The sequence below is a fragment of the Ahaetulla prasina genome, chromosome 3 (genome assembly GCF_028640845.1).
Source record: "Ahaetulla prasina isolate Xishuangbanna chromosome 3, ASM2864084v1, whole genome shotgun sequence".
Taxonomy (NCBI): Eukaryota; Metazoa; Chordata; class Lepidosauria; order Squamata; family Colubridae; genus Ahaetulla; species Ahaetulla prasina.
The window spans coordinates 197,268,659-197,390,554 of record NC_080541.1 but is presented as its reverse complement, the minus strand read 5'-3'; the positions used below and the strand labels follow the sequence as shown (position 1 = coordinate 197,390,554).

Below are 121,896 nucleotides of genomic sequence, written 5' to 3'. Positions count from 1 at the left end.
AATGGAATATACAAACAACTAACCAGAGTGACCTGGATAATATTCCTATATTGGATTTATAGAACTAGCTGTTAAAGCTTTGAAGAATTTTATGAGAAGACAAGAAAAAATGAAAAGAAATAAAATTCTGGGACATTATTTGAAAGGACTAAAAATGAAGAGTGTTAAAAGTAAAAGAAAGAAATATAAAGTGGGTTTATTTAATCAGGGTTAAAATAGATATTTTATTTATTTATTCATATCCCTCCAAATCCAAAACACTTTCCTCCTATTTTCCCCACAAGAATCCTGAGAAGGGAATTGGGTTGAGAGAGAATGACTGATCCTAGGTCATCCAGCTGACTTTCACAGCTGTAAGGCAGGACTTGAATTCACGATCTCCTGCTTTCTAGCCTGGTGCCTTAACCATAGACCAGGGGTATCAAACTCAATTTCACTGAAGACTGGATCAACATTGATTGTCCTGTGGAGTCCGGGGGCGGGGGGAAGGGCATGGCTGGGGTGGTCGCTGCTGAATGGGCTTGGCCCAGGAATGTGGCCAGCTTGACATTGCTCATGTGGGTGGTGCCTATGGGGGGCAGGTGGGGTTGGGGAGGGAATCCAATGGTCTCCAGTGGGTGGGGCACTGGGAGGGAGGCTTGTCCTTCAAGATGGCATGGGCTGGGCCAAAGTGACTTGGGCCGGCCCCTTAGAGTTTCCAGGATGGCCACGCGGGCTGAATCCAACCACACTGCAGGCTAGATCCGACTTGCGGGCCTTGAGTTTGACACCTCTGCATTAGACCAAACTGCCTCTCATATTATCACCACCTACCTTAATCCTTTACTATAACCTTTAGTGGACTTTTGCTACTCAGGTTTGAAATGATGAGATTTTTAAGAATTAGTATAAGGAAAATTTGTTGATCCATTGAGTAAGTAGACAGTAAATAGAGATTAAGAAAAAAAAACACCTCAAAAGACAACCAGGGAATTAGAATGTTTGCCCCCAAAAGAAGAGAGAAAAAGCAAAACTTTTGAGTCTCTCTGACTGTATTATCAAAGATCCAAACTGAAACCACTATTTAGAGAAAAAATTAGTAAATACAGCAAATAAAGTAATGTTAGGAGCTATCAAAACAAATTTTAAACTAAATCATATAAGAATATGACTATTAAAGAACTGAAATAGCTTCAGCATTTTATATAAGCAAAACCTTGTAACTGTTTTTAATAGACAGCATTCTTCTTTTACCTAAAGAGAACTACAACGATTGAATGACAGAAATTGGATCATAATTTGGGTTGTATCCCTATTGCTTTTCTTCTCTAAAGTTGCTAAATTTACACTTTTTCATCAAGATATAACTATGAATCTTATTTGAAAAAGTGATGCTTAGGTTTCCAGTAGATTCCAACATGGCAAATAAAAAAAAGAATGGCTGCTTAATGTAAAAAAGCAAATAATCAATCTATAAGAAATTAATCTATATTCAGATCCATTATTTGTTCAACCTTTCTTTAATTAAGTCACACCCTTGGCTGGATATGCTGGGAATTATAAACACAGCACAACTGGATTCAATTCATTGTTGAATGCTGCCATAACTGAAATGTAGTCACAACTGATATTGAGATTAGGTTTTGCTGAAAACACTACACGGCTACCATGAGTGGAGCTTTATTTTATGCATGTTTAAACTGCTTTTTTTGGATAAGAATAATTATGATTCATTATGATGCCAATTCACTAAAAATCTCTATGTTAAAAAAGATAGATAGACATTTGCACTATTCCACATCCATGAAAACTGTAATTTTGATAATGTTATGTTCTTCCTAAACATCATTTTTCTTTGGATAGTGCTCCCTCTTCTGGACTAACATTGCCAGTGCTGCAGTTTTCCCTACACATATAAACATGTGTATTTTTTGAGAATATTTTGTTCTTCCTGAAACTCAGTACTGTTACTTTCCCTCTGGAAATTATTATGTTGACATATTAACAATGAAATGAAATAAACCCAAGACAAGATATTGATGTAACCAACAGCCTTGGCAACAATTTATTAATATAAAACACATTATATGTTTGATTCAATTAAGCTAGTAAGCATTTTCTTTGAAATATTCATTTGTTTCTTTTACACCAAGAACTGATGTACTGGAGTCCTTTTTTCCCATGGCAACCACAAACATAGGTCACTCAACATTTTCTGCCATAGGAAAAAGAAAACGTATAGCTGCTTTTTTAAGATATAGAAGTACCTTGACTGAGATGCCCAATAGATGTCTTTGAAATGCACATCCAATTCTGCAGACTGTCTTGTAATTGTGGAAAGCAACAACCTTTGTCCAAAAATAATATACATTATCATGTTTGCTCAGAGATGCTATTTGTGGCAGTCCCTGGCACTTTACTTGATGCTGATGGTTCGGCAGTCCGTGGTGCTTGCTTTGGGAGACGGATAGGCACATAGACATTGGAAGCGCAGTGTTCCTTAAGGTATTCACCACCTTTCTCTTCATAATCTTTCCTAGTTATCCAGCCTTCTTCACGGTTCATGTACTCCAGTGCCCAATCCCGAGCTCCGTACCATGCATCAAGAACAGGATTAGAAGCAAGGTGCACCTGCATGGCAACAAGAATATCACACCATAGAGACAATTTATAAACAAAACTATTTGGTAGAAATAATTGCAAGAACTGTTTCTTCTTGCACAAAATACCTGCTTCTTAAGATGAACTTGGAAGGGATAGATAGGTTCTCATGAGAACGGCTCTTTATGAATGCTTCGGTCTTCACTTTCCTAGGGAGGTGACTATGGGATTCCCCTCTTATGGATTTTTTTTTAATGGAATTTTTTTCTTCTGAAATACGTGCTTACGTTCCTGCAAATCAGGTTTCTATGACTTTGATTTTTAACATTCCATCGTTTATATATGATTGCATTTTTATAATTTGTCAGTTGCTGTATGCACACCGATAAATAGGAAAGTAGGATATATTTAAAAGCAAACATGTGTCAAACCTTCTGAAAATAAAATAATCTTGTTGGATAAAATCAAAGGTCCATCTGTTTCCTCAGGTAGCCAAGTGAATTCTTTTAGGAAGCATACTTCCAGTAACTGTATTAATAGCAGCCTAGAGTCACATCTTGGTGAGATCAGTGACACATAAATAAAATAAATAGCACACAAAATCTGAGAATATCTGATGATGGAATGCTGAATATTTCACTATATAAAACTTTTGAATTTTTCCGTTCAATTGGCAAAGACAATACTCTACCTGAAAGGATGACTGGAATGGCCTCATTTCAAGCAATTCTTTCTGGATTCTCTCTTTCATTCCAGGATACATCACATTTCCACCAGTGAGGAAGACATTCTGAACAAGCTTTTCCTGTTGATCTTTAGAATATCTAAAAAAAGATAAAAACCCAACCCTGTTATTAAAACATTTAAGGTTCTTTTTTGTCTGACTATTGACACAGGAATCTTTCAGTGTATAAGCAATAGCTTAGTTCCCTTTCCCCTGAAGTATTTTACCTATGGGTGAAACTCAAAAAATTAGAATATCATGCAAAAGTTCATTTATTTCAGTAATGCAACTTAAAACGTGAAACTAATATATGAGATGGACTCAGTACATGCAGAGTGAGATAGTTCAAGCCTTGATTTGTCATAATTTTGATGATTATGGCTTACAGCTCATGAAAACCCCAAAATCACAATCTCAGAAAATTAGAATATTGTGAAAAGGTTCAATATTCTAGGCTCAAAATGTCCCACCCTAATCAGCTAATTAAGCCATAACACCTGCAAAGGATTCCTGAGGCTTTAAATGGTCTCTCAGTCTGGTTCAGTAGGAATCACAATCATGAGAAAGACTGCTGACCTGACAGTTGTGCAGAAAACCATCACTTACACCCTCCATAAGGAGGAAAAGCCTTAAAAGGTAATTGCAAAAGAAGTTGGATGTTCCCAAAGTGTACATGTGGCACATGTGATACATGTGCTGTATCAAAGCACATAAATAGAAAGTTATGTGGAAGGGAAAAGTGTGGAAGAAAAAGGTGCACAAGCAGCAGGGATGACCGCAGCCTGGAGAGGATTGTCAGGAAAAGGCCATTCAAAAGTGTTGGGGACTTTCACAAGGAGTGGACTGAGGCTGGAGTCAGTGCATCAAGAGCCACCACACACAGACAGATCCTGGACATGGGCTTCAAGCCGCTCCTGAACAACAAACAACGTCAGAAGCGTCTTACCTGGGCTAAAGAAAAAAAGAACTGGTCTGTTGTTCAGTGGTCCAAAGTCCTCTTTTCTGATGAGAGCAACTTTTGGAACCAAGGACCCAGAGTCTGGAGGAAGAATGGAGAGGCACACACCGTAAGATGCTTGAAGTCCAGTGTGAAGTTTCCACAGTCTGTGTTGTTGTTTTTTTAATTTACATTTATATCCCGCCCTTCTCCGAAGACTCAGGGCGGCTTACAGTGTGTAAGGCAATAGTCTCATTCTATTTGTATATTTTACAAAGTCAACTCATTGCCCCTCCCCAACAATCTGGGTCCTCATTTTACCTACCTTATAAAGGATAAAAGGCTGAGCCAACCTTGGGCCTGGTGGGGCTAGAACCTGCAGTAATTGCAGGCAGCTGTGTTTTAATAACAGGCTATCTTACACCACGGCCCTGTGTTGATTTGGGAGAAGGTCATCTGCTGGTGTTGGTCCACTGTGCGTCATTAAGTTCAGGGTCAACACAGCCGTCTACCAGGAGATTTTGGAGCACTTCATGCTTCCTTCCACAGACGAGCTTTATGAGGATGCTGACTTCATTTTCCAGCAGGACTCGGCCCTGCCCACACTGCCAAAAGTACCAAAACCTGGTTCAATGCTCATGGAATTACTGTGCTTGATTGGCCAGCAAACTCGCTTGACCTGAACCCCATAGAGTATCTATGGGGCATTGCCAAGAAAAAGATGAGAGACATGAGACCAAACAATGCAGAAGAGGTGAAGGACGCTATTGAAGCATCCTGGTCTTCCATAACACCTCAGCAGTGCCACAGGCTGATAGCATCCATGCCACACCGCACTGAGGCAGTAATTGATGCAAAAGGGGCCCAAAATAAGTACTGAGTACATATGCATGCTTATACTTTTCAGAGGTCCGATATTGTTCTATGTACAATCCTTGTTTTATTGATTTCATGTAATATTCTAATTTTCTGAGATTGTGAATTTGGGTTTTCATGAGCTATAAGCCATAATCATCAAAATTATGACAAATCAAGGCTTGAGCTATCTCGCTTTGCATGTACTGAGTCTATCTTATATATTAGTTTCATGTTTTAAGTTGCATTACTGAAATAAATGAACTTTTGCATGATATTTTAATTTTTCGAGTTTCACCTGTATGGTACATATCTCTACAAGTTAAACCATCCTCTCTGACCGACGTTTTTCAGATGTTTATGTGAAGCCCATGTGATTATTGCTGAAAATTCAGGAAGTTAAAGGGCGCCCAAATTGGTTTAAACTTCAAAGATTTCCAGAGTATAAAGCTGTGAAGTGCAATGCTTAGAATTCAAAGATAAAAAAAGCACTAAAGAGCATATAAGGGTGCACTCATCTGCACCTCCTTAAAGTAATCAGATCTTGGGTTCCTTGTGGCTGTTCTCTGTGGCACTCTTGTGGCATATTTCATCCCATGTTTGCTACAGATATTGCTTCTCAATTCTTAGCCCTACAAGTACAAGATCTCAAGTAAATCAAAGTTTGATTTTTTTAAAAAAAAATATTTTTTCCTAATTTATAAAATCTTCCCAGATGATAAAAGCTTCTCTAAAGCAATGGTATGAGAAGAATAAAATTCACAGATACTTTTAAAATCACTATATAAGAAACTCACTATTATGGGTAAGGGCAAAAAGTAAAACCTAAGATTTATTTGAAAATTCCAGAATGGCTCTCAACGATGGAAGACTTTACATACCCAAATCTGGTGAAGTTCGAAAAAATTGTGACATACAAAGATATTTTGGACATTGAAAAGAAATTAAAATCTAAGCAAGAACTTGAAGACCAGGGCATTATACTATCATGGTGGCCTCAATTGCAAATACAATCTAGATATGATAAAGACATGAAAAAGTATGGCTTTTATAAAGGACAATGTTTGACCTGATATTGTTGAATTGTGATGAAAATTAATTAAATATATATATATATTTACTAAATTGGAAAAAAATAATTTCTTTCTTCCTCATCATAAATGGTTATAGCAAACTTCATATTTCAACTCTTCTCCATTCTTCCCCTGCTTTCCTTACTTGAAAGAACTGTGTGCCTGAGATTGTATGTCTCTCTTTTTTTTTGTGTAGCATTAATCCAGTCTAGCACAACTTTTAAACACAATTGCTATGACAGCAACACACTGAACAGTATTTTCTAAAGTTACACGAAAGCAGAGTGTCATCGAATGTGTCAAGTATACAGTTTTATACTACTCTTATTTATTTTCTTGGAAATATACCCCATGTTATGCTCAGAATGGTTTACAAAGCATGTATTATCCCACAATGCTTTGCTAAATGTGTAACTTTCCTTTCTCAGAACCTGCAAATGCAAACCCTCTTCTCTTATTTAAAAAAATAGTATAAATACTATTCAGGCTAATCTGAAAACAAATAAGTAAAAAACACACTTATTCACCTAATTTATAATCCATGATTAATTGAACCATTATTTATTGAATGAATGCAATTGCCAGGGTTTGCACAACACATTGAGCCAAAGCTAGATGGTTACATATTAACTCACTGTATCATTCAAAGCATTTTTCTCTGAACACTGAGAACATATTCTTAAGCACATCAATTTAAATTAGGAAATCAGGAAGTCTGTAATTTTACCTGTCCAGGACAAGCTGCATGGTTTCTGCTATCCCAGCCTGTTCTTCTCCTATTAGGGATGGCTGAAAGACAATTTCAGGAACTCGGATTCTCTCTGTGCCAAGAAAGAGCTGATGATACTCTGCCAGATTAAACACGGGCTGTAAAAACAATGCATTAGAAAAGGGGTGTGAAACTCGATTTCATTGAGGGCCGCATCAGGGTTGCTTGACGTTGTTGTTTGAGGGTGTGGCCAGCTCAAGGTCAAGTGTCATAGGCACCTGTGGTGGCCAACTCCTTAGGCAGGAAATAATAACAACAACAACAACAACAAGAGTTGGAAGGGACCTTGGAGGCCTTCTAGTCCAACCCCCTGCCCAGGCAGGAGACCTACACCATTTCAGACAAATGGTTATCCAACATTTTCTTAAAAATTTCCAGTGTTGGAACATTCACAACTTCTGCAGGCAAGTTGTTCCACTTATTAATTGTTCTAACTGTCAGGAATTTTCTCCTTAGTTCTAAGTTGTCTCTCTCCTTGATTAGTTTCCACCCATTGCTTCTTGTTCTACCCTCAGGTGCTTTAGAGAACAGCCCGACTACCTCTTCTTTGTGGCAGCCCCTGAGATATTGGAACACTGCTATCATGTCTTCCCTAGTCCTTCTTTTCATTAAACTAGATCTACCCAGTTCCTGCAACCTTCTTCATATGTTTTAGCCTCCAGTCCCCTAATCATCTTTGTTGCTCTTCTCTGCACTCTTTCTAGAGTCTCAACATCTTTTTTACATCGTGGCGACTAAAACTGAATGCAATATTCCAAGTGTGGCCTTACCAAGGCATTATAGAGTGGTATTAACACTTCATGTGATCTTGATTCTATCCCTCTGTTTATGCAACCCAGAACTGGGTTGGCTTTTTTGGCAGCTGCTGCACACTGCTGGCTCATATCTAAATGGTTGTCCACTAGGACTCCAAGATGCCTCTCACAATTACTACTATTGAGCAAGGTACCACATATACCTGTGCATTTTGGGTTTTTTTGCCTAAATGTAGAACCTTACTTTTTTCACTGTTGAATTTCATTTTGTTAGAAAGCGCCCAATGTTCAAGTCTGTCAAGATCCTTCTGTATCTTGAGCCTATCTTCTGGAATGTTGGTTATTTCTGCCAGCTTGGTGTCATCTGCAAATTTGATGAGTTCCCCATCTATCCCCTCATCCAAGTCATTGAAGAAGATATTGAAGAGTACTGGGCCTAAAACAGAGCCTTGGGGTACTCCACTGCATACTTCCCTCCATCTGGATGTAGTTCCACTGAGAACTACATATTGAGTGCGGTTGGTCAGCCAGTTACGAATCCATCTGGTGGTGGTGCTGTCTAACCCACATTTTTCTACTTTATCTAGTAGTAGGTTATGGTCTACTTTATCAAATGCTATACTGAAGTCCAAGTAAATTATATCAACAGCATTCCTCTGGTCCACTTCCCTGACACCCTCCCTCACTCTCATTATAATCTCCTTCCTTCCTTTTCCTCTTCCCTCTTCATTCTTTCTTCTTCCTTCCCTTCTTTCCTTATTTTTTCTTCCTTGCTCATCTTTCCTTCTTTTTCTTTTTCTTTCCTCTTTCCCTTTCTCCTTTCCTGTCCCTTCTTGCATGCTCAAATGCAAAAGGGAAAACATTTCTCCTTTTGTTTTGTTTTTACTTTGTTTTGATAGCTCTCTGCCAGTGAAAATGGAGTTCGGGGTGGGGGTGGGGTGCATGGGCTGTTTCCAGGCCAACCCTGCGGGCCAGATCTAAGTACCCCGTGGGGCCAGATCTGGCCTGCAGGCCTTGAGTTTGACACCCCTGCTTTAGAATATATTGTCTCTTCTCAAAGCACTCTGATGTTAAAATTTGGATTGGTCAAACTCCAGTGTATTTTATCTCCTTCCCTCACATGTGTCAGATTTTCTTTTTGCAATGCAGCCTTTTTGCAGTCATAGCCATTTCAACCCGATGGTAAAAAAAGGAGATTTGAGAAAACACAATCCACTGTACTGGACTGAGCTGCTTGGCTTCTCTTCAAGAACTGCTTCCTTCTGTGGCCTTCTACCTAGTCATTTGTGATGTTGTGAAGAGCCAGGCCTACATTCACTTCTTTCTGTATTTTCCCCACATGCTGTGTTCCTCTTTTTTTCTCATTGTTTCTATATTTGCAGGAAAGATCTTTTAAAATATCTGTTGTGGTACTGTAGAAATAAGTAGTTGAAACTAGGGCTTCTACATGAGATAATAATTTCTCCAAAACTTGATTAGCATCTTTAACTGTGCTAATAATTAGGCAGCACTAAGAATTTTAAAAATTAACTCCTTGGATTGTTTAGGTTTGGGTGCTATCAAAAGATTTAAATTATCCTTATAGGACAAGATGATTCAACTGTTGTGATAATGATGATGCTATAGTTCATCTCTTTGCTCTACTTTGCAAGGCATTGATAAGATAAACTAAGTTACAGGCTTGTTTCTGAGTTGTGTAGTACAGTAATTTAATAAAGTGACTGAAATAATTTGTTGCAAAGAAAACCGGAAACTCTACAATGTGAACATTTCTACTATTTTAATTGTAAGCAACTATAAGGTATTTACATAACTAGAAAATTAGATATAACAATGACATAAATATTTCTTGTCTGTCAACAAAAAGTTACTCAGAAGCAGGGATTACAGTAACTGAATCAAGACTACACATAGTAGAACTGGTCTTATAGCTTAAAATTACATATAGGAACATCACTCTCTTATTTGGTAAATTAGGACAGATTTTTAAAAAAATTATCTTTCAAATAGCAATACAAATAAATATAACACAGCAAGTGTGATCCAGAAGCAATCAGAAACACTAAACCTGGATTGTACTGAAAAGATATGGTTTGTAACATGAAAGCTATGGCTAAATCTTAATGCTATTTAACATAACATAACATAACATAACATCAGAGTTGGAAGGGACCTTGGAGGCCTTCTAGTCCAACCCCCTGCCCAGGCAGGAAACCCTACACCATCTCAGTCAGATGGTTATCCAACATTTTCTTAAAAATTTCCAGTGTTGGAGCAAATTTAGACAAACTGCAATGTCATCCATAGCCGTTCTGGCTGGAAAGTAAGTGAGCCCAGTATATTTGAAGAACAGTAAGCTGGGAAAAGGCAATTTCAATCTATATTGTTAGAATTAGTATTGCATGGTTTTAGTTTCTCCCTTGCTTACCAGTCTTTTCTAAGTGGAAATTTTCATAGCTGAAATCCTATATGTTTTGCCATCTAGAAGTTAACACCTGAGTGACAAGCAGAAATTCACTGTGTATTTTACACAGCATTTAAAAAATAGAATTGCAGCCTTTGAAATCCTCAGCCGTAAGGCTGACATGCGGAAAAAATACTGTACCCAATAATGCTACGGCCAGTGCAATACTCAACATAAAGTTACACCTAGTGAATTTCTGAGTGCTATACACAACATTTGTGCCCTTTCAACTGAAACTGAACAACCCATTTGCTTCATGACGTCCGGGGCTAAAAATGGTAAAACGCAAACAGCAATGCCTAAAAGTATTGCAGTTAAAAGAAGCAAAATGAAGGCGATTCTACTCAGACAGAAACTATCTCAATAAGGCTGCTGAAGGGTCAAGGCCTATGAGGGGAATAGATCCAATCTATCCCAGAAACAAGAAATTAATTGATTCATTTATTATGGTTGCCCTCTTATTTTCCAGGTATCTTTCCTTGCCTGTCAGGGCTTTCACTCCAGAAATAAAAGATTAAAAAGGCAGAGGAAACTAAAACTCATCATGTACTAGACTTTCCTCTTCTTTTTCCCACAAAAACATTATTTTGTAACAGAATGAGAAAAATAATAAACTCATGCATCATAACAATATAGTACTGAAATAACAAAGAATACTAATTTCTCACTGAATTGCTTTCTTTTCCTCACAGCATCTGCTTCTACTTCCTGACTTTTTGACACTTTCCCCCTTGGCAGGAACACACATACGTAATTAGGATGTTTCCCAGTACTTCCTTCATATCAGACACCACTTGTAACCTCTGGATTTCACAGTTGTTTTGGGTTAAATTATTACAGGAAATTGCCTTTGTCTTCCATGTTCACCAGTCAGGACCTCAAAATACTCATCTACGATGTCATAACATAGCCAACATAGTTAAACCTAGCTATAAGGTATGCCTGCCCTGACAATTCCCGCTCCGATTTCAATTGCACACAAGTGGATTGCAATAAAAGAAAACAGCAGATGAATTGCTTTCTAAAAAAAATGATTGTAAATATGATTGAGGCAACACTTCTGCTTATCTCTTCCCCCGCCCCCCCAATCCCATCCCTGGCACAGCAGAGATTGGAGAGAGATTTCAAGAGAGTAAAGCTGTTTCATCTTCTACATATTGAGAGCAATGCAACTGCATGAGCAGCGGGAAAGTTTCAGGTAAAGGAGAGATTTATCTACAGAAATCACTCCCCCCCACCCCCCAAAAAAAAATTGCAGAGAAAGAGATTCCAGTAAAATACTGTAAGCTGTTTGCTCTTCTAAACAAATAAACAAACATTTATCTGAAATTGAGATTGTCTACTTAAAAACAAACCTGCACTGTAGTAACTGGTTTTTCAACTTCAGGTTGCTCCTCAGCAAATAAAGGCTCAAAATCATTCACACTTTCTACATCTTCCATGGACTGTTCACTGCCCAACGGATCAAGGTCAGGAATCTTGGAAGAAAAAAACAAGTTATTTCAAGGAAAACAAAACACATAAGATAGGATGAATATGTTATGTTCTAAAAGGTGCTATAACCAATTAACCAAACCAATGCTTTTTTTTTCTGAAGAGAGACAAATATTCTTAAACTTCCAAATTCTGTAAATCTTATTTCCTTCAGAATGAAGTTCACACTAAAGTGAAAGTAGATTTTCAAATTTCCAATTATTTTAAATGGACAAGTTTGATGTTCCAGAAATATTCCTCTGTTCCAAACTGTGATCATTTCATTTCAAGCAGTCTCTAACAGGGTTAGCCTAATTTTCAAGATGCCTCAGGGTTGTCATATTTTTAAACTCACCAGTAAACTCATCAAATATTTCATCCTTATTCCTGTTAACCAATCTTTTTAAATAAACATTTGCTGACAAATTAAGTCTCGAATTTGAGAAACTTGGTAATTTCAGCTGGAACACTTAGTTTTTATTTTATTTCTGTCATATTTAAAAATCAACCATTTCCCTCATAGAGCAACTATGGGGGTTATCATCCCAAAGAACAACACAAAAGAGCTGCTAAATTGAAAGAACACACATGCATTCACATACATAGTGACTAAAGGTATCAGCAAGTAAAAATTAATTATTAGATTAGGTTTTAAATCTATGGTTGATTATTTAGAGGTATTATGCAACATTGGGTTTGGGAATTACATTCCAAGAATGTGTTTTTTCAATTCCACTCCAAATATACTATTTTTAAAGGTGGCAAATATGAAAAAAGTAATCCTCACAGTTTAAAATAAACATTTACATATAGATATTAAACATTCCTGTGCATACAAGCAAAATGAATGCATCAAATATATTGCTTGAAAGATGTAATTATCTTCAGATCATCTCTTTTCCCCCAAAGATGTGCAAAAAGCATTTTTAAAAAATGTTCAAGGAAACAAACCTATATAGCAACAATAAAAAAGGAATTTAGCTAGTATGAAAAACAAAGGCTCAGAAATGAAGCCTGCAAAGCTGTTAGCTACCCATGAATATCCACAGCTCATGGTCACTTCCTGCTTTTTTCTACTCCTTTTGCCATAATTTGACACAATAGTTCTAGCAATTGCATGAGTCTAAGTCTAGCAAGAATCCTAGATCATTTTATAAGGTTCAGTGATGGCAATTCTGCTAAGTATACTCATTGAACAAAATAACTCAGAACTAGTAGAGCGTATGTGTACCTACTTTGTTCCCATTTCCTCAATCATTACTACAATGTTCTAATATGCACCTGTTTCAGTGTCCTGAGTTTTTTTCTGCTAGTGAAACTTGAGTGGTTGGGGAACAATAATAAAGAGAGAAATTTGTCACACTTCCAACTTAAACCGGCTTTATCTTCTGACCCTTTGGCCTTAAATATGCATTATTTAATCTATGAATAAATCAGTTTTTCTTAAGAGTGCTAAAACAAAGTTGTGTAAATACTTTAGATAGGGCTGCAAGGAGCTGGGATTACAAAACATGAAAGTTTTAACTTGTGTTGCTCATATTTTTCCAGGCTGCATTCAGTACTATCTAAGTCTGTTCAATCTTCATGGATTTCTTTTTGGTTGGTTGTTTTAAGCAAGGACATTTCCCTCCTTACAATTTCCCCAGAGGTTCCCCTCCCACACACAAAAAACCTCTCTCTAATCCTATTGGAATACATTTGTTTTTCAGAAAAAAGTATCACCGTCTTGTCATGCTGCAAATGACTTAAGGACAGAATTAAAGATGGCAAAACAAAGAGGAATAGAAGAGAGAAATGTATATACTTGTGTGAAGTTGCAGTACAACCAAGAGAACAAATCTTAAAACTGTTTCCCAAATATAGATTCCCATGTATGATACCTCTGGCTTGCTGTCCACAACATCCACTTCGACGCTAACTTCTGCCTGGAGGATTTTCTGCTTAGTTTGCTCAATGGCCAAACTTAGTTTGTGGATATAAGACTGCAGTTCCTCAGCAGAGTCCATGTTCAGTTCCACCAAAGCTTTGTGAAACTGATCCACCTGGCCATCTTCTAGCAGTTCCTACAAAAGGAAGCATTAATAAGAATCTACTTTTACTATTAACCTGCGACAAATCACTAGCCTTCATCGTCTATTTTTTATTATAACTAACCGAATTCCTGCAGAAAAATTACATCTAAAAAAGAGAACCAAATTGATTCCTAAATAAGCAACTTGTTATTTGCTGGCAATTGATTAACATCTTTAATTCCTTCACTTGAATAAAATGAAAATGTCCCTCTGGGAACAAATATTTTATTGAGAATACAATTCCAAGAATAATCCTCCCTCAGCTTCTCATTTTTTACTTCCTCCAAACTAAAACTCCAATTCCGGCAGTGCATGGAGTTACCTGAACATAAAGAAGCCGTTCCAGTCTCTCTTGATCCAGCTGAAGCTTTTCTTCTCGACGGCGAGCATTAAGTTCCTGAAGCCGTCGAAGTTGTTGCTGCCGTCGCTCTTGCTTCTCCTCAGACGTGACAGTGCTCCCGAGGAGCTTATTTGAAAAAGGCAGCTGCATCTTATGCACATTGTTCTCATAGTATTCAGGTGATCGCCACTTTTGCATCTCTGTTCAAATCACAGTAATGATTTTTGCTCAGAACAATCATAGTAATAATTTTTGATCAATAAAGTCCTATTCGAATGCCCTGAGCAATTAAGAAAAAGCAATGTAGGATATTTTTTTGGGGGGGAGGGGGAAGAGGGTGACAGGAAAGAGAAAACTAACTTCTACCCAATATTTAATAAATAAATTGCCTGCTGTGGGAAAACCTACATGACTTTTATAATATTGCAACAATCTATATGAGCGAAGAAACAAGAAACTGTATTTATCTGATGTCAAAAAACAGAAACTGCAGGGAAAAATAGTATTTTCTGAGAAAATTCCAGTGCAAACTAAGAGGCCAGAAAAGGCAAACAGCATGCATTAATGAAACTTAGCAATCAGCATGATCAACTGCCATGTTTTAACAGCTTTCCAATAAAGTGAAAAGTAGAGTTCAAATGGATTTTAGGGTGGGTATATCCAATTATCTTATATCCAATTGGTAGCATAATTACAGTACATCCACCAAAATCAACACTTAAAATTAATTAAGTCCATCTTAAATTCCACTGTTTTCAACAATCTTACTCTAATTATTTTGTTTGGATCTAAACAATGATGAAAGTACAAAACTTCCAAATAAAGTATTTATGTACTCTAATTATATATATTTTAATTATGAGAAAGGGTCTTGGCAGTTTACAGTTTTTCATATCCTATATTTTAAAATGTAAGAGATTATATCAAATCATTCATGATATACAGTAAGTTAAAGAAAAATATAAAAAAATGAAACATGCTACCCAATCCCTATGTTACTATATTAATCATTTGGCTTTGTGCTTAATTCTTAAAATATAAAACTGCAACAACAGAGAACAACATGCATATATTGGTGTCTATTTTTACAATGCAAACACAATTTTCCAATGAATTCATTTTTCACCTCTCTAGTCACTCTAAACACATTTGTTGATTTAACCAAGAATATGTATTTAGCTGCTACACCCTGTTTGCTGAACTTCCTGGACTGAAGAACCAAACACAGAATTTGTTCCAATGATTCCAGATATATAAAATCAAAGCATGTTAAAAGATTTGTATTCTTTAGATAAAGCTATGGTTATTTCATCCTATTCACTGAAAATACATTGGCTGCATTTATATTAAGACATCATTTATTTAACTGAGTTTTTTGAAATAAGCCACTGTGGCTGACTTACACAGCATGCTAGCCTGGTCCTTTAATGGAACACAGTTACAACCAAAACCAACTATGCTTTCCCATTCAGTTCAGGAGTCTCCTGCTTACAACACATTTCTATTTTCTTTTGATTAAGAGGATATTGGCTTTTTGTGGAAAAACTAGTGCTACTAAACTATTATTTGTTAGAACTAAACTAAAATACTATATTTTTGGATACTGTAATAATTACATATTTTCTAATACCTTATTCAGATTTGCAAACAGAGTCAAAGCAATTTTAGATGCTTTCCGATCTCTTTAGTACAGGGGTCTCAAACGCGTTGTCACGGCAGCGTCATGTGACATGTCGGGACTTTTTCCCCCTTCGCTAAACCAGGTGGGGCGGAGCCAGCTTGTAACCCATCCGGCCTGCAGGCTGCGAGTTTGACATTCCTGCTTTAGTAATATAAAATTCACTCTAGTTTTGTAAGACTGCCAAACGTCATGTTTTACAAAATCAGATGACACAAAAGAAATAAACTTGCATGATAACTGTTGATAGCAATGCCTTACCTTCTTTATAATCCTCTGCGATATAGCTGTGTTCATGGAGTATTTCTTCCACACGGCTAAGCGTGATGGCAGCAAAATGTCCTGGATATTTCAATTGCAGGAGGCGCTGGAGATAAAGAGCCGCCTGGCATCCTCCAAGATTTATGCGCTTACAGTTTCGTGCATCTAACCTAACATTTCATAAAAATGGAGGAAAAATTAGGCTGCATGGAACAGTTTCATTCTATCAGAATCCAAGTTCTAAAGACTTTTCAAGCAGCCATTTATGTCATGTCCACAGTCAATATTATCATCAATATTGGTTGGTTTTCACTCATGTAATGGAAACTCTTAAGAAATCTTCAATACTGGTGGATACAAGAAATAATCAAAATACAGTTAAAATATCCCAATTCACAAAAAATTAAATTATGCTTAAAATAAAAATTATCCAAGAGAGAGAGAATCCTATTGAATAAAAGAAAATATATATTTAATCCACTCCAAAGGCTACATAAGAGATTTAGGACAACTAAGAAGAAGGATTGATTTGGTTCTCAACTTCTGTCAGGGCATTAAATTGGGTGAGTCAGAAAAATGATAAGCAGCCAGTATAAGTGATACAGAACAGAATGAAAATTAGTTTCTGCTAGTTATTTTTAACTGCCATATTTCGTACCATCTGAGATTTTTAGCACAATAGATTATTAAAATCAAGCTTGAACATCATAAAACATACAAACTAAATATATAAGCATAGTATTCTTTAAATAAAGACATTGCTAATGTCCAAAATTACATGTAAATAGTGGTTGTACTCTAAACACTGTTTCTTCAGTGGCTTAACATTTATTCAATAAAAGTTCAATAGTAATTATTAAATTAATATTCAATAAAACTTCAATAAACTTCAATGGCCACATTATACAACACATCAAGGCAAATCCATAGAAACCATTATAATGTTTAGCAGAATATATTACAAATAAAGTCACTAATTACAAGAGAGCTCCAAATAGCTAAACTGGCCCTTTAGTTATATACTTCCACTGAGATGAGAACATTCTCTAATGCAGATTTCAATCTTATCTTGCGCATATTTAAGGTTGCTCATTTCTCATTAAACCTAAATTGCGCACATAGGCCTCTCTAGGGTTTTTCCATTACTTCCTTGAAATTAGAAGATGAAAAAGAAAAAGAACGACATTGTGCCAACTTGTGATTGCATTTTTCTAATTTATGTTAGCAGGTTAATGTAGATTGGGGAATAACAACAACTGTCCAAGGACAATATGCTACCCATCAGTATACTTCTGGAGTCAAAAGCACCACATTCCTGCCCAAATAAAATATGCTAACTTTTTTTTTTTTTTTTGCATTTCGGGAATTTGCAGAACTTTAAGCAGCACTAGAGTAATTTGGATGACTTAAAGCTTGCAGAGTATTACAGAGCACATTTTACCTAACTCCTGAAGTTTCCTTTCAAAAAACTGTTCATCATTCCCAGCACTACTTTTAGAGTGTGGACATCAATATTTATTTATTTTAATTTATTTATTAAATTTGTTTGCTGCCCATATGTCAACTCTGAAGTGAACCTGGCTGAAGCCATCTTGTGCTGCATCACAGTTGCCACGAAGCCTGAGAAAGAAGGGGAGGGGGGGAAGTAAATAGGTCACCTTACAGTCAAAATAAAAACTTTTCCTGTGGGAACCAAGGTCATCATAACAAGTGGCTGATGAAGGAGGAGAGGAGCCTACCAGCTGTATTCATTGGACAATGTGACTGATGACAACTGGAAGGGGGAAAGTTTTTCTCTTTTAATTAGGTGAAAACCATGGGAACTTTTAGAGTTGGTTTTCACCGGTTGTGCCGATATGGTGCATCCAATAAACATGTTTTTAGAGGAATCTACCTGCCCGGAGTTCTGCTTCCAATGGGTGCATTACTCGGAACACTGATACCGTATATATGGTGTAGCCCTAGAGAAAAAAGTTGCAGTTCTTTGTTGTAGATATTAAAAAGAAAGTATATATATAAAAAAGACTAAACCTATAGATATCTCAAAGCCTTCCACACTGCCTATGGAACTGATCTCACACCCAAGTGTGTGCACCCAAGTCCCAATGAGGAATATAATAATGAAAAGCATCTTAATTAATTCTATTAAAAATCAGTGAAAGAATTCAGGAAGACAGAGTCAGGCTTCTGTCTCTTCTTCAGTGAAAGTTATTTATCAAGGCACCAACTATCCCAAACCCAGGCCAGAAGTTTAAATTGTACATACACACAACGTAAATTATTCAGTAATTTATGAAAAATTACATTCTATTGGTAAACAGGAAATAACTCACCTGCCATCTAAGACTGGTAAAATATGAGTACACTGGTATCCAGAAGAAACTATAAGCCCACTGCAAGGCCAGTCTTGTCTTTTGTTATGATAGAAACTGTACAAGCTGTCCACACCATAAGAAACCTTTGGAACCTGGTAACATTCAAATAGGAGCTCTGACATCATTTGCCTTGAATAGAGAGGATTGCAGACAGCCTCTGTTATCACAATTGGATGGTCAACACAGCCCTATAACAAAATTAAGACAAGAAGTGACAATCTATGAATCCTCAACAAGACAGTTTAAGAAGATCAATGTAGCTATACTCATAAATAGGGACAGTGAAGAGAGATGAAATGATGACTTCTACATTGTAACTTCATCAAATGACATGACAAATAATATGTACAGATTTCATGATGCATATATCACCATGTTGAGGTCACTGATGTTTATTACAAATTCCTACAAACAGAGCATTTAAAAATTAATTTTACATTTAAGGACATAACCCCCAAAACATGGTATCTTTGATACATATTACTTATAACTTATGTGTTCTTTCACAGATATACAAACTAAAATGTGTATATATGCATTAATGAACATAGAAGGATTTTTCTAGAAGCATAATCTGCATACCACAGATTCTGTTCACCATTCAACAAAAAAGCTTAAGTGACTTTTTGCAACATTTAAAAAACAAGAATTCTGCTGTTCTGATACTTGGTTAATGTACTCTTTCTTGGAAATAGCAATGTTTCATAATTGAACTTTTTCCCACAAAAAAGCTGGACTGTCTAATTTACTCTGCAGATTAGCCATGTAGAAAGCAATTTTGCAAACTGGGCATTTGTATGTTTCTATTAATTTAATCACCAGGGATGCATGCACAATATAATTCTAATCTCATTCCAACTCTTTGAGAGCACATTCTTTGCCTAAGGCTCAGGTACTACTTTTATTTTTTACAAAATAATATGGATTTGAGAGTTCAAGTGCTAGGAAAACAATATGCACTTGAGCTCTCTGTGAAAAATATTTAATATATACCAAAAGGGAAAAAGCATTTTTATGATTTGGAAGTATCCAACACCAAAGACTGACAATCCGGCATCTTCCATATACTTTGTGGTATCATTTCCTCTCCCTTCTTTTAGGCGCAAAATACTTCCATTTTTTAAATATATATATATAAATTAATAGTGATGCCAGGGTTACCCATTCTAGTCTGGCAAACCATTCCAAGCATTTGACACCATCTAATGTTTACCTGATATTTACAGACCAGCCCTGTAAGATAAGGGCTGAATGAAAATAAATGACTCCAATGTTGTATGTTGCCAAAAGATTGTTACACTGGTATACAGAAGCTCTGACACATTCTTTAGCATTGCTTCTTTCACTTCAGTTGGGGAAGTGTGAGAAAAGATTGTATTGCTGCTGTTCATAAGACAGAAATAATCACTGCACTTTAAGCAATGCCCCGATTTAATTTTTGACTGCTGGTGGAGTCTCTCCACATGAAGTTCAACAATGAATGCAGGTTTTTTATGGTACTATTATCATCAGCACTATCCTATGTATCACTGGAACAAAAAATGTAAAGACGGTGAAGAGCTGATTTATGTATAAAGTGGACAATCTGTGGCAGCAAGCATCCCGTTATAAATGAGAAAAGTTGATGAACTAATTGGGCAGCTGATGAATCACTCAAAGACAATTTTGACATTTTCCAGAAACATGTGTATCACATTCTTGATGTTTTTCAATACCAGAAAGTTCATGCAAGACGGTTTTTTACATGCTGACAGCATAGATGAAACCTTCAACAGCTGTCAGCAAGTGTCATGTTATGAAAATAAAGGTAAGGAATTTCTTCACAGCACTGTAACACCTGTGCTGTTACAACAACATGAGCCTATTATTATGACCAGAAATAAAGTGTCCTTTTCTGGGAAATCATCATAAAATTTTATCTTTGAGGAAAAAAAATACAAAATCCAGGTTGCAGCCGGAAAAGTCAGGTACAGGTGTTTGGAATATAGATGGTATTATTCACATGGTGAAGCTGGCACCACTATCAACTTGGAGTGCTACATTGCAACACTTAATACTTTGAAACAACAATTCAGAAGCACAAGAATGTATGACAATGCCATGTCTCACACCCCAAATGCCACTCAAGAGCCATGTACGTAATGGTTAAGGTGCTGGCCTAGAATCTAGGAGACTTTGAGCCAATCACACTTTTTCATCCCAATCTACCCCACAGGCTTGTTGTTGTGAGAAAATAGAAGGCAGGAATGTTAGGGTATGTTTGCTGCTTGAATTGACCAACTATAGAAAAGATAGGAATAATAACAACTGTAAAGTTGATCTCTCTCTTTAATACCATTTGCCAGTCCAGATTTGATGCCATGCAACTTCTACCTTTTTGGAAAATGGAAAGAATAATATCTCATGGGTATCTGACTCAAATGAAGAGATAGAAAAGGACTATCAGGATCAGCGTGGAGTTCTTTAATGACAGTTTTAAGAAGTTTCTCCATTGTTCCCCAAAGTGCATAGCAAATGATGGTGATTATGTGGAAAAGTATATGGAGGAAACAAAAGAGTTCATTTATTATTTATGTAATTGTATCTCACCTTTATTATTTTTACAAATATCTAAAAACAGTGAACATATCCAGCACTTTCCTCCTCCTATTTTACCAACAAAAAGAAGTGATTGGCCCAAAGTTACCCAGATGACCTTGATAGCAAAGGCAGGACTTGAACTCATGGTTTCCTGCTTTCTAGTCTGGTGCATTAACAATTAAACCAAAATGGCTCATTTCAGGAATTATTTATTTTTATTTATTATGTATTATTATTCTATTTATTATTTTATTTATTAAAATGTCCTATTTAAACTGAAATTTTGGAGATGGCACATTTTTTTTCATTTAACCCTTGTAAATGTAATGTTATATGTGCCCCAAATATGCAAAAGGTGCTCTTTACATGCTTCAATAAGATAATTATGCTTTTATGCCTCCTTTTCAATATATAATTCAAGGTGGCGAACATACCCAATACATAATGCACTAGTCCTTCATATCCTGAATACACACCTATAGAGCAGAGCCCACTTCTGTATTTCTATATATATTTTGCTAACTACACATCCCATATCTCTGAAGAAAAGCCTTATATTATCTTCTCCCAATGTGTTTGGAAGAACACTGGACTTGTTTGTTTGAAGACATTTATTGATGTAACCCCAAGTCACTAATTTATGCATTCCAGCTTTACTGGACTTACAGTCACTGCGGTATGAATTCTAGTGAACATCAGTTAGGGTGGCAATGCTTGCTTCCCACGCAGAAAAATTTGTTGAGCCCCAGAAAGGCCTTCTGTACAAATGTTACAACTGAATCCATTTCCTTTAAAGGTAAAGGTTCCCCTCACACATATGTGCTAGTCGTTCCTGACTCTAGGAGGTGGTGCTCATCTCTGTTTCAAAGCCGAAGAGCCAGCGCTGTCTGAAGATGTCTCCCTGGTCATGTGGCTGGCATGATAAAACGCTAAAGGCGCACGGAATGCTGTTATCTTCCCACCAAAGGTGGTCCCTATTTTTCTACTTGCAATTTTTTCCATGCTTTTGAACTGCCAGGTTGGCAGAAGCTGGGACAAGCTCACCCCCTTACGTGGCACTAGGGATTCTAACCAGAGGTGGGTTTCAGCAGGTTCTGACTAGTTCTGGAGAACTGGTAGCGGAAATTTTGAGTAGTTCTGAGAACCGGTAGTAAAAATTCTGACTGGCCCAGCCCCCATCTATTCTCTGCCTCCCAAGTCCCAACTGATCGGGAGGAAATGAGGATTTTGCAGTAACCTTCCCCTGGATTGGGGAGAAAAATGGAGATTTTACAGTATCCATCCCCTGGAGCGGGGTGGGAATGGAGATTTTACAGTATCTTTCCCCTGCCATGCCCAGCAAACCAGTCCAAACCGATTTGAAAGCTTCTCAACTGTCGCGGCTGAAGATCCAACGGGACCAACGGGCGCGCAACTTCTGCCTTCCTTACCTGCGAGGAGACGCCCAGGCGCTGGAAGCCGTGATCAAAGAGCTGCTCCTGCAGCTCCATCTGAACCGGCACGTTGCGGTCGAAAGGCGAGCGCAGAAGCCATCGGAGGGGTTCGGGGCTGCCCAGATCGTTGCCCACCTGGGTTTCCGGGCCAGCGCCGCCGCGAGCTCCCCGGCTTCGAGCAACTAAGGAGCGGAACTGGAGCAAGGGCTCGCCGGGCACCGCGGCTTGCGGGCAGGCCCAGCCCAAACGCAGTTGGAACGAACCGTTATCCAGCACTAGAGGAACCGGAGCCGGCAGCCGCACCGCCGGGTGAGCTTCCAGCATCGGGTCTGGGTCCCAGCGGACGTCGCGGAACGGGAAGACCCCTCCGGCCGCCTCCATGGCGAGAGAAAAAGCTTGCCGCCCCTTAAGTCCCTCCGCGTCTTTTCTCCGACTCGAAACAAAGGCTTCTAAAGGAGTGTTCCGTTCACGAGACGAATCACCATGGAGACCAGTATTAAACCCGCGCGCATTGCCGGTTCCGCTTCTCCCTTAGAAGAGAGTTTCTCAATCCCAAGTTTTAAGATGTGTGGACTTCAATTCCCAGAATCCCCCCAAATAGCATGTTAAATCTCTGAGATTAAAAAAATTGCTTTAGACTAGACTAGGACTGATTTGCCACTTTGCTGTGTAGGCATGTGCAAGCGTATACGTCCAAAAACTTCTCTTTATTGAAATAACGGAATTTCGAACTGCATATTTAAACGTATAACACTCGAGAACCTGAACTAGAGAACCGTTGAATAAGATATAATATTCCTCCCCAAATTTAATGTTGGAAATAGGATCTGCTTCGAGTAGACTTGTATAAACTGGTTTTTATGGGACTTGTAGTTCCACATGTTCGAAGGCTAACTAATTAGGGAAGACAATATTAAGAGCTTTTATAGATCTATTGAGATTCAAAGTTCTTTTAAATAAATATGTGTTAATGTAAGTTTTCTTATAGTAGGGCTGACGGAATTTACTAAGTTCCTTTACTAAGGAATGAAGCCGGATTTCTGGAGATGAATAATGGCTAATGATGGTCATCTTGAAAGTAATAATGGTTTAATTTATAGTTATCTTCAGAAGACATCTTTTGGACAGCCATTTTAGGTAACTATCACCTAATCTCTAACTTTCATTTATAGGAGTTGTTTTTGAGATTTAGTTACCCAGGATCTTGGGGGAACCATTTTCTGGATTTTCTACAGTTGAGCATCATATCTGGGTGTAGGATTAAAATGGCATTGCTTGCTTTGATGGATGAGACCTGAAAGGAGGGGATGTGCTAGTCTTGGTCCTCTTAAATTTCTCAGTAGTTGTACAGCACAGAACCCATGATAATCTCTCTGGCTGGCTGCAAATATTGGCACTTGGAGGAACCGTTTTGCAGTGACCCTGCTCTTTCTTGAGCATGTAGTTCCAGTCATCACAGGTGGGAGTGGGGGGGGGGAGTGATCATGCCTGGGGTTACTCCAGGATAGGGTTCCTCAGGGCTCATTCTTCTCACCCATGCTGCCACATTACACATGTGGGTGGAATGATTTCTAAATGGAGAGTCAAATGCCTATTTAAGAACCTTCACTACAATTTCATATATTTCCCACTTCAAACTGGGAATAAACAGCTGTCAATTTCCAGGCTGTCCACCTTTGATATAGTGACTTGGTTCACACTATGCAAAGTTACAATGGGTGTTGTTTGAAATTCTGTGGAATTCTTGTGGGAGTTCACTGTGTTGATAGCAGTTGTATTCTTAGAACAGGGTGGCCTAAAATGGATTTGCTGATTTGTGGCACAGTGCTATTTTAACCCAAAGAATCTTCTTTATTTATGGATTTTGTGAAACAGTTGGGAAAATTCAGTAAACTATGGTTTAGTTTCAATAAACTATGGTTAACCTTGGATTAGCATTTTTAAAAAATAAATCCAGCTATTGGAAAATCTTGCAAGAGATTATGCTGTTACATACTTCAGCTGCTTAAGACGTTTTTAAAAAGGACCTTTATATTTAAATGGAATAGTTCTGTAAAAATGACTTTATAGCAAAAATATTGCTTATCTTTATTTTTCTGTTTCAAATTAAAGTACAAGATATAAGGTGTACAGCAGTTTCTCGAATTATCATTTAATCTGTAACATTCCCTTCTTAATAGGCTTAAAGGGTTTTTTTAATATCAGCTGTGTTGGAATGATAGCATAGCTGCTTTGTGATTCAAGTAATGATGTAGTAAAAGAGGGTAGTTACATAAAGGTATTTAGTGTTACACAGCAAAAACTTAGAAAGTCATGCACACAGTGAGTTCGACTGGATTTTGAACCAAAAATGAAGTATCCTCTAGTTCCTTTAATTAATGATCTAACATTTCCTTTTCTCTTCTGGTTTTGTTTGCCTTTTGGGATACTATTGATCTTACTGATTTTTTGGTTCCAACATCTACTTAATGAAGGTAAGCCATATTGCACTATAATTTTTACAGTTTTCATTTAATGTGACTTGTAGGAATTATATGGGTTGTAGCACAAGGTATCTAGGAAGTGCCAAGATGGGGATGGATATTATAAATTGCTTTTAGTATCCCATGATATCCAAAATATTAGGATGGCTGAAAAACTAGCACTACATTATATGTCTATTCAAATAGGGTCTGCTTCACTTAAAAATGGAGATGTAGATAAAATTCAAAATATTTAGTTTTCTTCCTTAATATGTGCAAGGTTATTTAAGCAGAATTGATCAAGACTGACTCAGGCCTCTCCGCCAGTTGGGGACTGAACTGAAATAAGGTCAATGCCATTCCCTGTATCCTGATGATACTGTTGGAAGAAATAACCATCTGGTTCAGTTCCAAGCCGGGAGAAAGGCAATGGAGACAAAATGGAGGCTGATTGGAAAGAGGGTCCATTTATTGATGAAGCAGAAGCACATGGGTAGTTCTGGGCAGCTGACTACATAGAGTTGAGAATGAGATTTTTTTTTATACCTTCTCTTGGGCTTTGCACCTGAACTTCCTGTTACTGTGCAAGAACATGTATTCTATTGACTGTTGTGAGACTCCTATGGAACAATGTACAAATCCTAGGAGTTTGTCTGAGCTAAATTTGGTTGAAGTTTGAACTTCTGGGGGTGGTGCAACTGAGATGATGCAGTGAAGGGGCTTTGGGCAATTCCTATTGTGGCTGATGGCTAATCCTATCTTTGTTGGATCTTGGGTGAGGGTATTTGCTTATGAATAGAGCTAGCTATCTCTTTATCTCTTAAGTGCTGACATCTGCTGAAGGCTATTAAGAAAGGTGGGGGATGCTTTTCAAGAGCCTGTTTCTCCATTTCTCATCCAGAGAAATATAATATTCTGCCTTTTTAATATTTCTCAAAATATTTCATTCTTCCAGGAGAGGGTTGGGTGTTAACTTTCTACAATACTATAGGGCTGTGATGGCTAATCCTTTCTGGACCGAGCGCCCAAAGCACGCACACACACATGCAAATGCACGCACGTGAGCCTGAACCCCCAAAATGCAATGCGTATACGGCCCATGTGCCCCACCCCCATGTGCACGTCCCCCATGCATGCCCCACCCTGTGCACCCCACCCTGCGAATGCATGGCAGAGACCAGCTGGCCGGTGGAAGGTATGTGTGCATGCACAACGGAGCTGAACTGGGGTAATCGCTCACGGGCCCATAGAGAGGACACTGCATGCCACCTGTGGCACGTGTGCCAAAGGGTTGGCCTCACAGCTATAGGGACTTCCACAAGTCTTTGGAGCCTGAGATGAGTAACTCTTGGTTCATGCTCCAGAGGAAATACTATGGAAATGTGAAGGCAATATTTGCAGTGTTTCCTCTGGAGCTGCAGGGTAAGTGGTTTTTGCATGCAAGATTTTATTTTATTTTTTTACACAAACACACCTGCAGACTTTTTATTTAAAATTTTGTGTTCTCAACATACAGCAGTTAATATTTTAAAGCTGGTTGTTCCTTGTTATGAAAATAATTCCTTACAAGGAAAGCAATGGGAAAGAAGGGCAGCTAGTTGCTGTTATTAGCTCCTCTCGGTTGGACAGCTGGAGGAAGTTCTAGTTGTTAAGGAAGATAAGGATATCCAGGTGTTGTGCAGCTGGTTGTGATTATGTATACATATTTGTGTCCAAGATTGGTCATGTCAAGGGAATAGGAGTCACATAGGCATGATGTATTAGCTTTTAACTAGGTTTAATTTCTTTGGTGTTTTTTAACTTTATATTTTTCACATAAGGAGAAAGATCTTGGATGACTGCAGTTTGTTAAACTGGTTGAACAGAAGGGTGTTGTGCTTTTAGGATATGTCCAAAGGCAACCGAAGATGCTTCCATATTGTAGATTGACAGATTCCCCATTTGGTAGACCTATTAATGCAGATTTCCTGAAGTAAAAAGCAAAGACTCTTGGGATCCCATGGCTAATTGCTCTAGAGCAAAAGCTACTAAAATTGTACTTTTCCGCCCAAACTGTCAGTGGAAGCACATTTGAGTGCCTCTTAGTTACAAGCCAGTTTAGTTAACTGGTTAAGACACTAGGCTGGAAATCAGGAGTGAGTTCTAGTCCAACTCATAAGCATGAAATCCAGCTCAGTGACTTTTTGTTAGTCATACTCAGTCCAACTCACTTCACAGGATAGTTGTGCCTGTACACCGCCCTGAGTCCTTCGGGAGAAGGGCGGTATAAAAATTAAATAAAATAAATAAATAAATAAAATAAAATAGGAGTAATAGGTATGTTCACTACCTTGAGTTATTTATTTATGAAAATAAAGATTTGTGTAAGTAAAAATGTCAGATTTATGTGCTTAGAAATATACTGATTTATTTGAGGATATAAAATAATCATCCCATTATATTATCACTTGGAAATGCATATGCTGCTATCAGAATAAAACTCCTTTTTGCAATGTGTGAAGTTTGTAATGGTGCTATTTCACCACAACTCCAGAACTATTACTGTCTGTGTTATCAAATGCAATATTTTAAAATATAAAGAAATATGGCTGCTAATTTTCCACATAGGGGAACTAGTATCTTGGATTCAATTGGTATCATGCAAAATATATGCATGGGTTGTTCTTATGCACAAATCTAACTATAAAGTATTTTGAATGCGTTTATGAACAGGTAAGTCAACAGCATTTCCTCTTGAATAATGGTGAATGTCTTGATTGCCCTTCTCAGCATGTATAAATAACACTCTTCATAACATCAAAATCATAATTAGCAATCCCTATCCAATATTCAGTAATATGAAGCTGCCTTCTTCACAAAATGTTTACTCAGATTTTTCATTGTTATTAAACTCAGATGTTAATCATGCTGAAAACAATTATAGAAAATTGCCTTTCATTATTGGAGCAAAAAAGATTTCGTGCATTAGAAAACAGATCAGGGATCTAATTTAGTTTTTGACTTCCATCTTTGATGAAATAACAATTGTTCCCTTTGGATAGCCATGTTATGCATTTTAAAAATCTATAAAATGTGCTGTAGGTACAAAATTTTGTTTAGCTATTACACCTTCTGTATCTAACCGAAAGGTGTTTCTAGCTTGTTTTTTCCCCCCACTGCATTGATATAAAATCCTGATATTTATATTTTAGCTGAAGTTCCCATTACTAAAGAAATAAAGATGCCACCATGTGATGATCCTGATGGGAACACTGACCTTAAATCTGAACATGAATCCAGTGGAAATAACAGCCGAAGCAAGTACAGAAAAGCCTTAAAATTTGATATGAAGATGACTCCAGGGGTGGAAAAATTGGGCTCTAGGCCTGCTCACTTGAGTTCAAAAGAAACGGAGAAAAGCCTGTCTGCCTCTATTTCATGCCAACTAAACCAGTGTGGCAGACAGTTTTGTTCTGAGAAGAATTTGATGTACAATACACCTTTGGTAAGTGAAAGGATCTACTTGTAGTATAAAATGATCCTCTCTTTACGGGGTTTGTAGAAGAAAGGGATCTGGCTCATGTGTGCCATTAAACTTGGTCTACATGAAAAAGTCCCTGAGCAAAGTAAGGCAGAGCTCTTTTTACCTAAGTTGGAAAAATTAGAGCCCTGGGTGTCTTTTTCTCTCCCCTGACTTGCATTCTATACATAAATGAGAGACTTACATTTCCTTCCACCTACCCATTATAGCTTGGCTCAGACTTACTGGCTCTCATTCAGCAAAAAGTTCTGGTCAATATTTAGTTCTTAGAACTTGGAGGCTAATGTTGTCGAAAGAGATTATAATCTCATCATATAACCCAGAGCATGCATAGTTGCCATTAAATAAAAAAAGTGCATGCACATGGCTCTAATATTACAATTTTGTGCAGTTTTTAGTTGTTTTTGGTTCCTGCTGGATTTAAGAAAAACTATTTTTCAAGGTTTGTCATATCTATAGTTATTGCAAGAATTAATAATTACATCTGTGCCATAATTCATTTCAAAAGGGATAAAAGTTTAGTGCTGGATTTACACATTCCCCACAGCCAGACATGAGCAACATCTGACCCATTTCAGCCTCTCAATTTTTTGGCGGGATCCTTTTGAGTCCTTGTTTTACTTTTGAAGGAGGGGAGGAGTTTAAGACAAGGAGGCAAAGCATTTTTGCTACCATTCTGAAATCCCCTGAAACCAAGATACTGTTGGTGTGATACATCTTTGAGAGCTACAGATGGCTAGTAATATCAAAGGGAGACAAATTTGTATATGTTTCTTAACTGGATTGTTTTATTTAACTTCTCTCTTTTTTAGCCTTCTTCACTAGTTGCTTGAGATTTCCAACATTCTGTGGATACAGCTGCTCTCTTCACCTCTGGTTGCTTGTATTGTCAGCTCCTTATCTGGTTGAGGGAAAAGCCTGTTGAAATCATGCTTTCCTTGAAAAAAGAAATTGATATCTGTCATCTTTTGTAAGGAAGAGAGGGGCTAATGCCCTCTATGGGGATGATTAAAATATAGCTGTTCCACCAAAGAAAGATGAATGTGTAGCAATTCTTTAGTTTGTTCTGTTGCTAATTTCAGGTGTGCTATTTTTTTGCTTCATCATTTAGATTTTATGTACAGGAATCAAAACATTAAAGTGTTTCCTTGATCTTGAACTAGGGCATTATTCTTAAATGATATTTGAATATAAAAACCAAAGAATTCCTGTATATGTATCAATTTAACAATTCTGCTTTCTTAGAGAATACAAAGAACTGCTGTCCTGGGACAACATTTAAAACAATTACTATTACAATGTAAATGCAAAAATGTTTTTAAAAAGTAATGGCGAAAGCTAATTACAGATAATTACTTATAATACTTCTTAGACTAAAAACAGATGAAGTGCCAGTTTATTGCTAAACTATAACTCCCAGCATCATCATCATCATCATCATCATCATCATCATCATCATTATTATTATTATTATTATTATTATTATTAATTCGATTTTTATACCGCCCTTCTCCCGAAGGACTCAGGGCGGTGTACAGCCAAAAGTAAAAACAGACGATACAATATACAATTTAAAATACAAATTAAAAAACTTATTTTATAATTGGCCTAAAAAACTTTAAAATATATAAAACTAAAACCCCATTAAAATTAATATTAAAAAAATTTAAAATCGATAAAATTTAAGCCAGCCCCGCGCGAATGAAAAGATGTGTCTTCAGTTCGCGGCGGAAGGTCCGAAGGTCAGGTATTTGGCGTAAACCCGGGGGAAGCTCGTTCCAGAGTTTGGGAGCCCCCACAGAGAAGGACCTTCCCCTGGGGGCCGCCAGCCGACATTGCTTGGCGGACAGCACCCTGAGAAGTCCCTCTCTGTGAGAGCGTACGAGTCGGTGGGAGGCATGCGGTAACAGCAGGCGGTCCCGTAAGTACCCAGGCCCTAAGCCATGGAGTGCTTTGAAGGTAGTAACCAAAACCTTAAAGTGCACTCGAAAGGCCACAGGTAGCCAGTGCAGTCTGCGCAGGAGCGGTGTTACATGGGAGCTACGCGTACCTCCCTCTATCACCCGCGCAGCTGCATTCTGGACTAGCTGAAGCCTCCGAGTGCACCTCAAGGGGAGCCCCATGTAGAGAGCATTACAATAATCCAAGCGAGAGGTAACGAGCGCATGAGTGACTGTGCACAAGGCATCCCGATCAAGGAAGGGCCGTGGATAGCTCAGGCTGTTAGGAGCCTATTATTAGAACACAATAGCCTGCAATTACTGCAGGTTCAAGCCCGGCCCAAGGTTGACTCAGCCTTCCATCCTTTATAAGGTAGGTAAAATGAGGACCCAGATTGTTGGGGGGGCAATAAGTTGACTTTGTAAATATACAAATAGAATGAGACTATTGCCTTACACACTGTAAGCCGCCCTGAGTCTTCGGAAAAGGGCGGGATATAAATGTAAATTTAAAAAAAAAAAAAAAGGGGCGCAACTGCCGAACCAGGCGAACCTGGTGGAAGGCCCTCCTGGAGACGGCCGTCAAATGATCTTCAAACGACAGCTGTTCATCCAGGAGGACACCTAGGTTGCGCACCCTATCCTTTGGGGCCAATAACTCGCCTCCAACAGTCAGCCGCGGCTGCAGCTGACTGAATCGGGGTGCCGGCATCCACAGCCACTCCGTCTTGGAGGGATTAAGCTTGAGCCTGTTTCTCCCCATCCAGACCCGTACGGCTTCCAAACACCGGGACAGCACTTCGACAACTTCACTGGGGTGGCCCGGGGTGGAAAAGTACAGCTGAGTGTCATCAGCATACAGCTGGTATCTCACCCCAAAGCCACTGATGATCTCACCCAACGGCTTCATATAGATGTTGAACAGAAGGGGCGAGAGGATCGACCCCTGCGGCACCCCACAAGTGAGGCACCTCGCGGTCACCTCTGTCCCCCTGTCAACACCGTCTGCGACCGGTCAGAGAGATAGGAGGAGAACCACCGATAAACGGTGCCTCCCACTCCCAATCCCCCCAACCGGCGCAGCAAGATACCATGGTCGATGGTATCAAAAGCCGCTGAGAGATCTAATAGGACCAGGGCAGAGGAGTAACCCCTGTCCCTGGCCCTCCAGAGATCATCCACCAATGCGACCAAAGCTGTCTCCGTGCTGTATCCGGGTCGGAAGCCGGACTGGAACGGGTCTAGATAGACGGCTTCATCCAGGTATTGGGGTAGCTGTCGCGCCACAGCACTCTCTACAACCTTCGCAACGAAGCGAAGGTTGGAGACTGGACGATAATTACCCAAAATAGCTGGGTCCAGGGAGGGCTTCTTGAGGAGGGGCCTCACCACCGCCTCTTTCAAGGCGGCAGGGAAAACCCCTTCCAACAAAGAAGCGTTGATAATCCCCTGGAGCCAGCCTCGTGTCACCTCCTGAGTGGCCAGTACCAGCCAGGAAGGACACGGGTCCAGTAAACATGTAGTGGCGTGAAGCCTCCCCAACAACCTGTCCACGTCCTCAAATGCCATTGGACAAATTAGCTGGGAGTTAACAGTGCAGCTCCTTTGAAGACATTTCTTAAATTCTAAATGGTTATAACTTGAACTTTACCTTTTGCTTTTTGTTATAACTGAGAACATTCAACTGATATGAATAATCTCATCATTTTATCAAAAGGCCTTGATATCTTGCCAGGACTATTTTAGGGCAATAGAGTATTTCAATAAACTATTAACAGAGTTCAGGAAATAAGCTATGTATCAGAATCTTACATCTAATACTCGGAGATGGTTAACCTTGGTCCTAAGCATGAAAGTGAACCACTGAATCTATGCATCTTGTTCCTCCTATTGATATGAACTGAGTGGGAGGTCTTCTTTCCCATTGGGGAAACTTCTCACAAAGTAGTCTTGTCTCTGGAGGAATGTTTCTGTCAAGTCTCAGTGTATAATTTGAGGGGTAATGTGGCTCAGTTAACTGTACAGATAGTCCTCAACTTACAATTCATTTAGTGATGATTCAAACCACTGAAAAATGTGACTTATGACCAGTGGTGGGATTCAAGTAATTTAACAACCGGTTCTCTGCCCTAATGATTTCTTCCAACAACCAGTTTGCCAAACTGTTCAGAAAGTTAACAACCGGTTCTCCCGAAGTGGTGCGAACTGGCTGAATCCCACCACTGCTTATGACCATTTTTCAGTTACAACCTTTGCAGCATCCCCTATGATCATGCGAAGAAAATTCAGATACATGCAACTGGTTCATATTTATGATCATTGCTGTGTCCCAAGGTTATGTAATCCCCTTTTGTGAACCTTCTGACAAGCAAAGTCAATGGGAAGCCAGATTCACTTAACAGCTGTGTTACTAACTTATCAGCTGCAGTGATTCATTTAATAACTGGTGAGAAAGGTCATAAAATGAGATTTTCAATCATCCAAATCATGGTTGTCCCAAAGGATTTTTTTTTTTGAAAAGCCAACTGGACCTTTCTTTTTTTTCCTTTAAAAACATTTTGCTTTTCATCCAACAAGCTATTTTAGTTCTAACAACTGATAAGGAATGGAAGGATTTTCAGTAATAAATCCTTCCATTCTCCACCAGTTAGCTAGAACTGGAGAAGCTTCTTGGATGAGAAGCAAAACGTTTTCAAAAGAAAAAAACCCAAGAGTGTCCAGTTGCCCCCCCCCAAAAAAAGCACCATCTCTGGGTCACTTTAATGGTACAAGTTATTGCTGAACTCCGTGAAGGGACTCCCCACCCCCCCAATGCTGTAGTCTAGTGTAATCTTATACCGTGTCCTTCGCAACTATTTTAGTTTCAAAGAAGTTTCTTCAATGGCAATTGCTATATTTCCGTCTTAGTCTGGGTTCATATCCTGCGGCTAGGGTTCTCAAAGCATGTCCTAAATTGCAGAGGTACAAAACCCCACTTTTCCTCTTTTCGTTTTGCACGGTTCCTTTCCTTCCCTTTCTCTCTGCCGAGGACTTAAAACTTCCCCCTACCCCTCCGCGGGCTCCGCCCCCGGCTCCATTCATAGGCGACCTCGCAAAACAAAAACGCCTCGCACCAGCTGGAGAAAAAAAGGCGGGGGAGTGGCCGGTTGCTTCGGCTGCTTTCGCCGCAGTGTCCGCGTTCGTCCGGCTGGAGCTGAATCGGCGGGGTCTTTTGTTCTTCAGAAGTGCTTCATTGCGGGCGAGGAGAAGAGAGAGGGAGCCGTTTGAAGGTGGGTAGAAAAGCTTCCCCGATCCTCGTCCCATGCCAAGGACAGGGAAGCCGTGCGCTTTTACGCTTTGTCTGCGCCCTTGGTTGCCAGGATAAAAGGGTGGCGGAGAAGGTAGGAGAGACCAGACAGCCCAAGTTTTAGCAGCTTCCCTTGGTGCATCTTTACCCGTTGACCGAAATGAAAGAGAGCTGTTCTCCTGCAAGCGTCGCTTTTGCGAGGAGCAAGGCTGTCCCGGTGGAGAAGCTCGGATTTGAAGGGCTCCTGGAGGAGCAACTTTTCTGAACGAGACGCCAGGCTCACAATGAGCAGGATCCGTCCTCGAGTAAAAGCCACCCGAGTTCCTGAGCTGGAAGGAAGAAGCGGCGCGGTTGGTTACTCTACTGCTAGTTATACAGCGCAATAGAATTAGAAATGGAATAAAATTAGAAGTGGAATAGAAGTAGTAGTAGTAGTCCCCTGGATTAGCGGGAGGAAGGGGACTCCTACACAGGGGAAAGTGGAATGAGTTGCTGCTGGTATTCCTCTTTGCAGTATTTCAAAAAATCCCCACCCTATGGAGGGTTTGTATGCTATTCGCCGCAGCTCACTTGTGGCGAAGAATATGCCAGCGTAGTTTAGCAAATGGGAGCCCTGCGCGTTTCCTCGGGAGTAAAACGCGCTTGTGTTAGAAAAGTTCACGCTCCGAGCAACTTCAACACTCTAGCGCGCAAGCAAGTTTCCTCGTTTTTCCAATCTTACCTTTACAGAGCGATTCTCAGTCATCCAGATCGTTGGGTTTGTCCCCAAAGGCGCTTTTTCCAAAAGGCGAGTGGACTACCTTGGGTTTTTTTTTTCCTTCTTTGAAAACGTTTCTCGTGCAAATGAATAGAAGAACTGAAAGCTTCTTGGATGAGAAGCGAAACGTTTTCAAAGGGGAAAAAAACCCCCAAGAAAGTCCACTCGCCTTTTGGAAAAAAAGCCCCTTTGGGACCACTTCTTCCTTTTGGGTAAATGTGCCTGGCGTTTGAGGACTTAAAAGGGATGCGTGTTTCTCTTTTGCATTCTTCCGTTTCGCTACGTCCTTTGTTCAGTGTATTGCTATGTCCATTGTCTGCTAACAGCCAGAAGCTTATTACGATTTTTTATATTTTGTTATAGCCGCCCATTCCAAAACGCGATATTCCACATATTTTAAAGGAATAGTCACGACACGCAAAGCGAGAGGTTAGTCCACGGTTAAGCTCGAAGGTGGGGCTTCGCTGTTTTTGAAAAGCGTTGCTGTAATCCGGAGGGGTGCATCGTATTTCCCTCTCTGCCTGTGCAAACCATTAAGCAGCATTTTGTCGGCGTCAGCTGACAGGCTCCATTGTAAATGGTGATCGACTGCAAATGGATGGACCGTTAGTGCGGCAGTTGCTTTCCCGTTGGGCTTGCTCAGAAACACATGGGGTTGTTTTTTTGCTTAACTCTGAATAGCTAGGCTTACTCAGAAGGATGGGTGCTTTTATGCCAGAGGCAATCGGTTTGGTGGAGACTCGAGTTCACATTAAACAGAATTAGTAATATATCATTTGCAAATTGCTTCTAAAATAATCTGGAAACCAGAGCATAATCACTATGGATGGTTTTCCTACTCTGGATAGGGTACGACTGGTGGAGAAATCGTTTTAATGCTTTTGAAAAGGGGGCCTGGTTCCTCCAGATAGATAATTTTTATTGTTTTATTTATTTTGTCAAATACATATTAAATTATATATATATTAATATAAGCATGAATTGAATACATAAAATGAATACAATTGAAGGGAACATTAGGACAGGGATGGTAGGCACGCTGGTGCTCTTATGCATGCCCCTTACAGACCTCAGGAATGGGGTGAGGTCAACAGTAGCCAGTCTAAGTTTAAAATTTTGGGGATGTTGGGATGAAACCACAGAGTCAGGTAGTACATTCCAGGCATTGACCACTCTGTTGCTGAAGTCAAATTTTCTGCAATCGAGTGGTTCGTTTGTATTTATTGTGTGCTCGTGTATTATTGTGATTGAAGCTGAAGTAGGCATTGACAGGAAGGACATTTGTAGCAGATGATTTTATGAGCTATGCACAGGTCATACTGAAGGCATCGTAGTTCTAAATTTTCTAAGCCCAGAATTTCAAAATCAGAATTTCCTGATCTGGTACTAGAAAACTGAACCCAAAATAGCTGGTGCAGGGAGTTGATAAAGAAGAGATCAGCATAATTCATAATTATCGCTCTTTTTCCCTTATGCTGACTATATTTTTGTTTATTACTTTTACAAATAACTAAAGGCAGTGAACATATTTTAATATACCTCCCTCTTCGTATTTTCCCCATAATAACAACATTGTGAAGTGGGTTGGGCTGAAAGAGAATGACTGGCCCAAAATAACTCAGCTGGCTTTCATGCCTAGGGTGACACTAAAACTCATGATCTCCTGCATTCTAGTCTAGTGTACTCCACTCCACTCCACTCTACTCTACTCTATTCTCTATTCTCTATTGCAATATATCTGCAGATATCAGCACACATTGAGGCAGTCTTAGATAATTTTGAGTGCCCAAAATAAAATAACAATTAGAAATTAATTTTTCAAATGGATGAGATCTCATAAGATTGCAGTAGCAGAAACATCATGCAGTTGGCGATGGGGGCAGAACTCTCCAGAAGATTTCCAGTGAGAATGCCAAATTCTTCATGAGTTCCAAGCACTATCATGAGATTTGGGACATTGCATTTAATTTATTATTTTCTTTTATATTATGTATCCTTTTACAATGGTAAGCCACTCAGAATGTTTTTGGAGCTGGACGGTCTTGAACCGAATAAATGTACTCTTCAGGCACTATTTATCATGTTCCACTGGTTGGAATCTACTGATGTTTTTTGAAGACTGAGCTTTGTTTATTAGCACAATACTTTCTGTCTCTTCCTTCTTTTCCTACCAAGTTTTAGTCTGGCCTGTGCCTGCTGTCTTTAACATTCATTCAAAACAAAGCATTCAAAAGTCCAAGTGGTTTTCCTGTCATCTTTTCATCCTGGAAATTTAAAGCAATAGGCCAGTTGTAACAAAAGACATTTTAGAATATTTTTTAAAATACTATCTAAGTTTCAGCTGTAAAACCAGCTTCACAAAATTAGTAGAACGAAGAATGTTTTAGTTCTTGACTTCAGATTCAAACATGGCTGACCAGAAGTAACGGTCATCATGTTGGTAGGAACCTATGCCAGTTAATGGTTTCATCTGAATTTTGTGAAATGATGGCAATAGTTCTGGGTTCCATCGGTACTCTTTCTGGATTTCTCATTTAGCAATTAGTTGGATTTACAAGATATAATTAGCTGGTATACTAGACCAAGCTAAAGAATACATATAAATTTGTGCAATAATAATAAACTACCGTATATACTCGAATATAAGCCGATCCGAGTATAAGCCGAGGTCCCCAATTTTACCCCAAAAACTGGGGTAAAACTGGGGACTCGAGTATAAGCCGAGGGTGGGAAATGAGGCACCTACCGGTCGGCGAAACCCTCCCTCCCTCGGCCGAGAAGGCTGGCGGCTCCCCCGCCCCGCCCTCTCACTGCACCGGCAGGGCTTCCCCGCGCTAAAGCAAAAGCCCGCCAAGTTCGCGCCGGCCGGTATAATGTGAAAAAAACGAAAAAAAAAAAAACTCGAGTATAAGCCGTATATACTCGAGTATAAGCCGAGGGGACGTTTTTCAGCACAAAAAACGTGCTGAAAAACTCGGCTTATACTCGAGTATAAGCCGAGGGGACGTTTTTCAGCACAAAAAACGTGCTGAAAAACTCGGCTTATACTCGAGTATATACGGTACTTGTAAGGGACGCGGTGGCTCAGTGGCTAAGACGCTGATCTTGTCGATCGAAAGGTCGGCAGTTCAGCGGTTCAAATCTCTAGTGCCACGTAATGGGGTAAGTTCCCATTACTTGTCCCAGCTTCTGCCAACCTAGCAGTTTGAAAGCACATAAAAATGCAAGTAGAAAAAATAGGGACCACCTTTGGTGGGAAGGTAACAGAGTTCCGTGTGCCTTTGGTATTGAATCATGCCGGCCACATGACCATGGAGATGTCTTCGGACAGTGCTGGCTCTCCGGCTTTGAAATGGAGATGAGCACCACCCCCTAGAGTCGGGAATGACTAGCACATATGTGCAAAGGGAACCTTTACCTTTATCTTCAATAAACTACTTACTCCAGATGGTGCGGTGATAAGGGGAAAAGTTTTATTTTAATGTTTTCAGCCACCGACTTGCCTTGAGGTGAGATGGGCATCAGAAAAATGTAATAAAAACAACTTCTACAAATTTCTTCTACAACAGTTGTCCTGAATTAACATTTTGATTTCTTGTTATGGGTCAATAGTTCCTACTCATTCCTTGGGGGATTAGTAGTACTGTACATGTAATCCTTGTTTAGCAATTGCCTCATTTAGCAACTATTTGAAGTTATGACAGTAATAAAAAAAAAAAGTAACTTTGAGGTCATTCCTCAGGAGAGCTGAAGTAAGATCATAAGCACAGCTTTAGTTTCACTTAGCAACCATTTTTCTAAACAAATAAGTTGTGGGTGCAGATTGTGGCCACTAAATAAGGACTGCCTCCAATGTGTTCCAGCCCTTATCCATAAAAACTGGGTTGGTGGGTGTGTTATGGTTTTTGGTATATAGAACTTATTGATGGCTGAATCAGCTTTTGGTTGTATGTATTTATCATACAAGATTTGAAAGTGGGGAACTTGGTTGGATATCAAATGGATGAAAAACTTGCAGTGATTTCTGTGGTATTATTTTTACCTTATTACACTCTGGAAACTTATGGTTTCTTAAAAGTACAGACTCTAGTTTGAGAGAATATTGATGATTTAATCCAAACCGTCTGGTATTTTAATGTATTGTTACTAGAAGTTTGGGAGAGATGGGGTATAATGGAACATTTTGTAGGGTAACTATCAACTCTGAAGGCATCCTTTCATCAAGTTCTACCAATTATGCATTTATCTAACATTAATTGAAATGTATTATCAGTATAATTGTTACTCACTTTATTGTACTATTTCTAGTGTTAACCTGTTGTATTAACCTGTTGATGTGTGAAGCTTTCTAGGTGCATATGTCTTTAGTGAAGTAAACTGAGGATAGAAAAAATATTAATTTCAATAGTGTCTTGATTAAAAAAATCAAGAAAACAACCAATTGAAGGACTAAATCCTACAAACAAATTGGAATGAAATTATACACCCAGATCTTCACTTGAACTGAACTGTAGTTATTTGCATAAAATGCAAGTAGTGGGCAAATATGCCTATACTATGTGCATGATTTTTTCTGTGAATTGGAACAAAAATTGAACAAACAAAGTTAAATAAACCTAGCTTAACAAATTCATTCTATAGATACAGCAGTTTATTTGGACTAGCTTCATAGCAAGTGTTCAGATTACAAATGAAGTGAATATATGTGTCCCAAGATAATGTTGCAGAACCCAATCTGGGTCGGTCACTGGGACCAGAGGTTTTGTCTTCCCAGATTTCAGACTCATGCTGGAGCCCATCTTCAGGGAACGTCCCTCTAGCAGTGTTCAGATTATTTAATGAAATATATTAATATTTAATCATGAGCCACTGTTTGTATGACGTTGAAATGATGTTACAATTTGGCAGTTCTAAAAGCACAGGATGTACTTTGTCCTTCAATTCCTCCAAGGAGCCTAGCTCTTTCACCTTGCAAACTGCATCATGGATCATTAACATTGTGATAGTTGTAAGTTATTTAAAAGATTTATATGGCCACCTATCTTGTGAGCCATACAGTCAGCTTGCAGCAACAGTTTAAAAACAATAAAAGCCAACATCTGTAACTTTGAGTCACATAAATATGCTGCCCTCTGTTTCTTTAAATAAGCAAACAACAATTGAGTTACTTAGAGAAGTCAATTGATTAGTGCAGGGTTGTCCAAACTTGGCAACTTTAAGACTTGTGGACTTCAACTCCCAGAATTCCTCAGCCAAAGTTGCCAAGTTTGGACACCTCTGGATTAGAGCTTTCACCAGAAGGGAGAGAGAGAATAACTTTTAGAACAGCTACTTGAGGGGAAAAAAAGTGATTTGGAGGTGGATACATTCTTATAAAATTTCTGAGTTACGGAGGAAAAAAAATGTAGTGTACTGTTTTTCCGTTCTGTTATATTGCTGAAACCAAATATCTGTTGGATTGAATTGGTTGGAGATTTAGGGCTGATGAGAGGAAATACTTTTTTACACAGCATATACTGGTAATTAAACTGTGGAATTTATTGTACTATAAGATATTATAATGAGTTTAAAGAGGGATTAATTAGACTATCATTGGTTGCAAGAGATGGTAGCAATGTAATAGCAATAGCACTTAGACTTTATATACCTCATCATAGTGCTTTTACAGCCCTCTCTAAGTAGTTTACAGAGTCAGCATATTAACCCTAATAATCTGGGTCCTCATTTTACTGATCTCAGAAGGATGGAAGACTGAGCTACCCTTGAACTGGTCAGCAGAATCAGCTTGCAATACTAATTCTAAGGACTGTGCTACCATGGCACTAACTAGATTTCAAGCTATGGATAGTCTTTTTTGAGTTACAACCACAATGGAACCTACCCATCAGGATCATAAATCAGGTCACCCATGTCGCAGACTTAATTTTACAACTGTTGTTAAGCAAACCAATGATTTGCTGTAGGTTGGTTTTGCCAAAGTTCAGAAGTAAATGCTAATTTTTGGCAAAACTGTTGTAAAATATGGTCATATAATTGTAGGATGCTGCAAATGGCTATGAATGCAGCCTGGTTGCTGAGCACCTGAATTGCAGTCACATGGTGGGGATCGGAATTTCAAATCTGGGTTGTAAATACTCCCAGGGAGGTCCATTGTAACTTTAAACAGTCGCTAAGTGACTAGTCATAAGTCAAGCACTGTTGTAGACAAAGATGTAAGGGAGGAGAGAAAAGGAACTGGAAGTACCTATGTACTAATTCCTATATATTGCATTTTACAACCAACCTCATTAAAATTTCAGTTACTGTCATGAAATACAGATTGAGTACATTAAGGAGCACAAGAAGCATGGTCTCTGGTAGCTTCTAATAAAGTTCTGCTGAACAAATAGACTTTTATTAGCATAGGATGTCATTTGGATTTTTAACCTTAAGCTGAAAAATGCGTTGAAAACTGTTTTGACTCCCTTTTTAAGTATACTTTGATCATATCATTTTTGGCGTTAAAAAGCCCTTCTGGCTTCCTTCCTTTCTTTCTTCCTTTCTTTCTTCCTTCCTTCCTTCCTTCCTTCCTTCCTTCCTTCCTTCCTTCCTTCCTTCCTTTCTTTCTTTCTTTCTTTCTTTCTTTCTTTCTTTCTTTCTTTCTTTCTTTCTTTCTTTCTTTCTTTCTACAAATAAATAAATCCCAACACTGGAATGATCTACTTTTAAGATCACTAAGCAACTACTCCCTCTGTTGGTTGGTTTCTGCTATGATCGTTTTATTTCATACATATGGAAAGCAGGGGAAGTGTACCTATCCAATTCTGCAGTCTACTATTAGCCTGAGCTACATGGCTGTTGTTCTCCCTATCTGTTCTTGTCATGAGGCAAAATGCTTTTCGTGCAGTCTCCCCCTCCTTACGTTATGCTATAGTGCATTTAAAGAAGGCTAATGGCATTTATTTGTTTATTTCTATCTCTGATGAATATGTCTAATATTCCTTCCTCCTCCTGTCTCACCCACAACAACAATCCGATGGGATGGGCTGAGCTGAGCTGAAAGAGTGACTGGCCCAAAGTCACCCAGCTGGCTTTCATGGCCAAAACAGACTCCGAACTCAGTTTCTCTTGTTTTGCTTTCAAAAATTTGCTTTCAAATTCTCCAGCCTAATTTTTCAAGCATAATTTACAACTAAATAATTATGCTTCATTGCCTGCTCTCTCCCTTCTCTGAATCACTTGGAAGATAACAGCAGTGACTTGTCATTGAGAGTTGGGCAGCATATAGATTTTAATTACTAACGTTAACATGAACTTTTTCTCTACCGAAAATGTTTGCAATCGGTAATGTTAGCTTAACATGTTTATACATCTCAAAATCTAAAAACTATAACTACTTCTGCTCTGCTTTGGTGCTCTTCAGGAACCTTTTTAACCAACAATCTGGATGTAGATCTTAACCTCCCAGTCCATCTCAAAACCATCAGCCAACATTGTTCTTTAGTAAAAGAAGAAATCTTCAAGAGTTAGTGCTGCCTAGCTCCATCTTAAGTGGCCTACAAATCCTACAAGCTTTTGTTCCCAAAATTTCTTTTCGTTTTTTTTTTTAACAGTCTCTCTTCCTTTCCCATTTCAGTAAGCCCATATCTTACTTTGTGAGAAAATTTGCCTTTGGGAAGCTAAGCTGGTCCTATTTTCAGATTTTTCTCCCCCTTATCGCACTAGGACAAAGAACATATGCTGTATTTGATTGTCTTGTTTGTGCTTCTGTAACTGCTTCAGAAGAAGGTATGACTTCCTGGAGACTGCCTAATTGAAAAGCATCCCCAAAACAAAGACAGTTGCTAATATGTACTCCAATAGGCAGGGTATTCTGTGCTACACTACAGCATTTTTGGGTGTAAAAATAGAGTTGGGTATGATACATATCCTCCAAGTTAGTCTGCTGTTCATTGGCAGTAGTGGAGGATGCTGTGTTATTGCTGATGCTGATTGCAGCATTCCATTCACCCTTTGTATGTGGAAGTGTGGGAGAAGCGATAACATCTTGTCCTTCACCTCTAGAAGCAAAGTATCTTAAACCCCATGCAATCCTTATTTGTAGTGGGTGACCTTCTGATTCCTTTTGTACTTCGCCCACTGATATTGGTTTTCTGGTTATATTTGTAAGACTACCTTCATGGAAGGTTTCTGATATTCAGATACCATTAATTTGCTAATCTAAACAAATATTTTCCTGCAAATAACTTTGTGAAGTCTTAGCTCTCTGGGGAAGATTCTAACGCTGGGAAAGGAAAAGAAGAGGACAACAACCAGCAATTTGTATGATTGTTGTAGGGTAGTGTATGAGCTCAATTTCTTTGCAGATGAGTGTACTGCTAGAAGAACTGAAAGACAGTTAGATGCAGATTATCATGGAGAAAATCTTAAGTGGTCACTATGAGTTGACAATTATTTGATGGCATGTAATCAGTTGCGATGAGAGGTAGGTTGGTATAGTGCAGGGACTCAAACTCAAGAGCTGGAGGCTGGATCCAACCCATGGGGTGCTCAGACCTGGCCCGCAGGGCCACCCTGGAAACAGCGAAGGACTGGTCTGTGATGCCTCTAACAGCAAAAACAGAGCTCACTGGCAGAAGGCTGTATGAGGCTGTTGTGGCCAAAAACAGAGCTCACTGGCAGAAGGCTGTATGAGGCTGTTGTGGCCAAAAACAGAGCTCGGGAGGGCCTTCCAAGACTCCGTTTTTGGCCACAACAGCCTCATACAGCCTTCTGCCAGTGAAAACAGAGCTCAAGGAGCCGTGTGTGGTACCCCCGAACTCCATTTTCGCTTGCAGGGGCTGCAAGAGGCCGTGCAGATGAAAACAGAGTTTGGGAGCCCATTTTCACTGGCAGAGTGTTCGGGCCACCATAGGTGCCCCCGACAAGTGACGTCAAGCTGGCCATGCCAACCCCGGTCCCCCAAGGTCAAACACAAACCTGATGCGGCCCTCAATGAAATCAAGTTTGACACCCTTGGTTTAGTGGTTAAGGTCCTAGACTATAAATCGGGAAACTTAGTTCTTGTTCTACCTTAGATACAAAACCAGCTGAAAACTTTGGGGCCAGCACCTTCTCTCAGCCTTAAGAAAAGAAAAGTGGTAAACCATTTCCAAAAACGTTGCTAACAAAACTTGAGGGACTTGTTCAGGCAGTTACCAGGATTTTTTTTTTTTTAATTCTTATGTGTCTGCATTTTCTAGCAATAAAGAGGTTCAAAGTCTGGATTTGCTGTGATGCATCAAACCAAATATTTCTGTAGTTAGCTAATTAGCTTTATTTCCAATTGTGGTTTTCTCACAAACCTTTTATCTGTTACATGACAACCACTGAAGAATAGCAATCCTAGGCAATTACATAATTTCATATGACTGTTGTGTCACTTTATTAGGAAGCATGAGAAATTGATCAGTTGATTGTTCCCTCCTGTGTGATCATTTGATCTTTTCTCAGAAAATAGAAAGAGCTTCCTTCTAGTTCTTTAAAATCCACTGAGTGAAAGAAGAAAATGCAATTCAATGGAATATAGAAACTTAACAAAGGCCACTTCCAAGAAGAGCAATAGAAAGGGAATGGAAACTGACAGCCATCATTTAACTTTTAATCTGAGAGATATACAGGAAGATGTGTTCAGCGCCCACAGTTGGGACTGCAACCATCATAATTATTAGTTGCCCATTATCCGAAATTTTGATCATGTGACCTGGGGATGCTGCAACAGTTGTAGGCTGAAAACTCACACTATCATAACTCACTTTTTTCAGTGTGGTCATAACTTTGAACTGTCCCTAAACATTGTTGTAAGTTGGGGACTACCTATAATGAGAAAGAAGCTCTGTGCTTTTTTAAAAACATCTCCAGAATCTCCTTATAATTGAGGGGGAAAATCTAAGCAGTTTTCAGTAGGAGAATCTTAAGAGTTCACTTCCTGCAATTTTCATCTCATAGTGTACATTTTGAGGGAAGTTCCAAATATTTCTTGAAAAATGAATAATAGTCCCTTAACAGAGGGTATTTTTTTCCTTGAAGAGACAATTGCAGGCTACTATGGCCTAAATAGGGACACGGTGGCTCAGGGGCTAGGACGTTGAGCTTGATCGAAAGGTCGGCAGCTCAGCGGTTCGAATCCCTAGTGCTGCTGTGTAACGGGGTGAGCTCCTGTTACTTGTCCCAGCTTCTGCCAACCTAGCAGTTTCGAAAGCACGTAAAAATGCAAGTAGAAAAAATAGGGACCATCTTTGGTGGGAAGGTAACAGTGTTCCGTGCGCCTTTGGTGTCTAGTCATGCCGGCCACATGACCACGGAAACGTCTTCGGACAGCACTGGCTCTTCGGCTTTGAAACAGAGATGAGCACCGCCCCCTAGAGTCGGCAACGACTAGCACGTATGTGCGAGGGGAACCTTTACCTTTACCCTATGGCCTAAATGACAGCATTTATTTCCAAAAGAAGCTGTATTGGTCAGTTACTGGTAGATCCTAAATAAAGTATGTTTTGGCTAAAGAAAGTAGTGAGTGAAAAAAATGTTAAGATATGCACGTGTTCTTGTTCTTCCTTAACTGTTGCAGTTCAAGAATTTACTGGCAGTGAGGGAGGACAATAAAAAGAGGGAAAGAGTGAGAAATTTTATTTTATTTATTTATTTAAGAAATGTACATGGTTGTCCAAATCACTCACAGTAACTTGTGGCAAATTATAAGAATTCCCCATCTTTTGATCAGTGTGCTGGAGAAGACTCCTGCGAGTCCCTTGGACTTCAAGGTGATCAAACCGTTCAGTCCTAGAGGAGATCAACTCTGACTGCTGTTTAGAAGGCCAGATTCTGAAGATGAAACTCCCAATACTTTGGCCACCTAATGAGAAGGAAGGGTTCACTGGAGAAGAGCCTAATGCTGGGAAAGATTGAGGGCAAAAGAAGAAGGGGACGACAGAGAATGAGGTGGCTGATGGAGTCACTGATGGAGTCAGCATGAGCTTAAATAGACTCCAGAGGATGGTAGAGGACAGGAAGGCCTGGAGGAACGTTGTCCATGGGGTCGCAATGGGTCGCAACTAACAACAACAACAAAAATGGCCTGAAAAATAGGGAAGGGGGATTGTTTACTTCGTTTATTGCTAGGTATTGACTGAATTGTTACATTGCAGGAAACCATGATTGACTTGATATACTGATCAAATTTAGGCATAAGTCATGCCTTATAAATTATTAAAGTACAGGAAACCAATCAAACACTATTGGGGCATTAGTGTAAAGTGTGAATCCTATCCCTGTGATGATTCTCATATGTATATACTTTACCTGTCCAAAGCTGCATCACAGGAAATGATTATGGTACTTACTTGTGTCAATTAACTATTTTATAATAACCATGGAGTTAACTAAAGGCTTTCCCTGTCAAATTAGGCAGGAATCTTTTTTAATTTTATTGAAAGAGTTTGAGTTGTTTGCCTGTGAACCACTCTTAATCCCACTAATCTTCATGTGTCTTGACTAGACAAAGACTTGAATTAATGTTTTTTTGTGTGCATCTATTGAGGATTATGATTCTAAATAAGAGTACAAGTGTTGTTTATATTCTCTTACTAGTTTTAAATTAGATGTATTAGGTGTACCATATTTTTTAGACTATAAGACGCACTGGTGTATAAGAGGCACCAAGATTTCGAAAAGGTAAGCAAGAAAAAAAAGGGGGTTGTCCTCCCTGGCCCCCAGAAGCACTCTGCATGTCTCCCAAACCCTCTGCGCATCCCGTTTTTGCTAAAAATAATTTTCGCAAAAACAGGATGTGTAGAGGGTTTGGGAGGCCTACAGAGTGCTCCTGGGCGCTGGAGGGGGCAAAAACGCGACACCTGGGGGGTTTGAGAGGCCAAAAACGGTCCTTTTTTTGCAAAAACAGGATGCACAGAGAATTTGGGAGGCCTGGGAAATGTTCCTGGGGGCTGGGGAAGGCAAAAATTCACCCGTTTTTGAAAAAAAATGGGCCCGTTTTTGGCCTCCCAAACACCCACCCACATTGAGTTTTTGCCCTCCCCAGCCCCTGGGAGCACTCAGGCCTGTTTTTCGCAAAAATGGGATGCGCTGGGTCGAGTTTCGGGAGGCTAAAAATGGCTGTATTCGGTGTATAAGATGCACCAACATTTCCACCCTCTTTTTGGGGTGTGTGGAAGTGTGTCTTATACTCCGAAAAAGTACCTGTTGTTGCCTAATTGTACTGTATGCTGCTTAAGGCCTTTTGAATGAAAGAATGAAATCTTCATAAAAATGGTTATTTTGCTTACATAAATATGAAAACTTTGAAATGAAGAATCAATATACTTCAGGCCTTATTTGCTCAATAACAGGTGGCCTTAATGCATCAGGTCTGGAAGGATATCCTTTGGGAAAGAGGTGGATAAACAAAATGAAGAGATGACTTGTTTTTGTAGCCCAGTTGAGTCTCAAAGAAACCCAGCATTTGCAAATAACACTCTTAACATAGTAGAAGGAAATCCTGTCTTTTTGTGTAGGACTTGAGGAGAGAGATTGTCATTTACATCCTTAGCAGCTGATCTGAAAAGCAGCTGCTTAGACTTTAAACACATTAAAATGTGTTTTTGTGCCTCTTGACTTGACTAAATGGAATACAAGATAGAGTTAATGTAATTGATTTGGGGGCCAAATGGAAACAGTTTCCTTGATCTTGACTTGACATTTGGTTAGTGTGAAACCGCAAAAGATTTTCACACTTAACACCTTACCATTTGCTATCCTATTCTTCCTCAGTTGGGGTTAAAAATCATACTCAAACTGATTGAATGCAGTACTCTTCTGCATTCAAATTATCCTTGATTACATAATCCATACACCATTTGAACTCAAAATAATTAGGACGCTATTTCTGGATGCAAACACATTTTCTTGACCACGGAAATGTGTTCATATTTGGTATGAGGCAAAGAATAATCTTTAAAAACTTGCATGCAGTCCTTAGGAAACTCAAACATATAACCTGTTCTATTTTATTTATAAACAGAATCTATTTATTTACTAGCCAAATGTGATGTCAAGTCAAGAAAAAATCAAGATCTCTCACCTTCCCCTCCCCCCTTTAAGCATTCTACTAAAGCAGATATTTTAAAAATCAGAGTCTTCATCTGATGATCTGGACTACAGTATCAAAAATACACAAATTTCTGTATGAGGAATGGAATAGGAGGGATGAGAAAATGTGATTTGATAACAGAATGGAGAAGGGAAAGGTATTGATAGAAATTGAATGGTAACATTTATTATCAGTTTTATAAATGGCCATTTTGCATTGGGCAACTATAGCATTATAAATTTTTACGCCTGGTTTTTGATCACAAAGTACCCCAAACTTTTTCCTTCATTGGATTGTAAGGACCCTATTGCTTGAAAAGGGGTGGGTGGGTTGTTATGGTATAGTCAAAAGAAGACAAAAAGAGAAAAAAGAAAGCTTTCAATGAACAAGGAGACAAATTTTGTTTAGCTAAGAGAGTGTAGATTCGGACAAAGTGCAATTATCTTTAGAGAACTGTTAAATTAACAATAGTCTTGTCAGCTCCTGTCAACGGGAAAAATATTCTGGTTTTATGCAGTCATGCATAAGTGAAGACAATTGCTGGCCTTTATCCAAAAAATTATTCATAATTTAAAAGAAGCTCATAAACAAACCAGAATTTTGGAATTGGCCTTCATGTGACAGACACTCATCTGAACAATAGTTTTGCTGGATTTAGTAGTGCTTTATATAGTGCAAGTAAAATAACTTATTTATATGATATAAATCACGGTTTTCTCACCAAATGAAGGATCTAAAAATAGACTGTAGTAATGAATTGAAAGTGGCCCCAAAATAGGGTAAATGGAAATTTATATAAAGTAAATTACATGAAATTCAACAAAATTAACTTGAATTTTAGAGAAAGTTGGGAAATAAAAAAGTTCAAAGCATCTCAAACCAAGACCTCGTTATGCAAACAACTTTGCTGGTAGTGGTCAGATGGTAAAGGGATTTTGAAGAAAAATTTCTGATGCTGGTCTTAAGATACGCAGATATGGAAATAGGTAATCCTTTAATTCTAAATTAGGAAAACTTTAGAATTATGATCTATTACAATTTCATTGGTTTTGTATAAAAATAACCTTTTGTGACTTACTGAGCAAATGAAGGCTAAACAAATTATACCTTAGCCTGAGATCTATACATAGCTGTAAGGAGGCACTTTTCCAGAAACAGAGTAGGAATAATTGATGAAGCATTGGCATAAGGGTAAATATTTTAGCAGTTGCAGCTTCTACACAAAAGAGGAAGGTCATCAATAGATTTGAAGAAATTTATAAATTTGTAGAACTTAAAAGAACATTTTAATAGTTCCTTCTGCCTTAAACTTTCCAATATGTTCTGCAGCTCCACTAGTAATAAAAATGTGTATGATGGTAGAATGCAGCAGCTGGACTGAATAACAGAGTGGGAAGGGACCTTGGAGGTCCTGTAGTCCAGTCTCCTGCACAAGCAGGAGACCCTATATTGTCATACAGGCAATATAATGATGTTAACCCAATTTTTTCCCCCTTCACATCTATGCATTCATGTGTAAATTATCTTTATAAAGCCTTAGGGATTTAAATTCTCAGGACATTTAAAAGATTTAGTCAGTCTTAATTCCATTTTTCTTGTCCCAAGTTGCTGGTTAAGGAATAAAGGTGATTCCCCCCATCCCTCTTCCCCTACCAGATCTTCCTAGATTGGTGCTTGTTTTGTGCGAGATCAGCTATTACTTTAGCTGATGTTTTTCAGCTATGCAAGCTGAAGTTTGATGCTTGTTTCCCCCCCCCCCGCCCCCATGGGTATGATTTAAAATACTCTTGACCTGCAGTCAGACTGGTATTATTAATTTCCTATCTTACCCCTGCAGAATGTGCGGTCTAAACATACAATGTTCCAATTAGGAAGAGCAAAACAAAGGGCACTTCTATTAAGCTTTATCAAGGAAAAAAGCATCTTTAGTCTAAGCAGAGTGTTGGGTTAATGTCAAGGACTATAGAAATGTCTGGAGCTTGGGGGGGAAGGCTGGCTATAGTAGAAGCAGCTTTGACCTACCTTAGCAAAATTTTATTTATTTTTCATTTATTTATTTGTTGAGTACATATTAGATAATATATATATATTATGAATTGAATACATAAAATGAATACAATTAAAGGGAACATTAGGACAGGGACGGTAGGCACGCTGGTGCTGTTACGCTCTTATGCCTAGAATAGAATAGAATAGAATAGAATAGAATAGAATAGAATAGAATAGAATAGAATAGAATAGAATTTATTGGCCAAGTGTGATTGGACACACAAGGAATTTGTCTTGGAGCATATGCTCTTAGTGTACACAAAAGAAAAGATACCTTCATCAAGGTACAACATTTACAACACAAATGATGGTCACAGGGTACAATTTAACACTTAATGATACAACACTTAATGATAATCATAGAGTACAAATAAGCAATCAGGAACAATCAATATCAATATAAATCATAAGGATTACCAGCAACAAAGTTACAGTCATACAGTCATAAGTGGAAAGAGATTGGTGATGGGAACGATGAGAAGATTAATAGTAGTGCAGATTTAGTAAATAGTTTGACAGTGTTAAGGGAATTATTTGTTAAGCAGAGTGATGGCCTTCGGGAAAAAACTGTTCTTGTGTCTAGTTGTTCTGGTGTGTGCAGTGCTCTATAGCGTCGTTTTGAGGGTAGGAGTTGAAACAGTTTATGTCCAGGATATGAGGGTATGTGTTCTACCTCCAACCCCTCGCTCCAATATTTAGAGATCTTCCGTCATTAACTCTGGATAGGGTAACATTCCCCTAGTCAAAGTGAAATTTGGATTCCTGGACTCCCATTATTGTGGGATGAGTTGCAATTGTAATCGGGAAGGGCTTTGCACAAATCCATCAGTTACATCAGTCGTACCCATTCAGAGATCGGAAGGCACTGGTCATGGTTACTCATACCTTTTATCACTTCCTGGTTGGTCTGTTGCAATGTGCTCTCCATGCTCTCTGCCTTGGAAGAGTGTTTGGAAGCTTCAGCTGGTCCAGTATGTGGTTGTATGACGTTTTGGACCCACTGTAGTATGTCAATGTAACAGCATTGTTTCTTGAGCTGTGTTGAACCTGAATAGGCTTCTGGGGTACAATTCCAGAGGGTGGTTATCACCATGAAAGCCCTTCTTGTTAAAAAGTTATTTTACCTGTGAGACTACCTGGCTCTTGTGATTTCTGCCTATTCCATCAGATCTGGCAGAATGAGCATGTTCTAGATCTGCCTCTGAGAAACAAAGTCTTCATGCCTTCTCTATTCTAGCATAGAACATTCTTCTCCTCTCTCCCTCCTCCCCCTCCCTCCCCCGAGATTCAGATTACCCCACCTTGTTGGTCTTCTGGCAGGCCTTGAAAACGTGGGGCCAGCATGTGTGTGTGTGTTTATTAGAGAAATTCCTCTAATTGCTTTTTGTTTAATTTGTTTTTAACATTTTGTTTGCTACTTAGAGTTACCTTGGTTAAGATAAGTGGCCATATACTTTTGTTTAATCAATAAATAAATGATCAGCCAAAGTAAATCGATGTTTAAGATTAGTGTTTTATAAATGAGCAATACAATATTCCTACAAATAAGAAGTCGGAGGCATTCTTGACTCCAAGCAGAGAGATTTGCGGCATTAGATAGACTGAAAATAGGTGTTCCAGTTATTTACTTCATAAATTTACAAGTATATTGATTGTGTCCATATTCTATCTAGATATAAATAATCTGTGCACCACATGTGTCCTATGTGCTTTCTTTGTTTAGAAGGAAAGCAGCAATATAAAAAGGTGCATTCTTAAAACACTCTTACTGCTTGATATGTTAGTACTCCAAAATGTGGTTAACATGTCAAATGTATTTTACACAATGCTGAGAAAGTACTTTCATCCTATAATTGCTTTTCCACAAACTGGATCGTTGTTATTTTGTTCTACAGATATGTTTTGTGTGTTTTTATTTGTGCTAAATAAGTGGAATATATATGTAAAAAGCTTCTTTTTTAAACAAGTAAAAGAGAAAATTTCTCACTTTATTCATGTTACGTTATATCATTATTTTAAAAGTGTATGTATATTTTTTGGAAAATTGTATGCATGAAAGTTCTTTTTTAAAGAGCACTAATTAATATTCACCTCCTATTAGCTCATATGCTTTTAAAGGCTTGCATCCTTCCCACACCAGAGAAACTGGCTCTTATCCAAAGAATAAAAACCTGTAGGGTGGCATTCAATTCCCAGAGAAATCAATGCTATCTCATTATTTTAATCCACAGAGAACTGCAATTGAGTTTGCTCTTATGAGTATTTATGTACATTGGCTGTTTTTCCCATTGCTTGGGCTTAATAATGGGCTAAAATATTGTTGCTTGCCCTTAATTTAGTTTCCACCAGGGAAGACACCAAAGTTTCAGGCCACAAAATAATATTTGATGACAACTTTACGAAGGGAGTTTATTTGTGTTCATTTCCATACACTATCTTTGTTAGAAACAAAGTTGACGTTCGGATAATAGCCCATGATTTTAGGCCTATTGAACCTTGCAATTATTAGAGATCACTACTCTTTCCTTCTGATTGTTAAACTCCAAAACACTTAATATAGCCTGCTATTACCAGATCTTGGTGGGGGTTGGAGTTAGCTCATCTGGATGAAGAAGGAACATGAATAGTTAGATCCCCTTGACATGAAATGTGGAAGATTTATGTTGTGCCCTTTGGTTTACTGAATCTCCCTTTATCTTTATTGGATTTATTTGAGTGACTTTCAGATTTATTTTGATGAGCCAGCTACCTGTGCTGTAAAGTTCAGGCTGTATTTGAAGCAATTCACCAGTGTGCCTAGTTTTAATCTGTCTTGAATTATTTAGAATTTTGCATCTCTTCTGAGGGCTTCTATATGGACTGTGCCAGTATGACACTTTTCTATCCTGGCATTACCCAAATCTCAGGGAAGTGCTTTGGAGGATTTTGTTACATTTATTGGTTTGTTATGTCTGATTTTCAACTTGCATCTTTTAAGCCTGTTTACTAAGAAAGGGCATCAGGCAATTGGGAGAATGTGAGTTCTAGTCTTGATTTGGACACAAAACCTGCTGGGTGAATTTGGGCCAGTCACACACACTCAGCCCCAGAAAGAAGACAAAGGCAAGCCCTTTCTGAAAATTTTGCCAAGAAAATTACAGTAACTACAGTGGTTCAGACCAGTGGTGAAATGTAAAATTTGTTGCTACCAGTTCTGTGGGTGTGGCTTGGTGGAGGTGTCATGTGACTGGGTGGATGTGGCCAACAGTTTTGTTTTTTTTACTTTTTAAAAGCCTTTTTTACTACCTATTCGCCCGAACTGGTAGTAAAAAAATGCTTTAAAAAAGTAAAAAAAAGAGAGATTCCGACGATCACGTGGCACAGCTGTGATAGTCAGAACTTTTTTTTAACTTTTTTAAAGCATTTTTTTTACTACCGATTCGAGCGAATAGGTAGTAAAAAATGCTTTAAAAAGTAAAAAAAAATGGTTCCGACAATGATGCAGCACAGCTGTGATCGTTGGAACCTTTTTTTTTCTTTTTCTTTTTACTTTTTAAAGCATTTTTTTACTACTGGTTCACTCAGACCGGTAGTTTTTATCACTACCCGTTCGCTTGAACCGGAAGCATTTCACACCTGGTTCAGACAGTTACTTGGAGTCAAGACTAACCCAAAGGCACATAGATAAACAAACCAACAAGTCTAAGAAAGCAGCTCCATTCAAGTGGGAATCTAATACAAAACAGACCTCTCTTATCATGAAAATATTTTTTTTTCTCTTAGCCCTCCTCCACCATCTAGAGCTCACCTTTTGTTATTAAAATAGATGGTTCTGTTTTGTCTCTTCTAGATCAGTGGCCCCAACCTTTTGGGCATCAGGGACTGATTCTACAGAGAGAGGTTTTTCCACAGACGTGGTTTCATGTGCTGCCTTCATCCTGTGGATGGGGCTTTGCTTTTTTGCGCCAGCCAGTTTCTGGCATGCTGTGGCCCGTGGGTCACAAACCAGGGTTGGGAGCCCTCTGAATGGCCAAGACTATAAAAAAAAAGAAATTTTGCTTTGTGCCTTTTATTTTAAACAGGAGTTACCTTTTGAAAGAAATTGGTACAATTTTAACAGTCTTGCCAGTCAAATATTCTTTTCAACATTGGTGCTGTTTCTTGGAAGAAACCTTACAGTCTGAAATTTGGACATACAAGAACCCGAAGCATCTCCAGGCTCTGTAGAAACTCACATAGACTCAAATCAAGTGGCACATTATTCCTATTTAAACTTTTACATCACTTAAGTCCCTAGCTTGCCAATTAAGCAGTCTGATGCTCTTTCACAAAATCATGAATATATCATTCCCTATGACCCGTCTCCTGTCTCTGTCTTGCATCTGGAAAATATTGTTCTCCCCGTCATCTCACTTTCTTCATTGGTCTCTTTCTGTTGGTAATAATCTGAGATTCTGTTCATTTCTTTGTTCTTTTTGTAAAAAACTCTGCTAGAGAAAGAATGTACAAAAAATCCTAAACAGTTGCTATTATTAAAAAGTTAGAAAACGTATCCTAGAAAGCAGCAGAAAATGATTATGTGCCCATATTCTCAACTAATTATATCTGCAATGCTCACACAGACTTTGGATGCCAATAACAGATGTGGTCCAGTCAAAAAGTATATTATTCCCTGCAAACAGATAGTAATCACTGGAACAAGTCATACTAGAATGAGTATGACTCACTTTACTTGAATGATGCACACTAGAGGAGACTCCATGTGCTGACCCATGTTCTTGTCAGCCCATGAGCAACCAATATGCAAGGTTTAGACTGGAGGTTACATCACCTGCTGGCTATCTTTTTCAGTATCTGAATAATGATGTGTGAGGATCACAGGTTGCTTTGATTTGGTTGTTTCCTTGGGAAAGTTTTCACTTCGACATTGTTCTATTCCATGTTGATTCTGTTCTCTTCACAGAATCATGGAGTTTGTACGGAACATTGCTGAGTGCAGTATTCCCTCATGACGTTGTACTTACAGTCATTCAAACTATAGACCCTTTCATATTGGTAATGAAGTATATACTGTGTAACTATATGATTTTATGTCAGGCTATTCCAGTGGTGGGATTCAGCCACTTCGCATCACTTTGGGAGAACCGGTTGTTAACTTTCTGAGCAGTTTGGCAAACTGGTTGTTGGAAGAAATCATCAGAGCAGAGAACCGGTTGTTAAATTACTTGAATCCCACCACTGGGCTATTCGATTAGTAAAGCAAAACCTTAAATGCTGTCATGCAGTTTGATGGGAGAAGAAAAACAATGCTAGAATAAAAATAAACAATCTTCAATACCGCTATAAAGAAGGTTAACTATTTAGGACTTTTGGACTTTACTTCACCAAAAAAAAAAAAAAATTATTTACCACATTGGATTAAGAATTGAAGGCAGAAAGATTAAATTCAAATGAGGTCCAGGCAGAAGAACATCATGGATTCAAAATCTAAGGGACTGGTTTGGACAAAACTCAACACCACTTCATCAGCAGCTGCTGATAAAAATAGGATAGCCAACATGATAGCCGACATCCGATGAGTGATATGGCACAAGAAGAAGATTAAGAATTATTTACCAAATTGAAAAAATATAACAGCAGATGTGTGTGTGTGTGTGTGTGTGTGTGTGTGTGTAGGTCTTTGGTTATTTGGGTTTTCTCCCGCGTAAAATTGGAAGTGTCTTGGCGACGTTTCGACGAAGTCTCATTCGTCATCTTCAGGCTTCAGCTTCGTGCTTCTGGGAGCACGACCAAGGACCAGAAGCCAGACCGCAGCTGCAACATTAGCCATTTCAAACCCCTCCAATCCATACATGCAGCAGACTGACACCCACTATGAAGATGTAACACCACCACAAAGCCAAACAACAGCTATGCAGCTCACCAGCTCAAATCCTCCTGCAACACAGACTAAATTGAGCACAACCAAGCCCCCACCCAAACAGGACACACCCCCAGCCAATCAGAGCACAAAAAAACCTCCATCCAATCAGAGCACAGCCAAACTCCCACCCAATCAGTTCAAACCCCCACTAGCAGTTAAAAGGAAGAAACAGCTGCGATCACACATTGCTCCCAGAAGCACGAAGCTGAAGCCTGAAGATGACGAATGAGACTTCGTCGAAACGTTGCCAAGACATTTCCAATTTTATACGGGAGAAAACCCGAACAATCAAAGACCTACATACAAACACCCGTGAAAACCTCAGAATATATATATATATATATATATATATATAATATATATATATATATATATGAATGATTTTTTTTTGGTTAGGAAGAATCACATTAGTTAAACTTACATTCTATCAAGACTATTTTCTTTCTTATATGATATCAGACATGAATCATAAAATTGATCATATAGTTCTTACTCGTACTGAAGGGTTAGGGTTCCAGGTGGTTTGTACAAACAACTTTTAAGTTGAAGTGGAGCCATTAATGTGCTGTCTTCTCTGCAGTCACTCAACTATTTCTGAGTCCATTTGATAGTAGCATTAGCTATCCCATAATTTACTCTTCTATTGAAGAGCATGTAATGTGTGACTTTCTCCTAGAGACTAGAAGATCTCCAAGGTCCCTTCCACTTCTGTTATCTGCTGAAATTCAGTTGCACTCTGTTGTGTTCATTTGAATTAAGGAGATGCCAATAGAGTGCAACATAATGCCTTCTCAGCAGTTCTATCGCAAATGTTAATTTTCTGAGGTTATGCAGCTGCTATCTGCATCTAAGAAACAATTGCATAAAGAGGTGTCAACAGGCACCTTTTGGCTTGAGATCCAAAGCAGTGTACATCCCTGCTTGAAAGGATCTGGTTGGCTGAGGGAAGTTGATCATCTTGGTTGTCTGCTAATTTTGGGCGATGGGTGGGGGGGAGGAATCAAGAAAAACAAGTTTGACACTCAGTTTATTGGGGAGGAGAAGAGACGGGTAAGGAGCAGGATAGAGATTGAGCCATTTAAAAGCAAGAGAGATGCTGTTTTGAAAAATCCCTTTCCAAAATTCTAGTAGGAATTCCCATGTGTGTAGCATTCTGTTTAATTTGCAGTGATTTTCCTATGTATGTTAGTGTTAAAATTTGTTTGTATCCCATATTTAATGTTAGATCCTGCATTGAAGATTATGGCCATATGCCAAAGGTGCCATGTCCTTGTGCAAGAGATTTTCAGGTCATTTCCAATATTCCAAGAATATTAGATGGATGTATGCCAATTTATGAGAATGTTGCCACCCATTTGCACACATCTTCTGGTAAAGTCTGAATTTGGTGGAATTCCAGACAGCCTCAGGATTTGGATTCGTTTAAAGTAATTAAAACTGTTTTTAACCAAATGATAATTAAATTAAAATCTTGATGGGTTTCTATGCATGCTTGCCAGTTTCAGCAGTCATAAATTGCATGTGTTGATGGGCTATTACAAGTCAAAATTGTGAATTCCCCATAGTACATTGTTTTTCACTGATGTCAATGCACATACCTATTACACAGAGCAATTACTGCATATCTATGGATAGATATTGATATTGATGTTGATATAGTTACAGATATAGACAGACAGACAGACCTGCATATGGATTAGAGAACAAATGAAAGTATCAATATCATAAAGAGAGTTAAAGGAAATATACTGGTCCATGTCAAGTAGACTAAGGCACTCATAGAATGAATCCCACTTGATAAAAAGCATCTACGAAAGAGACCTAAAACAAGATGGATTGTCGACATCAGCAAGTATTGCAGGCCCAATTGGCAAAAAAACCCAACTTGGGACCATATTGATTGGAAACATGTGGAAGAGCCCTTCATACTGCAGTGGATAGAAAAGAGCTAAAATGTGTGTGTGTGTGTGTGTGCATGCACTTGCACACAGAGACTGGACTGCATTTGAAACATTTGTGGAAATGAAAAGGGTCAACGTGCTTTTCAAGAGGCAACTGGACTTTCTGATTTTTCTTCGAAGATGTTTCACTTCTCATCCAAGTAGCTTTTTCAGCTCTTCAGACCATGACCTGGATGACGGAGAATCTCCATAGAAAAGGGACAAGATTATCTACCTTTCGATTCATCACTGAACTGTGGGAAGATCCATGTCTTCTCGGCAGAAAACATACTAGCCGAGGATGATAATCCTGAGCCTACTAAATGCCAGATGTTCTCTGTAGAACTGGCTCTACTGATAAGACTATATTTCAGTTGACATTAGATATTATACTGTTCAGTGTGGCACTCAGTGCTCTAATCCATAATTATCAAATGATGACTATGTGAACTGATTATTATTCAGTTAATTCTTATAAATAATAGCCTGTCCTGAAAAAATAGTACTTTAATTCAGCGTTTGCACTCTTTAATGTGCTCTAGTTATGTACACTTCAAACTGTAGCAGTGGATGGGGAAACCCACATATTTTAAGAATATCCAGGTTAGGGAACATAGATGTTTCATATTAAATGCTGTTCTTGGTAGTACTAAAAAAATAACTTAAACTTTACTATCATGTGTCTTTTTGCTCTTCCTTTACCTCATATTGCTCTAAATTGGAAGCTGCCTGTTGTGTTGAGAATGCATCACCTCTAATACATAAGTAACCTAACCAACCATATCTGGATAACAGAATATTGGATCGGGCAACTTCTCCAATGTTCTTATAAGAATTTGTTGAGGATTTAAATTGCAACTTGTGTTATATTCAATTCTTTATACATTGTTTCTCAAGATTAACTTCCATCAATGATTTCTCTGGAAATACTTTGGAGTCACTAGAATCATTGCTCTTTCTACCACCAGACTGATATCAGGACTGATATTTCTCAGCAGTTAGTCTAAGATAGGACAGTCCAGCTGACTGAATGGAGAAATTTTGCAAGTAATCTTTAAAACGACAGCAAGCCTTTTGATCTGATTTACAGGTAGTCCTTGAGCTTCAACAGTTCAGTTAGTGACTGTTCAAACTTACAGTGGCATTGAAAAATGTGACTTACGACCATTTTTCACAGTTATGACCTTGGCAGCATCCCCATGATCATGGGATCAAAATTTAGATGTTTGGCAGTTGCTTCATATTTATGACCGTTGCTTTGTCTCAAAGTCATGTGATCACCTTTTGTGCCCTTCTGACAAGCGAAGTCAAAGGGGAAGCCAGATTCACTTCACAACTGGGTTGCTAACGATTAACAACTGTGGCAAAAATGTCATAAAATGGGGCAAAACTCACTTAACAAATTCTCAGAATTTGAGCTCAATTATGGTCACAAGTTAAGGACTACCTGTACTAGTTTCTGTTTCGAGGAAGTTTCTTTCTACATAGGAGGAGCATTCAGAAATGCTATCTCTAAGAGAAACTAGAAATGCTATGATTTGTTGTAGTGATAGGGTTCAGCTGTAACTTTGCTGTAGATGCCAACCTTATCCTTTTTTATCTCTGCAGCCTGGTTTTTACAGATCTGTCATGGCAGTGAGCCCTAGAAATGTAGCTTGGCTTGTTAAAAAATAAATATTATTTATAGCCTTCCCTTCCACTAAAGACCAAAACTTAATTGTCTGTCAACTTTTGCCAGGGCATTTTATGATCATTATTCCAACTACAGTCTGGGTTGGGCAGGTATTTCTGGTTTTATGTCTAATCAGCTGATGGGAGATAAGCATGGAGCAGGCAGACACTCTGGATCCAAACTGCCTGGCCTGACACCAGAACAAGTCCCGTCTTTCCACCTTCAGTTTCACATACAAGACAGGTATCCTTTGCATTTCAAGCACAAGACAGTTGACGACAATTCTTGAATGAGTGCCTGGCTACATACTTGAAGTCATGGGTATGTTGGCTAGATTTTATCTCTCTGTTCTCACTGGGTGTATATCGGGGTAAGAGCAAAGGAGGAGGATCTACTACCCAATTAGCAGCATTCCTGAGGAATGAGTGGGAGGTGCGTTGTGTTCAGGATTGTCTCTTGCTGAACAATCCAAACTTCTCAGCGTAGGTTCTTCAGTTCCTGGATACTTTGAGGACACAGATGAATTCATAGGCGCCTTTCTTGGTTTCAACAAATTATCTGGGCTATCAATGAAGAAAATGGATAAATTTGGAAAGCATGGCAGATATGGATTTGTTAGAACTCGACTTCCTAGACCCCAAATCATCTTGCAACCAGTCCTATCTTCTGGACACACAGAAGTTTGCAGGTATGGTTTGCATTAACTTGTGTTACTTCCTCTTTAATTTACGCCAGCACACAAATGTGGCATAAGGTAGAAGAGCGGTAGTTTAAAAAGCTGAAATTCAGGTAAAATGACAAAACAGCAAATTAAAAATGGCAGGAACTTTACTAGCCATTTACTAACATTTACTAGCAATGTGGAAGCTTATTAGCCAGCATTAATTGACTTCAGATGGTTATGGGCTAGGGGATAAGTAGAAAACTATGTGTGGATGTAGAAGATAGAAGTAATTTTTAACATGCAAAATAGCTTATCAAAGCTTAGAAGCTTGTAATTCCAAGAAATCATCATTTAATAGCAGAACTGAATACAGAAATTATAAGTATCAGTATTGTACTCGATGTATAAGTGGCATGTGATCAATTTGTTAGTTCTAGCTGCAATATGTCTATTGAATAGCTCCAGTATTTGTGGCTTAGTATAATGTTTTAGTATAATGGGTTTTTGGTGCTGACCTTACAGTATTATAGTATTGGATCAACTACTTATATGCCATACACAAATGGGTGTTTTTTTTCCCTTTAGCTTCCCTCAGTTGGAGTTGTGCATTGTGTAGGGAACATTATTTGCCATGCAGTTTCTTTTCTAGATTTCTACCTTATTTATGATCGTACTTGTTCTATAATTAATATTGCAAAGTCTCTCTTTGCTGTTGTAAAGGTCTTACATTCTTTTTGTGCAAATGAAAAAATGGTGCTCTTATCTTTATCAGTATTAATTTTGAAGGAAATGCCGATAAATCTGCCTGTTTTAAGTTGTTCTTGCAGTCTTTTTACTTAGAAATTACCTTTAGGTTATGAATCCTCTGTTATATATTTGTAGGCATGATTAATAGAGCCTGTGACTACTTGACACTCACAAAATGTAATGGAAAATATACCAACACTTTGATTACTCATTCAAGTGATCACTTGTTCAATTAGTGTTATAGCAACCACAACAGGTAAATTGGATTGTGATTGAGATGTCATCAGTTTGAGCTCTATAATTTTGGTGCCATTCTTTTCAAAAACAAGTCAGAAGGAGATGGTCATTGATCCAGGTTCTTTTGCAACATTTATTTGGTTTCTTATTCTTCAGGCTAAGTGCCAGCTGTGCTGTGATTTCTCTAAGCTCAGAAACTGACTTGGTGACATTCCACAAGATGACCAAACTTTGTGCAGAAACTACTTGTGCGTTTTCAGCTATTGTCAGTCTTTTGCAGTTTTGTTTGAAGACAAAACTTAAACATTGCCCCTTCTCTCTGTGTATTTGGCCCTGAAGTTAATCCATCTCTAAATCTTATTTCAACTAAGGTTCTGATGGTTGACATATCACTGAGTTGCAGATTGCTGTTGTCTGCCAAACTATCTCATTTCTTAGTGGGGATCTAGGAAGGGGGAGGAAAGATTGCAAAGATGTTTTAGGTATGTTTTTAATTTCCATTTTTTAAGCTTGCAACTTACAGTAATTGTTCAGTACATTTTTCTTGGCTTTTGTTCTGGTGGGATTGGTCCATATTTTATTCCTCTATTCTTCGCAACACCTTTTATTACTTACTGAACCAGAATGACGTATAATATATCCAAAGACATGAAAGAATAAAAGCCTATTTGCTTGGTTCTGCAAAGAGGACAAACGTATGCTTCACAGGAAGGAACATTCCACAGCTGGAGTGTTGTGAACATCGACTCAGAAGACCTCTCCTGGAGAACTACTGGCCATCCCTAGTGTCAGAAGATAGCCAAAGCAGGACCTCTTAAGATATTTAATCATGTTTTCCTGAATAAACTGCAGTTGACTTTACATAACAGTCTAAGCTCAGACCAGACTGCTTTATGCAGTTTGCGTTTCTAGCCTGTATGTGAAGGGGAGTAACACTTGTAGATGGATTTTGAGAGAGTTTTAAAAAGTCATGAAGATTCCACTTCAAAACTGATGTGTCAACATCTTTCAGCCCCAAGACCAAGACTCTTAAAACTTGATCTTCCAAAAGGAATTTTAAAAATAAAGTAGCTCCTTAGGACAGAATTCTAAAACTTTGTCAAGATGCAGATTAAAATGTTTAGAAATGCCAACCTTGTGCTTTCCTTGTTCCTGCTCATTAATTTGGTAAGCCGATGCTTCATAGTGGACTGATATGTTACAATTAGAAGTTCAGAAATTAAATGAGACTTGGGTTTGTAGCATTACCTTTGTGCACACGGGAAAACGCAGCTGGGGGTGTTGAGAGCTGCCTGGTGGCATTATTGTTTTAGTTACCCATTTATTGCCTAATTGATTTGGATCCTTATTCTATAGTTTATATTCAGGTCACCACTGAATTGACATCAGTGAGTTAAGAGCTCTGCTTCGTTCATCTCTCTCTATTGGAATTTAAATCTAGAGAATATCCTGTTGGGCTCTCTGCCTGAAATAGGTAATCATTCATAGGTGGAGGACTGTGCCCAGTGGACAGAACAATGGCAATTGCAGAATACAGCTAATCCTCAGCCTATGACCACAATTAAGCCCAAAGTTATGTCACTAAGTGAGACATGTGTAAAGTGAGATTCGCCCCATTGTATGACCTTCCTTGCCACCGTTGTTAAGTGAATCATTCCAGTGGTTAAGTTAGTATCATGGTTGTTAAAAGTGAATCTGGTTTCCCCATTGATTTTGCTTGTCAGAAAGTTTAAAATGGTCACAAGTCACTTGTTTTCAGCGCCATTGTAACTTCAAATGGTCACTAAATGAATTGTTGTAAGCCTGTAGGTACATTGGCATGGTTGTCTTTCTAGTAGATGCCATGGAAGAATAATCAATAAATTAGGATTCTCCCTCTTTGTTTTTATTCCTCATCTCAGCACAAATTAAGGTCCTTTCCCAACTTGAATCTAACTAGAAGTAGTCTTCAACTTACAACCATAGTTGAGGCCAAACATTCTGTTGCTAGGCAAGGCAGTTTAAGTGAGTTTTGCTTCATTTAATGACTTTTCTTGCCACAGTTGTTAAGTGAAACATTCAGTCATTAAGCGAATCTGGTTTCCCCCATTGACTTCGCTTTTTGGAAGCCAGTTGGAAGATCACTATTACAGATAGTGATCACGTGATCCCGGGATAGGGCAACTGTCATAAATACATGCCAGTTGCCAAGCATCTTAATTTTGGTCACATGACCAAGGGGATGCTGCAACAGTTGTAGAGGTGGAAACTGTTCATAAGTCACTTTTTTCAGTACCTTTGTAAATTCAAAAGGTCACTAAATGAAAGGTTGTAAGCCAAGGGCTGCCTCTATGGCATGCAATCCCCTGACAATGTCTTTATTCTGCTGTGTTCCCTTGGTGTTGCCTTCACTTTCAAAAATGGCCCCTGTCCTTAGCTGAACAGGAGTTTTTCCCTTAAGCTGACATCAACTACAAGCAAGTTTGAAATGTTTCCAATCCCTTTTGTCAATAACTCAGTCAGGGGACCCTGATGGGGGAGTGGGGAGATGAATCAGGCACTATAGGAGTATTTTAGGCTGTTGTAGGTTGTGTCCCCTCCCCTCCACACACTTTCACCATCATTCTTCTTATCCTCCCACCCAAAAAATGAAGTGCAGCATTTTGAAGAAGGTTAAATATGTGCTCTTCAGAGACTGCCGGCCTAGCCATCTTTCAAAAATTGCTACTTGCTGAAAGCTACTCAGTAGCTGTTTCTATTGTCCTGGGATTGGATTGGACTGGATTGCCTATCCAAATTTTACACCACCTCAACTTCACTGGACAATTCCTCAGCAAGCGTGTGGAGGTAGTATGCCCTTTCCTTTCCCATGAGTAGTAAAACAGGAGAATGTGGTTTGAGCCACCTGTCAAATCTGCAACCCTTCCCAAACACTGTCCTTGCATCACAACTATGATTGGTGGGTGGTTGGGTGGTTTTCCACTGGTTGGTAAGTGGGAAAGCAGCAAAGCCAGGGTTTAACTAATATCTTAGCTAGACACACCCTGCTAATTTGGAAGCAGAGGCCACCATTCTGCGATAAAGCAAAAATATTGTAAAATAAGAGATTTTCTTCTGATAGTATTCTGCTGACTCAGGGAGTAGATTGGAGAGCCTTTTATCATCACAGAGACATGATAAATGTCTCTGCATGAAGTCAGCTGTAGAGTTACAGGCCTGTTACTCCATACTGGGTCAGGGCTGGATTCTAATTCTACCAAGCCACATGTCAAAGTGTAATTCATAAAATATTTGGATGGTATTGAGAACAGATTGAGAAGTTTTTAAAACAAGGACCCAGAGTTTCGTAGTTATGAAAGCATGGAAGTGCGAACATGCTGGTAAATGAAAAGGTCTGCAGTTGTTGGAACTGTGTTTGGAGCCAGGGAAAGAGTTTGTAGTCTGTAAAATCGCACAAAAAGATCTTTAGCTCTGCAGGCACCATAGAACAGATGTTAAGGCTTTGCACTGATAAATTGCCTTATTTCAGGTAGAGATTCAGCCTTTTTGAATTATCCACTTTTGAAATAAAGTAGAAATTGCATGGAGGTTTAGCCACTTTAGCAAAAAATATCTCTTTTTCAGCAGCTGTAGAGATTTTTACTAGCCTATGGATGCCAACCCAAATTTTTAAATAATAAAAATGGGACTACCATAAAAGCCAAGCACCATTGGATGTCATTTAAAGAGATTCATGCTATTTATTGGTTATCCCATTTTCTTGTCATCTAGATGTGGTTGTCTTACTATAAAAGCTGATTGAACACAAAAATTCTATCAGAATTAAAGAAATCATGCCAAACATTTGAAACCAGCCTCTGAATCAGGGGAGCTCTTCCCAATTGCCATCTTGCTTTATTCTCAACTTCACAGAATCTGCAAATCTGGTGTCAGGTTGTTTAAATATCCCATCCATTTATCAGGACCCTTATCAAGAAAGGAAATGTGGTAGGAATATAAAGGCTGTGTCATTACCTTGCTGAAAGTTTGACTCAGATTTCTCTTCCTCCAGTTCATACTTACGCAAGACTTATAGTATTGGTTAGTTCAGACAGAGGTCTTCAAATTTGGCAGCTTTAAGACTTGTGGACTTCAACTCCCAGAATTCTGGGAGTAGAAGTCCACAAGTCTTAAAGCTGCCAAGTTTGAAGACCTCTAGCTTAGTTTAACCATTGATACTTAAATCTGCCTCCACGTCCCACTTTTCACCCTATTCCTTCTCTCTCTCTCTCTCTCTCTCTCTCTCTCTCTCTCTCTCTCTCCAATGGACAGGAATGGCTTTAAAAACATCTGTATGTAAACTAATCTCTGGGAGCCATTTTTGCTGAAAAATAAGATTATAAATATCAGACTTATCTTCTGAAACTGTTCTGTAATTGTTCTTGTTGTTTTGTTGAGTAATCCATGCAGTGTTTGGATTATTAAGCAACCACCCTCTCTATATCTGTCTTATTTTTTCATTGAGAAGTTGGAGCTGTGCTTTCTGCAGGATGTCTGCCCTGTGTCCCTTCACTGTTGAGCACAGGTACAGGCTGTTGGGGATGAATCTATACCCGTGATAGCAAGCCTATGGCACACGTGCCAGAAGTGGCACACAGAGCCATCTCTCTGGGCATGCCAGCTGGCGCCTGTTGCTCTTCCGGGTTCCATTGTGCACATACACACTGGCCAGCTGGTCTTCGCGCACATGGGAGTGCCGGAAACCAGAAGAGTAGCTCCCTGGCACACATGCACACTCCAGGAAGCTGAGCTTCCAATTTCCGGGGCGCGCATGCACACTGACCAGCTGGTCTTCACATGTGCATGTGTGCCAGAAACCAGAAGACCAGGTGACTGGTGTGCATGTGCACAATGGAAACCGGAAGCTCAGCTTCCCAGTACATGCAAGCGCACCAGGGAACTGCTCTGGTTTCCCATGTGTGAGCGTTGGACAGCTGCTGTCCTGGTTTCCAGCAGTCCCCCGCACTTCCTTTTTGGCACTTGGTGCTGAAAAGTTTCACCAGCACTGATCTATGTCTGCATCTCAAACTGAAATGCAAATGGTTCTTGTAATCTGCAGTTTTTCTGGAAATCTGTTCATACTCCTGAACTATTCAAAGGGTGTTCATCTATGGAGATTCTCAATCATCCAGGTTATGGTTGTCCCAAAGGTACTTTTTCAAGAGGCAACTGGACTTCCTGGCTGTTCTTTGAAGATGTTTCACTTCTCACCAAGACGCTTCTTTAGCTGACAGTTCGGTTCTTGGATCAGAAGCAAAACGTCTTCAAAGAAAAAACAAAGTCCAGTTACCCCTTGAAAAAGCACCTTTGGGACTCCCCATAGACACCATTTATAAATGGCTTCCTGTTGTATTTTATTTGGGGTATGGGCAGTTGGGTGGTGGACAGAAGATAGCAAAGGCATTGATACTGGCTTTTGGATAAATTTAAAACATGAAGTTATGATATAGATCTAGGTCACTTCTCATAGCTATGGAACCAGCATGTTAACTTTTGCATAGTTATCAAAAATGATCTATTTGGGGCAAACATAAGTTGTTTCTAAATAAAGGTATTTATAGGTAGGTAACTCGTACATCAGACATCTAGCCTTTCCGAAAACCACTGCAAATAATTAGAGGAAGTTGTTTTCAGACCAAATAGCTACAGGTTCTAGATGGTGAGAATATTGTTTAAGTAATACCGGTATAAGTTGAATTTCTCTTCTGCAGAGAAGAGAAACTCTTCTGTGTCTCTTTGGAATGGCAGCAGAATGGTAATTCTAATGTTGATTTGGGAGGTTCTCCCTTCCCAGAATAGTATTCTGTGAATCAAAATTGGCTGTTTTTCCAGCTACTTAATTTACTTAGTCACACAGCATTCTTGCACTGCTGGGGAGACCTAATATCAATTGATCTGGCCCTCATAGGTTTTAAGTGATTACTTACTATAATCCATTATTCAAATGACAATGCTTCAGGCAAACACTTGGAAGCAAATGAAAGAGGGACTCGGTTTCCAATTATGTTATTCCTCCCCCCCCCCTCACAAACACACATGCATGTTTAATTTTATTTTTTTTTAAAAATCCCTTTCATCTGCCATCTCCCTGCCAAGTAATTATAAGACCTTGAGAGGCTAACTGGAGGCTAGCCAATGATCTGCCCTTCTTTATACATGTCAACTTTCCTGTGAATTTCTTTCAATGCGCTGCTTTCCCATCCCAGCATTGTGATTTGTTCATGGATCTCTGTATCCTGGATTGTAGGACTTGAGAAATTCACTGCATAAAAGGCCTGAGAATCATCAGTTCAGTGAAGAAGCCAGCTTTATTCAGAGGGCTTTTCCTGAATTCTGCTGTTTGCACCAGAAATAATTAATTAAGTTTTTTTTTTAACTTCATGCCCTCCAAATGTGTTAGGATTACAGCTTGCATAACAATGAGTGCTTTTCAGTGTTTTTAGGATTGCAAAAAGTTTTAAATTTTTAAAGTTCTTTGCCTTTAGACTCACTCTGAACCCCTGATGTTCTTCTGCACGTTCTGGGGGATGTTCTGTTCTAGGTCTAGAGGAAAGGAGAGCAATTTAGGAGAGGACAAGTAAACATACGTTGTTGCCCTTGATAGTTAAAGCTCGGGCTTATTTTCAGGCTTTAGTCTATGTTGATTCCTTCATCATTCATTTTAGCATTGTCTATCCACTGCAGGATAGCACTTAGCACTAGCACTTAGACTTATGTACCGCTTCACAGTGCCCCCAACAATCTGGCTCCTCATTTTACTGACCTCAAAGGATGGAAGGCTGAGTCAACCTTGAGCCTGGTGAGATTCCATCTGCCAAACTGCTGGCAGCCAGTGATCAGCAGAAGTAGGCTGTAGTACTGCACTCTAACCACTGCGCCACCACGGCTCATGATGAAGGCCTCTTCCACATGTTTCCAACCAATATGGTGTATTGGCATGTGGAAAAAATAGACTGTAATCTGCCATGCTCGTCCAGCGCAGGTTGGCAGATGTGTTAGTCTGGAGTATCACTCATGGCCTGTTTGCCTTGGGAGACCTTCTGGACATATACATGTCATAGTTCACAATTTCATTTACCCACACAAGCCTCTTCACCCTGATCATAGAAGGAGTAGTCTACATTACTGTGCAGCTAAATGAGAAATATAAGGATGTTGCAGAACCTTATCTTTTCTGGAAGTTGTTGACAGTCAGCCTGCTGACGCAGTAAGCGCTGATATTATATGCAATATTTATTTGTATAATAATTGGGTGTTTTCTCTCCCCTTCTCTCTTAGCACTAGAAATTGCCCTTGCAAGATGAATCACTTTTCCCGGAAGAGCTCCTCAGAAATTCCACAATTGGAATACAGGCGGTCCCAGACAGACTCATCAAATAATCTAGCAATGGATACCTTTTGGCTAGAAGTAGAGAGCATCAAAGAAAGCACTGAATCCGAGTCTGATGAGGGTAGCCTTACAGAAGCGAAGCTTCTAGAAGGTAAGAAGTGGCTGTAGCTTTTACTAGAGATCGAGTTGAAAATATGTTTTACAAGCAGTAGCTAACTGGGCACAGCAGTTGTGGCAAATGATAAGTTCTTTCAAGTAATCTCTGTTTTGTTCTTGAGATAAAAGCTATTATGAAATGTGAGACAAAGAGAATTGTAGCCAAAGCAAATGAATTATCTAGGGAGATGGTGGTATTCCTTTTTTAAAAATTTGTATTGAAGTAGAAGCTAAGTTTTCTTGGGGATGTTTTAGCTTAAATACTTTTCTTAAGCAAGGGGTTGAACTCAACAGCCTAAAAGATGCCTTCTGACTTGATGATTCTAAATGCTAATATGTTTTGCATGATTAAAAAAAAACTTTAGGGGAAGAAGTTTAAACATGTTTATTGTTGTGGAACAGGGAACAGCAAAAGTGTTCCAGTTCTTTGACCTCATCATCATTCTGTCATCACTAAAGTTTGTGACTGGATGAAGCCTCTCCATGCTTGTTATTGCCCTAGGTTGAAAGTTTCTATTATGAAAATTTTTATCCCAAGGGGAGAATCAGGGTCTGGAGATTTAAACAAAGTTAGGAGCAAATAGTTCAAACTTTCTTCCCTTCTTGCCAAGATCAGAGTTTTTGGCATACATTTCTGTTTATTTTTAATTATATGTAAAGGTTTGATTGTCTTCATGCTTACTTGGTCTTGAAACAGGAACCAACTTCCCCAAGTGCAATTGTTTCTAAATTCACATTTTGACTTTCTGTAGCACTGTTGAAAAAATAAAAGTTTCAGAAAGAAAGAAATTTCCCACAAGTTCATCACAAGTATAAACTATTCAACTATTTCTTCACCTCCTCTTAGTTAATAAATACATAACTTTTCACCCTATAATTCAACTCTTAATTTTAGGCAAATCTAATAAAAAACAAGTTTTTCAATCCAGGTTTTAGCAAAAAGTCTTAACAGAGTTCTGAAATAAACAAATTTGTTAACTAATATAAAACAAAATATAAAACTCATCATTCCATCTCGATTCTTAACTAGAAGCAAATTCAGTATACAATGTCTTTTCCAAGCCAGATATCAGCAAGTCTAGAAAGAGCCCTCAAATTAACAACCTTCAAATTAACAAATTAAGCCCTCAAATTAACAACCATTTTAAACCTGATCAAATATATTTCTTCTTTTTATATAAAACAATCCTTTTTTATCCATTAATCCTTGATTCAAATTTTTACAAAACTTTTATATATTTGTAAGTTCAGCAAGAAAAAAAAATGCAATTACTCTGTTTTTTCTTTGTTTTTTCTTAAGATCATATAAATCTTTACTCTTGTGGTGAGCATTGTCTTTTAATTCTTAGAGATTTGTTCACTGTTTCCAGTCATAAATTCTTGTTCACATTGCTTTTCACAATAATTTCAAGTATGTTTTTTTTCTGCCACAATAACTTCTGGGACAGGTGTTCATGAAAATATGCAGAGTATAGCTGACAATGTTGATTTAAAATCCAATTGCCATTCCTCAGCAATAACACTGAATATCAGTATAAATTGCTTTTCTTGTTATGTCTCCAATATCAAAACTATTTTTTCTGAAAAAAATGCATTTATTCTTTAAAATTAATGTCAACATGTCTGAATATTCAAAGTAAAATATTACAACTTTTTCTGAGCCCTTAATTTATTTAAAACTTTATATAGTCAAAACCTTGTCTTCCTTTTTTGCTGTTTATTTTTTGAATTTGTAAACTTTTAAAGATGCAGTTTCATTTTCTTATGCTAAAGATTGACACCTTATCATTTTGAAAGTGTCAACTTTCTTTAAAACAATTAAAAAGTGGTTTCCAAAGCCATGTTAGGAAGGAAGGGCAATTGTAGCGTCCTTTAAAGCAGGGGTCTCCAACCTTGGCAACTTTAAGACTTGTGGACTTCAACTCCCAGAATTCTTCAGCCAGCTCAGCTTAAGTCTTAACTCAGCTCACAAGTCTTAAAGTTGCCAAGGTTGGAGACCCCTGCTTTAAAGGGTCCAACTGCTTTAAAGGGTTAAACTGCAGCTAGAGCAAGAATGGTAAATACTAAATTTCCTCGGGTCCTGATTTTCCCCAAAGACAGCTGCATTTCAATTTTCTTGTGAGGAGCATATTGAATGCAATGTGGGCAATCTTATTTCCTCTCTCCAGAGAGGATCAATGGACCTAATGTATTTGCAGGCTTCTTGTCTTTGCCACAATTGTTGGCTTCTCAAAATGCTGGGCCATCTTAAGTCTCCCATTTCTTCCCTGGAAGTGTAGGAATGTTCCTTGGCCTAAATTTCATAGGCAATACTGGGAGAATAGAATTAACTGATTTTGAATATACAACTGTTAAGCTGAGCATATTACTAAGGCAAAGTCTGGGAAGTCTATGAACTAAATCTTAGGTAGACATTTTATGTATATTTGGATAGATGGATTGATTTTCTTTCGGTTGTTTTCTGCTGGGCAGATAAAGACCCTGATAGAGTTCCTCATTGTTGATGTGAGGACTTTCACAAAAGAAAAACTATTTCGGTGCTTGGAAAGTAGTATGGTGTGTGCATTTCTTTGAAATATCGTTATATTTTCCTGGCTTCTAAGTAATTGTACCTAATGGGAAGAAGTGAGAGAGATGAATGCACTCTGTCAAGTAATGGGACTATTCTTGGAAATGAAGAACACCTGAAGAGCTACAAGAAAAAAATCAGAAGTGTGCTTGCGTGTGTAGAAGAGCTTCATTTACATTTCAAGGTGTCACTCCCAACTATGGGATGTTATACTTTTAATTCATACCAGGCTAAGCCTAGATTCATTGTAGAGTTATGCTGGTTATGCAAATTCTTCCAGGACAGAAGAACCAGATTTTTTAAAATTACGAAACTACAATGTATAGTTTCTAATTCTTGTTTGGTCGCAGTTTGTGATTCATTAAGATTGAAAATAACTTTCACCTAAGCCTGATACAGGAGCCATGGTGCTGCAGTGGTTAGAATGCAGTACTGCAGGCTAATTCTGTCGACTGCCAGTAGTTCGATTCTTCCATCCTTCAGAGGTTGGTAAAATGAGAACCCAGATTGTTGGGAGCAATATGCTGAGTCTGTGAACTACTTAGAGAGAGGGTTGTAAAAGCACTATGAAACAGTATATAAGTCTAAGTGCTATTGCTATACAAACATACTTTTTTGGGGGGGGAGGCGGCGGGAATGCCATGTCCCATGATGTCTTCTTTATCTTGTTCTTAGTCTATAAGTCTTTCTTTTTTATGATAGCATCCAAGGGAGGAAATGTGTAATATCTATTAGGCTTCATCAGTCATCTTGAAAGAAGTCAAAATTGGCAGTACCTGGAACCAGAGGCAAGACACAGCGGACAGAGGTCAACTGTAGGGATAGCAAATGTCACATGAAGTTTTCTTCCAACTCAAAAATGGGTGGAGAGCATTTCAGCTCAGCAGGGGAAGTCTCCTAAGAAGAGTTGGGCTTTAAATAGATGTCAGATTTTGCTTCCCTAAATATGCTGAATATCTGGTTAGATGTAATGAAAAATGAAGTTAAAAATGTGTCTAAAAAAACTCTTCTAAGAAGAACTGGGGAAAAATACATGCTGGGAATTTTTATTTTATTTTACTCATATGCGGTGTCAAAATGAAACAAATGAATAAAAACAGGTTTTCATAGCTCTTCGTTTGTATCTATGAAGAAAGATGAAAGACACAGAAAAAATAATGTTGTAAACAAGGCACCTCCGAAATAATGTGTATTGTGGAGTTCCTGGTGCTCCTTGAGTTTCGTTGTTTACTTGCAGACATTTCATAACCTGAAATGACAACATCTGCACATCAGTGCATCATCTGAATGTTTGTTGTTTAGAACAAATATTGCATTAATTCATTAGTCTTTAATGTATAGTAGCTCACTAAGAATTTTTTTAGGATTAAAAGTGTACAAATACATAAAGAAAGGGTTTGAAAGAAGAATACTGAACTGAGCATTGGAAAAGCAAGATTTTGCAAAGATAATCAAACATGTAAGGAATATGACGAAATTTTTTGTAAAGTAACTATCCAGAAACAATTTTTAAAAAATCAGCTTTCTAATAGAGATAGATGACAGTCAATCTGCTTTCAGCATACAAAGCTAAAGAAATGGAGGAAAATGCTGAGTATAGAATATAAGAAATGTGTACATGCTACTCCTACCCTGTTTTCCTGAAAATAAGATATCCCCTGATAATAAGCCCAATCGGGCTTTTGAGCGCTAAAATAAGCCTCCCCCCCAAAATAAGCCCTCCTCAAAAATATTTAAATATTCCAGAGCTGGAAGACAACAAGAGGAGCCCCGTCTTGCTCCACGCGTCCCAAAATAATAAGACCTTCCCAAAAATAAGGCCAAGCATTTGTTTTGGGGTTCAAAAATTATAAGACAGGTCTTATTTTTGGGAAAACATGGTATCTTTATTCATTTTGCATGGATGTCTAATATCTGATGAGGATTTGACTCAAGGAAATAAGATGAGTATTTAAATAGGGCTGGGAGTTTTACAAGCAAACCCATTGGCCCCTTTTCAGCCCTATCATTCAGGGAAAATAATAGGAGCTTCTTAAGATACCTTTGGTTAAAGATACATTTCTTTAGTTTTTACAATTGTATTTTGTCTGAAGTATTCTCTTGACTGGAGTCACACAGAACGTTTAGACTAGGCATTGGGTTGTTTTTAGTTGAGGGTGCCGTGACAATCTAGCTGTTGTCTTTTCAGGTTGCATGAGTCATTAACCAATAATAAAAATTTTATGCAACAACAGCAGTTGTGTTTTATAGACCCAGATTCAGGCTTTTATAATTGAATAGGAAATGTTATGCTGTTTGTTAACCTTGCTTTTTTCATTCTTCCTTGCCTCTCAGAGGGGGAAGCCGAAGCCGAATGGCTGCAGGATGCCGGACTCTCTGACCTAATGAAGGACCATGAAGAGAATAGCAATATTGTCCTGCTGTCCACTTTGACCAAGACTCAGGCCGCAGCTGTGCAGCGAAGGTTGGATACTTATACCCGCTCCCGGCGGAAGAAAAATAAGCAGCCTATCCGTGATGTCAGAGACATTTTTGGAGTAGTTGAGTCTGAGGTACTTCATATTGTTGTTTTGCATCAGCTCTTCTCTAGCTCCAACAATTTAGAATTATTGAATAATTCTAAAATTGAAAAAGAAGGTCAGCATTTTATCCTTTTTTAAAAATGTATCAAACTTTGCAACCTTATCACTTAAGATAATTTTTAGGGAATGGGTGATTTTAGTGTAACATAGAATACTATGTTTTTCAGTATTCGGAAAAATAATAGTATTTTTCGGACTATAAGACGCACCAAGATTTTGAAGAGGTAAACAAGAAAAAAAAAGTTTTTGCCTTCCCCTGCCCCCAGGAGCACTCTGCAGGCCTCCCAAACCCTCTGCACATCCCATTTTTGTGAAAAATGGGGCCTGCAGAGGGTTTGGGAGGCCTGCACAGTGCTCCTGGGGCTGAGGAGGGCAAAACGCCTGCTTGCAAAAACAGGCCTATTTTGGCCTCCCAAACCTCCCACGCATCACTTTTTGCCCCCAACACCCAGGAACACTTTACAGGCCTCCCAAACCCTCTGTGTGCCCCGTTTTGGTGGAAAACAGGCTTGTTTTTAGCAAAAACGGGACATGCGGGGCAGGGTTTCGGGAGGCCAAAAATGGCTGTATTCAGTGTATAAGACGCACCAACATTTCCACCCTCTTTTAGGGGGAAAAAGTGTGTCTTATACTCCGAAAAGTACGGTAATTGTTTCATAAAAATATGTGCTAATCGTGAGTGGTCAAAACCATCAAAATGCTTCTTCTTGATTAAACATAGAGGATATTTTCCTTGTTAGCAATTTCAGGAATTTTCTCAACTTTGTAACCCAGGCAAACGGTCCATCTTTAACTGAGAGAGACTGTGGAAGCCTCTAATACATGCTTGACTTACGACCACAATTGAGCCCAAAATTTCCGTTGTTAAGTAAGACAGTTGTCAATTGAGTTGTTCCCCATTGTATGACCTTTTGCCATGGTTGCTAAGTGAATCATTGCAGTTGTTAAATGAATCATGTGGTCGTTAAGTGAATCCGGCTTCCCCATTGATCTTGCTTGTCAGAAGCTCCCTAAAAAGGTTGCAAATGACAATCCCAGGATCCCAGACACTTCAAGCATTGTAAATACATGCTGACTGCCAATCATCCAAGGTTTGGTCATATGACTATGGGACTGCTGCAGTGCTCATAAGTATGAAAACTGGTCATAAGTCACTTTTTTTCAGTGCCTTTGTAACCTTGTGAGCAGTCATTAAACTAATGGTTGTAATTCAAGGACTAACTGTACTGAGTAATTGTTATTGTCTCATGATTAAGAAAGCTGGTAGGATTTCACACTATCAGTTATGGTCCAAGACCATAATGGTATCCCAAATCTGTTGGTCTCATTTAAAGGGAAAAAAAAATTTTCTGACTCAGAGTGACCCTCTTACAGCCTACAATACAGGTAGTCCTCGACTTACAGTGGTTCACTTAGTGATTGTTCAACATTACAATGACTTTGAAAAAACGGACTTATGCCTGTTTTTCACACTTATGATTGTTGCAGCATCCCCATGGACATGTGATCAAAATTCAGATGCTTGGCTAATGACTCACATTTATGAGGGCTGCAGTGTCCTTGGCTCATGTGATCCCCTTTTGCCACCTTCTGACAAGTAAAGTCAATGGGGAAGCCAGATTTACTTAACCGCTGGGTTACTAATGTAACGAACACAACGATTCAGTTAATGGTGGCAAGAAATGTGGTAAAATGGGGTAAACTCACTTAACAAATGTCTCTCTTAGCAACCTCAATTGTGGTCGTAACTCGAGGACCACCCGTCTTTGCTTTCTGACCTTTGACCATATTACCCTGACAACAGGAGTTTAATATGAACTGGATTTTAGCTGTGAATCTTAGTCCTCATTTCCGGCACCACAATCATTGAAAACCCCCAAATATATACTAGAACAGGGGTCTCCAACCTTGGCAACTTTCAGACTTGTGGACTTCAACTCCCAAAACTTCAATTCTGGGAGTTAAAGTTGGAGACCCCTGTACTAGAATGATTTTTTTAAAAAAATAATTGAAGTAAGGGGCATCACTCCATGGCATCTAGATAAAAGGATAGAATTTTCAAAAATGTGCTTTTCCCCCCCTATCCTGCTCTTTGAAATGGTGAAAGATTTACCCAAATTGTACTTGACTTGATGACATTACATCCATGTCATATGATTATCTTGCCAGAAATACAGATGGCTGGGCACTGCTCCATTCTAGGATATCTTTTTCCTCTCTCTGGTGTAGCCTATAGCCCCAATATTCCTAAGAGGTCTGTAAGGGGCGTGCATAAGAGCACAAACGTGCCTACCGTTCCTGTCCTATTGTTTTCTTTCATTATATCCAATTAATATAGTTATTGCATGCTTATGCTTATATATATATATGCTTATATATTATATAGTTACTTTCATGCTTATGCTTATATATACTGTTGTGACAAAATAAATAAATAAAAAATATTTTCTGGTAGTTTTCCTTTCAAGGATAATCAGGTTTAACCTAGGTAAGCTTTTTGAAATCAGCTAAGGTCGGCTACATGCTGCCATCTGCTGGGCTTCAGAATCATATCAAGATCCATTTTGTTCATAATATTTAATGAACTTCCTTAGAAGTTCCTTAGAAATGATTATATTTATATTATAATTAATTCCTTAGAAACCATTCCTTAGAAATGATTAATTATTGACAATTTGAACTTTGAGGAGGATCTCCATTATGTTGTACTAACAAAGTTGCATTTTAATCTCAAATTTAGCTTAATGTAATATGTGAATCAGTCTTTGTAAACTAGATGTTTTATACATATTTGACTTTTTTTAAAAAAAAATTAAAAATACAATTATTGTAAGTATCGCAGTTTGAAAACATTTTCATGTTTTATGTTCAGTGTTGGGATAGCCTGCAATCAAAACAATAAACTTGCTACTTATTTAGGTTACACATAAAATAGTTCACTGATGCGCTAGAAATGCATGCTTTAAACAAGCCATGGTTTAAGTGTGATATGTGAATTTACTGGCTTTTCTTGTATTCCCTGCCTAGGAGACTGAACCAGTGATGGAGGCTGAAACGGATCGACCTCACCGCAGGTCTGCATCATCTAACAACCTTCAGAAATGTAAGAAACATTATTGCATTGCTATGAATAGAAATTAGGAATATACTCTTTAGAACAGGGGTGTCACACTCAAGGTGAAGGATCAGCCCGTGGTGCCTCTGCCAGCAAAAATGTAGCCTGATAATTTTATCAGTTTTCATCTTAATAAAATTAATTTGGGAGAATTTCAGATATAGGAGCTGTGGTGGCGCAGTGGTTACAATGCATATTGCAGGTGAATTCTGCTGACTGCCAGCAGTTTGGTGGGTTCAATTCTCACTGGCTCAAGGTTGATTTGCCTTCCATCTTTCTGAAATTTGTAAAATGAGGACTCAGATTGTTGGGGACAATATACTGACTCTGAAAAACCACTTAGAGAGGACTGTAAAGCACTGTGAATCGGAATATAAGTCTTAAGTGCTATTGCTATTGCTATATTTTAATCCCCATGGCATCTAAATTGATTTAAATGTCCCTGTTGTGAAGTAATGGGTTTTTAAGTGTTTATCCAAACAAAAACCACTGTTACCTATTTTTGGGTAATTTATCTAGGTTTGGGGAGTACCTTCTTTAGCCATCTCCAGGGTAAAAATACCTCCCTAAATTCTTCCCCACAAAAGTGGTCTTTGACAAATTGCCACATGTTCTGTACCTTGCTGTAAAAGCAGAAACCCTGGGTTTTCCATGTGATTATACACTAAATATAGTTTTGTAGTTCTCCAACTAGTAGTAACAACAGTAGCAGTTAGACTTATATACTGGTTCACAGTGCTTTGCAGCCCTCTCTAAATGGTTTATGGAGTCAGCATATTTCACCCAACAATCTGGGTCCTCATTTTACCCACTTCGGAAGGATGGAAGGCTGAGTCAACCTTAAGCCGGTGAGAGTTGAACTGCCAAACAGCAGTCAGCAGAAGTAGCTTGCAGTACTGCATTCTAACCACTGAGCCACCATGGCTTATTAGTATGCTGTGATACCATGTTTGCAAGAAATTATAGCACTCAAGGGTTGGACTTCTAGAATTTTTTTTTTTTTGAAGCTAGCAGTACAAATAGTCACATTAACATCACAGTGGAGAAGGCGTAGCAGTCTAGATTATTTACATTTGATTGCTACTTGGTTTTAGGACCCTGAGAACCATTTATTTTAAAAACCAATCTGTATTTCTGTAGACTGATTATAGTCAGTAGATAGAAGTATAAATTTCTATCTTGTATTTACGTTCTTCATTCAATTTTTTTAATTTTTAGATTCAGTGGGAATCCCAGACTTTCAGTCTCCACTGAGAGATTCTGTGAGAGAAGAATTATTCAGCACTGAAGTTGCCTATTCAGAGCAGGCCGCAATCCTGTTCAAAGGATCATTCCCAAGGGAAACCAGGAGACTAAAGGAAGAGAGCTGTTTGTCTGTAAGGCTTCCAGTGTTTTTAAGCCAGGGTTGGCCATACCATGGGCTGAATGTACTTCCATTTGTAACCACTCCCAGAAATGATTAGGGAACTGGAGGCTAAAACATATGAAGAACAGTTGCAGGAACTGGGCATAACTAGTCTAGAGAACAGAAGGACCAGGGGAGACATGATAGCAGTGTCCCAATATTTGAGGGGCTGTCATAGAGAGGAGAGGCTCAATCTGTTTTCCAAAGCACCTGAAGGTCCAGACAAGGAATAATGGATGGAAACTGATCAAGGAGAGAACCTTCAACCTAGAAATAAGGAGGAAGTTTCTGACAATCAACCAATGGAAGTTGTGGGAGCTTCATCACTGGAGGCTTTCAAGAAGAGACTGGACTGCCAAATAGTGTAGGGTCTCCTGTTTGGGCAGGGAGTTGGACTAGATGACCTCCAAGGTCCCTTCCAACTCTGTTAATCTGTTAAACTCTGAAATTTGTTGGCTGAAGGCCAAAATCGTCATCAATAGGATTTCAGGACTTTCATTTTTTTTTTGATTTGGAGACTATTAATGAATGGCAGTAGCTTGACTTTCTGAAGGTGTCTGCCCCCATTCTCACTCACAAAAAACATCTTCAGAACATCAACAGAAATATCTGGAAAATACTGCTATCTGCTCCTCATTTTTTAAAAAAAACTAACTTTATTACATAGATGCCCCTGCAACCTTCCAGAAGCAGCTGAGTTGCAATTAAGTTTTACCCATCCTTAGAAAAAGTTTTTATCTATTCATTACTTTGAAGAAAGAATTTTCTCAGAATTACAAAGTGGACTCTTGAGATGTCACACTAATTTCTTCCTTTTTTGATTCTTTGGTTTAGAAGTTTAAGATCCCCAAGGGGAGGCTAGGAGTAACCAGGACAGAAGATCTGTCCCCGCAGGACATGAAGAAAATTCCTACCCTAGCACTTATTGAACTAACTGCACTCTGTGATATTGTTGGCTTCGAGCTGAAGAGGAACAAGGCAGTTAAACGAAAGTCATCTGGTAAACTGTTTTTCATCCCTCCCCCTTTTTTTCCTATGGTACTATGGTAAAATGTGTGTTTCCTGAAATTGGTGGGGCAGGAGGAAAGGTACAATTGCTGAATGACAAATGGGGAAGCTTATTCAATAGCCACTTGCCATGGTGGTTTGGGAAAGGGATCCCCAATGCCTGGGCTGTGGATTGGCACTGGTCCATGGCACCAGGCATTGGTTCATGCAAGTGAGCAAAGCCCCATCTGCACATATGTGGGATGCAGGTAGGACATGGAACCACACACACCCAGTCTGTGGAAAAACTGCTCTATACGGAATTGGTCCCTGGAACCAAAAGGTTGGAGGTTGCTGGTTTGGAATAGGCAATCTCTCTGTAAATTTGTACATGTAATTTCTGTTCCTATTTGAATTGCCACTACGATACCGTTGGAGACTAAAATCACATAATAGTTTTGGGGGAAAACAGAGCCCTATTTAAAAAACAAGAACGTATTTTTTTAGGATGATTTGAGAGGGGTGATTGTGGTTAGGATAAATAGATGAGGAGAGAGAAGATAATCTTACCTTCTCTGTTGTTCTGCAAGCCCAAATGCAGTCTATCTGTTCCTCAGTACGTTCAGAATATCTGTCCAGTTTCTCTGCCAACTCCTCAACCTTTGTACGATGGAGATTCCTGGCACCTGAGTCGGGGTTTTGTACAAGAAATGAGCTTTCAGCAAGTTTCCACACTGCATCCTCTGCATGCTTCAGTATTCACTAGCCAGCTCAGTAATAAGGGAAGGTACCATGTTCTCCAATCATCTTCCTGCAGCCATGACTCTGCTGCTTATACCATTGCTGTGGTATTGCTAGCATAGCTTGGTCATTATTGCTACCACATCATGGAGCCAGCTGAATTGGAACCTAGTCTCTATCAGCCTTCATGGATATTGCAGCTCTTGGTTAGATCTTAAATCTTTTCTGTTTCTCCTTGAATATGTCATTGTGAAAAGTTCACAATATTTTCATAATATTGTTTGACCATACAAACCTATCTTGAGTCAGAAGTATAGCCCATGTATCTTCTTTTAATGAACCCATAATCCCTTGCAGGGTGGAGTCTGAGCAACTGAATGGAACTGAGTGTTTACTAGCTGGAGTTATATTCAGCAGATATATTCTCCTTGTGCCCAGAGAGAAATATCTGCCTCTACCTAGGATCGAACTCACAGCCTCCTGATTGTGAGGCGAGACCTCCACTTCTAGGCCACTGCACCACAAGTATAGCCCATGTATGGTGGCTGTTTTTTGGTTTATTCCCACCAGCCTTCTTCACAACTGATGTTCAACTAAAAGCTATTTTCTCTCCTGTGGTGGCTCAAATAAAGTCCAGGGTACAGTCCATTAAAGCAAATGGCAGGCAGAGCTAGAGAACCACAAGAGAAAGCTGAATAATAATAATGATGATGATGATGACTGATGAAATAAATCAAGGGAAAAGGACTTTAAGAGATTTAACAAAGCCCCCTGATTTCAGTCCTTAAAAGGACTTTAAGAGATTTAACAAAGCCCCTCTGATTTCAGATCTAATTCAGGAGGGGACCACGGACGTTATGGGCATTACGGAAACCTGGTTGGTTCCCCTAGTAGAGATGTGCCCACCAGGTTTCCGAGCATTCCATCAGCCGAGGGCCCAAGGTAGGGGTGGCGGGGTGGCGGTTATTATTAAAGAGAGTGTGGAACCGAGGGAGACCACTGTGCCTCAGATAGCTGGGTGTGAATCCCTCTATGTGAAGTGGGGTCGTAGGACTCAGGTGGGCTTGTTGATCACGTACCTGGCTCCTTGCTGCGTGACAACAGCCCTGCCTGAGCTGTTGGAGTTGCTGGCTGGGTTGGCAGTTGAAACCCCTAGACTGTTAGTCATGGGGGATTTCAATCTGCCATCAAGTGGCGCGGCATCCTCGGCGGCTCGGGAGTTCATGGCTTCCATGGACCTGACGGCCATGGACCTGACTCAATTAGTTGACGGCCCTACCCACATCGGGGGAGGCACCCTAGATTTGATTTTTATCTCTGGCCAGTGGTTGAATGATCTGATTTTAACTGATTTAGTTGTAGAACCTTTGTCATGGTCAGATCATTTTCTGGAATTATTACTTTCCTCCTCTTTTTTCTAATATAATGATGGCCTGATTAAAACTAGAATAGAGGTAGAATAGAATAGAATAAATTTTTTTTTTTATTGGCCAAGTGTGATTGGACACACAAGGAATTTGTCTTGGTGCATATGCTCTCAGTGTACATAAAAGAAAAGATACGTTCATCAAGGTACAACATTTACAACACAATTGATGATCAATATATCAATATAAATCATAAGGATTGCCAGCAACAAGTTATAGTCATACAGTCATAAGTGGAAGAGATTGGTGATGGGAACTATGAAACGATTAATAGTAGTGCAGATTCAGTAAATAGTCTGACAGTGTTGAGGGAATTATTTGTTTAGCAGTGATGGCCTTCAGGAAAAAACTGTTCTTGTGTCTAGTTGTTCTGGTGTGCAGTGCTCTATAGCGTCGTTTTGAGGGTAGGAGTTGAAACAATTTATGTCCAGGATGCGAGGGATCTGCAAATATTTTCACGGCCCCCTTCTTGAATCCGCAAGTACACAGGTCCTCAATGGAAGGCAAGTTGGTAGCAATTATTTTTTCTGCAGTTCTAATTATCCTATGAAGTCTGTGTTTTTCTTGTTGGGTTGCAGAACCGAAGCAGACAGTTATAGAGGTGCAAATGACAGACTCAATAATTCCCCTGTAGAATTGGATCAGCAGCTCCTTGGGCAGTTTGAGCTTACTGAGTTGGCGCAGAAAGAACATTCTTTGTTGTCCTTTTTTAATGATGTTTTTGATGTTAGCTGTCCATTTGAGATCTTGCGATATGATAGAACCCAGAAATTTGAAGGTTTCTACTGTTGATACTGTGTTGTCAAGTATTGAGAGAGGTGGAAGTATGGAAGGGTTTCTCCTAAAGTCTACCACCATTTCTACGGTTTTGAGTGTGTTCAGTTCCAGATTGTTTTGGTTGCACCACAAGGCTAGTCGTTCGACCTCTCGTCTATATGCGGATTCGTCATTGTCTCGAATGAGACCAATCACTGTTGTGTCATCTGCGAACTTCAGTAGCTTAACTGATGGATCATTGGAGATGCAGTCATTGGTATACAGAGAGAAGAGAAGTGGGGAGAGCACACAGCCTTGGGGGGTCCCTGTGCTAATTGTACAGGTATTTGATGTGATCTTGCTTAGCTTCACCTGCTGCTTCCTGTTTGTTAGGAAGCTTGTGATCCACTTACAAGTCTGTTCCGGTACCTGTAGCTGGTTTAGCTTAGTTAGAAGAATGTCTGGAATGATGGTATTGAATGCTGAACTAAAGTCTACAAAAAGGACCCTTGCATAGGTCTTTGGAGACTCAAGATGTTGTAGGATGTAGTGCAGAGCCATATTAACAGCATCATCTGTTGATCTATTTGCTCGGTATGCAAATTGCAAGGGGTCTAACAGCGGATCCGTGATGGTTTTCAGGTAGGAAAGCACTAGCCTTTCAAAGGTTTTCATGACTACAGATGTTAAAGCAACTGGTCTGTAGTCATTCAGTTCCTTGATGGTGGGCTTCTTGGCACTGGGATGATGGTAGAGCGTTTGAAGCAAGAAGGAACATAACACATCTCTAGTGATTTATTGAAAATATGGGTGAAGATGGGGCCAATTGGTCAGCACAGATTTTTAATCAAGAAGGAGTTATCTTGTCTGGGCCTGGAGCTTTTCCTGGCTTTTTGTCTGTGAAATAGGTCCTGCACTTCCTTTTCTGTGATCACTAGGGGTTTTGAACCCAATGAAATGGGGTCAGTTGTAGGAGGCTTGGCTGTTGTTGGTGTGTCTGAGATGGGTGTTGTGGAGATAGGTTGCTGTAGTTTCCTTTCAAACCTGCAGTAAAACTCATTCAGGTCATTTGCCAGTTGTTGATTACCTTCAGCCTGGGAAGGAGATTTGCCATAGCCGGTGATATTTTTAAGAGTTTTCCACATGTTTGCTGGTTCATTTGCTGAAAACTGATTCTTTAGCTTTTCAGAGTAGCTTCTTTTTGCTGCTCTTATCTCCCTTGTTAGTGCATTTCTGGCCTGATTGTACAGCATTTTATCACCTTTTCTGTAGGCTTCCTCTTTGGAATGTCGTAGCTGCTTAAGTTTAGTTGTAAACCAAGGTTTGTTGTTACTGTGTATTCGCAAGTTCCTTGTAGGTACACATAGGTCTTCACAGAAGCTGACATATGATGTTACAGTATCTGTGAGTTCATCCAGGTCTGCAGAGGTATCTTTAAAAATATTCCAATCAGTGCAGTCAAAACATGCCTGTAGCTTTAATTCTGATTCCTCCGTCATATAGAAATAAGAATACACACCTTTATATAAAGCAATAAATGGAAAGATTGGAGGTTGAAGGATGGTATTATTAGATATGTTTAAATAATAGGATGACTGACACTTGAACGGTGTATTGTGACTTTGAACAACCAAATAATGAAGGACTATGTCTTAATATAAACAAGTGTATTAACACTAGGAATAGTAATGGTGGGCTGCCTAGAAGTTAGAATAGAGGTAGAAGTAAGAAATAGGGGGAATATTAGAAGATATAATTTTTATATAATAGAATATAAGTAATAATTCGATGGCAAGATTAGAGGTTGAAAGATGGTATTACTATGTATGCTTAATAATATCATTGGCATTAAATTGGAACATTGAAATATTGAATAACTATCTACTCTAAAACAATCATGTATATCAATACTAGGATTATATAAGTCTGATTAATGTAACAACTATTATTATTATCATTGCTGTTTGTGTCAAAATAAATTCTACCCAGAGGCCACACTGTTCATGTATTAATATTGATGTATATTTAAAAATAAAAATCTGATAAAACTTTAAAAAAAGAGAGAGAGAGAGAAAGCTGAATTGATGGACACCCTAATCACATTATAGACTTGCAGTTGTTTTTTCCTATGGTCTACTAAGCTGTCTTTATTTGTTCAAGTTTTTGTTTTGTTTGAGAGATGAAATAGTTTTAAATATAAGTGGCTTTTCTTGCAGACCACAAACTTTTTGGAGTTCCACTTGGCACTTTGCTGGAAAATGATCAGAAGCTTCTTTCAAACACCCGGGTTCCACTGATTTTACAAGCGGTAGGCTCGTTTTATATCTCTTGTTGTTACCAATTCTGTGTTTTGAATTTGGCTGGAGTATTGTTGCTTTCTCATGATGATTTGCCCTTTTGCTTTACAGTTGCTTTCATGTTTGGAAAAGAAAGGGCTGGATACAGAAGGAATCCTGAGAGTTTCAGGGTCACAGTCTCGCATTAAGGTACATTGCTGTGGTTTTGTAATTCAGTTTCCTCTGGAGTTCTTTGGAAATTTATTGGGCAATCTTCGTGAGAACATCAGCATTTGGACCACATTTTTTGGGGGGTGGGGGAGGGAGATCCATTTGATCTGCAGTATCATCCCCTGTGATATATAGAAGTATATCATAGATGAGATCTAAATGAAAGTGAATAGAATGCAGACTGCAGTCCATCTGCAGGTTACTAGACAGCTTTTGGTAGACTATTGGTCAATTCCTGGTGTCTGGATTGTTCTATTAACCTCTGTTAATAGTTTAGGAAGGATTTTTATAAAATTGATGAATCAGTAGCCTTGGAAGACCTGTGGAAGACAGGAAAAATATGATGCACAAAACTCTTGTTATCCATGCTCTTGTCTTCAACTGTTCAACTGACTAAAGAATTCAATCCAAATATGCAAGTGGGAGTCCCCCAGAATAAAAATCTCAATAAGAAAAAGAGAATCATTTCTCTTAATTTATTTATTTTAATCGAATGCAGTAAACACCAGGTTGGTTCTTACATTCATGAAGACAATGTATATTCTGATCACTTATCAAGCATTATTTAGGTTTTAGCTCTCTGTGATTCTTTAGGTATACTCTGCCAGGTATATCTGGCACATCATGCAGAATTTTAGAATATACTGTAGTTGCTTCTGCTTCCCATCACATTTGGACTCTTCTATAAGATGCAAAGGTTTCAGAAGCATGTTAAGAGATTTCTCAGGTGTCATAGCAATAGCAATAGCACTTAGACTTATATACCACTTTACACCCCTCTCTAAGCGGTTTAAAGAGTCAGCATATTGCCCCCAACATTTTGGGTCCTCATTTTGCTGATCTTGGAAGGATAGAAGGCTGAGTCAACCTTGAGCCTGGTGATATTTGAACTGCCAAACTGCTGGCAGCCGGTGTTCAGTAGAAGTAGCCTGCAGTACTGCACTCTAACCACTGTACCACCGTGGCTCTTGTCATGTTCGCTTAGAAAATAAAATTATTATTAAATGTTATCTGTTCACAATATAGTGAAGTCTCAACTCACAGTAACTCATTCACTCATTATTTATGCCTAACTGTATTTGACTTGATAATAGCTTATCAAAGCTGGTCATTTGACTTATAAACCATGGTTAACTGTCACATGTAAGCAAAGCCACTTCAAATAATAGATAAAACAAGCCACAATTTAATGCAATATTGTAGCCAATCAGAGAATATGCTTACATTTGTTATTTCACGTTGGATAAAAAAAGGAGTTCTGAGACTTGTAACTCAGCCATCTAACCAGACAGTGGCAGAAGCGAGCAGGAAGCATGCCACTTTTGTTAAATTCGGAGGCATTAAAAAACCCAATCTTTTCGATTATTGCTGCAGTAAATCATCGTGATGTATTCAATATGGACTGGAATACTAATCAGCTTTCCATCTCTTAGCAAAAGCTATTCAGTTTGTAACGTGCGGCACTATATTTTGTCACTGGGAAAATGCTATGTTACTGTTTTTCCTCACTTCCAAATGTTGATCCAGCCATCGTTTGTTTTCTGTAGCTGCATTTTAAGGCAGGCATGCTGTTAATGCAGATCACATTTCTCTCCCGCTCATCCAGGGGCTTGTTTTAACCAAATACTCCAAAGCCTTTTTAACATCAGGGCATCTCTTTTCTCTTTCCCTTTCCTCATTTTCTTCCCCTTGCATTAGTGTTTGGAACAAAAACTGGAAAATGAGTTCTACACTGGCTTCTTCCGGTGGGATGAGGTGCATCAAAATGACGTCTCTGGTCTTCTGAAGAGATTTATTCGAGAGTTACCCACACCTCTTCTGACAGCAGAATATTTGCCTGCCTTTGCAGCTGTGCAGAGTAAGTGGTAGGCCAAGCAGAGAAGATTTCATAACCTTCAGCGCTCATTTTTTTCTCGCCTTCCTTGGGAGGGTTTTTTTTTTCTTTTTCTTTTTTTGGCATTACGCTGTAATGTGTTGCTGGACATGTTTTGGAGCTGTCTGTGTCTATTTTCTTGCTTGGTCATAAGGATAACTTTTATATAAGCTAAAAGTAGGTGCATCATCTGCTATATTCTTTGCTCCACTTGATTTTATTGGATACTTACATTTTAAAAAAAAATGGAAAAGGATGATGATATGCCTCAAAACAAAGCAGCAATTTGTGCATAATAATTTCCAAGAATTAGAACTTCAGAGTTCCTTCTGAGCTTGCAGAAGGAAAAAAAAAATGATGTGTGCTTATAGCCCAGAGCTGTGTTCAGAAATGGTTCACCTAACTTTCAGAAAGAAAGCTGGGATGATAAAGGTGATCCTGGAGGGAGGGATAAAGAAAATGGTGCAGCATAACCCCATCACTTTGCACTCTTATATATAAATGGGTATTTTGTGCCTATCCACACCCACGCTGGTAAAGCCATTTTGCGAATAGAAACCTTCCCCTGTTCTGAGAGACAACAAAACCCCATGTGTGTCTTTCTTGCCCCACTTACTCTAAGTGTTATGATCATTCTTCCACTTAATTTCCTACAGCTGTCTGCAAGAAGATGCAGCTTACCTAGGCATTATTTTTATATATATATGATGCAATTGTCATAGAAAATGCTGTTTGGTTAAATTGTTAATTGTGCACATTTTTGAATAACCAGTAGTTCCTATGATTGTAGCAGTTTCCCATCACCTAGGTTTCTGATACGGGTCATGTTGAATGTTTTGCATACGAGATGCGTGAAATGGAGCAGCGGGCTGTTCAGAATCAGGGTCTTAGAGGTTTAATTCCCAAAAGAAATGCAATTGTTCTCCCTACTACAGATATCCCGGATTTGAAACACAGGCTGCAGGCTCTCAATCTGCTCATACTGATTTTACCAGAACCTAACCGGAACACCCTGAAGGTAATCAGGCAAATGCTACCCAGGGAATTATGACTTGAATAATTTCCAGTGGCAATAAATCATTGAATAAAAGCTGTAGCTTGGTAATGCAAGTACACTGTTTTTTGCCATAAGGTCTCAGATTCCTAATTTTCTCCAGCTGTTAGAATCTTAAGTTTGCAGTAGGCCTGTGGTAAATATTTGGAAACTGCTTGAAGAGGCTGATCAGGAATTCCCTGAATCTTAGACTAGTCTGGCTTTTTGTCCAGCCTTGGCAGCATGAAAATGTGTGGACTTCAATTCCCAGAATTTCCCAGCCAGCCACTTTATTGTTGATATTCCTATAATAGCATTGAATGGAAGGTGTTCTTTTTAAAAGAAATCGGCAATGAGTAGTACTTCAGATATTGTGGGAATGCCACTCCCATAATCCCCATCCTTGCATAACTGACTGGCATGATGGGACTTGATGGGTTCAGCAATGTAAAGAGCTCATCGTTCATAATTGCTTTAAAAATCCCACAAATTTGTATACATGTTGTCGCTGTTTGATTCATCATCAGTCCTCATCATTCTGGCAAAATGTTGTCTGCTTTGTCATAAAGAATAGGAAATGATGAAACAATTGTATTTGTTTCATCATTTCCTATTCTTTATGACAAAGCGACATCATTTTGCCAGAATGATGATGATGATGATGATGATGATGATGATGATGATAATAATAATAATAATAATAATAATAATAATAATAATAATAATAATAATTTAATTTTTATACCGCCCTTCTCCCGAAGGACTCAGGGCGGTTAACAGCCAGATAAAAATACAATACAATATACAATAAAACCCAGTTAAAAAACTTATTCAACATTGGCCAAATTAAAACTATAAAAGACATGATATAAAACCCCGTTTAAAATCCAATTTAAAACCTATGTTATGCCAGTCCTGCTCGGAAGAATAAATACGTCTTCAGCTCGCAGCGAAAGGCCCGGAGGTTCGGAAGTTGATGGAGTCCAGGAGGAAGCTCATTCCAGAGGGTAGGTGCCCCCACAGAGAAGGCTCTCCCCCTGGGGGTCGCCAGCCTGCACTGTCTGGCTGACGGCACCCTGAGGAGACCCTCTCTATGGGAGCGCACCGGTCGGTGGGAGGCATATGGTAACAGAAGGCAGTCCCGTAGATATCCGGGTCCTATGCCATGGAGCGCTTTAAAGGTGGTAACCAGCACCTTGAAGTGCACCTGGAAGACCACAGGTAGCCAGTGCAGCTTGCGCAGGAGAGGTGTTATATGGGAGCCACGAGTGGCTCCCTCTATCACCCGTGCAGCTGCATTCTGGACCAACTGGAGCCTCCGGGTGCTCTTCAAGGGGAGCCCCATGTAGAGAGCATTGCAGTAGTCTAGGCGAGAGGTGACGAGGGCATGAGTGACCGTGCATAGGGAATCCCGGTCTAGAAAGGGGTGCAACTGGCGAACCAGGCGTACCTGGTAGAAGGCTCTCCTGGAGATGGTCGCCAAATGATCTTCAAAAGACAACCATCCATCCAGGAGAACGCCGAGATTGCGCACCCTCTCCAACAAGTCCACTGATGAGGACTTGTTGGTATCTGTTAGACTCCATGCCCCATCAAATGTAGATTTAAAAAAAAAAAGTAAACAAGAGTTTGTGGAATTGCAGAGAAAAAAAACTAGCCTCTAGGAACATTTATTTCCAAAAATGGGCTTATTAACAACAAAATAAAATTCCTGGATAGCTTCAAAATAGCGTTTGGTAATGTGTCTGCCTGTCAGGAAATAGCACATGTTTAAAGACTAGATGACCTCCAAAGTCCCTTCTAACTCTGATGTATGATATGTTATGTTACGTTACGTTACGTTACATTATATTATATTATATTATACTATATTATATTATATTTATTATATGATATTATTATATTCCACTAATGCAGAAGTATTAGGAATTTCTGCTAACTCATATAAGTTAAAGATTACAATACCGAAACATCGAAATATTTTTGATGTGCAAAATACCAGTAGTTCTATCTTACCTTTTTAGAAGGATCATAACTGATCACCTCACTTGGCTCAATTTGCAGATTCGGACAAAGATACTGTAGGTATCATCAGTAAGTATTTGTTAATATTCAGTCGCTCTGGAATCAAATTGGTGCTCTTTTCTCCTCTCTCAGGCGCTGCTGGAATTCCTCAGGCTGGTAGTTACCAAAGAAAGAAAAAACAAGATGAGCCTTTGGAATGTTTCCACTGTGATTGCTCCAAACCTCTTCATGCACAAGAGTTTGCCAAACAAGATCCCAGAAGGAAAAGAGAAGCAGCTGGCAGAAGGAGCAGCCGATATTGTTCGAATGATGATCCATTATCAAGCTTTGCTCTGGACTGTAAGTTAGGGGAAACTTTTATTTCCCAAATCATTCTTCAATTACTATGAGCAAAATTTAATGTAATATTTTTCTGCAAAAAGAAAAGTGTTGGTTAAAAGGATCCTTTTAGCATTTAAAATAACTTCCTTTCACTTTCTATTTCATGCCGACAGTATTTACAAATTCCATTATTTAGATTCAAAATCGTTCTTCATGTATAAATTACTCTGATCAAAGAACTATCATTTTCAAGCAACCAGGAAATTTCCAACGTCAAATGGCTGATATAGTCAATTGGACTTGTAAGCGTGATGGCGGATGTAATTAAACGTATTAAAAAACAAAAGCAAAATACCCACACATTGGTTGTTTCTCCCATCTTCGGGAGATAATTCTGAATGATTTCATGGAGATTTCTGATATGAATGAACTGTATCACTGAAAGTTTGCACACCTGTCATTTTTCATGTTTGCTTTAGGTTCCTTCTTTCTTGGTAACTCAAATAAGAAAACTGAATGAGAATAGCAGCTGGAAGTATCAGTTCTATGACAGGAGGATCAAGAATCTGTTAAGAAAGATTCATGCAGACAAGGAAAAGACAGAAAAGAACAATGTTGAAGTGAGTGAGATCTTCTTTGTTCAGCCATTTTGTATCACTAGGACAGGGGTATCAAACTAGATTTCATTGAGGGCCGCATCAGGGTTGTATTTCACCTGGGGGGGGGAACTAGCTGGTCATGGCCAAGGTGGGCATGGCCAGTTCAACATCACTCATGTTGGGAGCGCCTGTGGGGGCCCAAGCACTCTGCCAACGAAAATGGAGCGCGGCCCTCCCAAGCTCCATTTTCTTTGGCAGCGGGTTGCAGGCCAAAAATGGACCCTGGGAGGGCCCGTGCATGGCCCTCTCGAGCTCCATTTTTGTTCACAGAGGCACCTTGGGTTGGTCCTTCACTGTTTCCAGGGTGGCCCCACAGGCCAGATCTAAGGACCCCGCGGGCCAGATCTGGCCTGCAGGCCTTGAGTTTGACACCCCTGCACTAGGACATCGTAAATGGGACTAAAGCTATCTATCCTCCCTAATTATTTTCGTAATTGAAAATAACAGGGAGAATCTGCTCATATTGATATGTGCATCCAGTTGTAAGCATGGACAATTTGGAGAACAGGGTGGGAGCTGGAAAGGGTAGAAATGAAGTGCATCTGTTCTTAGTCCATGCATGAAATCCTCCGTTTATAACCATTTGCTTAATAACAGTTTGAATTAATTGTGGCCTCTGAAAAAGTCAGTTAATGACCTAAATTTGAATTGCAACCAACCCACATGATTGCAAATCAAATGCTAGGCAACCGGTTCACATTTATGACTAGTTGCACTGTCCTGCGGTTAAGTGATGACAATTTGCGACGTTTGTTGCCGATTTCCCACAAGACAAATGCCATTGGTTATTACGGATTTGCACTTAACATTCACGTGACTTGATTTACGACCACAGTAAAATAGTCATAAACTCAGGTATGATCACATGGTGACTCAATTTATGACTGCAATGATTTACAATGGAAATTCTAATCCCAGCTGTGGTCGTAAATTAAGGAGTACCTAGATGCTGATTTAGTCCATTCAAGGCACATACACAAAGGAAATGAGGGCCCACAGTATTGCTTTTCCTAGATGTTACAATCATGCATAACTGGTTATCTGAAGTGATTTTTTTAGTGGCTTTGGGCTGTACATTCAGTTTGATGTGCAAAAGAACATCAAAATCCTGCAAAGTAGTTTCACATGATTTTTGCAGGATTAAAAAGAAATTGGGCTGTGTTTTTTTTTTTTTTAGTGACAAATGCCTTCAAGAAAAGTAAGGTCTCTCCCTCATGTAAACACAAGGGGGCAGTCATGTTTTACCGTTCTGGGCACTCATATTGCTCCTCTTATATGTGAAAGAATTGGTTTTAATCATTTCTTTATGGCTGTCTTACCCTTTGCTTCTTACTTCCTGGAGGTGTACACATAGCAGATATTTGGAGGCAAGAGTAACTCCACACCTTGATTAACTCAATATATCTCCACATTTGTTACAGATTTGTTTTTAACTTGATTCTTTCTTCATATCTCTCTTATTGCCGTCCCTTTCTTTCAGCCTTGCAAAATAGTCAAAATCCAGGCTTCCTTGTTCTTAAAAGATTCACTGGAAGTTCATTTAACTCATGGAACAAAAGTAGCTGATGTTCTGAGACAGTTCCAGAAGAACCTTGGTCAGAATGGCTGGAATATTGTCAGCACAGTCAATATAATCAAATGGTAATAATTTCCCATTTTGTCCCTTACCCTCAGCCTAGCATAGCTATGATTTGGTTTTACCTTTATGTTAATCAGGAGGAATTTGAAAATGTGAGTTAAACACATTTTAAAGGAAACAAATCTGTCTCTGTGTTTTCAGTAGCTAGAGAAGTCAGCTCAATCACAGTATGCAAAGAGTTTCAGTGAGCGCTTGATGATTGATTGATTTTTCATTACTGTGGGAGGCTCCTTAAGCCTAATGGAAAGTTTTAAGATTTTCTAAATTTGAAGGTGTTTTTTGAGGAATGTATATTAAGCTATTAATTGTATCTGTACATTACAATACTTAAAAATAATTAATAGAATAGAATAGAATTTTTTATTGGCCAAGTGTGATTGGATACACAAGGAATTTGTCTTGGTGTATATGCTCCCAGTGTACATAAAAGAAAAGATCATCAAGAATTCTAAGGTACAACACTTAATGACAGTCATAGGGTACAAATAAACAAACAGGAAACAATGTCAATATAAATCGTAAGGATACAAGCAACAAAGATACAGTCATAAGTGGAAGGAGACAGGTGATGGGAACGATAAGAAGATTAATAGTAGTGCTGATTTAGTAAATAGTTTGACAGTGTTGAGGGAATTATTTGTTTAGCAGAGTGATGGTGTTCGGGAAGAAACTGTTCTTGTGTCTAATTGTTCTGGTATGCAGTGCTCTGTAGCGCTGCTTTCAGGGTAGTAGTTGAAACAGTGAGGGGTTTGAACACTCCTACTGGTAACTGAAAGAAATTCCTCTTTGCCTTATCATTGACAAAAAAATCCTAAAGTTAAAAGAATCCAAATTAACGTAAGTGTAGTTCTGCAGATTAATATCTGTAACAAAACCAGGCTCAGCAGAGATGGAAAAAGATACTGATATTCAGTATCCATGGCAACCAGACTGATTCCACTTTGAAAGAAGAGATTCCAACAAATATGTACATGTTGCATTAGATTGCCACTCTTTGAAAAACAATTTTTCTGGTTTTAAAATTGCCCTCCCATACAAATATAGTCAATCTGAAGGAATTTGGGTCTGTTCCTGAAGGAGGAAGTAGGAGAGGTGAAATGTTTGCTTAGTCCTGGGAAAGTAGAAAGCGTGAAAAAGTGACTTTATTTTGTTTTCCTTAAAAATGGGATAGGCTTTAAATATTCTCTTATATGCCCTACAACAACACTAAAGTAGCATTCTTGAAATCATTGCTATGTCTGTTTCTTGACTTGGGCCTACTTCAAGTGGCTGATATCAGGCATTTCCCTCCAAAACTAAAAGTGAGCAAAATAAATCTAAGCAACATCTTTGCTAAAGATATATTTGCATTTAATATGGCATGCTTAATGTGCTGATATTAAAATGCTGCATGTTTTAATTGGGAAGCTGTGTCAGAGCAAGATGGTTAGAGAAAATTTGATCTACTGTTGAACGCTCTGAAGTTTGAAGATTTATCCATGTAATTATCCACAAATCCATAACCATGTACTTTTCTTGGGAGTAAATACCAAAGTGGTTTGCTATTGCTATCTTATGATTGTGGAAGAGGGGGGGCAGGTTGGATTTCCAGGTCTAGACTTCAGCCATGGTCACTTATTCATGTAGTCCTACCCTGTTTCCCCTTTTGAGAGGGGCCTAGGTCAGCATAGTACCTAGATTTAAAGAAATTTCACATTATCAGCAGTTGAAGATTGCTACTAAAGCTGGCTTTCTGAAGAGGCTTTTTCTGCTAGCATGAGAAAGGTTTAATTTTGCTGCCAACTCTGATTTCCTTCTTGTCTCTTCCCTATTTAGGGCAATGTAATTTTAAAACAAGAAACCAGGCATCCGATGGAAAGTATTTTGTCATGTGAATATTACTCTTAGAGCATCTATGTCCAGTCTCTAGAGACCCTGCTTGTTAGCTGGTCCTTACTATAAAACCTTTTGGGCCAAACCCCAACCTGGATAATGCTGTCAATTCTATTCTGGTGCTATGTTATAGAGACCTGAGGCTTCAAATTATGCTAATCGAAAGCTAGCTAAAAATATAGCACTACGTATAATAATTATTAGTTACAGTTTAGCAATCATGACTCAAATATGTGGCTGACTTAGAAAATCTTCTGATATAATTTATATTTGTTTGCAAGAAGTTCCCTATGCATAGGTAGTAGTTTTCTTGTCTTCTCCAGTAAATAAAATATATGCCTGTACAATAGAAAAAGGAAGGATGTGCCACAATAGATTTAAGGCATTAGCACTTAACGCTCTATTAATGGCAAATCTTTTCCACCAGGAGCAGTGCAGTTTGCCTTTAACACATTCAAGTATCTCTTGAACTGGCTGTTGAGCTAAGTTGAAATGTTGTCAATAGGTATTGATTTTTTTAGCCTTTTTATTTTCTTGAGAAGGTTGCCTTTTGCTAGGAGTTAAGAGAAGAAGGAAGGGAACGTCTTCACTAGACTATTGTTCTCTTGAGCAGTTTTCTCCGACGTGTGCCCTATGGATGTGTTGTACACAACTTTCATAATTTCCACCCACCATGGTCAAAATTATAGAAGTTAATTAAATTGATATTGTGTCTTGAGCTGTAGAATCTTATGCAAAGATAAAATATAAAGACTGTAGAATCTCTAACCCTAGTCTTTCTTGCTGCTATTCCATCCCTGTGGTAATTGTATGGTTTTTTCGAGGTCAGCTACATGCTATTCACATGTGACTGATTATGTGCCATCAAGTAGTGACCTGATGACCACATAAACCTTCTCCACAATGTTTTGTCCCCAACTTGGCCCTTCATGTCTTCCAATGGTATATCCATTGCTTCTGTAATTGAGTTCATCAGTCTTGCTGATATCTGTTCTCTTCTCTTTTCTTCCGCTTTCCCACTTCTCCAGAGAGCTTGGACTAATATCTCCAATGTATGATAATTTGAGTCTCATCACTTGTGTCTCAAGAGAGAACTCTGAGTTCATTTGTTCAGTGATCCATTTCTTCATTTTGGAGGTGGGCAGTGGGAGGGGGGGAGAAATGACTGTCCATGATATTCTCAGCATAAATACTCTTTCTACATTCACAGGTGCCTTGGATTAATTTTGATCAAATATAGGTTTATGATCACTCTCTCTAACCGGAAAACTATATTTTATTATAAAATTATTGTTGTTTTAAGAGAAAGTTTTAACTGGGATTTTTTTTAAAAAAAGATATATTTTAAATAGTTTTAAAACTTTTTTAACCTTTTGAAAAACAGATTTGTCTGACCTTAGATCTAGATTAATAAAAATAATTTGCTGATCATTGAAATAAATATATTGTTGTGTTTTTCTTTGTTTTGCAGTAATGGTTCAGTGGATTCAATGAACTTCCTACTATATGAAGTTGGCGGCAACATAAGTATGTGTGCTTGCACAAATTCTTATGGGCTACTAGTTTCAAGTGATAGGGTTTGGCAATGGAGAATAAATACTGTTGAAGGAATAAATAGGCTGGACAGAAACTAAGAATTGACAGTTTATTGTTGCCCAGTAACAAAGCAGCATGGAAGTTGCTGAGAATTGTTTGGGTTGGGCATTTGGGGAAAATCCTTTAATTAAACCTGAGCCTGGTTCCTACAACCTGACAAAAGCATAACAGAATAGAATTTTATTGGCCAAGTGTGATTGGACACACAAGGAATTTGTCTTGGTGCATATGCTCTCAGTGTACATAAAAGAAAAGATACGTTCATCAAGGTACAACATTTACAACACAATTGATGGTCAATATATCAATATAAATCATAAGGATTGCCAGCAACAAGTTATAGTCATACAGTCATAAGTGGAAAGAGATTGGTGATGGGAACTATGAGACGATTAATAGTAGTGCAGATTCAGTAAATAGTCTGACAGTGTTGAGGGAATTATTTGTTTAGCAGAGTGATGGCCTTCGGGAAAAAACTGTTCTTGTGTCTAGTTGTTCTGGTGTGCAGTGCTCTATAGCGTCGTTTTGAGGGTAGGAGTTGAAACAGTTTATGTCCAGGATGCGAGGGATCTGCAAATATTTTCACGGCCCTCTTCTTGATTCGTGCAGTATACAGGTCCTCAATGGAAGGCAGGTTGGTAGCAATTATTTTTTCTGCAGTTCTAATTATCCTCTGAAGTCTGTGTTTTTCTTGTTGGGTTGCAGAACCGAACCAGACAGTTATAGAGGTGCAAATGACAGACTCAATAATTCCTCTGTAGAACTGAATCAGCAGCTCCTTGGGCAGTTTGAGCTTACTGAGTTGGCGCAGAAAGAACATTCTTTGTTGTCCTTTTTTAATGATGTTTTTGATGTTAGCTGTCCATTTGAGATCTTGCGATATGATAGAACCTAGAAATTTGAAGGTTTCTACTGTTTCTACTGTGTTGTCAAGTATTGTGAGAGGTGAAAGTATGGAAGGGTTTCTCCTAAAGTCTACCACCATTTCTACGGTTTTGAGTGTGTTCAGTTCCAGATTGTTTTGGTTGCACCACAAGGCTAGTCGTTCAACCTCTCGTCTATATGCGGATTCGTCATTGTCTCGAATGAGACCAATCACTGTTGTGTCATCTGCGAACTTCAGTAGCTTAACAAATGGATCATTGGAGATGCAGTCATTGGTATACAGAGAGAAGGGAAGTGGGGAGAGCACACAGCCTTGGGGGTCCCCTGTGCTAATTGTACAGGTATTTGATGTGATCTTGCTTAGCTTCACCTGCTGCTTCCTGTTTGTTAGAAGCTTGTGATCCACTTACAAGTCTGTTCCGGTACCTGTAGCTGGTTTAGCTTAGTTAGAAGAATGTCTGGAATGATGGTATTGAATGCTGAACTAAAGTCTACAAAAAGGACCCTTGCATAGGTCTTTAGAGACTCAAGATGTAGGATGTAGTGCAGAGCCATATTAACAGCATCATCTGTTGATCTATTTGCTCGGTATGCAAATTGCAAGGGGTCTAACAGCGGATCCGTGATGGTTTTCAGGTAGGAAAGCACTAGCCTTTCAAAGGTTTTCATGACTACAGATGTTAAAGCAACTGGTCTGTAGTCATTCAGTTCCTTGATGGTGGGCTTCTTCGGCACTGGGATGATGGTAGAGCGTTTGAAGCAAGAAGGAACATAACACATCTCTAGATTTAGCAATTATGTGTGATATATGAAAGATTCACATAAGATAGTGTTTGGTAAAAGTTGTTTCACATCTGATTTTGAAAGGGTGAAAAAGAGGAAATAGCTGCCAGGTGTGAATCAAAATGCTTCCCAGAGACATTCTTGGTAAATGCATGTTTCCAGCTACTACAAGTCCATTTATAGCATAATGCTCAGCAGACACTTTAGTTCTATCATGAGCCCAATTCATGTCTATATTTTCTCTTTACAGCTGGAAACATTTTCTTCCTAGGATCTTCCACCTTCCCAATCTTTACTTGTAGCCCAGGAATAATTTTTATGAAAATTGTTTATGAAATCATTTGAAACTAATGACTAAGCATAAAATAAACTCTAGTGAAGGGTTTATAGTTCATTTTTTAAAACTAAACAAACTGTTTTCCCCTTCTAACAGATGAACATTGCCTGGATCCAGATACATATCTTTTAGACCTGCACCATGTGAACCCTCATGCAGAATGGATTATAAGGCAAACCCCATCTTTCCCAAGAACACCTTAGGGAGACTGCTTAGTAAAACAAGAACAAGAACAACGGAACCAAGAACTTGTATTAAGTTGTTAAGGTGGAACGGAACCAAGCACCATATGTTCATGAAGATAACAGATAAATGGAGCAATAGCTCCAAAATTGGAAAATTAGCAATTCCCTTTGAATGGTCTTTTGACTGTGTTGTATGATAAAGATGGCTTATATCAAAGGAAAGCTGGTAGGAGAAAAGCATGGATGGAAAGCATTTGGAAAAACTCATGCAGATAATTGATTTTAAGGTTTGTTCACATAGTGGCATATCTCAATATGCAATCGCTGGTTATCAATGTTGACTTTTATAAAGTGAAACTGAATATTTGAATTAAGGCTTCTTGTACAACCATATACTTTTTTTAAAAAAATATTCCTGTTGCTTTATTTCTGGAGAGCTTAATTGATAACCAGCTGCCTAGAATATAGGATTGAATATTGATTATTATAGTGAGAGTTCTACCTAAAGAATGATTCTGTCCAAGGATGGGATGATCATACTATGCACAAGTAATTATTGCAAGTAAAGAATGTCTTCGATAATGACTTTGAACATTGCAGTTATACATAGATGTTGTGTTTGTATAAGTTCAATTTTACAATGACATTTTATTTTTTAAAAGAGTATGTTCTAAGAACATCTTCCTACTAGGTTACAATAAACCATCTCAGTATTATTGTTTATATAAAATTTTATCATAGTCAAATTGGATTTCATATGTCTGTTTGTAATGTATTTTCTTCTGCAAAGACCCCGAATTAGATATTTCTTACAATGACTTTTTTCCAAGGCAGTTCATAAGTATCTGAGCCATATGATAATTTAATATTGATGCCTTTCTGTTTCTTTGATATACTTATTTTTTTTAAAAAAATCACTTATGGACGTGTTTAGGAAAAACCTATTGCATTTTTTCAGGTTGTTCTCAAGAAAGCCATGATACGTCACTTGGACATAAACGTCCATCTGATACCAACTTTTTCAAACCATATTCCAAAGCAAACCCTTGTATTAATAACAACATTCTTTTTATTTTGTAACTTTTGGAAAATTCATTTTGAAGATTTATTTTTAATGCATTGACTTGTAGCTTGGTTCACCTTGGAATTTTTTTGAATGATAGAATTGCAGAAGTGTGTGGAAATGATGCTGTTAAAAAGTGGCAATTTCATGTAACTGCTCTGCTTTCTTAATGTTTAAACATCCTGAAACATGGTACCTTTAAATGTATTGGACCTCAGCTTCCCATAGATTGTCTTGGAATTGAAGTCCAAAATATACATGGAAGGAATTAAGTTGTTATGATTACTTCCATTTATCATTGCAGCTTCCTTATTCTAGATGTGTTGGACCTCACCTTCCCATAGACTTGACTTAGGAATTGAAATCCAAAATATACATGGAAGGAATTAAGTTGTTATGATTACTTCCATTTATCACTACAGTTTCCTCCTCCTAGATCAGGGGTGTCAAACTCACGTCATGGTGGCATCACATGACATATCGGGACTTATGTTCCCTTTGCTAAAGCGTGCATGGGCTTGGCCAGCCCATGATAGCCTTGTTCTAGATAGTGATAGTTCTTCCCTTTTCCCAAGAGCATTCTCATAGATACATTGGACAGATCAGGTAAACTTGAGCATATCAAAGTCTAACTCCGGCTAACTGTCAATTAAGTCCCTTGAATATAGATACAAATTATTTTGGATACATCAGATGAAATAGATTCATGCCAATACAACAAATGACGCAGCTTGTAGAGCATGCAGGTAGTCAAATGGAAAAAAGCTTTTGATCCATCATGAGAAACTCTGTGTGAAATACCAAAAGTGAATAGTAGTGGATAAAAGGTGTTTACTTTGATATTTATAAAAATCTCAGTGCTATAACAATGAGGCCATACTTTTTAAAACATATATTTCTGAAATAGATTCCTGACATAATAATGATGCTATGAGTGTTCTTGAGGACACACCTGTAATATGTAAGGAAAAACACCAGCCTTAATTCTGTCCTTAACTTGATTTTTTTAAAGAACATTTTGGTATGTTTTGTGATAGTAGTTAAAGCAGTGAAGCATAAACCATGCATGTTTTAATAATGGTTTTTATTAATGTTTATAACAGTTATACAATAAATAACTAGACATATTTCCAAAATTTTTCATCCTTTCTCTTGCTGCATTTTATTTGTTTCTTCACTTCATCGTAAAAAAAATAAGCTGTAATTTTATTTATTTATCAAATTTATTTGCTGCCTATCTCCTGGTTCTGGGTCAGTTTACAATGATTTTTTCTATGCAACAAGCTCAGCTGAAACACATGAATAAAACACCACATTACAGCTTAGCATAATGAGTGACTACAAACAGGTTTACTATGATGTAGATTTTTTTAAAGCATAAAAGTTAGTTTGACATAACTAGTTTTCCAGAAACTTGGTTGAACTTTTGGATATAAAGAACTGCTTATTTATTTTATTTTTAAAATTTGTATGCCACCCATCTCTCTGATAGGTGACTCTGGGTATCTTACAGAACTTAAAAAGATAAATAGCAAAGCAATTAAAATTAACCACACAACCAGACAAAATATTGGATTTTAGACTCTATTCAGCTTTTCGCTTTACTGCTATTCTGTCTATATGATTTGAGCACTTTAAACAATTGTTAACCTCACCTTTTCATTTCTTATTATCTCTCTTTAAGATCTAGCAAGCTTACCTATGGGAACCAAGCCTCATCAGCGTACGTCTGTATTAAGAAACTCTTTCATACTTTATTTGTAATTCTTGGAATAGACAAAAGTGGTTTTAAGTTGTTTCTTTTGTCCAGATGGCTTATCCTCTGATTGCAAGACACTTTGTAGGAGAGATATAGGCAAGGATTCATTTATAAATATATCTTCTTTCACACTGTGTATGAAAAGGAACAAATACATTAAGTCTCCCTTCAATTTAAGTTAGAAATTCTCTGTATTTTTCCAGAGGAAAATTGGAAATATGTTTCCTCTTCAAAGAAAAAATGAAAATAGTGATGATTTCTTTCTGAGATAGGTCGAAAACTCCGAAACAAGAATTCTTCATAGTAATTGTCCAAAACACATCATTATCAAGCATTGAGATCTTTAAGAAGTGTCTTCACCAATTAGTTGGTAATTAGCATGACCATTGAAGGAAGGGGAAATTACAAAATTCTGTGATTTTGTCCCAACCTTATTTTAATAATAATTGGATAAAGTAGTGGTGAGCAGGACAAGAAGAAGTGCCCAAAATATAAGTAAAATTAGAATGTTGATATTAAGGTGTTAAGACTCCAGAAGAAGTACAGAGAAGAGCAACAAAGATGTTTAGGGGACTAGAGGCTAAACTGTACAATGAATGGTCTGTAAACCAGAAATTTCTAATTGAGAAAATGACTAATGACTAATTGTGACACAACAGCAGTCTTTTGATTTTTGAGGGGCTGTCACAGAGAGAATGGGATCAACTATTCTCCAAAGCAGCTGAGGGCAAGACAAGAAGTAACATGGAAACTTAACAGAAAGAGCCAACCTAAAATTAAGGAGAAATTTCCTGTCAGTGAGAAAAATTAATCAGTGGAATGGCTTGACTCTAGAACAGGGCTGTCAAACCTCCAGGCCTGCAGGCCAGATATGTCAACCGCCGGCCACACCCATGCCCGGTTTAGCGATTGGGGAAAAAAGTGCCAATATGTCATGTGACGCTGCCGTGACGACATGAGTTTGACACCCTGCTATAGAAGATGTGGATGCTCCATGGAGGTTTTTAAGAAGAGATTGGGCTGCAATTTGTCCAGAATGGAATGGGGTCCCTAGCTTGAGCAGGGGGTTGGATTAGAAGACCTCCAAAGTTCAATACTTCCAGTTCTCTTATTCATTATTTTTTATTTGTATCTACACTATTTATGGTATTTATTTATGGAGAATTTATATTGTCAGGAAAAACCTATCCATGCTTATTTCTTTTTAAGTTGTTTCAAACTGTTGTACGCTTAAGAAACTGGGAACATTACATCTAAATCACCCCTTGGCGGTGGGGTGCCGCAAGGGTCGGTTCTCTCGCCTCTTCTGTTCAACATCTACATGAAGCCGCTGGGTGAAATCATCCATGGTTTTGGGGTGAGTTGTCATCTATACGCTGACGATACTCAGCTGTATATCTCCACCCCTAACCACCCCAACGAGGCTGTTGAAGTGATGTCCCAGTGCCTGGAGGCCGTACAGATCTGGATGGGGAGAAACAGACTCAGACTCAATCCCACCAAGACCGAGTGGCTGTGGATGCCGGCGGCCCGGTACAGTCAGCTAATTCCATCGCTGACCGTTGGGGGCGAGTTATTGGCCCCCACGGAAAGGGCTCGCAATCTGGGCGTCCTCCTGGATGCACGGCTGTCTTTAGAAGAACATATGACGGCCGTCACCAGGGGGGCTTTTTATCAGGTTCGCCTGATACGCCAGTTGCACCCCTTTCTGGATCGGGCTTCCTTATGCACAGTCATCCATGCCCTTGTTACATCCCGCCTGGACTACTGCAACGCTCTCTACATGGGGCTCCCCTTGAAGGGGACCCGGAGGCTTCAACTGGTCCAGAATGCGGCTGCGCGGGTGATAGAGGGAGCACCTCATGGCTCCCATGTGACACCTCTCCTGCGCAGTTTGCACTGGCTCCCAGTGTTCTTCCGGGTCCAATTCAAGGTGCTTGTTATCATCTTCAAAGCACTCCATGGCTTAGGATCGGGGTATCTACGGGACCGCCTACTGCCACCAGTAGCCTCACACCGACCAGTGCGCTCTCACAGAGAGAGCCTCCTCCAGATACCGTCAGCCAAACAATGTCGGCTGGCGACCTCCAGTGGGAGGGCCTTCTCTGTGGGGGCTCCTGCCCTCTGGAATGAGCTGCCTCCGGGGCTTCGTCAACTCCCCGACCTCCGGACCTTCCGCCGCGAGCTGAAGACGCTGTTGTTTTGACGTGCAGGACTACCTTGAACATAGTTTTAATTTCAGGGTTTTAATCAGGGTTTTAAATGGGGTTTTAAATTGTATTTAAATTTTTAGGCCGTTATTGAATCAGGTTTTTATATAGTTTTTAATATGTATTGTATGTATTGTGTTTTTACTGGCTGTGAACTGCCCTGAGTCCTTCGGGAGAAGGGCGGTATACAAATTTAATAAATCATCATCATCATCATCATCATCATCATCATCATCTATGCAAGAAAACGGCCAAATTCGGAGAGCACCATGGATCCAACATTACATCTATGATCTAGTTTGAGAGCAATTCTATTTTTTTTACTTTGAAACTTCAGATTATAATTATTTAATCACCTTTGTTGGTTGCTGTTGTTTCTGAGTAATTCCCTGTGGATTTGAAATAGTTTTGGAATTGCATGCAGTGCTTAAAAGGAGGAGTTATAATGTGTGTGTATGTCTGTTCATGGTATATTCCATTTTTTAAACTGAAGTTGGTTGCTGGGAGAAAAGGAAATGGACAACAAAGTCCAAATTAAATGAGAAAGTTGGAGGAAGAATAGTGGAAAATGGGCTCCTTTCAGGTTCAGACCTATGCAAATACTATAATTAACTTTTAAGTGTGTATCCCCTGCTGCCTTCATTATAGCCTTTTATGTACAGATGTAAATTGAGGTGGCAGTTCTCATCTATGCTGATGACACTGGTAAGCTACCCTTTGGACACAAGAGTAAAATTGGGTATTATTTATAACAAACCAACAGAGCTGGTTGATGAGTTAGATTCCAGTTTACAAGAGACAATTAAGACTATTACATTGTTTTCTGTCTTCTTTTTTTTAACCAAAAAGCAGAGAGAAAAGCATGGGGCTTCCTTAATAGCCCTTGTGACTCTACTTCATGTCCTTAGAGCACATTTGTTGTGTGTTGCATTTATTATGATCCACTTGTTATTATCCATAATTATTTTGCTTGGGGGAGGTCTCTTATTCAACAGTGAAATTTGCAACTTGATGATGAACTCTCAGCTGCCTGTATTTAAGGTAAAATTACTGCAATTAAGGAAGTGATCAATCCCTGAAGCCGCCTGACTGACTTCGGACAGAACAAAAGGACAAAATTAGAACAGCTATAGTAGCATCGAGGCAGGGAAGAGGGCTGCAGATTTTAGCAGCAACAAAAGTAGACTTCATTTGAAGCTTCTCTATAACAATTAGAATGACAAAAACTGCCTAACCCAAGTTGGGTTTATTCTTTCTACAACCAGACAACATTGGACCTATTCCAATGTATAGAATAGAATTAAAGAATAATCTATAAAAACAAATATAGCCGAAATGTATGGAACATATCTGTAATATATTCCCCAGTGGTGTTGTGTTCAACAGCCTTGCTAGATGCAGTTAGAGTTCAAATCATGTGTGGGGGTAGTTAGTTGTTGATGCATACTAACATAAGTAGTTTTTTCAAAATTATTGCTGAGGCAAAGGAAACTTGATTAGATGGAAGATTCTATTGGAAAGAAATACATGTTAAAAGGACATGTTTAGTTGCTGATTTTTATCATTCACAATAATAGGTTTAATTCTGAATGATAATCACAAATAGTTTCAAAGCCCCACTGCATCAAAATATGACTTAGAAAGACGTATCAGCCTATCAAGATAATGCAATAATCTAATTTTTCCCATTTTTATATGCAAGTTTTTAACAATTTTTTGAACAAGCATTAACTTTCATGGATAAAATGTGAAGATAGCATTCATCCTATTTCATGCAGCTATTAAAAAAACAAGTTAAATGTAAGAAGAAAAGTCTGGCTATTTCAGTAAGCCCTTGAGGATTGATACAATATCGTCCTATGTTCCCCTCCTTTGCTCTAAGTAATGCCATGATTTCCCTAGATGTAATAGAAGTGAAGATTATTATTTTGGTTTGGCATCATTTATTGTTTTAATTTTTCAACTGTATTGTATTTCAATCATATTCAACTACACCACTTAGAATCATATGTGATTGGAGCACTCTGGCTGCTTAAGGAAATAAATGAAATTGTGATATGGAGGGCATTAGTTGCATATTCACACAATCATTTATATCTACAAACATTTCAGTTCTGTAAATCCATTCAGATTGGGTTCAACAAAATAATGAAGGCTTATAAGGCTGTCAAAAAGAAAATGATTTTAACAGCTCTTTCACTATGCAGACTTCTTAGAGATCATTCTCACAATAAATCTTTCAAGTTGACAGGAATGGGGTGCAGGTGAATTTTGCATACAAAAGATTCAAGGCTCAGTCCCTGGCATCTTCAGATTGGGCTTGAAACGGAGGCTGCCTTTATCTATGGCGAAACCCAGCAAATCAAGCTAGATCAGTCTCCCCAAATCTGCTAATTTTTTCAGATATACTGTTATTTGGTTACAATTCTAGCCATTCCCACCATATCTTCTCTTTTCCTCCCAGCAATGGCCTCTTCTAGGGATCTTGATAGCTTTTATATATATATTTTTTTTAAAATTGGCTTAATAAAAGCATTGCCAAAAATGGATTGTGAAATGTGTAAAGTATATGTTAACTTTTTTTAAAGGATACACATATGCTGCTAAATTCATTGAAAGACTCCAGATGGCATTTCTCCAGGTTTTGCTTATGTTGGTAGAATCAACAGATCCCATTATATTTACTAGTTTTTAACATATCTTACTACTGTTAAAAACAAATGTTGCCTACGATTACAGGTATCCTTGACTTATGACCATAACTGGGACTAGAATTTCTGTTACTAAACAAGGCAGTTTTTCAGTGAGTTGCACCTGATTTTATGACCTTTTGCCAAGTTAAGCAAATCACTGCAGTTGAATCTGCAAGTGAATCCTGTGGTAGTAAGCAAATTTGGCTTTCCCCGTTGTCTTTGCATGTCAGAAGACAACTGAGAAGGTCTCAAATGGTGATCACATGACCCTGAGACACTGTACCCATCATACAGATGCTGAAATGCACAGATTTTGATTATGTGACCGTGGAGATGCTACAATGGTTATAAGCATGAGATCCAGTCATTTTTCAGTGCTCTTTTAACTTTAAATGGTCCCTTAACAAATGGTTATAAGTTATCTGTAGCTTTGCTTTACTTAATGTTCTATGGAAGGCAGCTAAATGCTTCTAATTGGCATATATTGGATGAATGATACCATGTTTTTCCTGATGTGTTGGCCATTTTATGATTTGTTTGTTTTTTAAATAACTTTTGAAATATATTGGTGGAATATCTCTCTCTCCACACTCAGACCATATGACTAAACACAGGAATGTTCTGGAAGATTTATAACCCAATTAGCTTTTCTGTCTCACTGCCATGCCGTTTCATGAATATTTGCCTTAATATTTATTTAATTCTTTATAGGTTGTGCATTCTAGTTTAGGTAAATTTAAACACTGATTAAAATCCACAATCTTATGATTCCTCTTGTTCAGATACGTGCAGGTTTCTCTTTCATGTGAGAGTTTTCAATAACAGGTGGTGTTGTTTTTTTACCTCAGAGAATGTTTCCCTTCTCCCCAAAAACACGCATGCACACTCTTCTGTTTTCCAGTTTCAAATTTATTCATACTAAAACTATTTTATATTAGACAGTTGCTTTTGCAGATATTACTATTAACAACCAGCACTGTGTACCAGATCGCATTGGTTATTTTCCCTTGAAACACAGCATAACGCATAAAAATATGTCATCCAAGAAATATATATATAATACTGACCTATCACTATTGGAAAATGTAACTCAAAATAAATGAGTTCAAATGCCACTGATTCCAGAGTTGTTATTAAAACAGCTTGGCAGTGAGGAAATTGCTTTTCATAAACATCCTGAGTAGCTTTCTGACTTTTTATGACTACTGCACAGAGAAACATACTTAAATCTGTAAAAATTCACAAACTGCATCAATAATGAGACAAGAAAATTTATCATTTCTGGATACGGACATAATGGAAGAGTACAGGACAAAAGAAAAACCCTCAGTTGTCAAACTGTTGGAATATGGCATACATTTTGATATCATGAGCGATCTGATTTGGATTCTTATTTACACAATAAGTTAAAGGAGCAAGTGTATGTAGTCTAGAATACAGTAAAGTCAGGATCCAATCTGACTCAGTCTCTGGGACCAGAGGGTTTAATCTTCTAAGCTTTGGACTTGTGCTGGAGCCCATCCTTGGGGAACATTTCTTCTTTTTGAGGATGGGCTTCAGCAGGAATCTGAAAACTTGGAAGAATAAACCTCTGGTCCCAGTGACTGAGTCAGATTGGATCCTGCAATTATCCTGAGACATGTATATTTACCTTCATTCATAATGAAGTCAACCTAAGGAACCTCACTTGCTAGTTTAACTCTAATGTTGAAATTGATGTTCCTGGCAATACTGCAACTAGTTCATTACCTGATTGGCCTGTGAAGCATCTGCATTTAGTCTTTTCTAGCGTTCATCTTTCTTTTCTGCAAACCCTAAAGGGCAATTGAAGATCATCTAGAATAGGGATCAATGGCAACGATCTAGATCACCTTGGCTTTATTGACTGCCAGCTGTATTAATAATAGTAAACAGCAAATATGTTAACTAATCCCAATCCGGCTACTTCATTTCTCATGAAATATGTGAAGTTCATCATTTAGTCTTTAATTTCACTCTCTAAAGCAGAAAATATGGGGATCTTAGGAGCCCTGAAGGTAGGGAAATTTATAAGCATGGGTCCCATGGGACTCAGGCTTATTTTCATGGTGGAACAGACTCAGGCATGGCTATTGATATGATCTACACTATTCATTGAATGATGCATAATGCTTAAACTTAACAGTTCAATGCTACATAATTTAACCATTCACAACAGTGTATGGGACTTGGGTGGATTTTTAAAAAAAAAAATAAGACTAAAGAAATTTAAAATAATTCTGTCCAAAGGATACAATAACCAACACACCAGATGGAATTAAGAACTATTGCTTTTATGTTCTAAATCTGGTTTCCAAAGGCACCAATTGTAATGGATTAAATCGAGTCAATAATTTATGTACTTCAATTTCTGTTAAAATATATGACACTCTAGATTGCCAATTGATGGACTAAATCATGAAGCTTGTAACAGTCTGAAGGATATAATACATTAAATGTATTTACAAAGATGGGAGCTGTTCAGATTTTGGGGAAAGATCGCTGTAGCCCAGTCCACAGTTCAGTGCAGACTTACCCAGCTATAATATTTTTGTCTCGTGCCATACTCCCTTTTAAAGCGAACCTATTTCCTTCTGCAGTAGTCTCTCCTATTATTAAAAAGCAGTTAGCTACTGATGGGGAGATTTGTAATGTCCACCTGCTAATTCTAGTTTTACCATCTAGATTCAATTTTGCCTACCAGAGTCAGATGTAAATGGTGATGCAGATAGCAAGGGATAGAATTGGATAATGAACATAATTGAACAGCTTGCCTTCAGAAGTTGTGGGTGCTTCTTCACTGGAGATTTTTAAGAAGAGTCTGGGCAGTCACTTGTCTGAAATGGTATAAAGTCTGCTTGAGCAGGGGGCTGGACTAGAAGACCTCCAAGATCCCTTCCATTTCTATTCGGATTCTAACGTAAGACAGTTCTTCAGTAGACAAATAAGAAGATAAAAGTGATAAAAGATCTGAACTCTCCTAACAAATATACTGAATTTACTATTGCCTAACATGAAGAAGTTTTAAATCAGGGTTACATATTCTATTATGTCATTATTGGTTTGTTTGGTTTGGCTTAGTACTGTATAAACCCAGCCATTACAGGTTTGTAAACCATAGTTTACATGGTTTAGTGTGTGATGTAAAGTGAGCCAAATGTGCTCAGGCAAGCTGCAGCTTAATGTGATATGTGAACCAGGTCTTCAAGTCTTTATAATTTCCATATTTAAAAGTTGGATGTAAAATTGCCTTTTGCTGGATTGTCTGTTAATCACAAATAAATGTGATTTGTGCATATCATTTGTGCACAACTACTTAAAAGGCCACCCTCAACAATATTTAGAGTACTATGAAACAAAGACTCTAATAGCCAGACTTTCATTTAAAGATAGTAATGCAGCCAGAATGCTGGAGAGAAATTGCTTGTCTATAAAGAGGATGCTACCATTGGCATCAGAAAAGGACCTGTCAATAAGCATGCAAATATTGAGATTAACAAACAGTACCATATACACCAAAAGAGATCAGGAGATTCCTGACTGAAATTCAGAATGTGTCAATATCCATTAAAGGACTGTACTGGTGTAATAACATAATTCTTGGCATTATTTTTTAAAAAATATAAAGTCTACCAGTGTACATCTAGGAATAAATTATTGCATGGCAGCTAAATTGAAGAAAATTATGACTATTTTTCTCCCCATCCCTCCCAGAAATCTAGACATGTAGACCAATTTGAGTTGCTAGGCAACTGAGCCTGCACATGGCTGATAACACTCAAGGCATTATTTGCCCGCCTGACTGCACTGAGTCAGAACAAAGGCCGGCTAACGAAGCTTTCAAATACTGTTGGTTCTTCCCGTTGATGGTTCACTACAGGTTTTCCCTGCATATTAGTGACAGTTACACATCCCCTACAAAGACAAATGCCTCACAGGTTTGAAAAAGCAAAAATCCAATGAAAACTAGATGACAAAGTAGATCATGTATGGCCAGTGAAAATGTCTGACAGAAATTCAGTCATTTGTTTTCCAACGTGGAGGAACACTGGAAAAAGAGGTAAGAGGCAAATTAACATACATATACATACACACACACACACACACACACACACACACACACACAGAGAGAGAGAGAGAGAGAGAGAGAGAGAGAGAGATCGCCTGTCACAAACTTTAATTTATTTAGAGGGATCCAATACACCTTTGCTATAAATACTGAAGCCAGGGAGTCCCCTGACATCAGAATATAATAGCAATAGAATGAACAAATTGTGTTAATGGAACTTTGTGGGTTAGATTTGATTCAGATTCAATTATGCTGTGTGATTATGTCTCGATAATTCATTTGATAGTATTTTTTAGTTTAGCATGAAATATGATTTGACCTATCAAGGTCTAGGTTTAGGTGGATTAGACTTATTCAGCAATTCCTGGTTAAAGAACATGACAAAGTATTATGTCTGAATAAGTATTATGTGTGAATGCAGCCTTAATGTTTGGGGATTGTAAATATCTGTCTCCTTGCTTGTTTATTTAAGGACCATTCAACTCATCATCAACTCTAGGTGGCATGCAAATTTTAAAATGCCAACATTATACAATGCACTAAAATAGAATACTAAATAAGATCAACAACATTTTATAAGTGGGAGAGCTAATGCATGCTATCAATATTCAAGACCTGTTTCATAGTGGACACACACACACTGATCAAAGCTTATTTGAAGGGAAGAAGAATTGAAGCAGAACAATGCTATTGTAGCACACACACTGAGACAGAAGGACCACCTCTTGCTTTCTATAAACTGTCATTGCTTGATAGATGACATCCAGAGCATGCCAATCCTGTCAGATATTTTAGGGCAGGACAAAACCATTGGAGAACAACACTGTTTTTTTAAAAAATATGGGCCTTATTCCATGTAGAACTGTGCAGATAACAACCAATGCCTTCAGCTATACTGGGAAGAGATGTTACGTAGCCATGCCAACTTACAACTATAGCATATGTATCTGCTTAAACTACTGTATTTTGGGCCAGCTGAAGCTTCTGCATACTCTTCAAGGACAATCATGTTGTCTGTCTATGAGGTGAAGTTAGCAGCCTTACCTATCTAATAATCTGTGTTGGACAGTTTCCAGAATTCCTAACCTACATAAGCTAGGAATTCTGAGGGTTGTAGCTTCTGAATATTTGGAGAACTGGCTGGAGATGGCCACAATATAAATTGATAGCACTTGCCATAGTATCTTCCAAAGCATTGGAAAAATGGCCAATTTACATTCTACAAATTATTTGCAAGTAAAGCATACATATGCATACCAGCCATATAAGTATTTAAAATATTTAGTGGCCTTTTCCTAAGACTATATCATACCTGCTCTGCACGGTAAAATTCAACTCAAATTGGAATAATCTTTTTGTTTTATTTTATTTTTTGCTAAATTAGTTTTCATTAGACTAGGCTCTAGGGCATCAAATTGTGGAAGCTGATTTAATTGACAGTTACAGCTCTGGAGACAAATAAATAATTTCTATGGGCAAGATAAAATGATAGCCATTATGCCAAGATTTACATAATAGTAATATAACTTGTATCTTCTTTTGTCAACAAGTTCAATAGTATAGAAACAAAAAAAATCAGCAAGGATTTCAATAATATGCCCTGGAAATTTGTGCTACTATTAAATATGATTAAACCTCCATGTAAAGAATATAGAAAATATACGACACACAGAGATATCAAGATGAAATTGATAACAGAGATATCAAGATGAAATCTCTAAATCCCTTCTGCAATTCCAAGATGTAAAGCCCTATTCTGTATTGGGATCAGTTAGAGGATGACAGAAGGAGAAGACTAAATATGTAATTGGATGAATTTAGATATGACATTACATGGCTGCTTATGTATTAATGGCTGAAGTATTGTGTGACATCTGCAGACTGGTTTTTCTTGTTTTAAAATAGTGAAATCAGTGTTCTGACCTAGGCTTCCTGAGAAAGCATAAATCACAATCTTAGTCCCCAAAACCTCTTTTATTTAGATGGCTGTGAATTATGGTCATTCACAGCCCGTAATGATTCACAGTCTGTGAAGATTCCGACCGATGTCTGCTCGAGTTGACACAGTCTTTCAGGGTAATGTTGATAAGCACCTACCTTTATCTCCCTTGAAACACTGCCAGAGACCTAATTTTCTATTAGTTTTGCAAGGCCAAATGGAGCATAGAGTCAAACGGACTTCTCAGAGCTTGAATTGACTATATGAACTAATTGCTTCCTGCAAAGGCTCATATCCGTTTGCTCCTCCTTTATGTCTTATGGAAAGGGCCATCATCTCCAAGCCTTACTCCTGAGTCACCCTTTTTTTTCCTTAATTGTTCTTACCTTCTGGCAGCTCTGCGCATGTCCATACTGGGAACAGGCTCACACTGTTCTTATGCCTCTTCTGCATCTTCTGCTGATGTCAGATACAGAGGCTCCAGAGGCAGCACATAACTACCAGATGGCCCTGGTCCTCTCTCTGCCTCTGACACAGCCTTCCCCAGACTCCAGCCCACATTCCTCCCCAATTTCCTCACTGTCTAAATCTGCCACCAGCTCCACTGGCTGCCAGCGGGCCATAACAATCAGTTTAAAATTTGGAATTCATAAAGTCTGGTTTCATATTAGATTTAATGAGATCATCTGAGGTTTGCATACAATTGTCACAAGCCAGTCTATTGGACAGCTGGGATTGAGATTTCCATACTACTGCCTACTTCTTTACAATTTCATAGAGGGACTGTCTTTCTAAAAAATCTTATCAAAGAAAACTGCAAGAATTCATCTATATTCTAGACAGTCACTAGGAGTCAACATTGACTTGAATTCATGTGTACGCATACACACACAAAGATGCAAGTGCAGACTGGATTGGCCAAAACTATATCTTAACATAACAACAGAGTTGGAAGGGACCTTGGAGGTCTTCTAGTCCAACCCCCTGCCCAGGCAGGAAACTCTACACCATTTCAGACGAATGGCTATCCAACATGTTCTTAAAAATTTCCAGTGTTGGAGCATTCACAACTTCTGCAGGCAAGTTGTTACACTTATTGATTGTTCTTCTGTTATTGATATCTGTTATTTACTTATAATTTCAAATGGACATTCAAACTTCTCTCCTTAAAACAAAATGTACTTAACAGTTGACATATTAGCAAATTAAGTCCAAATTTCATAAGTAACTTTGTTGTACAATATTGTACAGTAATGAAACTTCTGCATGAAAACAAGCACTCCCAGAGAGCATCAAGGACTCCTCATTTCAACCCTGAGCTACAAATATTCTCCATTATTGGTAACTTTGTTAGCCTCTGACCATGATAAAGATTGATTGAAATTTCATAAATTATGCAAGAAACCAATCATTAAAAACACCCTTCCCATCTTCCCAATAAGTAATAAGTGAACAGAAAACAACAAGTTCTTTAAATGCTGCTAAAAAGCAAAAAGAGGGAGGAAAAATTCTCCATTTGTGAAAGGTAGCTTCATAAATATGAGGATATGAATGAGAAGACCCTATGTCTCATGCTCATCAACCTAAAGTGTGGATCAGTGATCAAGACTGTATCTGCTGGGCTTGTTTAAATGGCATTTTCTCTGCTATTGCATTTTCATGAGTTAGCAGACCTAAAGCACAGATCCAAAGCAGGGATGAAATTAAGCAGGTTCTGACAGGTTCTGGAGAACCGGTAGCAGAAATTTTGAGTAGTTTCGAGAACCGGCAAATACCACCTTTGGCTGGTCTCAGAATAGGGTGGGAATGGAGATTTTGCAATATTCTTCCCCCAGGAGTGGGGAGGGAATGGGATTTTGCAGTATCCTTCCCTGAAGTGGGGTGGGAATGGAGATTTTACAGTATCCTTCCCCTGCCATGCCCACTAAGCTATGCCCACAAAACCAGTAGGGAAAAATTTTGAATTTCACCCCTGCTCAAAAGCCAAGAAATATAATCAGACAGATGTCAATAGGAGCTGAAATATATTTATGAGGGCCTGGTTATTTGAGACCTTCAGTGGCTAAGATACTGAGCTTGTCAATCAGAAAGGTCGGCAGTTCGGCGGTTCGAATCCCTAGTACAGGTCTCCTGCGTGAGCAGGGGATTGGAGTAGATGACCTCCAAGTTTCCTTCCAACTCTGTTACTGTTACCTATCTCTAATAGTTGATGCCCATCCAATAAGATCAGGAGATTAGGTGAATTTCAGGTCCCTTCTATGTTATCAATTGGGATGTAGAAAGCATATTTTTCTCGTTATAGTGCCTGTCCTTTGGAATAATATTCCCCTTGAGAAAGTCATACAATTCCTACCAAAAACTCCTTGAAAACCCTGTTGTTCTCCCAGGTCATGGAGGAAAGAGGATACTGACTCCTTGTTAACTGATTTTTGCTGTGCTGTGTATGTTTTTTTTTTCTAGAAGTAGTGAACATGGTTCTTTTTCTCTAATTTATGGTTCATATTTTTTAAAATGTAGGCTGCCAGAGTCATCAGAGGTTGGGCAGTTTCTACATTTAAACAAATAACTAATACATCTGAACTAACTAACCACTCGCTTTCTTCTGTTCACCTGTTGCTCTTATTCCTAAACTTGTATTAATTAGCAAAGTGAAATGTTCAGTTTCAAAGCACCTTTAAACACTTTAATAAACCAAGAAGCTTCCAAGAAAATCAGGTTGACTAAAATCTTTTCACTTTTTAGAGTTTTCTAGATCAGGGGTCTCCAACCTTGGTCCCTTTAAGACTTGTGGACTTCAACTCCCAGAGTCCCTCAGCCAGCAAAGCTGGCTGAAGGACTCTGGGAGTTGAAGTCCACAAGTCTTAAAGGGACCAAGGTTGGGGACCCCTGTTCTAGATATACTGTAGTATGCCAGATTACGAAGTACAAACTTAAATTTTATAATCCATGTGCTTTCAGGATTGACATGCATAGTTAATTTAAACTAAATCACTGATGAGGTTTCCTTTATGCTAGTAGTAATAAAATAATATAAGAAAAATATGAGAATGATTGAATACAGGATATAGAAGACTACACTGATAAATGAATATGTTTAAAGAATGTATATCATACTGGCTGACTTTGCCTCATATTTAAGTCACACACACAAAAAATCCAATCAATCATCAGGCCCAAGAAGAGATGACAGTTTTGAAACAAAAATATCCTATGTTTGAGGTCTGACCACAAGATATATACAAATCAAGGCATGCAAATAACCAGTTAAAAGCAGCAAAAAATGGAAATGTGTGAAATTGCAGCATGCAATAACTCAGAACAGTGCTTGTGGTGATATCCTAATATACACTTAGAATTTATTTTTTCAGGAGGAAAGTTGAATACAAAAATAACTTACTACTTGTATCCTTTACCTTAATTTGATCCTTTCTAAATCAGGGATGAACAATGGTAGTCCTTTAGATGCTTTTGAATTCAAGTTCCAGTGGGAGTTGTTGTTGTTAGTTGTGAAGTCGTGTCCGACCCATCGCGACCCCATGGACAACATTCCTCCAGGCCTTCCTGTCCTCTACCATCCTCTGGAGTCCATTTAAACTCATGCCTACTGCTTCAGTGACTCCATCCAGCCACCTCGTTCTCTGTCGTCCCTTTCTTCTTTTGCCCTCAAACTTTCCCAGCATTAGGCTCTTCTCCAGTGAGTCCAGTGGGAGAGATATTGGTAAAGAATGGTAGAAATAATTGTCAAAATTGGGAAATTATTCATTGTCTGCTCCTGTTTTAAATAAATAACCTTACCTTCTATTCTTCTTTGCCAAACTTATCTCTGTTCTGTTTTTATCTTTCTACAAGACTGCATATCTCACTTTAGATGGATACAAGTTTCACTTAGTAGGTGGATTTCACACACAAAGGAAGAATGAATAATATTTTTTTTGTTTTTTCTCTTGAGCAAGCTTTTGAAAAAAAATGTGGAACTTTTGCACCTGATTTGTATTTAGTTAGGATCAATTATTTTATATCCTACATTTTCACTGTATTATTAACAGTTCTAAAGTAGATATTATTGATCAAAAAATATCAGATTTCCAAATCTGAACATTCCATTTAAGACCATAGTCTTAGGCAGGTATTAGTCTATATCAATATATTCATAAACTGGTGATCCCTGGGTTTTTAAAGAACTTCATTCCAGGAACCATTGTATATGATCACTATGGCACATGTTGAATTCCACAGTATACATACTAGTCGGTCATCAACAAATGCCCTTGATTGACAGGTTTCTTTTTAAAATTTGACTTCCATAATTCTTTCATCTTTTTTTTTAATGTCTCTATTCAGTACCTTAAGAACTGAAATGAACAAGGGTGGTGAGAGTGGGCATCTTTATTTTATTTTATTTTTTGACCTTTTGAATCTCACATACTTTTGTTACTTCTTAATTAACAATTATTTGAGCTTTCTACGAGGTGTAAATTGATCTTAAAACATTTTATATTATTCCCAAGTTTCATGACTCCAGAACTCTAAACAATAAAATCCAATTCAAATTATCAAAATCCATCTCTCTCACTATTAACATAGATATTTGTCTCTGTAGAAGCTTAATTTGGTGGCTAATAGATGTCTTCTCAGGGGATTTTTTAAAAACCTCTTTTTCCTTTTTATATCTCATCTAAAATCACTTGTATTTTCTCTTGCCTTTTCTATTTAATTCACTATTTCATTGTATGAAATATCCTGTTACAAAAGCTTTCTTTGAATCCCAAACCATTCTTGCTTCTGTTCCTTTATTAAGATTATTCTCAAAAAATATTCGATGTTCTTTTTGCAATTTATCATTACTATTTCCTTCTACAATATCTCATTCAGTCTCCATCTTCATGTAAAAATTAAAGATACTGTGTTGTGATCTGTGAAAGTCTTTGGTAATGTTTCCACTTTAGTAGCTAAAGTCCTGGAGATACAAAGCATGCCTATTCTTGAAAAACATCTATGTCTGAAAAACAAGAATATTATTTTAAGTCACCATTTTAATATCTCCATTCATCAACAAGCTTCAAATTGTCCATTAAGTGAAATAAAACCTTTGGTAGTTTGTCTTGTGTCTTTTTGTGGAATATTTTATTTTTTCCTGCCAGTTCAAATATCTTTCTTAAATTGTAAATTAATTATCTCCAAAGGTGTTTTGAAAGTGAAACATTTGCAAATCAATATTCCACAAAGGCTGCAAGCAAATTTGAATAGGATGATAATTCCTTGGCTCCAGTGGTGGGTTTCAAATTTTTTTGTGGGCTTGGCTTGGTGGACGTGGCATGGCATGGCTTGATGGGCGTGGCTTGGTGGGGAAGCTTGGTGGGGAAGGATACTGTAAAATCTCCATTCCCACCCCACTCCAGGGAAAGGATACTGCAAAATCCCCATTTCCTCCTAATCACCTGGGATTCGGGAGTCAGAGAATAGATGGGATGGGGCCAGTCAGAATTTTTACTACCGGTTCTCTGAACTACTCAGAATTTCTACTACTGGTTCTCCAGAACTGGTCAGAATCTGCTGAAACAATTTCCAAAACCTGTTCAGCAAGAAGAACAGGTTAGGCAAAACCTAATAATTAATTTTCAGGATATGATTTTTTTGAATCCAGCTAGCAGGTTGGATTTTTCAAAGTCAGACTGCTGAATGCTTCAGATCAACAATAATGCTGAAGACTACGCTTTCATTTCTGTCTCATTCTGTCTCAATGTAAATAAGGACAAATTGAAAAGGCTGGGTAATGGCCCAAAGACTTTTTGAGTTTAGAAATATTTACATAATTTTTACAATGGTTCAAGATATACTTTCCCCATCAATGGAAAAAAAACTTATTGATTGTACAATGACATTTTTTTCTGTTTACCATATTATTTGATTTACACCTTGAACTAAAGTATAATGTATTTAGTTTGGTTTTAGCTTTAATATGTTCTGTGAACATCATTTGTAAACCAGTTTGTTATTTAGCAAGTTGGGTGAAAGCATCTAGTTCTGATTAATTAACATGAGGTTGTTGTCTACTGATTGGATGACTAACTGAAAAAAATGCTGAGAGCAAATGATATGAAAATGCAATCAGAGAAGAATTTCTGCAGAAAAGTATTGGAAAAGAATCTCAACTCCATTTGAGACTCTAGAAGAGAGAATCCTGTCACTACATTAACAGAGCTGTTTTTGCCAATGGTCAAACTGTCCCTCTAGCCCAATCTTGCAACCATATGGATACTACTGAACAATACATCTACAACTGACCCTATCCCATTGGGTTCACAACCCCTAGTGATCACAGAAAAGGAAGTGCAGGACCTATTTCACAGACAAAAGCCAGGAAAAGCTCCAGGCCCAGACAAGATAACTCCTTCTTGCTTAAAAGACTTTGCTGACCATTTGGCCCCCATCTTCACCCGTATCTTCAATAAATTACTAGAGATGTGCTATGTTCCTTCTTGCTTCAAGCGCTCTACCATCATCCCAGTGCCGAAGAAGCCAATCATCAAGGAATTGAATGACTACAGACCAGTTGCTTTAACATCTGTAATCATGAAAATCTTTGAAAGGCTAGTGCTGTCCCACTTGAAAACCATCATGGATCTGCTGTTAGACCCCTTGCAATTTGCATACTGAACAAACAGATCAACAGATGATGCTGTTAATATTGCTCTGCACTACATCCTACAACATCTTGAATCTCCAAAGACCTATGCAAGGGTCCTCTTTGTAGACTTTAGTGCAGCATTCAATACCATCATTCCAGACACTCTTCTAACTAAGCTAAACCAGCTACAGGTACCGGAACAGACTTGTAAGTGGATCACAAGCTTCCTAACAAACAGGAACCAGCAGGTGAAGCTAAGCAGGATCACATCAGATACCTGTTCAATTAGCACAGGGCCCCCCCAAGGCTGTGTGCTCTCCCCACTTCTCTTCTCTCTGTATACAAATGACTGCATCTCCAACGATCCATCTGTTAAACTACTGAAGTTTGCAGATGACACCACAGTGATCGGTCTCATTCGAGATGAATCTGCATAAAGACGGGAGGTCGAACGACTAGCCTCATGGTGCAACCGAAACAATCTGGAACTGAATACATTCAAAACCATAGAAATGGTGGTAGACTTTAGGAGAAACCCTTCCATACTTCCACCTCTCACAATACTAAACAACACAGTATCAACAGTAGAAACCTTCAAATTTCTAGGTTCTACCATATCGCAAGATCTAAAATGGACAACTAACATCAAAAACATCATTAAAAAAGGACAACAAAGAATGTTCTTTCTGTGCCAACTCAGTAGGCTCAAACTGCCCAAGGAGCTGCTGATTCAGTTCTACAGAGGAATTATTGAGTCTGTCATCTGCACCTCTATAATTGTCTGGTTTGGTTCTGCAACCCAACAAGACAGACACAGACTTCAGAAAATAATTAGAACTGCTGAAAAAACAATTGCTACCAACCTGCCTTCCATTGGGGACCTGTATACTGCACAAATCAAGAAGAGGGCCATGAAAATATTTACGGATTAAATTTGTTTTAAAATTATTTGTTTAGCCATTACTCTGCTAAACAAATAATTCCCTCAAACTATTTACTAAATCTGCATTATTAATCTTCTCATCGTTCCCATCACCCATCTCCTTCCACTTATGACTGTATGACTGTAACCTTGTTGCTGGTATCCTTATGATTTATATTGATATTGATAGTTTCCTGATTGCTTATTTGTACCCTATGACTATCATTAAGTGTTGTACCTTAGAATTCTTGATGAAGGTATTGTTTCTTTTATGTACACTGAGAGCATATGCACCAAGACAAATTCCTTGTGTGTCCAATCACACTTGGCCAATAACATTCTATTCTATTCTATTCTGAACAATATATATTGCTCTGCTAAAACAGGCTAATGATGGGAAGAACAGTGGATAATTTCAAATCTTGCTTTGCGAAGGAAAATAAAATGTCAACACATAGCTGCAAATGAATATAATCATGTTTCAAAGACTGCTTCTGAAAGAGAACAAAGAAATCTGGCAATTCCATGATTCTGTTCTTATGTAGCCTAATGTTTTGGTTAAGAGCTCAGGTTTTTATTTTCATTACCAGTCCCGAGCTTCCATTTTTATTTTCATTATTGGCTCTGAGGTTCCATTAATGTGCAACATTATTTTTTTAAAAGAAAAGATTTACACCATCCAGGCAAGATCACTGCTGAAAAGAGCAAGGGAAAATTGTTTATTACAAGGAAAATTACAGCTTTGTGAATAATGGCAAAGGAGATGCAGCTGGGGGCTCAAATGGAACCTCCATTATGCTTGTGATCAGGGATAATAGGTGAAGAAAGGAGAATTGCAGAAAAGCAGATTAGCTTTTATTAGGGACTAATAAACTTCAGATATTTTTTCATGTATTTTCTACATCAAAATTTTAGGAATAAGGTTACTGTATAAACAGGAAGCGGCTCACATTGTAGGACAGAAAGAACTTTGCTTTTTGAATGGGGTTTTGTGTGATGATGGTTTACTTGGTAAACTATGGTTAAAAATCCTGACACACTATTTTAGTATGTAAATCAGACCACTTTTTCAGCCAAGCTACGTTATCGTTAAGAGGGTTGTCACACAGGTTAAAGCTATAATTTGAGCACAGTCTCAAAAAGGAACAGTTTGAATGTAGAACTAATGAAGGGTCAGGGAGATCTCTATTTGCCCTGCTTTAGATGTAGCTCTGTCCCCAGCTGCCTCTCTTTTTAAAAAAAAGAAGAAGAAGAAACAGCATTGGAAATCTTGCCTGTTCCACCCTCTCAGATGCCAAATGCCCTGCTTAGGGAATTTCTGCTATCAGCAGCCAACAGAAGCACTGATTCTGGCTTATCTTCTTGTGGCCCAGAAAGGTCACTGTTGGTTGTTAATCAGCTCAGTATCTGGAGGCTCTTTGAGAAAGGTTAACAATGGTTTTGTTCGTGTCAGAGGGTTGTTTTATAAAGAGTCTAGCTATAATTCTACTAGATAGAGACCATGCAAAATCTGCTTTAACTACTGTGTTTTAAAAATGACTACTGCCAGCTTGCAAAATTGTTCTCTCACTGCTTGAATTTATAGGGGGAGATGAAAGGTGGCTCTAAAAAACTTCCACAAGTTTTCTGATTCATTCCAGGATTACCTAAATCTGATACCACTTCTCCCTCTCTGATACATCCTTCCTCTGTGAGCCACCACCTGATTTACATGATGGTATTAAATAATAAAATGCAGAGAACTTCAAAAGAAATGATATTTAATCATAGAAAAGGTAAAAGGTGATGCCCAGTCATGATCGACTCTAGGGCATGATACTCATCTCCATTTCCTGGCCGAAGGAGTCAGAGTTGTCCAAAGACAGTTTACGTACTCATGTGGCCAGCATGGTTACATGCCATAATGATCAATGGCTATGAGATTGTGAATGTTTCAGGAGCAAAATATCTGAAAGGTGCATTGATGTTTATTTCTGTCTTATTCCATTCCTATTTGCTCATCTTTTTCTCTTGCATAAACTAAAATGAACTAAACATTTTATCATATTGAGATTTGGAAGATGCATTTTTTTCTGTTTTCTGCTTAGTCAAACCTTTGACTAAAGAGACATGATGACTCAGTGGTTTAACCATTCAGTGCTTAAATACACTGAGCTTTTCAACTGTAAAGCTGATAACCCAGGTTTGAGAACCAAGCACCATGAACTCCCATTACTTGTCCCAACTGCTGCAAACCTAGCAGTTCGAAAGCATGCAAATGTGAGTAGATAAATAAGTACCACTTCAGTGGGAAAGTAACCGCATCCCATATAGTCATGCTGGTTGCATGATCATCTTTGGACAATGCTGGCTCCCTTGGCTAAGAAACGTAGTTGAGCATTGCCTCCTAGAGTTGAACATGATTGGACGGGTAATACCTTTACCTTTATACCTTTGACTGCTATAATTTCCCTGGAAGTAGCACTGTGCACATCGCTGAAAGATATAAGGCTATTATGTCAAGGCAAATTTGTGCTTTATCCCTTAGTTTTGATTTTTTTTGTTTACTTTTGTATTAGTTCCAGTGAACACTATGCTTACATTGAGGATAAACTCATGATCATTTCCCACGGCATTCACAGCCAATTGATACCCAAAAATGATTTTCTAATTTACTCATGGTATGCATGGTTTTTTGTTGTTGTGCTGAATGTCAGCTCTTAACTGCTTTTTATGTTTCTGGATTCTAGTTGATTGAGTAACAAAAACTTGTATTTTTCACATTGGTGTACATAGATGTATCTGCAATTACTGCTACTGGTAGACATTTTACATTGCTTAACATTGTACTTAAAAAATAATCAGTTTAGATTCACAGTCATGAACTGTAACACAACTCTTAATTCTTCAACTGTACTGTATTGTTCTTAAGGTTTAATTCAATCAGTTTCTGATTTTCCAGTCCAATGATATTGCTAATAGTTTTGGTAAATTTACTTAATATTCCCCTCCACTCCAACTTGTGATCTTGCAGATATTACTGACATATAACTCACATCCCAGATAAACTATTAATTTAATTAGTGAAGGGAATCAGGGACAATAAACAAATAGCAGACTCTTAAGTGAACTCAGTGTTTCAGAGTAAGTATTTGCACAGTGAATCCCTCC

General features: G+C 38.4%; 2 protein-coding genes and 1 long non-coding RNA gene across 4 annotated transcripts; 2 read left to right on the top strand and 1 right to left on the bottom strand.

Annotated features, from left to right (window-relative positions):
• Nucleotides 1-2,015: 2,015 nt before the first annotated feature.
• Nucleotides 2,016-22,891, bottom strand: ACTR5 (actin related protein 5). Its single transcript, XM_058178132.1, has 9 exons — nt 22,367-22,891; nt 18,315-18,544; nt 15,982-16,151; nt 14,025-14,242; nt 13,511-13,693; nt 11,513-11,635; nt 6,897-7,036; nt 3,272-3,404; nt 2,016-2,610 (listed from the first exon to the last, which is right to left on the bottom strand). The coding sequence occupies exons 1-9, from the start codon at nt 22,748-22,750 to the stop codon at nt 2,353-2,355; spliced, it is 1,839 nt and encodes a 612-aa protein (XP_058034115.1). The 5' UTR covers nt 22,751-22,891; the 3' UTR covers nt 2,016-2,352.
• A 288-nt stretch (nt 22,892-23,179) lies between these two features.
• LOC131195853 (uncharacterized) lies at nt 23,180-29,455 on the top strand. Its single transcript, XR_009154562.1, has 3 exons — nt 23,180-23,506; nt 28,023-28,315; nt 29,164-29,455. It is a non-coding gene; the product is annotated as an uncharacterized LOC131195853 (long non-coding RNA).
• A 3,969-nt stretch (nt 29,456-33,424) lies between these two features.
• ARHGAP40 (Rho GTPase activating protein 40) lies at nt 33,425-99,644 on the top strand. 2 transcript variants are annotated; one of them, XM_058177092.1, is made up of 16 exons: nt 59,299-59,317; nt 59,483-59,684; nt 67,941-68,143; nt 73,052-73,269; nt 76,327-76,402; nt 77,633-77,790; nt 78,654-78,819; nt 83,947-84,038; nt 84,139-84,216; nt 85,936-86,095; nt 87,046-87,128; nt 89,301-89,507; nt 89,969-90,109; nt 91,629-91,789; nt 95,131-95,186; nt 97,357-99,644. In XM_058177092.1, exons 1-16 carry the CDS (start codon nt 59,314-59,316, stop codon nt 97,461-97,463), a joined length of 2,112 nt encoding a protein of 703 aa, XP_058033075.1. In that variant the 5' UTR covers nt 59,299-59,313; the 3' UTR covers nt 97,464-99,644. The 2 variants fall into 2 exon arrangements, with proteins under 2 accessions (XP_058033077.1, XP_058033075.1); XM_058177094.1 differs by lacking the exons at nt 59,299-59,317; nt 59,483-59,684 and adding an exon at nt 33,425-33,560.
• Nucleotides 99,645-121,896: the final 22,252 nt, after the last annotated feature.

Bases quoted from the DNA above. Each gene is read 5' to 3' on its own strand.
- ACTR5 (XM_058178132.1), bottom strand. From the start codon at position 22,750: ATGGAGGCGGCCGGAGGGGTCTTCCCGTTCCGCGACGTCCGCTGGGAC. The intron at 16,152-18,314 runs GTGAGTTATTTC...ATGAAATGTTAG, and splicing joins TTACCAGTCTTAGATGGCAG to GTTAGATGCACGAAACTGTA. The intron at 13,694-14,024 runs GTAACTCCATGC...TTCCTTTTGTAG, and splicing joins AACGGCTTCTTTATGTTCAG to GAACTGCTAGAAGATGGCCA.
- ARHGAP40 (XM_058177092.1), top strand. The intron at 59,685-67,940 runs GTATGGTTTGCA...CTTCTCTCTTAG, and splicing joins GGACACACAGAAGTTTGCAG to CACTAGAAATTGCCCTTGCA. The intron at 68,144-73,051 runs GTAAGAAGTGGC...CTTGCCTCTCAG, and splicing joins AGAAGCGAAGCTTCTAGAAG to AGGGGGAAGCCGAAGCCGAA.